At 43.6% G+C, this 144179-nt stretch overlaps 2 protein-coding genes and 1 non-coding gene across 12 annotated transcripts in view; 1 reads left to right on the forward strand and 2 right to left on the reverse strand.

The window, feature by feature from the left end:
* Positions 1 to 17407: 17407 nt before the first annotated feature.
* Hormad2 (HORMA domain containing 2) lies at positions 17408 to 99532 on the reverse strand. 2 transcript variants are annotated; one of them, XM_069994793.1, is made up of 11 exons: positions 99445 to 99532; positions 87467 to 87551; positions 77626 to 77767; positions 74744 to 74807; positions 73400 to 73436; positions 70060 to 70080; positions 68705 to 68731; positions 62828 to 62895; positions 60105 to 60256; positions 59158 to 59393; positions 17408 to 18711 (listed from the first exon to the last, which is right to left on the reverse strand). In XM_069994793.1, the coding sequence occupies exons 2-11, from the start codon at positions 87515 to 87517 to the stop codon at positions 18622 to 18624; spliced, it is 888 nt and encodes a 295-aa protein (XP_069850894.1). In that variant the 5' UTR covers positions 87518 to 87551; positions 99445 to 99532; the 3' UTR covers positions 17408 to 18621. The 2 variants fall into 2 exon arrangements, with proteins under 2 accessions (XP_069850894.1, XP_069850895.1); XM_069994794.1 differs by having other exon boundaries at positions 59142 to 59393.
* On the forward strand, positions 31999 to 32101 carry LOC138808529 (U6 spliceosomal RNA). Its single transcript, XR_011366481.1, has one exon. It is a non-coding gene; the product is annotated as a U6 spliceosomal RNA (small nuclear RNA).
* A 20618-nt stretch (positions 99533 to 120150) lies between the features above and the next one.
* Mtmr3 (myotubularin related protein 3) overlaps positions 120151 to 144179 on the reverse strand; it is a 115508-nt gene continuing 91479 nt past the window's right edge. For 3 of the 9 annotated variants that reach the window (XM_069994556.1, XM_069994553.1, XM_069994554.1), the window contains 12 exons: positions 140762 to 140967; positions 139945 to 140076; positions 138935 to 139046; positions 134849 to 135044; positions 133944 to 134129; positions 131600 to 131770; positions 130308 to 130453; positions 127088 to 128498; positions 125813 to 125923; positions 125285 to 125373; positions 124633 to 124659; positions 120151 to 122224 (listed from right to left, as the gene is read on the reverse strand). In XM_069994556.1, coding sequence (XP_069850657.1) covers positions 122053 to 122224; positions 124633 to 124659; positions 125285 to 125373; positions 125813 to 125923; positions 127088 to 128498; positions 130308 to 130453; positions 131600 to 131770; positions 133944 to 134129; positions 134849 to 135044; positions 138935 to 139046; positions 139945 to 140076; positions 140762 to 140967 — 2959 coding nt within the window. In that variant the 3' untranslated portion in view covers positions 120151 to 122052. The remainder of the gene's footprint in view (positions 122225 to 124632; positions 124660 to 125284; positions 125374 to 125812; positions 125924 to 127087; positions 128499 to 130307; positions 130454 to 131599; positions 131771 to 133943; positions 134130 to 134848; positions 135045 to 138934; positions 139047 to 139944; positions 140077 to 140761; positions 140968 to 144179) is intronic. The other 6 variants (XM_069994558.1, XM_069994560.1, XM_069994555.1 and 3 more) reach the window with 3 other exon arrangements.

Consider the following 144179-nt stretch of genomic DNA (forward strand, 5'->3'; position numbering starts at 1 on the left):
GTTTGCCTGGGAGGGGCGCAGGTGTCTGGAATCCAGACCTGGGAGCAGGGCCTGAGAGGCCCTGTGTCTAACAGGCTCCCAGGCGTGTTTGTACACCCAGCGGTGAGGAGCACTGCATACATCTCAACTGGATCATGGATTTTTCTAGTAGGGCTCTGGGGTCCCAGCAATGAGGGGCAGAGGGGGATCCAGGTGGATTGTGGGGGAGACAGATTCTCATTTATTTATTTATTTATTTATTTATTTATTTATTTATTTATTTTGCCAGTCCTGGGGCTTGAACTCAGGGTACTGAGAAATCAAACCCAGGGCTTCATGCATGTTAGGCAAGCACTCTGCCACTAAGCCACATTCCCAGCCCCTATTTATTAATTTTTGTCAGTTGTGGAGTTTGAACACTTCAGGGCCTGGGTGCTGTCCCCAAACACTTTTGCTCAAGGTGAGTACTCTACTACTTTGAGCCATAGCGCCACTTCTGGTTTTTGAGTGGTTAATTGGCATAAGAGTCTCTTAGGCTTTTCTGCTCAGGATGGCTTTGAACTATGATCCACAGATCTCAGCCTCCTGAGTAGCTAGAGTTACAGGCGTGAGCCACTGGTGCCTGGCTCTTTATTTTTATGTTTTGCCAGGGGCCACTGATGTCAAGGCGTCTCGACTTGAGCCATACCCCCAGTCGTTTTCACTTCAGTCATTTCTCAGGTGAGGTCCCCACTTTTTTGGCCTAGGGTTCGTCTTTGATATAGATACCTCCCTACCTACACTGGGGATTACAGGCAACTTATCACTTCTGGCTTGTTTATTGAGGCTGGCCTGTAACCATGATCTAAGCCTCCACTTTTTGTTGTTGTTGTTGGTCATGGAGCCTGAACTCTAGGCCTGGGCGCTTTCCCTCAGCTCTTCAGCTCAAGGTGGGTGCTCTACCACTTGAGCCACAGCGCCACTTTCGGATTTCTGGTGGTTCATTGGAGAGAAGTGTCTCAGAGATGGTCATACCTGGGCTGGCTTTGAACTGCCAATCCTTAGATCTCAGCCTCCTGAGTAGCAAGAATGACAGGCGTGAGCCGCTGGCACCGATCCACCGCCCCCCTTTTTTTAAAGGGTCATATTTTTTCTTTTCTATTCCTGAATCTTTTTTTTTATTAAAGAGCAAATTTTATACATGCTTTTATAGTTGTGTGTGTTCTGACTTTTTAAATTGTTATTACAGAGGTGATGTAGGGGGGTTACAGTTACATAAGTCAGGTAAGGAGTACATTTCTTTTTTTGGGGGGGGGTCCGGTCGTGGGGCCTGAACTCTGGGCCTGGGCGCAGTCCCTCAGCAATTCGGCTCAAGGCTAGCACTCTACCACTTGAGCCACAGCGCCACTTCCGGCTTTTTTCTTTTTGCTTATGTAGTGGTGAGGAATCGAACCCAGGGCCTCATGCATGCAAGGCAAGCACTCTACCACTGAGCCACCTTCCCAGCCCTACATTTCTTTTTGTACAATGCGATATCCTTTCCCTTACTCACTCCCAGTTTTTCCCTCCCATCCTCACCCACAAGTTGTAGAGTCCATTTTCCACACAGTGTACAGTGGGTGTCACTGCTGCATTTGTCCAACTTTATCTCTCCATTTCTATGCCCCCTTCACCTCCCAAAGACAGATAAATGAAGGAGGCAAAAAGAAAAAAAAAAACACCAATAAAGGGAAAAAAAACCCTCTCATTTCCATTTCCTGAAGTTTATTTCGATGTCATTTTATTTTTAAACTTAAGTGAATTAAATGAACTTTTAAATGACTAAATCAGCTTTTGGAATCACATTGAGTGTGGTTGTTTTGTTAATTGGTCTATATTAGGCTCATTCTTACACTGCCATTGACTTTTTAAATGTGATTCTTTAAAACTTTTTAATTGGCTATTTCTCTTGTTTTGAACTTGGCATAAGGCTGTTTTCATTTAATTTTAAGGTCTGGCAATAGGTTTCCATTGTGCTTTGGACTAGACAGCCTTGTTCAGCTCTTTCTGTAAATGGACATCCAGTGGTGGACACTGAAGAATGCGTATTTTAACCCATGTGTCCAAATATACCAAATTCTTTTGTGTATGTGCTGGTCCTGGGGCTTGAACTCAAGGCCTAGACACTGTCTCTGAGCTTCTTTCGCTCAAGGATAGCAGTCTACCAGTTGAGCCACAGCTCCATGTCTGGCTTTTTGGTGGTTCATTGGCCGTAAGAGTCTCACAGACTTTGCTGCCCCATCCTGCATCTGCTCCCAGGGAAACTGAGCCTAGGGCCTGGGCAAGTGGGCGGGGAGGGTCCTTACAGGGGGACGTTGGGGGGGGGAGAGCATGGGAGGCGGGGAGGGAGGCTGGGAGGGGGGCATGGGTTCCCGCAGAGCCCCCCCCCCCCCTGCAGTGGCGACACACCTGATCTTCCAGTAGCACCGTTCAAGTCAGGCTATTGGACAGGAAGTTTGAAAACGCAACTCAGGTAAGTTCAGACCACGCAAGGGGCTTACTGTGGAAACACTGCATACAAAAGCACGTTCCAGAGAGGCCCCCTCCCCTCCACTGCCTCACCTGGCCACAGGTACACTCAGGGCCAGGGACTCCGTGGGGCTCCATCTTTCTTTTCTTTTTAACTTGTGCCAGTCCTGGGGCTTGATCTCACAGCCTGAGTGCTGTCCCTGAGCTTTTTTTTTTAAGTTGAAGGTTGTTTGGTTGACATTCAGTGAACAAGGAATTATAAAGGGAGAGAGAGAGGGAGGGAGGAGGCTTTTTAAGTCTGCTTCCTTGCACTGGCCTTAGCTTCCGTGGCCAGGCAGAATTCTCCATGCCATTTACCCCTCTGACAGGTGCCATGTGACTCTGACACAGTTGTAACCCGCTACAGCAACAACCACTGCCGTCTTGGCTTTGGACACTGTTCTTTTATGTTTTGGCACATTCTAGTAACCACTTTGTTTTCTAGGCAAACAATTAAAAAAAATATATATATATATATTGCTGTGTACCAGTAGCTCTCACTTATAATCCTAGCTACTCAGGAGACTGAGATTTACAGGATCATAGTTCAAAGCTAGCTGGGGCAGAAAAGTCCATGAGGCTTCATTTTCCAATGAACCAGCAAAAAGCTGGGTTGGAGGCATGGTTCAAGTAGTAGAGCACTAGCTATGATCAAGCAAGCAGGAGGCCCTGAGTTCAAATCGCAGTAAAGGCAAAGAAGCAGAGTGGGGAAGGTGGCTCAGTGGTAGAGTGCTTGCCTCGCATGCATGAGCCCCTGGGTTCGATTCATCAGCACCACATAAGCATAAAAAGAAAAAAGCCAGAAGTGGCGCTGTGGCTCAAGTGGTAGAGCGCTAGCCTTGAGCTGAAGAGCTGAGGGACAGTGCCCAGGCCCAGAGTTCAGGCCCCACAACCAGACCCCCCCCCCCAAAAAAAAGACACTGATTTGCCTGGTTCAGTCAAATCCGTCTCCTTCTACGGGAGAATGTTCACAAGGTATAATGAGCTGAAAACCCAGCCTATTCACAAGTCCTTACACATGAAGATCTGCACCCACAAAAAGGTAATATGCTTAAAATTCCATAAAACTCCTTGGAACAACGAACAAACAATTGCACACAATTACCAGGCAGCAGACATGTTTGGCCAGGGAGGGGTCCAGGCAAGGGGAGGGGTGGGGCGGGGCAGAGGCCACCATATTATTCATTGTACTGAAGTAAACATGGATCTGGGGAGCTTGGGGCTGGGTGGGGTTGGAGGGATGTGGGAAGACAATGGGAGGAATAATGTTGATCAAGACGCATTGTAGTAGAGTAGTCCAGCTGATCTATTGAATAGACAGACCCTTTGGACAACTACTTAAAGATTTTTTTTTAATGTGTGGTAGGTGATGGGTAATATTTTTGTTCCTTACATTTCTTTTGTTTTTCCAAACTTTTACCACAAGCAGTTAATCTCATAGCAGACAATGGTTAAAAGCACAGACTGTGGGGTTCAAGTCCTGGCTTCGCCACTTCTCTTGGTGACATGTAGCACATTACATTTCTCTGTGCCTCAGTTTCCTCCTCTGTGGAGATAAAGATTGTACCAGCAATGTGACTAGTGGCTCGCACTTGTAATCCTAGCTACTCAGGAGGCTGAGATCTGAGGATCAGTGGTTCAAAGCCAGCCTGGGAAGGAAAGTTGGCGAGACTCTTGCTTCCAATGAACCACATAAAGCTGGAAGCAGAGATGTGGCTCAAGTAGTAGAGCACCAGCGTTAAGCAAAGAAGCCAAGCAAGCCAGGTGCTAGTGGCTTATGCCTGGAATTCTAGCTACTGAGGAGGCTGAGGTTGAAAGCCAGCCTGGGCAGGAAAAGTTCATGAGACTCCTGTCTCCAATTAACCACAAAAAGGCAGAGGTGGAGATATGGCGGAAGTGGTAGAGTGCTAGACTTGAGTGAAAGGGCTCAGGGACAGTGCCCAGGTTCCAAGTTCAAGCCCCAGTATTAGCATGCATGTGCGTGCGCGTATATGTGTACACACACACACACACACACACACACACACACACAATGTAGAAGGTGCCCAAACACATCTAGCACATAGAAAGCATCGGGTATTTGTTAAATAAAGAAAACACTGCTTTGTAATTGAGTTACGCTGTGGTTCCCTTCCTGAGGCATGCCACAGTTTCTGTGCCCCTCCTGTCGGTGGCCCCGGGCTCCTGAGAAGGAGACACGCCAATCCTGTGCCCATGTTTGTCATTGGCTGTCACAGGCAGGGTGGGTGCGTGACCTTTGGTGTGTGGCTAACATGCCAGCCCATGACAAAGATTTCTCAAGAATATCCTATAACGCAGTCCCCCCCACCTCCCGCCCCCTGCTCAACCTGCTCACAGGTAAATTACCGAAAGCCTGATTCTCTCCCAAACCACAGGGCTGCTCTCACAATTGGCTGAGTGACGTTCGCGGATGGGAAGAGCCTCCAGCCGGCCCTGGGGACGCCCTGCCTCCCTCTGCCCTCAGTTGAATTTGCTTTGGGCGAAGCTGCCATCTTAATCCATGCTCTGTGCCTCACACCGCCGGGGAGGAGGAGGGGAAAATGAGAACCCCATTTCGGGATCAATTCAAGTAATTGTGAAATTGTGAACGAAACTGCAGAATGGAGGATGGGGGGGTATGAAGCAGGGATTCTGGAAGGATCTTTTTCATCATGAAGAGAATTTCTACACAGAAGCCAGACCCCTCCACCCCCTTTCAAAACAAATTCCAACATGTGAGAAAAATGAGAAACATGTATTTGATCTTGTACATCACAGACTGAATGTGGGGATCTATTATTATTATTATTATTATTATTATTATTATTATTATTATTATTACTAGTATTATTTTAGTATTAAAAATGCTATGTTGGAGCCAGTCACTGGTGGCTTACACCTATAATCCTAGCTACTCAGGAGGCTGAGATCTAAGGATCACTGTTCAAATCTGGCCTGGCCAGGAAAGTCCCTGAGACTCTTATCTCCAGTTAACTATTAAAAACAAAAAAAAAGCTGGAAATGGAGCTATCGCTCAAAGTGGTAGAGTGCTAGCCTTGAACATCAATACTCAGGGGGTACCACTTAGGCCCTGAGTTCAAGCTCCAGGACAGGAACCAAAAGAAAAATTATGTTGGAACCTAAAAAAAACATAAAAATAAAAGTAATAAAAGCCAGGAGCTGGTGGCTCACACCTGTCCCCTAGCTACTCAGAAGTCTCAGATCCGAGGATTGTGGTTCAAAGCCAGCCTGGTTAGGAAAATCCCCAATGAATTGCCAGAAAACCAGAAGTGGTGCTGTAGCTTAAAGTGGTAGAATGCTAGTCTTGAGAAAAAGAGCTCAGGGACAGTGCCCAGGCCCTCCTGAGTTCAAGCCCTATACTGACCAAAATAATAATAATAATAATAGCTTTTAATGGAAGCTAAGAACTGACAAAAAGAAATAAACTTAAAAAAATAGTCCCCAAAGGGCAAGTGATTGCCCAGTCCCCAGGAGAAAGTTCCAGAAAACACTTGAAATCATATAACATCCCCAAGAATGCCATTTCCTTTCAGCCAAGAAAGAAAGAAGGAAAAAAACTCTAGAAAAAGGAAACTCCAAATGGCTTGTTTACCCAGCTGTCTGTACAAAGTGAATTATTCATGATTCAATGTGAATAATAAACCTATGCAAATATTTGTTGTATTCTCAATTTTGAGGGAGCAGCAGGAAATGAAATCACTGGTAACACGATTTCATTAACTCTTGTCTTTGGAAATAAATGCAGAAACTAGATTTTGGTTGTTATCTGGGGTTAGCCCTCCTCGAAAGAAAGAAATTAGGTTGAATGTCTTTGTCAGAAGTCCTTTTGCCTTATTAGAAGTGACAATTTAAAGCTTCTCTTATGACCGTTATATAATTTCCTTAGAAACTAATGATGAAAGGGATTTTTTTTCTTTAATCTTTCTGACTTTAGAAGACCAGAAAGCTTACAGCAGAAGTTTTTCTATAACTGGAAATCTTAACAGACCGGTTTCCAAGTACTTGTGCTTACTGTTAATTCTTACCTGTAAATTTCAGTGACAGGTTTTTGATAAAGGAAATATTACAATAATATTGATACCTGGCCGTTAAGCTTTCTGCTTAGAGCACAGAATATGTGTGTGTATATACATACATATGTGTGTGTGTATATATATATATATATATATATATATATATACATATATATATATATATATACCAACTCTGTTTTATGTGTGTGTGTGTATATATATATGTATATATATATATATATATAGAGAGAGAGAGAGAGAGAGAGACTCTTTTTTTTTTTTTTTTTTTTTTGGGAGTCCAGTCGTGGGGCCTGAACTCTGAGCCTGGGCGCTGTCCCTCAGCTTTTCAGCTCAAGGCTAGTGCTCTACCACTTGAGCCACAGCACCACTTCCAGCTTTTTTCTTTTTGCTTATGTGGTGGTGAGGAATCGAACCCAGGGCCTCAGGCATGCAAGGCAAGCGCTCTACCATTGAGCCACCTTCCCAGCCCAATATATATATATATATATATATATAGAGAGAGAGAGAGAGAGAGAGAGTATGTGTGTTTGTTGGTACTAGAATTTGAACTCAAAGGCCTGGGTGCTATGCCTTATTTTGCTTAAAACTGGCATTCTACCACTTGAACCACAACTCTACTTCTGGCTTTTTGAATGTTAGTTGGAACAAAGACTCTCATGGGCTTTCCTGCCTAGATTGGCTTTGAACCTCAATCTTCAGATCTTAGTCTCCTGAATGGCTAGGAAGACGGGCATGAGCCACCAGTGCCCAGTAATAGCTGAATATTGAAAGGTGTTCATCAGTCTTGCGAAGCTGACCGCTTCCTAACTCTCTTCACACAGTGCCATCCGCTTTACTCCCTTCTAAAACAGGGCTCTAGCTGGCCTTGAACTCACAATCCTCCTGCCTCAGCCTTCATAATGCTGGTGTTACTGGTGTGCATCACCATGCCCAACCTACCTTAATCTTGTATAGAGTGTATAGCATCTAAATGACTGTTTTGTATACAATAATCACAAATGCATAGCCTTAATAAAACACCTCCCCCTTTAGCCCATGTGTGGGCTCCAGGGAGCCAAGCTGATGCTTGATTTTGCTCAGCGATCGTTATGAACCAGGTGCTGGTGGGGAGCGGCTCTGCTCTGCCCTGGGTTCTGATCCCCCCATTATCTCTCGAGTCCCCAGTGGATGGGCCAGCCCTTCCCAGAGCTGCCAGCCCTTCCCGGATCTGCGCTGGCCGCCAGGCAGAAGAGACCCAGAGCAGACTGCACACCCCACTGCTTGACCTCCCACTTGGTACAAATGAGGTGCGAAGCCAGGCCACAGTGGCTCACACCTGTAATCTCAGCTACTCAGGAGGCTAAGATGTGAGGATCAGAGTTCTAAGCCTGCCCAAGCAGGAAAATCCATGAGACCCTTATCTTCACTGAGCCACCCAAAAGCAGGAAGTAGAGATGTGGCTCAAGGTTAAACAAAAAAGCCAAGCAAGAGCTCATGGCCCTGAGTTCAAGACATACACACACACACACTCAGGTGGAAAGCAGGTTCCCTACCCACATTTTACAGACAAAGAAACAAGAATACAGAGTTATGTAGCTTGTCTAAGAATAAAAGAAGAACCAAGATGAAGACTAGAATCCACACTGTGACAAATTCCACTACATTTTCCATGTTATACCACACCACACCACCCACTCGGATAGACCACAAACCAAGAAGTGCTGGTTTGCTAACTGCTACCATCACCATCTCTCACACTGCTCTGAGCCTTCCGCATGGTCTTTCTCTTCTGTTATTGTCATTACTGGAGATTTCCACAGTTAAAATGGACCCCACAGCCAGGGGAGCCAGTGGCTCCCTCTTGTCATCCTTAGGACACTGAGACCTGAAGGATTGAGGTTCAAAGCCAGCCTGGCCAGAAAAGTCTGTAAGATGTCATCTCCAATTACCCAGCAAAAAGTTGGGCTGGCGGTATGGCTCAAGCAGTATAGTACCAGCTGTGAACGCAAAAGCCAAGAGATTGTAAGGCCCTGGATTTAAGCCCCAGGACTGGGATAAGAAAAAATTAAAAAGAAAAACATATTAGGATTGCATCTCAAAGTTAATTGGCAATATTAATAGCAAATTTGGACTTCAAATAAAAGGTAGCATATAAAAGAGCTTGAAATGTGTAGAAAAGTATTTTTCTATCATCTATCTTTTTTTTGTGTGTGTGCTAGTTCTAGGTATTAAACTCAGGGCCTACATACTGTTCTTAAGCTTTTGTGCTCAAGGTTAGCATTTTCCCATTGAGCCACAGCTCCACTTCTGGCTTTTTTGGTGGTTCATTGAAGATAAGAGTCTCTGGGCTTTCTTATCTCCGCTGGTTTTGAACCATGATCCTCAGATCTCAGCCTCCTTTGTAGCTAGGATGACAGACTAGGGAGCTAGGGGGCCACCGAAGCCCTGCAAATATAACCTATATTTAATAAAACCCTACTCCTGAGTGAAAATTGGTTCCATTAGTAACACTTTCACTCTTCTGTTTCTTAAGCCCTGTGTTATGTTGGCAAACTTGTATTTCACTTCACAGGAGCTTGTCTCCATGAGGAGGTAGCTCATTCGTTTTCTTTTCCTGCTGTTATGACCGGGGAGACATTTCATTATGCCGGGAAGTTTCAGAACATGACATGCAATTAATTCCTCTAATAGGCTACTCTTTAGGGAAGGCTCATTAGCAGTCATCACTTTGAATTAACATCTTAGTCGACAGGAAAGCTCTTCAGAGGCAAAAGCAAGAAACACAAATCTTTGATGAGAGATGCAAGCTGAGATCTTAACCACATTCCTTGCGGTTTCTCAGTGACATGCGTCTTCTGGGACCCAGAGATGGGTAAATAGCTATTCTTAGTAGCAGGGCCCTGACCACAGCAGTTCTGTCACATAAGGAGCGAGGTTTGAACGTTACCATTTCTTAGAAGAAACCAGCATGGCTGGTGTGCATATGGAAGGCAGGAAAATGAAGTAAAATTCACTCCACTGACTAAGACCTACGGAGAAAAGCTATTCACCCTTCAGAAAACACACTTGGAAGGCAAGAGTAAACTGCTTCTGCATTAGCCTACTCATGATTTCCCCCATGTTCTTGCTGAACTGTAGTAGGGCTTTCTGTTAGGGTCTTTAGGAGTTTTACACACCATCTCTGGAAGTGCATGGCTCTGAGCTTCCTGACTGAAGCCAGGTGATTCTACTTCTCCAGATCTTGGCTATCTCCTCAGAAACTGAGATAACAAGAATATCTCTGTCAGAATCAGGTGCTGGTGGCTCACATCTGTCATCCTATCTACTCAGGAGTCTGAGATCTGAGGATCATGGTTCAAAGCCAGCCTGGCCAGACAACTCTGTAAGACTCTGATCTTCAATTAAGCAGCAAAAAGCTGGAAGTGGAAGTAGAGTTCAAATGGAAGAGTACCTATCTTGAGTGAACAAAGCCAAGCAAGAGCAAGAGGCCCTAAGTTCAAGCCCTAGCATTGGCACAAATGAAAAAAGAAAGTATATTTGTATCAACTGTTTGCAGAGACTGGAGGAGAACATTGTGCTGTTTGTGCACACAGAGGACCCTGGATCTGGAGTGGTGTTTACGGTAATAAGCCTTGATCATCTCCTACCACAGTTAGGGGCTCTATATGCTAACAAAGCAGAGTGGTGGTGCCTGGCCCTGAGGGTGGCTATCTGTCATGTAAAGACTCTATCTCGTGGCTGGGAAGGTGGCTCAGTGGTAGAGCGCTTGCCTTGCATGCATGAGGCCCTGGGTTCGATTCCTCAGCACCACATAAACAGAAAAAAGCCGGAAGTGGCGCTGTGGCTCAAGTGGTAGAGCGCTAGCCTTGAGCTGAAGAGCTGAGGGACAGCGCCTAGGCTCAGAGTTCAGGCCCCACGACCGGACCCCCCCCCAAAAAAAAAAGACTCTATCTCGATTGTAATGATGCTTGCTTACTCTAGCACAAGCTAAAAAATGATCCTTGCGGGCAGCTCATGCCAGTAATCCTAGCTACTCAGGAGGCTGAGATCTGAGGAACATGGTGCAAAGCCAGCCTGGGCTGGAAAGACTCTGAGACTCTTATCTCCCACTAACCACCAAAAAGTCAGAAGTGGAGCTGTGGCTTAACTGTTGGAGCGCTAGCTTGTGAACTTTTGTGCCCAGGCCCTGAGTTTTAGTCCCAGGACTGACACAAAACAAAACCACCCTCTCCACAACCCGCCCCCCCCCCAAAAAAAAACAATCCTCTCCCTAGCTCCTCTCCTTCACAGGAGTCAGAGCCCTAGTCACTTTTCTACACACAGTCAGGCACTGGACTCGGGTCGATGGTAAGGCCTCTGAGCGCTTCCTTGCCCACACTGACTCACAGCTTCAGGACTGTTTCAGCAATGTGCCTTGGATCTGTGTAGGATGCTATTTGTTTTTTGTTTAAAAAAAGATGAAGAAATGTGTGTGCGTAAGCACGTTTGCTTGTTTATGCCTAAAATAGCTCCCAAAAAGACACATGAGAAAGTGGCTGTTAGTTACCTGGGAGGTGGGGGGGGGATTGGATAGCCAGGGGGTAGGGCAGTGTCTCTCTCTCTCTCTCTATAAATATATAAATAAATACACACGCATAGATCCTTTTGTTTCTTTTGAATTTGAAATCCTGTGAATGTATTACCTAATCAAAAAAATAAATAGCATGGAAAGAAACTGTGCCAATCCTCGTTCCTGGTTCCATTTGTTGCCTTAAGATCCAGCATTCTGCCAGGTGCTGGTGGCTCACGCATGTTATCCTAGCTACTCAGGAGGCTGAGATCTGAGGATAGAGGTTCAAAGCCAGTCCAGGTAGGAAAGTCCGTAAGACTCTTATCTCCGATTCACCACCAGAAAACCGGAAGTGGCACTGTGGTGCAAAGTGGTAGTCTTGAGCAAAAGAGCTCAGGGACAATGCCCAAGGCCTGAGTTCAAGCCCCACAACAACAACACCAGAAAGTTCCAGCGTTCTGGCTGATCACTGTGTGCAAAGCTGGCCTGTCCCCCTCCACAGGGAAGACACCACTCACCTTGCGGCTCACATGGATTTTTGCTTTCTAAGTGACCAGTGGCCGCTCTTCCAAGCACTTTAATTTATATTCTAGTGACTCACCTAGCTGCCTTATAAGCAAGGGCTACCTTTGCCCTTGTGTTGCAGATAAGGAAACTGAAGTACCAAGAGAGCGGGAAGGTAACTACCCGAGTCACCGTGCTTGTCAACAGGGTGACCAGAGGGTGAACTCCAGAATCTCAGCTTGTAACTCCCTTACTGCTTCTTTTTGAGGAAGGTGTCGGGGGGAGGGGAAGAGGTTATGAAATATTCCTTTGCTTCCAAATATGTCTGTGGGGATTCTACCATTAGTAAAAGTGTCATGGAACTCTTGTTGCTAGAAGACACTTCAGTATTTGGTTGGCTGAATTCTTTTTCAAAGGGAGAACATTCTAGATAAACAGGCAGGCACACTTGAGTGATGGGGACTCCTCACTGTCAGAAGCAAATGGCCGGCTGCCAGTTCTAACTGCTAAGTAAAACAGGAAAAGGTTGGTGGCCTTCCATGGGCCAGGGTCTTTCCTGGAGCCCAGAAAGAACTCCTTTAGTATCGGCATCTCCCCCCTCCCCCCTCTCCCCTCCCCTCTCCCTCCCCTCCCCCTCCCCCCCTCTCCCTTCTCCTCCTCCTCCTCCTCCTTCTCCTCCTCCTCCTCCAGCTGTACTGTGCTCTCTGGACCAGCACAGAGTGGGTCCTTGTGCCCTGAATCTCCTGATGCCCCTAGTAAAGGCTCCACTGAACTTCATCTCCATTTATTTCATTCTGTTCTCATTTTTCTTTTATTAGCCAGCTTCTGTCTAAAAATGCTAACGTGAGAGGGCTGTTGGATAGGCATAATCTGTTGCTTGTATTCTGTCCAGAGGGAAAGCAGTGCGGAGGGGCTGAGAACAGAGGTAAATAAACCTCCGGTCAAGTGCCAGGCTTGGAAAGGCTTTTGGATAAAGAACAGCAGCACAGAAATCCTAAACTCCTGGAAGCTACACCACACAGGAGGACATGCTGAACACTTAAAAATAACAGTAAATGCTCCAGGCAGCCAGTGAGTCACACCTGTAATCCTAGCTACTTGGGAGGCTGAGATCTTGAGGACCACAGTTTGAGGCCAGTCTGGTAAGAAAAGTTTGCTAGACTTCATCTCCACTTAACCAGAAAAAGCCAGGCTGGAGGCACAGCTCAGGTGGTAGAGCACCCACCTACCAAGTAAAGGCCCTGAGTTCAAACCCCACTACTTATATATATATATATATATTATAATTATATATTTATATTATTATTACTGGTTAGCATGGGAAACTATATGCCTACTGTATAGTTGGCTTGAGTCACCTCAATCCTCACCCAAATTGCCAGATACCAGTATTATCCACATTTCACAGACTGGGTGAAAGGCAAGCAAAAGAAATATAATAACTAGAAAATGGCTATCTGGTTTTGAACACAGCAACCCAGGCTGGTTTTGTTTTACAGTTCAAGGCACTGTGTATGCTTGGCAAATGCTGTACTATTTCAGCCATAACCTCGGCACTGGTTTTTGTTTTGTTGTTTTTTTTTCAGATAGAGTCTCACTAACTTCGCCCAAGATGGCCTCAAACTCAAGATCTTCCTGTCTCCACCTGCTGAGTCCGGCATGTACCATACCTGGCTTGTTTTGGTTGTATTGAGGCAGGTCTTGCTCTATACTCCAAGCCACACAAGAACCGCATCAGCATCCCCAGTCCTGGGATTATAAGCATACACTACTACACTTGGCCAACCCAGAGTTTTTCTTAACTACCTGGCTAAAACAAAGGTAAAAAATGTATTTTAGAGCCCATTAATAATTATCTTAATGGGACTAGATTTCTCCAAGCTCCAGGAGTATTAAAACATTCAAGTAACAAGCCCAGAGCCCTTTGCATATGTGTGTGTGTATGTGTGTGTGAGTGTGTGTGTGTGTGTGTGTGTGTGTGTGTGTGTGTGTGTGTGTGTGTGTGTGTGCATGCGTGCTGGTCCTAGAGCTTGAACTCCCAGCCTAGGAACTGTCTCTGAGTATTTTACCCAAGGCTAGCATCCCACCACTTAAGCCACAGCTCCACTTCTGACTTTTTTTGGTGTGGTTAATTGGAGATAAGAATCTCAGACTTTTCTGCCCAGGTTGGCTTTGAACCATGATCCTCAGATCTCAGCCTCCTGAGTCGCTGGGATTACAGGCATGAGCCACCAGCATCCAGTCCAAAGCTATTCTTCCATAACATTTCTGTCCTTAAATATGTGAGCCCCCAGGGAATGCTGTGTGCCCTACCAGGCCTTCTAGATCTTCTCAGGTGTCTCAACTAGTCTCTCTCTACCCCCGCCAGGGGACCCCTTGTTTCGCTGAAACCCACGGCCCAGGTAAAACCAGACTAAAATGTTTAGTGAGATGTTACTGAAGGCTTGGGAATAACAGAATGATTTTTTTTTTCTTTTGGTCATGGTGCTTGAGCTCAGAACCTAGGCGCTGTCCCTAAGCTCTGCTGCTCAAGGCTGGTGCTCTACCACTTCTGGTTTTCTGGTAGTTAACTGGGGATAAGAGTCTCACAGACTTTCCTGTCCAGGCTGGCTTTGAACTGCAATCCTCAGATCTCAGCCTCCTGAAGTAGCTGAGATTATAGGCGTGAGCCACCAGTTCTGGGCTGACAGAATGGAATTCTAATGCAGAAAACCTTGACTGGGTGAATACATCAGCCTCTCCTCAGAACTGCTGGCCGGTTTTCCTCAGGTCCCCGCGGGAGCAGAGCTGCAAGGAAACTTCCAGCCTAGGCCTCAGGACCAGAGTTCTGCAGTTCCTCACACAGCCCAGGGTCCCCGAGCCACTACTCTTTCCGAAAGTGACCCTCCTAGGAGGTGAACCCCACTTCCAGAGGTATACTCTACCCCAAAGAGGCCTTGTATGGACACATCAGCTCCTGAGCCTTCGAGTCTATCCATGTCTGGACAGAAACCTGCCTTTACCTTTGCATGACCACTAAGCTCATTAATGAAAGCTTAACCAAAACAATGATGCCCCCAAATCCCAGTACACGAATCACACATCACACTTAAAACACCTTAAAAACAACCTGGTTGCTTCTAAAGTGCATTTTCTCACTTGTACAGATTCTAGACTTCAGTGTGGAGGAATGTGGCCTTAACTCGTCCCCCCTCCACCCCCCTTCTTGCTTTTACTCTAGCCATCCAGTGCCATTTTATTTCTTGGGACCGCCATCTCAATGACAGTGATTCTGATACAGTTATCTTGTCACCACTATTGTACTGTGGAAGTTCCTAATGAATTGATCGTGTTAAGCGACGTGGACCGTGGGCTCTCACAGCACGTGGCTTTGAACTCGTGTGAAAGCAGCTTTGACACAGCGTTTCCAGTCTCTTCCTGGCAGAAGTGGGCTGGAGAAAGCCAGAAGGCAGACAGCAGAGGGACCGGGTGGAGGGAAAGGAAGGTGTGGTTTTGCTGTCTGGCTTCAAAGGCTGGCGGCAATCATGGGCCTAACCCATTTCTTTTCAGCTAGACTAACTTTCTGTAAAGACAGAAAAACCCCAAGCAGCCCAAATCAAACCTCCCCCGCATAATTCTTTAATTTAACCATGTCCCAGTTTCCAAGTTATCGTCATCTAATCTTTGTAAACTGCACTCAAGAAGTTCAGTCAGGGGGAAAGGAAGGTAAGTCCAGTTTCTTTTTTTTTTTAATTTCTTCTCTCCCCCTCCCCCGCCCCCTCCCTCTCCCCATTTCCCTCCTTCTCCTCCTCCTCTTCCTCCTCCTCCTCCTCCTCCTCTTCCTCCTCCTCCTCCTCCTCTTCTTCCTTCTCCTTCTCCTTCTCTACTTTTTTCCTTCATCTCCTTCTCCTCTTCTTCCTCCTTCTCCTCCTCCTTTTCCCTTTTCTTTTCCTTCTTCACGTGCCAGTATTGGCACTTGAACGCAGGGCCTCTCGTTGGTGCTTAACTTTTTCCACTCAAAGCTGGTGCTCTACCACTTGAGCCACATCACCACTTCTTCCCTTTTGCTGGTTGACTAGGCATAAGGAGTCTCACAGACTTTCCTGCCCAGGGTGGCTTCAAACTGTGATCCTCAGTTCTTAGACTCCTAAGTATCTAGAATGACAAGCCTGAGCCACTGGCACCTGGCTTTCTTTTTGTTCTGAAGTTCCTTCATTTGTGTTTATTCACCTCATTAAATTTCAGACAGAAATAAGTGGAAAATAAACATTTGGTACATGGAATTGAACATGGCCTGGTCACGGCTGGTGGGCTCATAGATGCACTGTGCTATGTCAGACCCACTCATTTATGATTTCTACCCCCCATCTTCTTGACAGCAAGATCCCCTGAGACCTCACTACTCACTCTGCATCCCAAACACACATGTCCCAGCTCACAAGCAGCAATCGATCAGACCATCTAATGGGAAAGGGGTATTAAAAGAGAGAATAAAAACCCTACACAAGTTTTCTAGGTAGGTTTAGATTTTCAACTTTGACTTGAAAGATCTGTCAACTTTTGATAAAGTTGATGGTATCTATCAACAGAGACGGAGAGCCAGATTCTCATTTGGGAACCGTTCCTTCTGAAATCGTGATTGGCTAATTGCTTTGTATTATTCATTTGCTTTGCAGGCTTTGCTTGCTTGATGGGGAGCATACAACTCAGAAGTAGCCTGTTTCCAACGTCTGACAATGTGTTGTTAAAAGCCAAACTGAGGGGCTGGGAACGTGGCTTAGTGGTAGAGTGCTTGCCTAGCATGTATGAAGTCCTGGGTTTGATTCCTCAGTACCACATAGACAGAAAAAGCCAGAAGTGGTGCTGTGGCTCAAGTGGTAAGAGTGCTAGCCTTGAGTAAAAGAAGCTCAGGGACAGTGCCCAGGCCCTGAGTTCAAGCCCCAGGACTGGCAGAAGAAAAAAAAAAGCCAAATTGACCTCTCATAGCTTTCACCAATTTGGTCTTAGATCTGTTCTCTGGAGAAACACAAAATAACCTTAATCCCTCTACTAGACAGCTAATCTCTTTATGTGATCCTCTGAAAAGAAATGGTGGTGACTCAGGCTACAGTTCTATCAAGGATATAATAAACTCAATTACCTTCCCCCTCTTTCTGCTTTTAGTGGTGGAGCAGGCTTACATGAATCCACTTAGGACGTGGGGCAGGGAGCATGCTCCCCTGGCAGGCCCTGTGGCCTCAGCCTCGCTGGCAGGCTGGCCCAGGCCCTCAGAAGCACAGAGGTCCAGCCAGGGGCAGAGCAAGACAAGCGGACACCTGGATTGTCTTCTGTTACTGTAATGTGGCCGTCTGCTGGCCAGAGGTCATGCGTCACAGGCCCTCCAATTACGTACACATTACTGTCCTTATCGCCTCTCACCCTACAGTGGGATTTAGCAGAAATGGCCTCATTTCTAGGCACAAGATTTATTTATTTATTTATTTTTAGTGTCGGTGCTGGACCTTGAACTCAGGGCCTTGGGCTTTTTTTTTTTTCTCAAAGCTAGCATTCTATTACTTGAGCCATAGCTCCACTTACAGCTTTTTGGTAGTTCATTGGAGGTAATTCTCTCATGGACTTTCCTGCCTAGGCTGGCTTTGAACTGCTGATCCTCAGATCTGAGCCTCCTGAATAGCTAGGATTAGGGGCATGCGCTGTCGGCTGGCATCCCTATCTTACTAATATTCTTGTGGTCCTTTGCGTGTGAGAAATACTGATTTACACGAAGAAACTACCCAGAGTGAAAACAGATGAACCAAAAACACACCTTGCATTTGATTTTATTTAACCACAAAACACATGCACTTAACATTTAACTTGTTGAAGTTAAATTATTAAATCTATAGTATACAAGTCATATAAACAGGACTGTAAGCATTTGTTACTCAATCTTATAACTAATCACTGTGTCTATGAAAATTCTTCCAGTGTAAGGAGGGGGCAAATAGCGTTCTCTGCAGGTTACACACAGACACGCTACAGTGTCTATTGAGCAATATACAACCCAGGCGTCCTTGGGACTGGCCAAAAGAACAGGGCCTGGGGCCAGAACTGAAGAGCTTTACCCAGAGAACGTGTGCTAGTCCTACACGTAGCCGACCTAGCTTGCAGCTCAAGTCACGGCGTAAGTCACACCTGGCGAAGCGCCTCCACGCTTGCGCTCGTCCTCCCCTCTGTGTGGGAATGTGAGCAGAGCCGCGCTGTGTGGGAATGTGAGCAGAGCCGCAGCGGGATTCCAGCACACAGGTTGCGACAAGCCAGAACACTGAGCGGTAGTCTAGATACTGGAGAGTTTAATTGTGTAAAGAAAACCCTTTTGTGAGAACAACAGCTCATTTCTTTGCCAAATAGTTGCTGTGTTTCTTGTACAACTATAAAGGGCGCCTCATTCTACTTGCCATAAAGTCAGGCTACCTTAAGGAGGCAGTGCTGGTGATCTTGTTGGTTCTTGGCAAAGTGAACCCATATCATACTCAGTCGACAAAAAAGTTGAGCAACAGTGTGTGTGTGTGTGTGTGTGTGTGTGTGTGTGTGTGTCTGTGTGTCTGTGTGTGTGTGTCTGTGTGTATCTGTGTTCCAGAATATAGGCTTAAACTCAGAGTCTGGAGCACTGTCATTCACCTTTCTTGCTCAAGGCTGGTGCTCTATTACTTGAACCACACCTCCATTTCCAGCTTTTTGCTGGTTAATTTGAGATAAGTGTCTCACAAACTTTCCTGCCCAGGCTAACTTTGAAGTGTGATCCTCAGATGTCAGCCCCCTGAGTAGCTAGGATTATAGGTGGGAGCCACGGACACCCAACTGAGCAACAAGTTTGGAGGGAAAAAGAGTTTCAGTGGTAAAAATTTACTTTCCAAGGGCTAGAGGCATAGCTCAAATGGTACAGCACAAGGCCCTGAGTTTAAGCCCTAGTACCTATCCAAAACAAAACAAACTAATAAACAGTGTCCTGCGAAGGGTATTTTCTTAGGATAATTGTTCTCACATCAATGTGGCACGGGTGTCTGCTTTTCACTCCCTGCCGTGGGCTCGCTGACCTTCCTCTTCTTCCGGGGGGCTCTCAGAACTTTCCTGACTGAACATAAAATTCATCCTTTGAATCTAGGAGAAATCACCAGAGAGGCGTAATTCAGCAGGGCTCTGACATCTGCAAAGCAGGCAGTAATCCCTCCAGCTGCCTAGGGGATCCGAACCTGCTCTCCTGTGGACCATGCCACCAACGCACCCCTTCTGCCAATATCAGAGGCTGGGATTCCAAGTTTCAGGAAGCCGAGGCTCCCCTGAAGGCAGCCAGGTTCTGGGACTCTTTCTCGGGGAAAGTGAGCACATCCAACTCTTGAGGGAAGGGTTGTCAGGGTGTGGGGCCCACAAGGAGCAATGGAGGGTCAGGAGATCTAGGGCACTGATTGCTTAAGTCCTAATTTCAGTCAGCAGAGATATGCTGCCTCATCTTTTCAATCTCTGTGTGTGGGGGGGTGGGGGGGTGGGTGCGCGCGTGTGTGCATGCGCGCATGCCAGTCCTGGAGCTTGAACTCAGGGCCTGGGCACTCACTCTCCTGGGGCTGTTTTTGCTCAAGATTAATGCTCTACCACTTAAGACACAGCTCTACTTCTGGTTTTCTAGTGGTTCGTTGGAGATGAGTCTCATAGACTTTCCTGCCTGGGCTGGCTTCGAAACCATGATCCTCAGATCTCAGCCTTTTGAGTGGTTAGGATTACAGGCATGAACCACTGGCTACAATAGGTTTTAAAGACAGCCCTGTCAGAATGTCCACCAACAACTCCAGCTGCATTTTTCTTATTATTGATAAGGTTTGTTATAGAATCATGGGAATAAAGCCATAAGTATAGTTTAGAAACAAAGATCTAAAAATGGGTCTGAAGTGGTTAATTTCAACCAGAATGGATCCTTTAAGTTTTAGACAGCAGCTTTCTTATCTCAGAAACCACAAATTCTCTCTGGCTTCAGCTAAAACTAAGAGTGAAATGTAAAATAAATGGGGCTGCTTGTCACGTGACTACTTTTCTTACACAAGCAAAGCTTTGAAAAGCCTTGCTCCAAGGAGCAGAAACAGCAACGTAAATATTCAAAAGACAAAAGGCAGCCTCTTTTTCTAAAAGATGAATTGTTTTCAGTTTGGGTCTAAGAAAAAGTCCTTGGTAAGACTCAGCTTGTCCAGAACTGTTGCTCGGACATATTTCCATTTCCATCCCTCTTCTTCTAACCAGGCTGGGAAGATGCAGACGAGAACATGGCGTCCGAATTCCCAAATGACAAGTTCACTGATGCTTTGATAGTGCTGCTCTCTTTCTCTTCTAGTGTTCAAATAAAACTGAGTTTTGTTTGTGTGCCTTTTTGTCAGTTGTGGAGCTTGAACTTGGGGCCTGGGCGCTGTCCCTGGGCTTCTTTGTGCTCAAGGCCAGCACTCTACCACCTGAGTCACAGTGCCACTTCTGGCTTTTTTTTAGTAGTCTATTGGAGATAAGAGTCTTATGGGGACTTTTCTGTCCAGGCTAGCTTCAAACTGCGATCCTCAGATCTCAGCTTCCTGAGTAGCTGGGATTACAGGCATGAGCCACCAGCTCCCAGCTTAAACTTGAGGTTTATTACAAGTTGCAGAACTACAATTTTACGACAGTATAGAGTATAGAGTCACAACATTTTCAATGGAGTGTGCAACCTAAAAGCAAGCAGTAAAGTCAGGGATTATCAACAGTTTGGAGAAAGTCAGTGGGTTCAAGGACAAGCAAGTTTTTAGTCGAGGAGCACTCCTGGCATGGGCAAATCATCTCTATGAAGTATTCCAGCCAACAAATTTATGCTCATGAAGGAGCATTGAGAAACCGTTTTCGGGTGTATTGTTAAGCATGGACAGGAGAGCCAGCTAACTGCGTAACCATATTTGGACAGCGCTGGAGAGGGGCCATGCGTCTACATGACTGTCATTTCCCAGCGTTCTGACTGGTTATCTTTCTTCTTTCTCCACACTCTGTGTGATTTCATCTGCTCATACTAGTCAACTACCAGTCATATGCAAAGTCTCCAAGCTTATGTGTTCAGTCTAGATCTGCCTTCTGACTCCACATCCATGAGTATGTCTAACCATACACTAAAGCCTCCATATGGCTTTCCAAAAGCTCAAAGGCAGTGTGTCCACATTGGAATTCATCATCTTCTTCTCTTGCTCTACTCTCACTCAGCCAAAGTATCCAGGTTTAAAACCTGCTCATGCCTGTAAATCCTAGTTTACTTAGGAGGCTGAGATTGAGGGTCTAGGGCAGCCTGGGCAAAAAGTTAGCAAGGTTCTCTCTCAGCCAGTGTCTGAGCACAGTGAAGCATGCGCATAAACCAAGTTACAAGAGGAAACTGAGATTAGGAGCATCATAATTCCAAGCCAGCCTGGCCAAAGAAGCATGTGAGACCCTATCTCAACAATAACAACAACAGCAACAACCTGAATGGGTGACAAATGTCAGTCATTTCAGCAGGAAGAGGAAACAGGAGGATCACATTCCAGACCATCCTGGAGTGAACAGTGAGAACTTCTCTCAAAAAGGGCAAAAAGGGCAGGAGATGTGAGGAGAGTCATCCACATGCACGCCATCATCCTGACATCCAAAGGGTCACAAAATACTGTGGATCCTCCCTCCTAGCTCCCAGATCTATCCATTTCTCTCTACTCCTATCGCCTCTGTATTATGCAGGCCAATGACTACTATTACTGCTTCTCCAATCCATCCTCCAGTCTGCAGCATAAGGGAACTTACCTGCTGATCTGACCACACCCTTCTGCTTCTTCATTTGCCCAATACTGACTCCCATTGTCCTCAGCATAAAGTCCAGTTGCCTAAGGCCCTAGGCCATCTCTGCAGCTTTCCCTTGCTCGCTCCCTCCCTCCATCCTCCTGACTTCCCTGAACCAGCCCACACTGTGTTCCACCTACCGTCTTTCTCCACCCCCACCCTCCCCGCAGCCGACACACACTTTCTACCATAACACTTTCAGGCCTACTTGCCTTGGCTTTCCTCCACACGATAAACTCTTGAGGTAGAATAGTATTTTAGTCACCTCTATATTCTCTACTCCTAGCCTGGGCTAGATGTTCATCAGTACTGGCCTGGTAGGTGGATGCATACTTGAAACCATTTCTGGGATGAAGTCTTGGCCAGTTGTGGTTCTATTAATGTGCAGGGCAGGGAAAGGCCCTGCCTGGCAGATCCATCACTCTCTTCACACCTCCCCTCACAGTCACTTTGGTGGACCAGGTGAGGGGCTGCTAGAACCATTTCCCCATTAGGGGTGTGACCCCTTGGGCCTGACTGTGCCCAGCCTCAAGTCTTGCTTCTTTCCCAATCTGGTCCTTGACATGTTTCTCCTGCCTAAAACAGTCTTCTCCCCACAAGCCCCACTTCATTCCTATTTGTTCTTCAGGCCTAGATGAAAAACTAACTCCTCAGAGAAACTCATCCTATCTTGGAATAGCATGACATATACACAAAGACACACAGACACAGATACACACACACACACACACACACACACACACACACACACACACACACACCTCCCTCCCTACTACAGATGGCAGAAACTCAAACAAATCCTTCACCTATCTGTGGCCAATCGTATCTAACAGTAGACAGATAGGGAGACAGTGGAGAAGACCCCCCCAATTCAGAATGGCTCTTCCCCCACAGTGGGAGGAAGGAATACCACACAAGAAGAATGAAAATAGATTAGATGCCCTTGGCTCATGCCTGTAATCCTAGCTACTCAGCAGATTGAGACCTGAGGATTATGGTTCAAAGCCAGCCCAGGCAGGAAAGTCTGTGAGACTCTTATCTCCAATTAAACACCAAAAGAAGACAGTAGTAGAGCGGTGGCTCAAGTGGTAAAGTACCAGCCTTGTGTGACAGAACTAAGGGACAGTGCCCAGGCCCTGAGTTCAAGTCCCAGGACCAGCACACACACACACACACTAAAAAGAATGTAAATAGACCTTGCTGGGTTTTCCCACCCAGTCTGTTCATATTGGATGTGCCGTGGAGTTCAGACAGCAGCCAGGTAACTGACCGCACGGGGCCCCTGGCCAGCCACAGCATGGAAGCTGTGTGCCTCTGCCTGAATCTCACTCTACGCATCTCCTCAGCTGTGTTGCTACAACATCTTTTCTAATGACCAGCCAAACACAGCACGTGCGCACAGCCAGCCTTCTGTGAGCTCCTTGAGAACACGATCCAAACCTGAGGAGGGGGTTGTGAGAACCAGCCGGTCGGCCTTCCACCCAGGAGCACCCTGTCAGGTAGAGCGTGTCAGGACTGAGCTGGGCTGGAGGGCACTGGCTGATGTCCACCGCTGTGGCGGGCTGCTTGCCGGCTGGTGGCGAGAATCCCGTCACCTTTTGAGGTCACAGAAGAGTTCAGTGCTGACTGCGGTGAGTCCTACACAGCGCCTGTCCCAGTGATGTATAATCCCCAGGCATGCCCTCTACAAAGATCCAGAACATTCTGGCTGCAGTCACATTTGCACCTAGGAAGTGCTGTGAATGGAACAAGGGCCCAGTAATACATTTTGTGTGTGAGCCTGTCCTGGGTCTTAAACTCAGGGCTTGGGCACTGTCCCTTAGTTTTATTACACAAGGTTGGTGTTCTACCACTTGAGCTACACCTCCACTTCTGGATTTGGGGTGGTTAATTGGAGATAAGAGTCTCACAGACTTTCCCACCCAGGCTGGCTTTGAACCATGATCTTCAGATCTCAGGCTCCTGAATAGCTAGAATTATAAGCATGGACCACTGATACCTGGCTCAATAATTTTTTTTTTTTTTTTGGTGAATAAATGAATCTTCAAAGAACACTGCAGTGGAGAAGTGGAGAAATTGTAGAAATGTAAAGGATGATGAAGGGTCTGCTTATAGTAATAGTGAAGTGATAGCCTGGGGGGGGGGCAGGGGAAATAGACTGAAGTTAATATCTGTCCAGTGAAGGTTCTAGAAGATAGAGTCTTATGGCAGTTGGTTATGAGGGTGGAACAGAGGTGGATAAGTCAATAACATCTTCTAGTTGCTAGTTTGGCTACTGCATAGAGAGAGGTGCCGATCTTTCGGGTAGAGTGTTCTGGAACTTGAACCTGCTGAGTGTAGAGTATCTGCAAAACTCCCACAGGGACACACAAACTGGGTGGCTGCTGGTGGAAGTCTGAAGCTCAAGAGAAAGGTCTGGGTTGGACATGTAAATCCGAGAGTCATCTGCATATGGATAATTAATGTACTGGGTGTGGAAGCATTTTCTTATTGAGAGATCAGAGCGTGAGAAGGGAAAGGGGCCAAGACACAGACTGAAGGAATGCCAACATCTAGAGATTAGCTGGTGGAGCAGCCAACAAGATGGGGGGGGAGGGGCAGGGGAGAAGAGAGTATGGAGTAAACAGGAGCTGGAGGTCAGGAGTGTCAAGTGTTTCTGAGATGGCAGGAGCAATGAGGACCGGTGTATGGGCCCACTGAGTCAGCCACACGGAGGAGGGGGAGCACTGGATGGAGAGACTTAAAGGCATCATGATGTCAACTGAAGCTTGTATAAGATAGCAAAGAAATCCAGGCAAATATGCTTATGTTTTACCAAAGTCTACAGAGAGTAAGCAAACCAGCTTGCAAACTTGGAGATGGTTTTCAAGAATGAGCAGAGGTTGGAGGCTGGCTTAGTTGGTAATGCAGTAGCCAATGAGCAAAAGCAACAGGTACTAAGTTTGAGTCTTAATCTCAGACCAAAATAGAAAGATGAGAGAGAGACAGAGACAGAGACAGAGAGGAAAAGGAAAGAAAAGAAAACAAAAGAAAAGAAAAGAGAAAAAAAAAGAACAAGCAGCCATTCCTAAGACTAGGGGCAGGCATGGAGGCACAGACATTATTCTAGGCTGAAAATTCAGCATGGCTTACAGGCCTTTCTCATGAAGAGTCAGCGAAGATGTATGGAACAGTGAGAAATGCCCCTGTATTAGATATTAGGTAGGCTCTCAGGGGTAGCTCTTCACCTATCCCAATACCTCTGTTACAATGTAAATAAATTCTCCTGGGATTATTACTCAATCTGGTATTAGTGTAAATTCACTTATCAGAGGATCTCCACTGGCAGCCAGCTGGAAGCCTGGCTTGTCAGGCTTTGAAAAGGCAGCAGCTATTTCCTTATAGAAGAGCAGTTAGGGCCACACAGGACCTGCTTTGCATGGCCAGGGAGGCCTAGTGGCCAAGCCAAGGGGCGGAGGGGCCACCCCGGGCCAGGAAATAGCGTGACTACTGAAGTGGCTACCATGACAGAGCAGTGAGGTTTATTCACTCCAAAATTAACTGTTTAGGTCACATGTTGGCAGAAATATTTCTTCACCAATCACACATTTGTAATCCGTCTAGTCTAAGTCTAGCATCTTTGGAGTTTGTCCTTTACAGGTCAAGCAATTCTGGGGTTTGGAAGGTCTGGGCTCCTGAGGAAGTTATAGCACGAATACTAGTTTAGATTTCTCTCCCTTGTACTTATTTGCACAAATAAGGGTAGACAGGGAGGAAAAAATAAGCACTGTTTATACAAATGCAGTTATGCTAGCACAGTGCAGCATGAATGCCAAGTATAAAAAGGCTCCGGTTCTGGGGCTTTGTCATCCCTGCACATGTAGGGAAATGTCCTGTGTCTCCTGGGACTGACTCTGCTCATTTATTAAGGTTTTTATTTTCTGTAGCTAATAACCAATGTTGTTCTGAATTCTGACTATATTCAGGAGATAAATATATAGCTTTCATAAAATCCTAACTAGATGTTGACATGTATCTTCCAAAGTGATTGTACCAATTTTCCCTCTGTGTTCTCTGTCTTTGAAAGTCTTCTATTTCATTCATTACTCATTCACTCATTCCACAAATGCATTTTGAGTACCTTCTCTAGCTGAGCACTGAAGATACAAAGCTTTAGGCAAAAGCTCAAAGACCCTATCCAGGGCTGGGAAGGTGGCTCAGTGGTAGAGCGCTTGCCTTGCATGCCAGAGGCCCTGGGTTCGATTCCTCAGCACCACATAAGCAAAAAGAAAAAAGCTTGAGCTGTGGCTCAAGTGGTAGAGCGCTAGCCTTGAGCTGAAGAGCTGAGGGACAGCGCCCAGGCCCAGAGTTCAGGCCCCATGACCGGACCCACCCCCCGCCCCCAAAAAAAGACCCTATCCAAAGAATAGCAAGTTAAAAAAAAAAAAAAGCTAGGGGAAGTGCAAAGGCCTTGAGTTCCAACTAAAGTACTGCACAAAATAAGATTCTGAATTGGAGATGAGATACCCAAAAGAAAGATGTTTCCCAGGGTGTCCACTGGGCCTTGAGGTAAGGAAAGATGAAGTTGAGTGAAGAGTACATCTTGAAAAAAGCATTTATTTGGGGCAAAAGAATGGATTGGTTTTTGAACTCGGGGAAAGGTAAAGAGGATGCTTCTCAATGCACCATAAGATTATACCTGGACAAATTCATTATTAAGTTGAAGATGTGTTCAATACACCTAACTCCTTGAGCATCGTAGCTTAGCAACACGGCCCACTTCAGAACACCATGGACAGCATGGCCGCGGGGAGCTGCAGCTCACGGCACGGCCTGGCATCACATGAAAGCCCCCTACAGCATATTTCTAGCCCAGGAAAGACAGAAAGCCAAACTTCAAAGCACAGTTTCTCCTGCTATGCACACCATCATAAAGTCAAAAATTCTAAGCCAAGCCATCGTAAGAATCAACTAAGTGGATGTGAAGGGTAAACAAAGGAGGAGGCTGCAATGCTTGGTAAGAAATGTACGCATTATCCTGCCCATGTAATTGTAACTCCTCTATACAGTATGTTCACAAATAAAATAAAATTAAATTTAAAAAAATGAAACTTTGCTAAATCATTAATGATTATATATGTTAACTATATTATATATATGTCATATATATGATATATGATATATAATCATAATAAAGCCTAGAAAATTAACGTTAAAAAAAAAAGAATCAACTAAGTAAATCTTAAACTGTACAGACAGAAAGTTGAACAACTTATTTTCCAGCCTTCTATGTTATAGAGTTTAGATCATCCTCTTAGAAAAGGAAATAAATGGAGGGACAAAGGGTGAGCAAATGAAGCAGCAGCCCTCACTAGATACTACGTTGAAAATAAAGTATGCAGCCAGGCGCTGGTGGCTCACGCCTGTAATCCTAGCTACTCAGGAGGCTGAGATCTGAGGATCACGGTTCAAAGCCAGCCCGGGCAGGAGAGACCGTGAGACTCCTATCTCCAATAAACCACCAGAAAACCGGAAGTGGCACTGTAGCTCAAGTGGTAGAGCGCTCGCTTTGAGCTGAAGAGCTGAGGGACAGCGCCCAGGCCCAGAGTTCAAGCCCCACGACCGACAAAAAAAAAAAAAAAAAAAAAGAAAAGAAAGTATGCACTTTGCGGGTGGGGATGGGAGTGAAAACCTGGGAAAGAGTGAGGGGAGGGGTGACACTGTCCAAAAAGAAATACATTCAGTACTTGGCTTATGTAATTGTAACTCCTATGTAGATTAGCGTTATAAAAATATACTACAGATTTTATTTTACTTATTTTGTTTGTTTATTTATTTATTTTGTCAATTATGGGGCCTGAGCTCTGGGCCTGGGCGCTGTCCCTCAGCTCTTCAGCTCAAGGCTAGAGCCCTACCACTTGAGCCACAGCGCAATTTCTGGCTTTTTTTCTGCTTATGTCGTGCTCAGGAATCGAACCTAGGTCCTCATGCAAGCACTGTACCACTGAGCCAACTTCCCAGTCCCCTAGAGATTTATAACATGTTTAAGATATATTATCTTCAAATTAAAATGCTTAAGATATATTACCATTTTTGCTCTTCCTTTTTACAAACACTTGAAAGTGTTCGATATGCTATCAAGACATGAGTATCACAGACACGGTGTCACTGAACTCCACCCCCTATTATCTGGTGAGATGGGGGAGCAGGATTTTATTGCTTCTTTACAGGATTGGAAAAAAGCAGGTCAGAAGTGAAGCAGGTTCACACACTGAGTAAGTGAAAGTCTGGCACGTTTTCAGCTTCTGTGTGCTCCTTCAGCGCAACACAGATAGAGAACTAGGAGCAGCCAGGGGTTGACTTTTAGGTAAGGCTTACTGGGGCCTCAAGGTAAACTAAATTCATTATTCTTCCTTTGCACCCATTTTTTCCCTCACAAGACTCTTTACTTTCTTCTCATCATCATTCCCAGGCATCACTAGTGGCTGACCTACGGTCTTATCGTGATCGCACGGAGAGCGCCTGGCCCAAGGCCGCGCACATGCAGGCCACTCAGTGACTAAGCTTTGTTATCCCACAGCCACAGGAATCCCCACTCCATCCAAAGTGATCCTCATGGTGGGCTGAAACCTAGGTCCCCAAGAGATGTCCATGCCCTATGCCTCAGAACATGTGAATGGTGCCTGATACAGGGAAAAAAAAAGGAGTGAGAAAGGATTTGTGGATGAGATGAAGGATTTTCCAATAAAGAGTTTATGAATTACCCAGGTAAGCCCTAAATGGAATCGTGTATATCCTTACCAGAAGGAAGCATGACAACATTTGAACACAGAAGAGAAGACAAAGTAAGCATAGAGACAGAGGCTAGAGTGATAAGGCCACAAGCCAAGGAATGCTAGCAGCTACTAAAAGCTCAAAGAGGCCAAGTTCTCAGCTGTATTAGCCATACTCTGGGTATTCACCAGCCTCATGTGGTGAGTAGCTATCTAGAAGACATTATAGATATAGAACATTTTCAGTATCCAATACGTTGTGTTGGACAGAGCTGCTTGAAAGAGGCAGTTTGGGTCAAGTACAGAATTTTTTTCTAGGGACCAGGATAGTAACAGGAATATAGATTCTGCATGTAATGTTTCTTCAAGACACAAAGATCTATTGTTGTAAAAATAAATATTAATCCCAATATTAATTTATAAAAGTAATATAAACCTAATCAAAATTCTAACAATATCCCTGTTAAAACTTAAGCTGATTCTAATAGTCTGATGGAAAAATACTGAAGAAGAAGAGTAACAAGGAAATGGTTGTTTGTCTGGATATCAGAACATCCCATAGAGCCAGGTACATTACAACAACAGCATGGGAGTAGATGTATTGAATAGAAAGAATAGAATAGAATAATAGAAAGAATAGAGAGTCTAGAATTAAACCCTTACATTCTGGTTAAATGATTTTCAACAATGAGGAAACAAATGGTGTTGAGAAACCAGGTATCATATGCGTGCAAAAGAATGAAGTTAGACCTTTATTCAAATTATATATTAAAAAGATTAGTTCAAAACCAGGTCAAAGACTAAACTTCAAAGCTCCAACTCTAAAGTTCTTAAATTAAAATGCAGAAAAAAATTTAACCTACGATTGGCAAGGATTTCTTAGATATAACTCAAAACAAAACAAAACAAAAAAAAACAACCAACCCAGTTACACTGCACTTGATGAAAATGAACAACTCTTGTACCTCAAAGGACGCTACGAAAAGATAGCCCAGATGAAAGAAAATACTTGCAAATCATGTATCAAATGACTAACAGCCAGGATGTATAGAGAACGCGTACAACTCAACAACAAAACAATCCAATTCAGGGGCTGGGAAGATGGCTCAGTGGTAGAGTGCTTGCCTTGCATGCATGAGGCCCTGGGTTCGATTCCCCAGCACCACATAAGCAAAAAGAAAAAAAGCCGGAAGTGGTGCTGTGGCTCAAGTGGTAGAGCGCTAGCCTTGAGCTGAAGAGCTGAGGGACAGTGCCCAGGCCCAGAGTTCAGGCCCCACGACCAGACCCCCCCCCCAAAAAACCCCAAAAAACAAAAAAAAAACCCAATCCAATTCAAAATGGCTAAAGACTTGAAAAGACATTTCTCCAAATATATACAAATAGCCAATAAATATGAAAACATACTCAATACCATTAATCATCACAAGGCCATTTTTGTTGTTGGTGGTGGTGGTCATGGGGCTAGAAGCCTGGGCACTGTCTCTGAGCTCTTTTGCTCAAGGCTAGCACTCTATACTTGAGCTAAAATACCACTTCTGGCTTTCTAGTGATTAAATGGAGATAAGAATGTCACAGACTTTCCTGCCTCGGCTGGCTTTGAACTGCGATCCTCAGATCTCAGCCTCCTCAGTAGCTAGGATTATAGGCGTGAGCCACCAGCACCTGCTATAAGGCCACTATTTTTTTTTAAGAACAAAGAAAAAGAACAAATATTGGAACTGATATGGAACAACGGGAATGTGAAGGTGCTTTATGCCACTGAATCATAGACTTAAAAAATGGTTTAAAAAAAGTCAGGTGCTAGTGGCTCACTCTTGAAATCCTAGTTACTCAGGAAGGTGAGATCTAATGATTGTGATCTGAAGCCAGCCTGGGCAAGAAAGTCTGTGACACTCTTATCTCCAATAAACTACTCAGAAAAAGCCAGAAGTGGTGCTGTGGCTCAAGTAGCAGGCGCTCAGGGACAGCACTCAGGCCCTGAGTTCAAGCTCAGGATTGGAGGGGAAAAAAAAAGGTTAAAAAGAGCCGGGTACCAGTGACTCACATGTGTAAATGTGTAATCCCAGCTGCTCATGATACTGAGCTCTAGAGGATCACAGTTTGAAGCCAACCTAAGCAGAAAAGGTTACTAGATTCTATCTCCAAAATAATTAGCAAAAAAAACAGGGCTGGATTTGAAGCTGCTTGTAGCTTGCCATTGGTGGCAAGGCTTGTCAGTGTTAAATCAACTTGTTTGCTTTTTAAGTTTGAAATGCCTTATAAAGTCTAATTTTAGAATAGATGAATGCAGATGTGTTCTAGATAGTGTATTTTACAAAATGTTCTTGTCTGTAGATTGTCCATTGTTTTTGAGTTATGCCTAACAAATGTGACAAAACTTTTATTGTCTTACCATAAAGCTTTGATGATCAACAGAGGGAAAGCAGAAAAATGCAAAAAAATGCAAAAAGTGCAAAATAAAGCAACCTACTTTAAATTAAAAAAAAAAAAAAAGCAGGGTTGGAGATGTGGCTCAAGTAGTGAGCCATAAGCTTAACAAGTATAAAGCATTCAGTTCAAACTCTAGCATTGGGGGGAAAAATTAAAGCACTATAGAGGCTTAAGGCAGGAACAGCATGAGTTTGAGGCCAACCTGGCCAAAATAAAGCTAAATTGTTATATTTTGCAGGGGTTGGAGGCATGACTCAGTTGGTAGAGCATCAGCCAATGAGCAAAAGCATCAAGTATTGAGTTCAAGTCCTGATCTCAAATGTAAAAAAAGAAAGGCATGGTACTAAGATTAAACTGAAGTTTCAGCATTTGGGAAGCTGAGGCTGAAGGACTGTGAATTTGAGGCAAGATTTGTGCTACACAGTACGTTTGAGACCAGCCTGGCCTAGAGGGTAAGTTCCTGTCTATAAATAAATAAATAAACATTTAAAGCTAAAAGTAGTCCATGACTTAAAAAATAATGAGATCACAAAGGAAAACAGTAACAGTACTGGCATTATAAAAGGAAAGTAGGGTATATGGCTCATTGATAGAGTGTTTACCTAGCATGCATGAAGCCCTGGGTTCGATTCTTCAGTACCACATAAACAGAAAAAGCTGTGGTTCAAGCAATAGTGCTATCCGTGAGCAAATAAGCTCAGGGACAGTGCCCAGACCCTGAGCTCAAGCCCCAGGAGTGGCACAAAAAATAAAACAAGTAGCCAGGTGCAGGTGGCTGAGATCTGAGGATCGTGGTTCGAAGCCAACCTGGGCAGAAAAGTCCATGAGACTCTTGTCTCCATTTAACTACTAGATAGCTGGAAGTAGATTTGTGGCTCAAAGCAGTAGAGCATTAGCCATGAGCAAAAAAGCTCAGAGACAGCTCAGACCCTGAGTTCAAGATCCACAACCAACAACAAAACAGGAAAGCTTATTTCTTGTGCTTGTTACCTTATAACAAGGTCTATATTCTAGAAAAGTTCTTCCCTGTGTGTAGTCATGTTCAAGGACATTCCCCAAAGCAAGGTTCCTCTGGAAGAGCGAAAACAGTTCATATGAACTATCCATAGCAGAAATCAGAAACAAACCAGGGCACTTTAGCTTGAAGGAATACCAGGCTGGGTTTAAAAAAAATGAGCTTTATCTAAATATATTATAAGGAAAAATATCCAAGACATACGCTAAGTGAAAAGAGAAAGTTGCAGAAAAAGGTAGTATTATCTCACTTATGCTTTTAAGATATCACAAGTCAAATATGTGTGTTTATATGCATGATTGCTAATTCATTCAACAGAACTGAGATGCAAGACATACATAATTTTAGATTTCAGCCATATTTTTTAAGTAAAAAGGAACAAATCAAGCTCTCTTCGGTAGCACATATACTAACATTGGAACGATACAGAGAAGTTAGCCTGGCCCTGTGCAAGGGTGACATACAAATTTGTGAAGCATTCCGTATTTTTATATACATTTTTCTAATTTGGGGAGGGGAAGGAAAACAACAAAATGCGGAAACAAGTATACAGGTTGACCCATTGTGACAATGAGATGTACAAGACACTAGGATGAAAATGAACTTTACAACTTCAGGGGGGGAGGGGGAGGGAGGAGTTGGGGAGGGAAGGGATGGTAGGAAAAACAAAGGGGGTAACAACGCTCAATAGGAAATGTACTCATTACCTTATTCATGTAACTGTAACCCCTCTGGGCGGTATCTTTACAATAAAAACATTTAAAAAAAGAAATAGATTCAATTTTAATTGTAACTCTGTAAGACCCTGAGTTCAGACTGGATTGGCAAAATAGAAATTATACAGGAAGTTTACATGTCTTTATTAAGACTTTCACCATCCAGTGTATCTTTATAATTATAGGACATCCACTTAAAACCAAGTACATTTTATATGCTCAGTGGGCATATGTGGCTAGTGGCTGCCCTATTGCCTGGTACATTGCGTGTATGCACACGAGTGTGTGTGTGTGTGTGTGTGTGTGTGTGTGTGTGTGTGTGTGTGTGTGTATGTGTGTGTGTGTGTGTGTACCACTCCTGGGGCTTGAACTCAGGGCCCAGGCACTTGTCTCTGAGCTTTTGTGCTAGGTTAGCAGCTTTATAACTGGAGCCACAGCTCCAGCTCCACTTCTAGCTTTTATTTTTCTTTTTTTTTTTTTTGTCGGTCGTGGGGCTTGAACTCTGGGCCTGGGCGCTGTCCCTCATCTCTTCAGCTCAAGGTGAGTGCTCTACCACTTGAGCTACAGCACCACTTCCGGTTTTCTGGTGGTTTATTGGAGATAGGAGTCTCATGGTCTTTCTTGCCCGGGCTGGCTTTGAATTGCGATCCTCATATCTCAGCCTCCTGAGTAGCTAGGATTACAGGCGTGAGCCACCAGCGCCCCGCTGCTTTTATTTTTCTTTTGCTGGTAATTGGAGATAAGAGTCTCACAGACTTTCCTGGCTGGGCTGGCTTTGAACCACAATTCTCAGATCTCAGCCTCCTGAGTAGCTAGGATTACAGGAGTGAGCCATAGGCACCTGGATCTCATTGGTATTTTAAAAATTATCTATGAAGATAGATGTCTTCATGTGTAGCTTGTATTATTAAAGTTAAATTTTACATACAACATTGCAGTGTCTGTGAGCCTAGCTCAGTGTGTCTTGAGTTCAATCTCCAACAACAAAATGAAATGAAAGACGACATTCCATACCAAATGTTTTTATTGCTTCATATGTTTGTGACCAACACATATATTACTTTCAAATCTTTGTTTTCCTGTATTTCAATTATTATGAAACTTTATATTTGCAAGCTTAAAAGAGCTAATTTTATCTGGACACAGTGGCTCATACCTATAATCCACACAGAGATGATTAGGAAAAGCAGAGATTGGGAAATCATGGATCAAGACCAGCCCAGGAGTAAAAGTTCAAAAGACTCCATCTCAACCAGTGGCCAGGTGTGGTAGAAAGCGCCTGTCATTGCTTATGAGGCAGGAGAGCAGGAGCAGGGGCCAGGGTGGCCTGGGCAGAAGGTGAGACCCGACATTGAAAATAGACAAGGCAAAAAGAGGCTGGAAGGTGTGACTCAGAGGATAAAGCACCTGTCTAGCGTAAGCACGAGGCCTTGAGCTCAGCTCCTGATACCACCAAAAGAAACCCACAAGAACATTTTTATTAAAACCTTAAAGTCTAGTTGAGTTACTTTTTAAAGTGATAAGTTAATAACATCCCAGGATCTCAAAAAAATTGCTCTTTAAAAAAAAGTGAGTTGTAGTTACTTCCCTTGTTTCAAGGGGCTGAGTAATTAAATTTGAATTTTGTGGTCGCTAAATGGACACATAAAGCTCATAAGCCCACTCAAGCAACACACTTAAGGAGTTATAAAATGAAGACTCGTTTCTTGGTTGGCTGGGCATGAATGGCAGTCATCTACAGGCAATGACATGACAGTGTTATTAGACGTACTGAACTTGGTGCAAGTCTGCTGATTCTTCAAAACAGAGATGACTCGATAATAGAACTGTAAATGCTGTACTGTGCATGCCAGCCTTGCTATGTAGGCTACTGGCTTGTATGTAAGTCTCTCCAGAGAGCTCTAGCAGGTGCTGAAGGAAGCGACTTGTAACCGCAAGTACAGAAATCACTCCTGGGTACCAAAGACGTTGGCCTGGGAGAGATGTCTACTGATGGACGTCAAACCTCTGCTCATCACTGCTGCCTCTGGCTGGCAGGAAGAGGAAGAGAAGCCGTCAACTGAGAACCCGCATGCCCCCTCCTGGGATTCAAGGTGCCTCCACTGGCAGTGGAGACAGAGTTGTGAGACAAGCTGACCGAGGAATCCTACTGTCACTTTATGTAGCTCTACAGAGGAAAGGAAAACCAAAAGCCTTCATATACAAGTCACTGGATGTTAGAGCAAGGTTGAATTTTAAAGAGGGGTAGAGCCCTAATGGAAACTTTCATGTGATTTTTCTAATAAACAAGAAAATGATGAATTTTCAAAGTTTTTGGGTTTTTGTCAGTCGTGGGGCTTGAACTCTGGGCCTAGGCACTGTCCCTGAGCTCTTCAGCTCAAGGCACACACTATACCACTTGAGCCACAGCACCACTTCCAGTTTTCTGGTTGTTACTGGAGATAGGAGTCTCACAGCCTTTCCTGCCTAGGCTGGGTTTGAACTGCAATCCTCAGATCTCAGCCTCCTGAGTAGCTAGGATTACAGGTGTGAGCCACCAGATCAACATTTTTGTTTTGTTTTTTACACTCAAATCCTTTCCTATAATTAACAGAGTTTTCTGTTATCCACTTAATTGGAATCTCCCTTCTGGCTTTTGTTTTCTTGATCTATTTCAATAGCTAATACACTCACATAGTAATGTAAAGATAGATAGCGAGACTGTCACGTCAGAGTTCCCCAACTCCCCGTGAGGAGTTCACCACTGTGACTTGTACCTCCTTGCAAAAAGCCATCTATTCTGACTTCAACTTGAAATCAACTGCACCACCAAAAGTTACCCAGTAAAATTCATGCTATCACTCTCTTCAGGTTGTTTTATTAAGCAGAACAGTCCCGACCTCAGTAAGAATAGCGAGGAAGAGAGGGCAGGGTCTGCAGGGACACTCTTGACCTTGGCTGTAGATAACTGTATTGCCTCAGGTTCCTTCATCAGAGACCCATGCTTCCCACTAGACTAGAGGGAAGGAAGGAAAACACAAGTAGAAGGGTAAAGGAGGGAGGCTAGGAAAGCAGAAGAGCCAAGCTCCCAGGCCAAGTGCTGAGGTGCTGAGGGGAAGCACACTGCAGGCCCAGACTCCAACCAATACTAGCGCTGAGGGACAGGAAGGGCAATGGCTGGGGGAATGAAGTGGGGAGTGACTGAGAAACGTCCTGATCCAGGGCTGGCTGAGCCTATCTGATGAGCCCCTCCATGGGCCACTTCTAGCTCAGGACAACACGGGGCAGTGTGCCGAAGTTCAGGCCAAAAGGAGTTCCTTGGAAACCAACATGGAAGGAAAAGAAACCTAAGAACCTTGTACACACACTAAAAGTTGGAATAATAATAAAAGCCTGACTGCTGCTACAAGTCAGAGAGAGAGAGAGAGAGAGAGAGAGAGAGAGAGAGAGAGAGAGAGAGAGAATGAGCATTTTCAAAAGCTGTACTGATTTAAATTAGTGAATAGACATTGTTGCAGTGCAGGAGAGACCCGGTCCATTCCATCTGTGCTTTAGGAATCCCTGGAGTTGTGCAGTGCACAGTCACCACAGCGGTGCGCGGCAACCCAGCCACGACAAGCATCAGGATTGATTGCTGCTGTCTGCACGTCTGGAAGTCAAACCCCAGATCCTACAAATAGAAGGCAAGTACTCTACTACTGAATTAATATCTTCAGCCTCAAACATCAGATTGTGTGTGTGTGTGTGTGTGTGTGTGTGTGTGTGTGTGTGTGTGTGTGTGTGTGTGTGTGTGTGTGCATGCACTCCTACTGGGACTTGAACTCAGGGCCTGGGCTCTGTCCCTGAGCTCTTTTGCTCAAGGTTAGCGCTGTACCACTTTAAGCCACAGTGCCACTCTGGTAGTCAATTGGAGATAACGATCTCCCAGACTTTCTTTCCTGCCTGGGCCAGCTTTGAACTTTGATCCTCAGATCTCCGATTTTTTAAAGTAAGCTATGATTACAGGTGTGCACCACCAATGGCCTACATATATCAGATTTTTGGCTAACTAAATTCTCCCACTGCTCAGTTTTTACTTGAAATACAAAGCATTCCATTTGACTCTTATTTCTAATGTAAGGAAAACCAAACGTGTGGAGTGTTACAAATATATATATATATATATATATATATATATATATATATATATATTTTAAAACCTAAGGTGATTGGGTTTATACCACAGCACAGCTACACTACAGAATACAGCTAGACTATAGACCTAAAGTATGACATACTATACATATTTTCCAACCAATAAAGATTTTCCGTGAGACGGAGGGCTGCTAAGTTTCAAAGTAAACACTATTTATTTAGACACACAGAGCCATTTCAAATCTAGCTGAGCCTGAGAGCACAGTGGAACAGTATCATAGAATTGGATGATTAAAAACTGAAAGTTTCTGCCTGACTTTAGAAGAGCCTTTCTGATTTTCCCCCAGAACCTCTCATTTCACTTGCCATGATCTAATTCAAAGTGGAGGCATCTACTGCCAAGTGAGAAAACACCATGGAAAAATGAAGTGAGAAACTGATTTTTGTGAGTGTTTAAAATCATGTCACTACAGTTCACAATTCCTGGTTCGAATAATCCTAAGAGGAAGTGCCCCACCAGTGAAATCAAGAAATATTTGTCATCCTTAGATATGACTGTGGTTCGTTCCCTTCCCCATGCTTTGTATTAATTACATGAAAACCAAACTTCAGAGGCTTTTTTCCCCCTTTCTGGGTATTGAGCTAATTCCTGGTGCCTTTTATAATTTACTCATATTTTCCCCTTTTGTGGAAATATTTACCCTGGGGATTTCCCCTAAAGGAATAAAACCTAATCAAGAGAGTTCTTTTTTGTTGGATATTGCCGCTCAGGCCATATTTCTGTGAGTGATTCTTTGTTTCTTGCCCTACCCCAGGGGAACCCCCTCCCTGCCCCTTCCCCCCCCCCCCCACCAACCAGGACTTAAAAGTAACAGGTTTACATGGAGTGTTCATATGTTGGCAAGGATCTGACACACAGTTTAGAATCTGTTAATCCTTTGATGTAAATGGTACATACCATGACTTTGTGACAAAATGAAGCATGTCCTGAGCTGGCATGGTCATTTTTCCAAAATCAAAGTTATTTGGGATAGGAGAAATGTAAAGGCTCTTGGGGTTATAAGTGAAATTACATATCCAGTCACCAAGACTTTCACTTCAAATTTCAGCTACAAACTTCTAGTCTTCCCATGAATGCAATCCTCCAGCTAAAACCCTCCCACACACACTGAAAACTGTAGAGTGAACAGAAGCTAAGAGACACTGAAGGCTGAGATGCCTTATCCTCTCCAATCCCACCCACAAAGCAAGGACTAAGCTTTAAAGAAGCCCTGGTCTGGCTTTCCTCGTGGTATAGTGCCTAGACAAAGAAGCGGGGGCCTGCTTCCATCACTGACTTGCAAGTTTCCATCATAGTTAAGAAAAAAAAAGGGAAGGGGGGGGATCATGTTCACCATGCAGCAAACAGGAATGCTTTGACGATTCATGACATAATGTCTGTAAGGAGGCTGGAACTCCTTGGCAAAAAGACACCACATAAATATAAATTTATAATATTTAGGCTTAGTCCACAAGGTGAGACCTGGTTTCTTTGGCAGTTGGGTAGAATGCTGCTCAGATGCCCACAGAGGAGCCTTGTGAGTCTCTTCGGAGTGGATGGCACAAGGAATCTGACCACCGGGTTAGAGAACTCACACATACAGATTTCCTTCCACGAGACCATGCAGCTGCAGAGCTGGGATGCGCTCATGCAGCTGCAGAGCTGGATGCGCCCGAGAAGCCAGCATTGCACTGTCACCGCATGTAGGGCTTCTTTGAAGGCAGTAGAGTGTGAGTCGGTTTTCACTTAGAAATAAAATCATTATCCTACCTTGGTTTAAAAGAAAGGTTAAATGTGTGATTCAGACAAGGAAAATTTTGAGTAAGTAAAAGAATGAGAAAGCTTTCTCGGAGGGGTTGGTTTCTAGGTGGAAGGGATGTGGAGGCAAACCTGGGGATCTTTGACGCAGCCATGTTTCAGGGTCTGGCAGTTTTCTCTGTGGGCCTGAGCCCTCTTCATTGCTGCACTCTGAAAAGGTTATCAGGCCATCACACAGAGACTTCAGTTCTAAAGTGTCAAGGGACACTTAACTGAACATAGATAGCGCCTTGCAAAATCTTGCGGTATAACTGAATGACAAGTAATGTTATTATGACGAAATATTTGCCATTCTCAGTCTAAAAAGATAAGTTGCATCTTGACCCAAAGACCTCAGGCATGAGAAAGAGCCCTCTGCTAAGGGTAAGGTTCATAAACGTATCATTAATTGCAAGCTTTCGATAAGATTCTGAAACTCTGGCTGTCATACCAAAAGCACTAGAACCGGAGGTGGGAAGTGTGAAGGAATCTTCCTTTTTTGCTTGGTAGTTTCTATATTTATTCAGGCTGGCTGGTTTGTTGTTGTTGTTTTTCTTTAGGTCATTATCTACTGATCACGTGGTCACACCCACTCTCAATTCAAAAAGCACTTTCTAACTGAAATGCCGACCTTAGCTCTTCTTCAGCTCTCCCAGGCCTGGGGAATGACTTGGCCCCAAAGCCAGCGTTAGGCGTGCCACAGCAAGGCAGCTGTGTACTTGGGGGTAGTGAGCCTGCATGGGGAAGGGCGTCAGTGTGGAAGGCTCACTGGCAGGGGCACTGCAGGTAGAGGACCCATTGCTGGGGTCACCGCCTGCAGAAGAGGCGCAATGTAGGTACAGAATTCGTTCTGGAGGTGTTTGGGGAAGGAAGGTGGCTACATTCTAGGGAGTAGGTCAGATAAGGGAGTATGTTAAGGATAACAGGAGCCAGCTTTCTCATTGATGGAGAAATTACAAATATGGAATGAGAGAAAACCCAAATGATCTTTGTAGTATTAAGCTAGAAATGGCAGTGTAGGTGTAAACTCACAGACGTCCCTATAGACATGAATCTAGTAGAAGTGTGTGTGTGTGTGTGTGTGTGTGTGTGTGTGTGTGAATACTTATATTCTCTTTTTTCTTATGTCAGTTCTGGGGCTTGAACTTGGGGAATGCGCATTGCCCCTTAGCTTTTCCACTCAAGGTTGCACCACTTGAACTACAGCACTACTTCCGACTTTATGGTGATTTCTTGGAGATCTGAGTCTTACAAACATTCCTGCTAGATTTATGGGCATAAGCTATCCATACCTGGCTAGAACGTGTACCTTGGCTACCAAAGGAAGCCCAGTCCTGTTATCCCAGCACTTAGGGTGAGGTGTTTGAGGCCCACCTGGCCTATGTAGCAAGACTTTACTGCCAGAAAGTAAAGAAGTGCTCAGAGAATTGGGGGATATAGGAAAAGATGCAGGAGTCTTCTGATGGAATTCCCATCAGCAACATGTTAGGGGATGTGAAAAACAAAATATTGCTAGTAGTAGATAAAGTAGGGACTCATCAACTCATACTGATATAGATGAATAAATGGAAAAGTTGAGAAGAATCAGGGTAATTTACAGCTCCAAAGTATTTCCCTATAGACAACTTATTAGTGACAAAAAGAAAAAGAGAAGTGTCACAGTGGAAAAGTCTGGCAGATACACCTTAATCGATGACAGAGGAAATATCACCAGTAGAGGGGCAAATGAGCACCACATGCCACTGAAGAGAGGAAGGGGGACCCAGAGCCACTTGTGAGGGATTTGAAGACATCTACCCTGAGTCTAAGCAGGAAAGAGCTGAATTCAGATGGGCATCTTCCATGCAACAAGCTCATTGCCGGCAGACATGTCAAGGTCATGAAGGTCAAGGGAAGACTGAGGATGGGGTCACAAGCCCAAAGAGACTCAAGGAATTGACCAGTTCGGGCCTGGATCCTTTGGCCATAAAGGACTTTGTTAGGATAAATGAACGCATCTGAGAGGAACTTCAAAGTTAAATGTACTAATTTATTCAAGTTGATTTCCAGTTTGATGATAGTCATGTGACTCTGTTCCTGGGAACTGTAGATTATCTTACTTCTCTGTACACTTCTCTCAGTAAAAGTAAATGTATATGAAAAGATTGATTTTAGGGAAAAAAAGACTTTTCTTTCCTGTTAGTATTATATATATTTTATTGATGAATATTGTGGGGAAAAGGGTGACACTCTCTAACCTGTTTACCTGACCCTCCTGAGAGGTGTCCATGTGTAAGGAGGTATCAGTAGGCTTAGGTTGTTCTTGAAACAGAAAGCAGGCCAGAGAAGCTGAGGTGAGAAAATGGAAAGGATGTGGAAGGATGTAAGGTCAGAGCCTGGGGCTGGAGCAGATCAGGAACGGCCTTAAAAAACATGGACAGGGAGATGACGCAAACAGTCACTTCTTTAAAAGAGGCCTCTGAGCTGGGTGCCAAGAACTCACATCTACAGTCATAGCTACATAGGAGGTGTTGGAGGCACCCAGCTGAAGCCACGAGATTCCATCTCTAAAACAATCAGCAAAAAGCAGGACTGGAGGCATGGCTCCAGTGGTAGATGACTGCATTCTTTGCATCAGGTGGTAGGAGTGGAGAGGAAGAGGAAGACTAGTGCAGAGGTGCTGTGTGCTTGGTAGCCAGGAGCTCAAGAACTCAGAGTGTATGCATTCAAAAACACACATTGGTTTTTGAGACATGATCTCTCAGATTCACAATCCTCCTGCCTCAGCCTCCCCTCCGTACATGAAGCTCACGCCCCTTGTGGGTGGGATGTGAGGAGTGAAGAGGGAGAAACAGCAAGGCTGGCTCCTAGGGTTTGAGGTGGAATAACTGGACACACGATGGCGTCATTTACTGGCTAGTGGAGTGGGGGGGATTCAAGTGCACTGGAGGGAATAGAAGGCAAGGAGATGGACACAGGCACACAGGCGAACACTGGAACATGGCTCACGTGGCAGGTTCAAACCCCAGAACAGGCAAAAAAGAACAAGAAAAGACCTAGAGAGTTCTCTTGTAAAAGGGTTAGAATTTGGATCACTGCAAAGAAAAGCATTTGAAACAAGAGTATTTATTTGTTAAGGTAAAGGGCAGCAATGAACTTGACTTGCTCTCATGGCAGTGAGAAAACCAAGTAAATTCAAGCAAGGGGAACGTGTTGGGTAACAGCGAGACACGAGACAGCTAAGGTGGAGCCAGATCATGAGCAGCCTGAAAGCCAGGTAGAAGTGTTCAGACTTGACTTAGTAGGAAATAGGAGTCAGAAGGCATTTCTGATTAGGGAAGTGATATGATGAAAGTTATATTTAAAGCAGATTGCATGGCAGCGGTATGCAGGGTAGAGGAGGCTGTGGGAGAGCCTGGAGGCAATGGCAGGGATTCAAATGGGAAAGGATGGAGGCCTGGACTGGCAGTCCAGGTGCTGGCAGAAAGGGCATACTAGAAAGGGAAGGCCTGGGGAATGCTGATACCTGCCTAAATAAGGAGAATGATTTCAAGGTTCTGAATAAAAGACATTGAGATGAAGGTGAAGCTGGGCAGAGCAACTGGTACGGATGTGGAAGAGGAAGGCAATGGAGAGGGGCTAAATTGTGCAACTGATGGACCTGACCCCCAGACTTCAAAGAGGAAGTGGCATTATACTGTAGGACAAGAGTGTACAAGTAGACGTTTGAGTCAGGGCTGAAGATTGGACATTTGGAAATCCACTGTCGACATGTGATGCGGGAAGCGCTGGAATGGATGGACCAGCCCAAGCAAAACACAGAAGGCTGACAGAGCAGGTGCTCAAAACCTTGGAGCTGTGGGGGGATGGCCCACGCAGAGGTAGGATGAGAAATGAAATCCAAGGAGAAAAACTGAAGGCTGGCCAGAGAGATGGAGAGAAAGCCAGAACATATGTCAGAGAAGTAATAAGAAATGTTTTCAAAGGATTATATAGTCAACATTATAAAATAGATCCAGAAGAATGAAACAGAAATAAAGACTATAAGGCCTTTTAAGAGGAAGCCACTGTTTACTAGGAAGAGAGTAAATGGGAAGGCAAAGGTGGGGGAAGAGGCCAGTTTTCTGCAAGGAAGAAAGATGAAGATTGGAGGTTAAGAGAAAGCATCCTGTGAGACGTTTGGAAAGGCAAGGCAAGCAGTCACTGGAGGGCTGGGTCAAGATCTCTTGAAGGGTTTTTTTTTTCTACCTAAGGTTTAGATTTGCCTCATTCAAATGTTCCTTATCTTTGTCTCTGAGAATTTCAGTCTGACATTTACAAAGCATCCAAAATCAGGTGGAGTAACTTGATCTCTTTGTATGTCCTTATAAATGAATAGGAAACATCTATGTTAACTTTCTAACTAGCTTTTGCCAATATTTTTTTCCAAAGTAAGCTGAGAGATGTTCTAGAAAGCTCTGAAAAGATTCTGCGTGGGAATTTTTTAATTAAAAAATAAAGTTGCACAAATTTTTCAGATAATGCAATGCATGATATTTATGATATTCTACTCAGCCACGATGTTTATTTCCATGTGGAAGATCATGGGTTAATATTTCCTTCTTGAAACTATTTGGACTTATTCCTTGAACATATTTGAAATAGTTTACATTGTTATGAAGAGTTTTTCATGTTAAAATTATAGGCAATCTTAAGAATTCTCAGAAATCGTATATGAAACATGTAATTCTTTTTATTCTTCAAGCAAAAATGCTTAAAGAAAAACCATAACTTGCCCTATAAACTACCTCTTCACCTATGTATGTATGTATAATTTATGCTTCAGTAGTTTTAAAGGGGTTTCAATTCCACAGGTCGGATTATGAGTACAATGCATCTTGATCAATGTCACCCCTTCCATCATTCTCCCCCATCTTTCCTCCTATTTGTGTTTTTCTTTATTTTCCAGGGCTGAGGACCGAATCCAGGGCCTTGCACGGGCCGGGCGGGCGCTCTTCCGCTGGGCTAAACCCCCAGCCCCCTATTTGTGTTTTTCAAGATATATGTACTGACATCTGGACAGAGGTAGTAAGTGGGCATATTTTTGTTTAATTTTCTCTCAAAGACTTCCTAGAATGACAGCAGTTTCTTTAAAAGACAGACTGTGAAAGGATAAAAGAAGAGAAAGCAGCGATGGAATTTTGGAAGCAGATGGAAGCGACATAATTAAGGCAGTCGACCTGAGACACCCAGACCAGCGCTGGCCCAAATGAAGGGCAACCAAGTGTACCTCCTTCTAATCACTCAGGTATTCCGCGAAGAAGGGATGAAGAGGGTGAGGAGTAGAGGAGCAGCAATACAGAAGACAAATTTAAACGCATTTGTGATACTATGGGGATCCTCACAACACCAACTTTTTAGAAGCAAACAGCTGTCCTTCTCCTAGTCTGGGATAAAATGGGTTTGTTTTCTAGAAAAGGTGCTAGAAATCACAGAATACTAAGTAGAAGTACAGGCAGGTGCCAGAGGCCCACGCCTGTAATACTAGCCACTTAGAAGGCCGAGACTGGGAAGATGGGGTAAAAGTTCATGAGGCCATTTTCTACCAAGAGCTGACCATGATAGCACATTCCAGTCATCCTAGCCATGATGGGAAGCCTAATCTAGGCAAGTCAAAGCCCAGGTACGTGCTCAGCAGGAAGAGAGATTCTATCTCAAAAATAGCTAGTTCAAAAAGGGGCTGGAAACCTGGCGTCCTAGTAGAATGTCTGACTAGCAAGCTCAAGGCATTGAGTTCAAAACCCCAGTAAATCAAATACATATATAATGTTTTAAGAAAGAAACAGAACACAAAATACAGTTGAGGCAGGTTAAGGCATTAGGCTCAGGGGTTCAGTGACGGTATGTATGGACCCCCAGCCCTCTGACCACTCCTCTGTAGTAGTCAGCCTAGCTCCCAAGAAAACTCATCAAGAAGAAAGACATTTTTTTGTTTGTTTATGGATTTGATTTTTGTGCTCCTACTGGGGCTTGAACTCAGGGCCTAGGCACTGTCATTTAGCTTTTTTGCTCAAGGCTAGCACTCTACTTCTACAGCTACAGCTCCACTTCTGGCCTTATGCTGGTTAGCTTCTCATAGACTTTACTACCTGGGCTGACTTTGAACTGAAGTCTTCAGATCTCAGCCTTCTGAGTAACTAAAATTACAGGTGTGAGCCACTGGCACACAACTTAATAAGAAGGACTATAAAAAACAGCTTTGGGGAATTCTTTACTATAGATTTGGTCAAGTCATTCTACAATGAAGACCATGGTCTGCAAGCCTCTTCCACGAGCTCCCTGAACTCTTAAATGTGAGTAGACAGCTTCACCAGCTGGTAAAGTCTAAGATGTACAGAGTGCTAGAGCAAGCAGAAGAAACAAATACAGACATACTGAGAGGGGAAAACCTATACAGAGATCATTAATATCCTCCAAGATAGAAGACAATCCTGTAGCTATGAACAACTACAGGATGCCTATCATAAAAAGAAATGTTCAGACAAGAAAACAGCAAAAGGCTTCTGGAAATGAAAGTACAGTTGTACAAATAAAAATATAAGACTCGGGCTGGGAAGGTGGCTCAGTGGTAGAGCGCTTGCCTTGCATGCCTGAGGCCTTGGGTTCTATTCCTCAGTACCACATAAGCAAAAAGAAAAAAGCCAGAAGTGGTGCTGTGGCTCAAGTGGTAGAGCGCCAGCCTTGAGCTGAAGAGCTGAGGGACAGCGCCCAGGCCCAGAGTTCAGGCCCCATGACCGGACCCCCCCCCAAAAAAAATAGAAGACTCAATCTATGTTGAATTTCCTCCAAGATCAGGAGAAAAGCACAAACAAGGAGAAGTGGATAGAAAACATTTTGTTTTAAAATAGCATACTGGCACAGGAGGTCCAATACCCAAATGGAAAGAGATCTAGAAAGAAAGAACAGAGAAATTTGACTAGACATACTTTTCACCAAGGAAATAATTCAAGAAAATTCCTGGAACTGAAGGAGCGCTTGAACAACCCGATTGCAATGGGCCACTGAGTGCCCGGCACAAATAATGGACTGTAAAAATAGCCCCAGAGCACAGCACATGATTATGAAATTCACAGCCCTGAGGACAAAGCATCCAAACAAAAAAGTCAGATCCACAAAAACTATTTGAATGCCTTGTGAGTCCTCAAATACAACAACACCGGAAGCTAGAAGACAGGAACAATGACTCAAAACAATTGCCTTTTACTAGGTTTTTTTTTTTTTTTTTTTTTGTGCCAGTCCTGGGGCTTGAACTCAGGGGCTGGGCACTATCTCTGAGCCTCTCTGTGCTCAAGGCTAGCACTCTATCACTTGAGCCACAGTGCCACTTCCAGCCTTTTCTGTTTATATGGTATTGAACCACCTTCCCAGCCCTACCTAGATTTTTTTTTTAATATGGTCCTTAATATGCAGGCCACAAGGCCCACATATTATTGTGATCCGCATATCACTTTCCTAGATTGTTATTTCCAGCCTCATTCTCAAGTAATTTTTATGACATGATAATTCTTATGGCATGTAAGATCTCAAAAACTTACTTCCCATTCAGTTCTGTCTAAGAAAGTTATCAGAACATTTGTGCCGTCAAAATGAGGGAAGAAAATCAAGAAATGAAGTTACCTAACACTGGCCAACATTCCCTGGAAGCTGGAAGAGAGATGTTATGTATGTTTTTACTGTAGCTTTTCTATGTTCAAGTAAGCAGGTCAAGATAGACAGATACACACGCCATTATGTGACAACTGCCCACGGTGTTCAGTACAGAAACATGCCATACAAGCTTTCAGTCCAGGAGCAATGGCTATGCCTGTAAGAGGCTGCATGTGTGCACACACTCTGAGGTGCTCACACGACAAGGAATGCACCTAACAGCATCATTCTCAGAATGGACCCAGGGCCCAACCATAGAGGACACACGACTGTACTAAACAACATTCCCCCAGCTGAAAGCAAGTGCCCCAGATAATGCAAGAAAAGACCCACCAAGGTGCTCTTCAATGAAGTTCTAAAAGGCAATATAAATGTACGCTTCTCCTTTCTTTGCTTAAACATATAAAAAATTAAAAAAAACTGTATATAAATACAGTTTGATCTATAACATGAAGAAATGCAATATACTTGCCAATAACAGCATAAAAGAGACATGTGAGTGCCAAGCTGCATTGGCTAAGGAAATGGTGAAAAAAAAAAAAAAAAAAGAATGAAAAAGGGGCTGGGAAGGTGGCTCAGTGGTAGAGCACTTGCCTTGCATGCTCGAGGACCTGGATTCGATTCTTCAGCACCACATAAGCAAAAAGCCGGAAGTGGCGCTGAGGCTCAAGTGGTAGAGTGCCTTGAGCTGAACAGTGCCCAGGCCCAGAGTTCAGGCCCCACGACCGGACCCAAAAAAAAAAAAAAAGAAATGGTGAAGCAGGGATTGCTGGGCTTGTAACATTAATCAATATGTGTGTAATGATAATCTCACAAAAGCAGATGAATACTAGAACCATGTAAGAATAACATGTTGTATCTTAGTGAAATCAAACTAGTGTAAAGTTGAAGCTGATCCGGTTTAAGCATGCATACATAGAATTTCTATGTAAGTTAGAACCTATGACCCTAAAGCAACTACTAAAAATAACTTTAAAAATATAGTGGGAAAAAAAATGGAAGGAAACAGTAAAGGACAAATTGAAATTAAAAAAAACCCCACAGAAAACAAAAAGTAAAACAGCAGCCTTAAATCTGATCATACTATTAGCATGTGTATTAATAATTAAATGTGATTGGGTTAAACACTCAAAAATAAAAATTATTCTGTAGATAATAAAGAGGGAGAAAACTCTGAATAGCACTATAAACCAACAAGACCAAACAAGTATCTCTAGAAAAATGTACCTGTAACAGAATACACATTCTTCTCAAGTGCATGTAGAAGATTCTCCAGCATAAACCATAAATTAAGGCATAAAATGAATGTTCATAAAAAATTTTAAGGTAGAAATTGCAAAAAGTATGTTCTCTCTGACCTCATGGGAATGAAATTAGAAAGCAGTAAAAAAAGAAAAATCGGAGAAGCTGGCCATGGCAGCGATCCCAGCACTTGGGAGGTGAAGGTAGGAGAAGCACAAGTTGCAGGCCAGCCTGGGCTACAGAATAGACACCTGTTGCACACACACACACACACACACACACACACACACACACACACACAGTAATACAGCAAAACTGGAAAAACTAAAAAAAAGTGGAATTTTTATATTCCTAAATAAACAACAGGTCAAAGAATCAAAAAGAGATCAGACAATACTCTCAAGTAAATTAAATGAAAACACAACTATCACTGTGAAAGCATTGCTTACAAGGAAATTAGTCCAAATGCAACAGAAATAGAGACCCTCCTGGGGAAGAGGCTTAGGTTTTCACCCTTAATCCACAAACCTTTACCCACCTACAGCCTCTCTCCTCCCTCATCAACCACGTTTGGAATGTGTCTGCTTCTTATCTTATCACTAGAGAAAAAACTCACCAGGTACAGAGTAACGTCAGGATGTCTCTAAGGACAAACTGGCCACTGACCTGTATCTATGCAAAAATAGCCTTACACTGAGAGGAAAAGAATTCTTAAAAACAACCCGATGATGAACGAAAGTTACTAGGCCTGATCATCTCCTGCAATCAGACTGCCCCCTCTTCCTCGGCCCATTTTTCTTTCCTATTACAACTTTTGCCTGAGAGTCATTCTCTCCATACCTCAGCTTTTATTTCTATAATCACTGAAACAAAAAGTTCCTTATGTCCAATATCACAAATGCCTAAACTAAGAAAGAAGAGGACGGGGGGGGGGGGGGGGGATAATTCAGCAGTACAGTGTGTGCTTAGCCTATGAGAGGCCCTGAGTCCCAGAATCAGCATTCATTTAGAAAACAGACTTCCAGGTGAGACAGTTCACAACTGGATTTCAAGTGCTAGGGAAGTTCAGGCGGGAAGCGGAGTCCAGCCTGGCTTGGCCCAGGCTACCCAGGAAGACCCTGTCTCAGAAAACAAAATTTTTTTTTTAAAAAAGGAAGGAAGAGACAGAGGAAAAGAAGGAAAGGAGGGAGGGAGGGAAAAGAAAAGAAAGAAGGGAAGAGACCTCAATTTAACTTTCCACCTTGAGACTCAGATAAGAGTACTAAGCCTGAAGCAAGCACAAGGAAGGAAACAATGAGGATTATAGTAGAAATACGTAAAATAGAGAATGTAAAGACAACAAAGAAAATGTGATGAACCCAAACTCTGGTTCTTTGAAGGATCAACAAAACTGATGAAACTTCAGTGAGCCTGACCAAGAAAATGAGAGGGATCTTGAAATGACTGGGATGGGAAGGGAAGGAGGGTGTGGGGAGGCGTGGCTCGAGAGGTAGAGCACTTGCCTGTCCAGTTCAATCCCTTGTACCCCAAAGTCATTGAAATGTAAAAGTTTTTCAAAGAAATGAAAGAGTAGACATTATTACTAACCTCATAGAACTAAGGAATACTACCAACAATTTATGTGTTAATAAATTGATGTAGATATAATGAACTATCCTTAATTATGCAAACCACCAAGTCTGGTCTAAAAATGATGAATAAAAAACTACAAATAGCTGTGCAAGAGCCGAGGACTGACTTCACAGGGAGCTTCATGTAGCCTTGCTGGTTTGTTTTTGGTTTTGGTTTTGGTTGGTTGTGGAGCTTAAACTCTGGGCCTGGGCACTGTCCCTCAGCTCTTCAGCTCAAGGCTAGTACCCTACCACTTGAGCCACAGCACCACTTCCGGCTTTTTCTCTGCTTACATGGTGCTGAGGAATCGAACCCAGGGCCTCATGCTTGCAAGGCAAGTGCTCTACCACTGAGCCACCTTCCCAACCCTGTGAAGCCTTGTTTAAATGCTAAGAGCTCTCAGTTGAAGGCTCTGCCTGTTCTGAATGTGGGGGCGGAGCAGGAAGAGCCCACCATCTACCATGAAGGAAGAGCCACAGGGTGGGAGTCTGGTAAAGTACATGCTTCTCTTGTTAACTTTTCCTCTGGAGACTTGATTTTTCTAAAGCCTTAGCTCTCGATATTGAGATTCTAATATAAACGCTAAAAGAATTACTCTCACATTGAGACCAAGATTTATTTATCTGAGTACCAATAGATAATACAGTGTCAAATGGAAAACCGGGAGGACATGCAGCGGTATTAGGAAATTCAACTGATTGGCTAGGCCATCAGTTGGTAGATCATACCTCTACTCCTAGCTCCTTAGGGGCTAAAATCTGAGGATCACAGTTGGAAGCCAGCCCAGGCAAGAAAGTCCATGAGATTCTTATCTCCAGCTAAGCATCAGATATGGAGGGTGGCTCAAATGGTAGAGTGCTAGCCTTGAGCAACAAAGATCAGGGACAGTGCCCAGGCCCTGAGTTCAAGTCCCAGGACCCTCACACCAAGAAAGAACGAAAGAAAGAAAGAACGAACGAAAGAAAGAAAGAACGAACGAAAGAAAGAAAGAAAGAAAGAAAGAAAGAAAGAAAGAAAGAAAGAAAGAAAGGGAGAAAGAGAGAGAAAGAGAGAAAGAGAGAAAAGAGAAAGAAGAGAAAAAGAAAGAGAGGAAAGAGAGAGAGAAAGAAAGAAAGAGAGGCAGAGAGAAAGGAAAGAGAGAAAAGAGAAAGAAGAAAAAAGAGAGAAAGAGAGGAAAGAAAGAAAGAAAGAAAAGTGAGGAAGAAAGAGAGAAGGAAAGAAAGAAAGAAAGAAGGAAAGGAAGGAAGAAAGAAAGAAGAAAGAAAGAAAGAAAGAAAGAAAGAAAGAAAAGAAAGAGAGAAGAAGAAAGAGAGAAAGAAAGAGAAAACTCAGCTAATAGGATATAATTCTAGGATCTGAACTCATAGCCTTGAAGTTGCTGGACAGGAACTCTACTGCTAGCCACCCATCCAGCTGGCTATAATTCAAGATGGGGAACATTGTAATTTTTTTCCAATGTGAAATTGACTAAATGTATTTTGAAAAAAAACTATACTTAAATTAACCCTAATATTTCACTGGCTTCAGTGTACGTAACATTGTATTGCTACAGACAACTCTTTTTTTTTTTTTAGCCAAATAGAATATTATGTCTTACTCTTTTCTTTGGGGGGGGGGTCCGGTCGTGGGGCCTGAACTCTGGGCCTGGGCGCTGTCCCTCAGCTCTTCAGCTCAAGGCTAGCGCTCTACCACTTGAGCCACAGCACCACTTCCGGCTTTTTTCTTTTTGCTTATGTGGTGCTGAGGAATTGAACTCAGGGCCTCATGCATGCAAGGCAAGCGCTCTACCACTGAGCCACCTTCCCAGCCCCCTGTCTTACTCTTTAAAAACAAAAAAGTTGCTTATAATGTTAGGATTCAGTAGTGTCCCTCCTTTAGAGGAGTCACTGAGCTCCACTGACCTTCCTTCCCTTAGCGCACCTATCTAGGCTTTTTTTTTTTTGGTAGGTTGTGGGTCTTGAACTCTGGGCCTGGGCACTGTCCCTCAGCTCTTCAGCTCAAGGCTAGCACTCTACCACTTGAGCCACAGCGCCAATTCCGGCTTTTTTCTTTTATTCTTATGTGGTGCTGAGGAATCGAACCCAGGTTCTCATGCATGCAAGGCAAGCGCTCTACCACTGAGCCACCTTCCCAGCCCTACTTTCAGCTTTTTCTGCTTATGTGGTGTTGAAGAATACCCAGGGCCTCATGCATTCAAGGCAAGCACTCTCCCACTGAGCCACCTTCCCAGCCCCAGCTTTCTGTATTTGAAATATTCATTGATCATCTGGGTGCTCTTTCAGGACAGGAAAGAAACAATTCCCTTGGATGTTCTAGAATGAGTCATACAGAAAAAAAGAAATGGCTTCTAAGAGTAGTGCAAAAATTAACTTTCATTCCTTTTCTCATGGTTATCAGAACATAACAACTACATTCTGTAATAGAGAACAGAAAAATAAATCGAAAAAATCCTACTTGAAAAAACATGAAAAAGACTATAGAGGAGGAGAGAATGAGGGGACAGTTTTAAAGGCGGAATCTTTTCTGTAAATAATGCGCCTCCTCACCGATTTCAATCAACTCCACTTCCAAGAATCTGAGCATCTTGCCAACACCACACTGCATCCAACAAGGCATGCACACAGCATGAGATGTGAAGCTATGAAGATCATCGGACTATTGCTCCAAAATATACAAAACTTCAGCTCACTAAGAGAAAATACGTTCTGAATGAAAAGGCTTTTGTCCTAATCTGCTGGCCAGAACACAAAGTAATTCTAAGGAATTCAGAAAAGATTTTTTCCAGTCCCTACTTCAATGTTGTCATTTACTTTGGCACCAAAATACTTAGCATATTAATTTCTTGTAACTAAATCACTTACACTTTAATTAAATATTTAGGACACCGGGCGCTGGTGGCTCACGCCTGTAATCCTAGCTACTCAGGAGGCTGAGATCTGAGGATCACGGTTCAAAGCCAGCCCGGGCAGGAGAGACCGTGAGACTCCTATCTCCAATAAAACCACCAGAAAACCGGAAGTGGCGCTGTAGCTCAAGTGGTAGAGCGCTCGCCTTGAGCTGAAGAGCTAAGGGACAACGCCCAGGCCCAGAGTTCAAGCCCCACGACCGACAAAAAATATATATATATATATATTTAGGACAAAAAGATGAGATACGGGCTTTCTAGAGGGAAAAATGACTGTAGGCTAACTATATGTTGTGGTTTATGGATTTTTTTTTTTTTTTTTTGGTCTTGGAGCTTGAACTTAGGGTCTACACACTTGATTGGATTTTTTTTAAATCACAGCTGGCACTCAATTACTGGAGCCACACCTTCACTTCCTTTTTTTTTTTTTTTTTTGTTATTTGGAAATAAGAGTTTCTCAGAGTTGTCTGCCTAGGTTAGCATCAAACCACAATCCCCAGATCTCATAGGTATGATCTACCAGCATCTGATTGGTTTAGAAAGTCTTTAATGAAATTCATAAAAAAGAGAAAAGCTACCTCAAAAATTATTTTTAAATTGAATAAGCAGAACTCCATGAAAATACAGCTTTTATTGCACCTGGAAAATAGTGCAATATCATGTGTGTATGTTTGAAATATGCTTAAAAAGAAAATCACTCACCTGGGCACTGGTGGTTCATGCCTATAATCTTAACTACTCATGAGGCTGAGGTCTGAGGATCATGGTTTGCAGACAGACAGACAGATCTTTGAGACTCATCTCCAACTCATCAAAAAGTTAACTGGAGGTATGGCTCAAATGGTATAGCACCAACATGAGTAAAAAAAGCTGAGGTCCTAAAATCAAACTTTCCATTGTAATTAAATCAAATGGTAAACTATTAAGTAACTTTAGAAATATCTGTGGCATTTATAAACTAATAATATTCTCTATTTTAGCCAATTCTCAAAAAATCATCTGTATTAATATTTGTGCTTCACTGAAATGAAAGTGTTATAGATGAGGAAAAATTCCTAAATACGAAGGAAAAGCCTAGAAAAACCTTTTTCTAGAAAGAGTATCTGGCAACTCTTTCTAAGATATCAACACTCATAGAATGTCAGAAATTTGTTTTTTTACTTATTTATTTTTGTGTCAATGCTGAGACTTGAACTCAGTACCTAAGCATTGTCCCTTAGTTTTTTTGCTCAAGGCTGGTACCCTATCATTTGAGACACAGCTCCACTTCTGGCTTTTTGCTGGTTAATTGGGCTTAAGAGTCTGAAAGACTTTCCTGCTAGCTTCAAACTGCAATCTTCAGATCTCATCCTTCTGAGTTCAGCTAGGATTACAGGTATGAGCCACCAGTGCCCAGTGGATGTCAGAAATTTAAAAGTTGCAGAATACAACCCACTCCTGTGTGTCTGTGAATATATATATATATATATATATATATATATATATATGAAGTCAGCAAACAAAAGAGATACCTACTCACTCCTGTTTATTGTGACATATAATAGATACAATATACATATAGCTATACATATTATATGTATATGTATATATTAGATTTTATGTATTAGTAGATAGAATATATGTATAATCGATATATAGATATATTATATAATATGTAGATATTATATATGTATGTATGTTTTGGTGGGGACAGAGCTGGAAGCACTCTATCACTTGAGTTACTCCTCCAGGTCAACCGTATTGACTCCAAGGGTGCTTATCCCTGGTGGTGCTGGGGTTTGGCCCTGGAGCCTTGCACTTGGTAGGAAAGCGCTCCATCACTTCAGAGTCATGCTGCCTACCCAATTATAATTTTTTTTAAGTTTTTAAATCTTGGAGTTAGAGTTTACCGAGTAAAATTATTTCAGCAAAGCCATTTAAACTACAGAGTAGGTGTGGAAAGTTCAGAGATAGAATTTCAGGTCACAGAAATAGATGTTCTAATGTCACCTCACTATACTTTCCAATTTGCTGGGACTGTCCTCAGCCTTAACTCTGCCAATCAAAGTAAGACTTGTTCATAAACCCACCCACTCCAGCCAGTGCTGGTGGCTCATGCCAGTAATTCTAGCTACTCAAGAGGCTGAGATCTGAAGATCACGGTTCAAAGCCAGCCCAGGCAAGAAAGTCCATGAAACTCTAATCCCCAATTAACCACCACAAAAGCTGAAAGTGGAGCTGCGACTCAAGAGCTTGAGCACTAGCCTTGAACACAAACAGACTCAGGGGATAAGCCCCAGCCCCCCCAAATGAAACCCCAAAACACCCTGTCCATGAAACCTTCCCACACAGTGCCCACGTGTCCTAATTTTCACATCCTAAGAGCACATTTGGCGCCCAAACACTATGGTTGTGATTCGGACCCTGCTACTTATTTAAGTGTGCATAAAGCCATGGGCTAATTTCTCCAAGTCTCAGTCTTCTCATTTTCAAAATCAAGATAACGGGGGCTGGGAAGGTGGCTCAGTGGTAGAGCGCTTGCCTTGCATGCCTGAGGCCCTGGGTTCGATTCCTTAGCACCACATAAGCAAAAAGAAAAAAGGCCGGAAGTGGCGCTGTGGCTCAAGTGGTAGAGCGCTAGCCTTGAGCTGAAGAGCTGAGGGACAGTGCCCAGGCCCAGAGTTCAGGCCCCATGACCAGAACCCCCCCCCCAAAAAAAACCCAAAATCAAGATAACAATAGCATCTATCTCTTAAAGTTCTGGAATGACTAAATGTGATAATACATCTAAAGCCCTGAGAACATTCCTCAATACTGTTTGTTCAGATTATTTCTGTCCCTCAGATACCCTGCGGTACTATTTCTCAAAAGAAACAGGTGCTATAGTTTCAGCCCCAGTTCTCAAGGGCAGAAACTGTATCTTATACATCTTGCTTTTCCTCACAGTGGCCATTATTCTCTTAGTAGGAATTCAAAAATAACCCAGGGTTAGAGATTTTAGAGATCAGTTTAGTTCAATCATTTCTCTAAATTGTGGGGGTTTTTTTCCTGCAACTTCCCAGACGCAGTCACCCGCAGTCTATCCTGACAGCAGTGTGCATCTGCGCATGAGCACAGCTAGTGGCGGGGAACTCATCCCCTCCCAAGGCTCAGATTTTTACGAACTTGTCATTGTGAGAAAATCCATCCTGATGAGGTGGAGAAGCTGGCAGTTTCTGGAAAATGAAATTATATTCCTCATTCAAGAAGTATATTAATTTTCAGGCTTTAAAAATTTTACTTCTGATAATACATCCATCGAAAATGAGGGCAAGTGTTTTCACATGAGCAAAGGCATTTATGACAGTACTATTGATAATTTAAAAATCAGGAATGAAAATGACTATTAGTTGGCTTTCTGTCACTATAATAAAATGCTTGAGATAATCAACTTATAAAGAAACTAGCTTCATTTTGACTCACAGTTTTCGAGGTCCTCGTCCTTGATGGCCTGTCCCTTGTGGGGACCTGCCTCGGAACAGCACACCGTGGCAGGAGCACATGGAGAACAAAGGGTAGGGGGGAGAGGCAGGCCCTTAATCCCCTTCAACAACGGGACCCCAATGACCTAAAGGCCTCACACTAGGACCATTTCTGAAAAGAGTCCAGTATCGCCTGGGAAGAAAGCCTTTAACAGTGGGCCTTTGGGAACATTCAATATCCAACTACAGCAACTTAAATATTTCAAAGTAGAGAAATGAGGGGCTGGGAAGGTGGCTCAGTGGTAGAGTGCTTGCCTTGCATGCCTGAGGCCCTGGGTTCGATTCCTCAGCACCACATAAGCAAACAGAAAAAAGCTGGAAGTGGTGCGGTGGCTCAAGTGGTAGAATGCTAGCCTTGAGCTGAAGAGCTGAGGGACAGTGCCCAGGCCCAGAGTTCAGGCCCCACAACCGGACCCAAAAAGAAAAAAAAAAAAAAATAGAGAAATGATAGCATACCTCAGTGAAAAAAAAAAAAAAAAACTTTAAAAATACAAAGATTAGGGTAGGACATATTTACAAAATTACTGTTAAGTATAAAATAAATTTACATATGCACTATGATTTAAGTCATATTCAAATAAATGTGTTTATTAAAAATACTGGAGAGGAAAAAAAAGAAAAAATACCGAGGATGACACTGAAAAATGAACATAATAGCAATCGAAAGATTTGCATTACTTTTTTCTTTTTGCCAGTACTAAGGCTTGAACCCAGGGCCTTGGTGCTGTCCCTGAGCCTCTTTGTGCTCAAAGTTAGTGCTTGAGCTACCTTACCACTTATGGATTTTTTGAGTAGTTTATTGGAGTTAAGAGTCTCAAGGGGACTTTTTGCCCCAGCTGGCTTCGAACCGTAATCCTCAGATCTCAGCCTCCTGAGTAGCTAGGATAACAGGCATGAGCCACTGGTGCCCAGCTTGCATTACTTTTTAAAATTAGTTTAGTGTTACTATAATATTGTCTTAAAAGTTCTCCTTTCTGAGGATGGGCTTGTAGCTCACGGCAGAGCATATATAAGGCCTGGGCTCTATGCTCAATACCAAAACATATTCTTCCTAGAGGGCCACAATCAACCCTTACTCTGCTCCCAACTGTAATTTCATCTACTGACTCTCTTTCTGCCACTTGGAATTACACAAAATAAATCAATGATTGTCAGTTTTAGGGCCTGGCACTCTTAGAAGATAATAGACTAGAGAGAGAATGATGTCATCAGTGAGACCCCATCAGGAGACTCAGCTCTCATTCACTAAGAAAACACTAAAGCTAAGGGCTGGTAGCTCATGGCTGCAATTCGAGCTACTAGGGAGACTGACATTGTTGAGATTATAGTTCAAGGGCAACCTGGGCCAATCCTGGGTCTATCTTCCTATTTATGCTTCTTGCATAGCTAAGATGATAGACAGGTCCCAACACAGCTAGCTTCTTGTTGTTGAGATAAGATCTTGTTGGGTTTTTTTTTTTACACCCACCCCCATCCCCCAGGTTGGTATCTAACCATGATCCTCCTGCTCTCTACCTCCTGAGTTTCTGGCATTATAAATGTCAGCCACCATGCCCAACCAAAATCTCATAGAATACTTGGAGTATGAAGACTACTACATACAACTTCAACGAGGATGATGCTGATGACAGAACTACAAAGAACAAAGGAAAGATTATCATAAAAGGCAGGGGTGGCGGCCTTTACAGGGAGTAGGGTGCCATGAAGAAGGGTATATGGCAAGCTATAGGATAGTAGCGATGCTCTACTTCTTAGCCTAATCAGAGAGTATATGGATGTTTTGATTATTATTTAAATGGCACCTATTATTTTACATACTTTCCTTGATACATGCTATATCTCAAAATAATTTTAAGTAAAGGCTCCCCAAATATATGTATGCATGTGAATGTACATATGAATGAATGTGCATGCATTTCCTGAAGGACAATAGAATGTTTGTGGACAACATTCTAGGCTTACTAACCACTCACATGACTGTGAGAGGGAGGAACCTGCATCAGCCAAGTTCACCACCAAGCACAGATCTTCCTACACACACTGCTACTAAACCTATGCTTAGGAAGTGCTACCACATGTCTATTCTAGCAACAAAATATTCCTTTACAAGCTAACCTGTTTACATTCCATTTGGCAAGAGAGAAAGAAAATGTTAATTTTGGAAAGATTTAAAAAAATCCAATTAAGCTAGGTAGGCACTGGTTGCTCACACCTATAATCCTAGCTACTGAGGAGGCTGAGATCTGAGGATCATGGGTTGAAGCCAGCCCAAGCAGGAAATTCCATGAGATTCTTATCTCCAATGAACCAGCAAAAAGCCAGAGGTGGAGCTATGGCTCAAGTGGTAGAGTGCCAGTTTTGAATGAAAAAGCTAAGGGATAGTGTCCAGTATGGTGTGCTCTGTTCACGCACATGCATGTGCACACAAACACACATGTATACACAAGTCAATTAAATTCTTAACTGTAATTCTTGTTTTAGCCTTTCCATATTACCTACATCTTCCTTGAGTGAATCAGAAGAAAAAAATGCATCAAAATGTAAGGTTTTCCACTGGGCACTGGTGGCTCACACCTGTAATCCTAGCAACTCAGGAGGCTGAGATCTGAAGATCATGGGTCAAAGCCAGCCCAGCTAGGAAAATCTGTGAGACTCTTATCTCCAATTAACCACCAGAAAACCAGAAGTGGTGCTGTGGCTCAAGTAGTAAGGCACTAACCTTGAGCCAAAAGAGCTCAGGGACAGTACCCAGACCCTAAGTTCAAGCCCTATGACTGAGCAAAAAAAAAAAAAAAAGGTTTTCATGTCTTTCATGTCTGACATGGTAAAACACTAAGAAGATAGAATGTTGTTTGGTTCAATTATTGCTACTAATTGAGTGAAGACTAGGACTTCTTTCATTGAACTAAACATAAAGAGAGTTAAAGATCTAGAAGACACCTTTAGAAGTTACCCAGTCCAGTCCAGTTGGCTTCTTGAAGAAGGACTCAGACTATCTCACATTATCGTGCTAGTCTCCAAATACGTCATGAGAAGATTTTATAGTATCCCTTCTTGCCTAAAAACATTTTTGTCACAGACCTTGTTAATACAGTGTCAGCACAGAGTAAATACAATTATCCAGAAAGTCAGTTAATGGTATACATTCTCCTAGAATACAGTGAGGTCTCAGAAGGTCCCCAGTTCTAAGTCCTGAAGATAATGCTGGTGTGAGGAGCTCAGAGTCCTGCTTATCTACCCTACTAGCTACAACCCCCCACCCTCGGCTCTCCCCAGTGGTCTCATTCCAAAGCTTGTCTCTTTGTATGTGACAGTTGACTACCATTTTCTTTCCAGTAATCAAAAGTTAATGTATATTTCTATTGTGTATAAAGTGCTTAAAATATTTTTAAGTCCTACAAATATGTTACTTATAAAACAGAAAACTTCCTTGTCAGGCACTGGTATCTCACACCTGTAATCCTAGCTATTCAGGAGGCTGAGATCTGAGGATCAAAGTTTGAAGCCAGCCCAGGCAGGAAAATCTGTAAGACTCTTATCTCCAATTAACCACACACACAAAAAACAGTCAGTGCAACTGTGGCTCAAGTGGTACAGTGCTAGCCTTGAGCACAGAGGCTCAGGAAGAGTGCCCAAGCCCTGAGTTCAAGTCCCAGGACAAGAAAAAAACAAACAAAAAACAAGACTCCCACTTGTTCTAAATTCATGGGTATCTTAAATAAATCTATTAAATATATTGGCAACTATTCCTTTCCCTCTAGTCATTGACAATTTCTCGCTCCTCCTTGAAGACTACACTTTTTGGCTAAAACCCCCTTGGCGTCAGGAGTTCATTTTGTTTCTGTTTTTATCCTGGCATGCCCTACTGGACTGTTATTGTGAGCTGCCCGTGTTCAAATGGAAGGGGTCCACTGTATTTAACTGAAGCAGTGGAGGCTCACCAGAACTTGGCCTTACTTGATTGTTGTACTCCTCTTCCTCCTCCTCATAGTCCAGGCCCTGATGGACGATCTCGGTCATGCTGTCCTCCGGGTCGGACACTCTGTTGGTCTCCGTGGTCACCTTTACTTTTAGTTTATGAAAGCCAGTGGAGACTACACCTACATGCATGTTTACAGGATCCCCGTCAAACAGCAGGAAGTGTGAGTTTACGGCTTCTTTAAAGCCAGGGGGTTGGTAATCATGCGGAGTCACTGCAAAATGAGAAGGGCAAAAGTCATTAAAATAGCATTTCAACAGAGTAAGTCAGGCACCAATGGCTAATGCCTGTAATCCTAGCTATTCAGGAGGCTGAGAACTGAGCATCACAGTTCAAAGCCAGCTGGGGCAGGAAAGTCCATGAGACTCTTACCTCCAACAAACTACTCAGAAGAAGCCACAAGTGATGCTGTGTGTGGTTCAAGTGATACAGCACTACCCTTGAGCAAAAACAGAAGCTCGGGGACAGTACCTAAGCCTAATTTCTAGCCTCAGGATTGGCACAAAGGAGAAAGTCAAGCTGGGTGCCAGGGCTCACACCTGTAACCCTAGCTACTCAGGAGGCTGAGATCTGAGAATTGTAGTTCAAGGCCAGCCCAGGCAGGAAAGTCCATTAGACTCTTATCTCCAATCAACCACCAAATAGCTAGAAGTGAAGCTGTGGCTCAAGTGACAGAGCACCCAGCATTGAGCAAAAAAAGCCAAATAAGAACTCAAGGCCCTGAGTTCAAGCCCCATGACCGGTGCGTGCACGGACACACACACACACACACACACACACACACACACACACACACACACACACACGAATAAGTCAGATCTATTTTGTGAATAAGATCAGACATCATTCAGATACTTGCAAAATCCTTCTGTTAAATAAGATAGTAGTTCAGAGCTTAGGAATTCAACTAAAGGTCTCTGCTTACCTGCATTATAATAATGGAGTTTCATGGTAAGAATCACATCATTAGGAAGGGGTTCAAGGTTCTGCATCAGTATGTATAATTTCCGGATCAGTAGGATACTGGCTCTCTTAATATCTTCACTGCTTCCTCTACTGTCAAAACTTGTATTACTGCTACAGTCACATAAAAAACAACAACATACTATTGAGGGGATCAAGACGTATTGTCCTCATAAACTCACATGGTGAATGATAGAACTACTTACACATAATAAAACAGTTTTAAAAATAGCATACTTTTTCATTCTCATACAATACTGACAAACTATTCAGAAAGAATACAACTTTTGCTGGGTGCCAGTGGTTCATACCTATAATCCTAGCTACGCAGGAGGCTGATCGCTGAGGACTAGCGCTCATAGCCAGCTAGGGCAGGATGGTACATGGGACTCTTATCTCCAATTAGCTACCCCAAAATCCTGGAAAGTAGAGCTGTGGCTCAAATGGCACAGTGCTAGCCTTAAGTAAAAAAGCTCAGGGACAGCACTCAGATTGAGTTCAATCCCCAGGACGCCTCTCCCTCCCTCCCCCCATAACACATGGTCAAACAATTTATGAATTAAACATCAGGACATCTTGTTGATCCGTTTTACAATGTTATTTAAGGGAGTGATTGTACCTTTGGGGTTGTACAAAGAATTTCTAAGGAGCAAGTATCCCTAAAGCATTTAAATTTTAACCTCATTTTTTTATTTGGCTTTCAAATACTCATATGTCATAGTAATGAGAACAATGGATTTGGAATTAGATGACCTGGCGTCTCATATCAGCTGTGCTGTTAACTAGCAGAATGACCTCGGTCAAGGCATTTAGACACACTCTAGGTCAGTTGGCTCATTTGTGTACACCTCTCCAAGCATACAGCCAATCAGCAACCCCGGGTCTGCTTCGCCATTCCCTCGTCTCCTTCCTCACTATTGCTGGAAGCACCATAGCTGCTAATCTAGTCTTGTTTTCCTTCATGTCTACACCAAGAACTATTTGCTGCCCCACTTCCAAAATGTTCCTAGTAAAAAAATCTGTCCATGACCCCTTCTAGCTTAAAATTCTTCTCTCGGGAGATCCTTCAGTTCCTTTACCCATCAGGTATGAAGGATAGTACATGTACAATGCTTTTCAGGTCCAACCACACCCTCACCTCTACCTTCACCTCCACCCTCACCTACAGCTATTACCCAATTTCCTCTCAGCCCTGTGGTTTCACATATGCTGTTCACTTCCCTTGCAATCTTCTATTCTATGCTCCTTCCTCTAGTCCCTAACTTGTGTGCCACCTCTTCCAGGAAGCCTTCCCTATCATCTCTGCCCCCGACCCCAGAGTCCTTGGTCCCTAACTAATCTATGTAGGTGGTGTCAATTCATAAATGGGGTTGAGGGTAGAGATGGTAGGGAAGGCTTCCTGGAAGAGGTGGCACACAAGTTAGGGACTAGAGGAAGGAGCATAGAATAGAAGATTGTAAGGGAAGTGAACAATCACCATGGCAATCATGGCCTCCAGGATGGCCACCTGAAAGGTCATGTTCAAGACTCCCAGCTAAACCATGCTTGACTTTTGTTTCTAAGACATGTAATACGCATTACCTTCTCACCTCCTTAGTATCTGAAAGATTTGGCCATTTGTTGTATTGCTTACCTCCTGGCATATATGCCTTTAAAAGAAGAGTTAATCTAGCTGTCAGTAGTACCTACATCTGAGTTTTCTGGAGGAAAGACAATTATTTTAATACAAGAAGACATGAAAAATGTGCTGTATGGTCTGAAAAGTATGTTACAGATGTTAACTAATGAGGGCTAATATTTTAACTCTCATTTCTGGAATTTCCTCCTCGTGTCCATGGGCTGTCTGTACGTGTTACAAGGATAATGAGGAAATGAGTCCTGGGAAGAATTCCTTGAGCTCCCTGGAGCTGAGAAAGGGAAAGGAAACATCCCGCCATGTTTCTGTGTCCTGGCTTTGGGGACATCCACGTCCCCTTGCCGGAGCCCCCACTGTCCAGTGCTGTTCCCCTCCCTCTTCTCTTCCATCTCATCAGCAGTGCTTAGCTCTCTGTGCCTTCTAGGCTGTCCTGAAGCCAAAATCTAGTGCCAAAGGAATCAATGCCCCATCACAAAACGCCACACATGCTCATTGTTGTCTTTGTCATTAGTAAATCTCAAACTTGGAAGTTTGCTTTTTTTCTTCGTTTTGACAGTACTAGAGCTTGAACTCCAGGCCTACGCGCTGTCCCTGAGCTGTTTTGCTCAAGGCTAGCATTCTACCACTAGAACCACAGTTCCAGCATTTCAAACACTAACAATCCACTTTTTAAAAAATGTGTGCTTGTCCTGAGGCTTGAACTCAGAGTCTAGAATGCTGTCCCTGTGCTTTTGTGCTCATAGTTAATCCTCTACCACTTTAGTCATAGCTCTACTTCTTTTTTGTTGCTGTTGTTGTTTTTGTTGTTGGGGTGCTTAATTAAAGATAAGATTCTCATAGACTTTCCTGCCCTGGCTGGTTTCCAACCATGATCCTCAGATCTCAGCCTCCTGAGTACCTAGGATTACAGGTATGGGCCACTGTGCCCAGCTACATTCTACTTTTACAATGGGTTTTGTACTGCTTATAATAAACAACTTTTCCCTAGACTACTAAAACTTATGTTAATCTTACTCATATATTTATTATGTCCATCAATTAAATTCTACCTGTCAAAATCCATAGTGGCTCCGTATTTTGTGTATTTGAATTTGAACTGATATATTTCAGTCACTTTCTAGGAAAAAAAACAACAACAACAAAGAGAATAGTGAAAGAAATTAACTTTAAGAAGAAATCCAGAATTTTGCCTATAATAGGAACATACTTGCTTCATATCATTCAATTATTCAAGAGTAATATTTCTAGGTAGAAAGATAACTTAGTTTCTCTTCTCTATGCTAAAATAGAGAATACTACCATTTTCACTAAAACCAAAAAAGAACAGAGTAGGTATCTGCTATATAAATAGTAGTAGAATCAGTAAAATCATTTATTCCTATAACACTTGTTGTATTGCATGTCTATGTTATTCCAGGCACTGGAGTCACAGGGGAGGAACAAGACAGAAAAGGCCTCTGTTTCTCTGGATTCTCTAGTCTGGTCAAGGAGACAGGGAACAGATAAACAAACGCTGGTATTAAGAGCATTTCAGTGCGGTGGCCACTAAGAAATGCACTGTGTAAAAGGATACAAGGAGGAGAGCTTGGATTGGGTTTGGAGGGGCAGAGTCTCCTGAGGGATCAATCAAGAGCAGACCTGGGGTCTGGTGCCTCAGGCATCTGACCAGCCAGGCAGAGGCTTTGTGGTAGAAGGGACTCTTCCAGGATCTGAGAGAAGACCAAGAGGCTGGAGTTAAGAGCGCCAAGGAAGAATAGAGGAGATGAGGTGGTAGAGGGAGTTATAAGGCCTATTAGCCCTGGTGAAGGTTGGGATTTTATTCTAAATCAACCAAAAGTCTATTAAGGGTTTACGCAAGAGAGTGGTTTACACTTTAAAAGCTCCTCATGGCTACTTTGGAGTTGAGGGAAGTCTGGAACCTTGAGAGCAGCTGAGGGGCACTTCATTGAGAATGGCAACTGGGAAGCTGGAAGACCTGGAAAAAGATCTAGGATCTAAGGCTGCCTGTCTTGTTTCCTCTCACTGCCACAGCCACGTGCTGTCCTGTTGTTAGAGGCTGGGAATACAGAGGGACACGCTGCCTTGTGAGAGACAAATACCCGTGAGATAAAGTGACTGTCAGCGGACGCAGCTAACAACTGGGAGTACTGCAGTACCGATCCTTGGCAGCCTGGGATGAGGAGGTCAATCAGAGTCTCTGATCCTTTAACATCTGCACTGGCCCACCTCAATTGACCTTATGCCTTAACATGCAACTTAATCACCAGCGATCAGGTCCTGGAAATATGGGCTCACACTGCTTAAGTCTAAGATGTTTTGCAGCTGGACAATCCATCTGAAAAATCAAGGGAAGTTCAGAAGGCTGCTGTGTGAACACAATAGGAGAGATGGATGAGATTGGAGCTGCCCACAGGGGCAGAAGGCCAGATACACAGTGTCCTCTCTCCAACAGTGCTGATTGTAACTGCCCTGTCAAGCAAACAACGCCCATTCTTCCCTGCCAGCCCATGCTTCTAAGCCACCTCGGACTCGGACTCTGACTCTGACTCTGCCTGACTGTGTGCTTGTGTGTGCGCACGCGCACGCGTGTGTGCACGTGTGTGTGTGTGTGTGTGTGTGTGTGTGTGTGTGTTAGGTCCTGCGTACTGCTGTCCCTGAGCATTTTGCTGAAGGTTAGCGCTCTATCACAGCTCCACTTCAAGATTTTTGGTGGTTAAATAGAGACAAGAGTCTCATGGACTTTCCTGCCCGGGCTGGCATTGAACTGTGATCCTCAGATCTCAGCCTCCTGAGTAGCTAGGATTACAGGCGTGAGCCTCTGGCCCCTGGCAACTCCAGCTTCTTGATGTTGTGAACATTTACTTTTTAAAGGAAAGAGATCTCTTAGCAGTTGATAGTTGCATTTTATTATTTGGTTCCTGAAGCAACTAATTAACCAGTTATATTTGTTTTACAGTCTTAATCCTTCACAACTTCAAACTGACTGCCTTATGAAGAAAGAAACATCTATAGAGGGCATAGTGTCTTCCTTATGCCTCAGTCACAAGATCTCTCTTTCAGGAGGATCACCTAACAATCATGAACCTTTCAACTTCTCAATGGTTTCTCTCAACACAACAACACACACAGCCTGTTTCTCCCTCCACATTCCAGTCTATTAGTAAGACTCCAAGTGACACAAATCCACTGATAACTATTTTCTATTCTGTAGCAAAAAAAAAAAAAAAGAGTTTTTGAGAATAGAATTCAGGGCTAGAGGCCGTGGCTAACACCTGTAATCCCAGCTACAGAGAGACATAGGTTCCAAGACAAAAAGGCGAAATGCAAGAGACCTCATCAGCAAATAACTAAAGCAGAAAGGGCTGAGGTGTGGCTCACTTGTTTTGCAAGTGTGAAGACTGAAGTTCAGCCCCCAGCACTGCCCAAAAAAGAAGAAAGGAAAAAAATACTAATCAGTCGTTCCTTTCCTAACCTGCCCCCCCCAGTGGCTTCCTCTGCCCTCAGCCTAAAATCCACAAGTGGCCATGGCACCCACCTATGCCCCGCCTACCTCCCCCCTCCCCTGCCATCTATGCCCTGCCTACCTCCCCCCTCCCCTGCCATGCTTCCTCCCTCTCGCTCATGAAGCGCCAGACTCCTGGCACATGGCACCCTTTCTGTACACAGACACCCACTTTTCCTTCCTATTTTGGAACTCTGTAGAGCTATACTTTGGAATGTGCTCTCTCCAGTTGATAATAATATTCAGGCATTGGCATAACTGTCCATGAATCCATTCAATCGCCAGCTCTGTGAAGTAGAGATTGCTACTCTCGTCACTGCTGAGCCGGCTCGCAGCACGGTAACTATAATGCTCGCCTGCCTGTCGTACACTGCTCCCCTCACCGACTCAGTGTCAGCTCCAGCCCAGGCCCCAGAGCGAGGCTGCCTGTGGACCACCGATTCAACACAGCCCCCCAGGCCTTTTTCTTACTGTTTACCTCAGCCCTGCCCGGCACACCGGCTTTTCCTTCAAAACATTAGGACTATTTGAAATTACTTCTGCTCATTTTTGTTCACTTGTTTACTGCTTATCCTTCCTGTATAAGAATGAAAGCTTCTAGAGGGCAGGGACCTTGACTGCCCCCAGATAGTCTGTACTTTATACCTTGGACAATGCTCAGCACATACTTACGGAATGAATAAATGTTCGGCTAATTAGGATTTCATCCTGCAAGGATGAAGCTTGCTGTTAAAAGTGGGCACTGAGCACCACCTCCAATAGGCACAGAGGAACAGATGGAAAAATAGAACATTTGTGTCCTTGGGATGTTCCTGAATCTGTCTATCCCAAGCCAAGGCTCTCTAGAATGTATTTACATTGGTTTCCATGTCTCTTTAATCACCATCTACCTTGTTAGTGTGGCCTGCCCTACAGAAGCATCGTAGAAAGCCGTGGCAGCAAAGCCAGTGAGCTTTGTAAAGCTCATCAGCACGCTGCTCTAGGCTGACTGCTTTCATCAGCTCATCTCTTCCAAGACATGGGACCATTAGAGCAAAATGTCAGGGATAAAAGGACCACAACAAAGGTATAGAAGCAGCGCCCCAACTCTATTGGCTTCTGACCTGTGATTTAAGCCAGAGGTTCTTAATTGTACTCTTCACAAGAATGCTGCAAATTTTAATTTTTAATCCATGTATCATATATCATACATATATATATATATATATATATATATATATAATGTTTTGTGCTAGTACTAGGGCTTGATCTCAGGGACTGAGCATTTGTCCCTTAGCTTCCTCACACAAGGCTGGTGCTCTACCACTTCTGGCTTTTTGCTGGTTAATGGAGATAAGAGTCTCAAAACTTTCCTGTGAAAATTGGCTTCAAACCACAATCCTCAGATCTCAGCCTCCTGAGTAGCTAGAATTAAAGGTGTGAGCCTCTGGCTCTTGTCTCCAAATATATTTTTGCTTCAGCTACATATTGTCATTGTTATTGTTTGTGCAAATTTGTTTAGGGCAGGATATACATCTAGGGCTATGACTCAAGTGTTTGGCACAGTATCAGACAATGCTGAGGACTATGTGTGTTCTGAGTGTGAGTGCACATGAGAATGTGATTGGGAGCGGGCAGTTGGGCCAGTGTCTTAGTGATGAATGGCAGCTGTACACCTGTGTCGCTTCCGGATGCTTTTACACTGTCGATATTGCTAGGCTATCGTAGTAGCAATACTGGAATTTTTGCTGACTCTGCTTTAAGTTATTGAATACCTCAAACGTGCCACTTTTTTTTTTTTCAGGTTTTATTCAAATCCGAACGGGGCCTTCCAATTGCCAGGCCGAGCTACACCTAAAGCCCTGTTTTTTAACTGATTATTTTACAAATAGAGTCTGGCTGCTAACCTATGGGCATGCCTGAGTCTCAGTCTTCCCACTTTTAGGCCTCCCTTGTGGCTGGGATCATAAATGGATGCTACCGTATCTATCCAGCTTCCCTCTGTCGAGTCTCTTGGAGTTTTTTCTGCCCAGACTGTCTTGGAACCACAACCCTCTAAATCACAGCCTCCCATGTAGGTTGATGAAGACAGATGTGTACAACTGTACCCAGCCATGAGTTGAGAAGGGGGTCTCACAAAATCTTCTTCCCTGGCTGGCCTCAAGCCTTAAACCTCCTCTTCTCAGCCTCCAAAGTAGATAGGACTAGAGCCATGAGTCACTGGCACCTAGCACCATCAACTTTTTTAGTAAGCAAATGTATGCCACGAATATCTAGTGGTTAAGGGATCACTACTACAAGGAACATCTGCAAGTGTTCACAATAATGTCAAATGATAGCTCAGAATTGATCTATATGACAAGGCTTCATTTCCTAACCACATTAGTTTTCTTTCCACTCTAAAATTTTTCTGTAGCTCAGCCCAAGTTGCTCAGCATTTCATTATCCTAAAAATAGCTGCTTTGAAACTAGGTGTTTTACATGCATAAGAAAGCAAGACCAGCACTGCAGCAAGGTGCATTCTGGAAGCAAAGAAGGTACAAAGGTGGAGACAGGTGCAAGTGGAGGCCGGCCACCTGCCTGCGTCTCCTCCTCCGGCTCACACAGCCCTGGTAACTTCACAAGAGAATATGAGCAGCTAAAAACACTTAACCCAGTCTCCAATACCACCAGGTAGACTAAATCTAGTGGCTTAGAGAAGAACAAACTGAGAGCAAGGCGAGAGGAAGACAAAGAAAACAAAGAGCTTCTCCCTCTCCACTTCTAGCCTCCACGGAGACAGTTCCACGCCAGTGTGACAACTGTGCACCCAAGACTTTACCATCCACCCCAGTAGCCCACTCCCAATCTGCCGGGACGTCACCCGCATGACTCAATGGAGAGTGTTAAAGTCCAGGCCTCTGCTGAAGAAGAAAGTTAAAGAAGGAAAAAGATGGTGTCCACCCACCAGCCAAAGATGTTTTCATCAAAGATTTGGATGTAAGATGGCCTTGAGGATGAGGAGGACTGACTAAGCCAGGGGGAAAGATCTAGAAAGAGAAGCAAGGAGATAAAATGCTGGGGGGGGGGGGGGAGGGGGGGGAGGAAGGGCTACAAGGGGAGAATTTAGTTGGCAAAAAAAAATTAGAATTATGACACATCTCATTAATTTTTCCAAAATTCCATAAGCAGATCAAGAAATCAATTAAAATAAATAATAAAATGAGGCATTTAGACATTTACACATTAAGAGAATTATCTTAATGTTAACTCGTCAAGAAACAGGCTCATTTCTACTCATTTTTTCCCCTAATATCCCTAGACAGCTTTAAATTTCTCATAATAAAGGATCGATCCCAGAAGATCACTATGTATTGTTCTGTTCTAAGTATATAATCTACAGCCTCAACTCAGGTAAACATACTAAAATATACATTCCCACCCATTTACATATGTATCTTCTTACCTCAGGTTCCTTGGGATTTGTGTAAAGCTGTTAAAAGAAAAATAAAAAGCATTTAAATTCTGACATTTATTAAATTTCCCCTTATGGACTGTGCTTTCCCTGTAGAGAGTTCATTTTGTCTCCATTAATTGAGTGCTGTATTGACATATTACCAGCTAGAGATAGGATGAGCACTTTTTTCTCTTTCTTTTTTTTTTTTTTTTTTTTTGTCAGCTGTGGGGCTTGAACTCTGGGCCTGGGCGCTGTCCCTCAGCTCTTCAGCTCAAGGCGAGCGCTCTACCCCTTGAGCCACAGCGCCACTTCTGGTTTTCTAGTGGTTTATTGGAGATAAGAGTCTCATGGACTTTCCTGCCCAGGCTGGCTTTGAACCATGATCCTCAGATCTCAGCCTCCTGAGTAGCTAGGATTACAGGCGTGAGCCACCAACGCGCAACAGGATGAGCTCTTATTTTGCTATTCTCTTAACACTGAAGAGAATTCCTTGTAAGAAATGTAAGGTATTTATTAGGTGCTGGTGGCATCTATTATGGTTTAAATTGTTCAAATAATCTAAGATTGTTCATGGTATCATCTCAATATCCTTTCAATTCCTAGCTAAATAGATCATGTTATGTCTCTGGATATATAAAACTTTAAGTCTACATAACTTAAAAAAAAAAAAAAAGAAAAGGAAAAAACAGAGAGTGTGAGGGACGGAATAACATTGTCCAAAAAGAAATGTACTCCTGTAATTCTAACTACTCAGGAGGCTGCAATCTAATGATTATGGTTCAAAGCCAACCCAAGCAGTAAAGTCCATGGGACTCTTACCTCCAATTTACCACCAGAAAACCAGAAGTGGCCCTGTGGCTCAAAGTGGTAGAGCACTAGCCGTGAGCTTAGAGACAGTACCAGGCTCTGAGTTCAAGCCCCACATTTAATAAACTTGCTTAGAACTCCTTCTAGAAAGAGGAAGGAAGGGAGGGAGGGAGAGAGGGAAGAAAAGAAGGAAATGTATTCTTTACCTGACTTATGTAATTGTAACCCCTTTGTACATCACCTTTATAATAACAATTAAAGAAATCTTTTTTAAAAGCTTTGAACCAACGAAGTAAAAGGTGAACAAAATACTAAAACCACAAGAGCTGGTAGTAAAGCAGACAGTATATCCTACATATACATTACCATGTGTTATACTAAAGAAAGATCTAGTTTATAGTATCTTACTAAGGTTTCTGATAGATCCTAGCCTTTACACTCCAAACCTCACAAGACAGACAGGGAAGACAGGCTGGCCATGGGGGAGATGTGGCGTGACAGCTCCGTCTGCTGCAGCTGCGGAGTAGGGAAGAGGCTTACCTCCAGTGCATACTTACTGTAAGTACAGCCATGTGCAGCTTCAAGAGAAAAGAAAACCATTATTATTGTATGCTCACACCCATGTGGGTTTTTTTCTCAATGAAGGATAATCAAACTATTATTTCAGAGGGCTTTCAAATATTTGGGTAGAAAAAAAAAGAGGCATTTAAATAATGCCTATTATCTACACTGGGCTCTGCTGGTATAGATACAAAAAATAAAAGAAGAGGAATACAAAAAGTTATGTTCTAATTTGGGAGGCAAAATATATTCAAGATAATTCATTATTGCTCAAAATTAAATATACCTCAGAATCTCTCTCAAAAATGCCCCTTTTATGAATGGATCCAAAAATTGTGGTATCTATACACAATGGAATATTATGCAGCCATTAGAAAGGACAAAATAATGGCATTTGCAGGGAAATGGATGGAGCTAGAAGAAATCATGTCGAGCGAGGTAAGCCAAGAGCAAAGAGACAAACGGTACATGGTCTCCCTGATAAGTGGATGTTAAATCCAAAATGTAAGGTGATACGACAAAATTAACAGGACTTAAGAAACAAAGGACTTCCACTCATCTGGTTGAATCACTACTAACTAACCCCATGCTGCGATCACATATATGGTATATATGTGCACACCGGAGGGAAACCAGGAGGACGACACAGAACTAGAGGGAATCAGGGAAAAACATACAACAGCGGGACCCATCAGCTGCACTGGACATTGATCAAAATGAACTAAGCAACTCAATGGCAGTGATGGTAGGAAGGGAACAAGTGGGAAAGAGGGAACAGCTGATGCTATGCAAAACAAAAGAAATGTACATATCACCCAATGTGGAAGAAATAACTGTATTGCAAAGCTCATAGAACCCATAAATGATAGACAAATTGTTCCATGAAAGTTAGAATGTGTTTGTGACTTTAACTGATCATCACTATCCCACAATACTGTGACATTTGGGAAATTATGAAACCACTTAATCACAATAAAAAAATTAAAAAGTTTAAAAAGAGTACATTGTTCCAGTAAAAAAAAAAAATGCCCCTTTTGAGTTTAATGGTCTAAAGTAAAAATCTAAAATTCCTGCTATGTCTTATAAAAATTCTTGCCTCTGTATACTCTGTATGTATGTGTATATATATATATTATAAAAGGATTCTATTGGACTTTTAAGAATAATAAATAAATACAATCAAAATAAATTTAAAACAAATCAGAACATATTATAGGACAGGAATTAGAACTCTGGTGACACTGTGTGGATACTTTTGTTACTGCAAGTCACTGATTTGATGACAGTGAAACTTTATTAATAGTTTATTCAAAAATGTTAAAAGAAGACAAAGACCAAGAGGAGGAAGATGATGAAAATGAAGAGGAAGAGGAGGAGCAGAAAGAGGTGGAAGAGGAGGAGGGGGAGGAGGAGGAGGAGGAAGAGGAGGAGGGGGAGGAGGATAGAGATGAGGGGGAAGAGGAGGAGGGGGAGGAGAAGGAGGAGGAAGAGGAGGAGGAAGAGGACTCATCCCCTAATGTCCAGAGGAAAAAAGTCTAGCAGGGCAGTGTTAAGTAGGAAATAATCCAGGTAAGACAACAATCATAATGAAACAGCACTTCAGAGCTGCTGACTACCCACTCTAGCAGAAGGACAATCTAGGCTGAGGGTCAGGAAAATGCTCCCAGAAGACGTAAATCATATTTAGAGGGGACTGGAAAGATGCATTAGAGTGAGATAGGCAATGTGTATGGATATGTACAAAGACAAGAGGAATTTGGCATGTTCTAGAATCTTTATGTGGCTTGATGGGGGGGGGAGAGGGGAGGGAGCGGGAAGCAATGCTCTGGAAAGATCATGTGAAGGACTCTGAACTTTATTTGGAAGCAACTCAGACTAGGTGTTAACCTTTAGTGCTAGCTTTTAGTTGCTGGAATTTGGAGCAGTCTAGGAAGATCTGAGAAGAGACACTGGTGAGGTAAGCAAGAGAATGGTGGTACTCCAAAAAGCAGGACTTTTAGGGCCGCAAAAGAGCAGCTGTTTTTCTTTTCTTTTTTCTTTTTCTTTTTTTTCTTTTTTTTGCCTAGTCCTGGGGCTTGAACTCAGGACCTGGCATTGTCGCTGAGCCTCTCTATGCTCAAGGCTAGCACTCTATCACTTGAGCCACAGCACCACTTCCAGCCTTTTCTGTTTATGTGGTACTGAGGAATTGAACCCAGGGCTTCATGCATGCTAGGCAAGCGCTCTACCACTGAGGCCCTTCCCCAGTCCAAGATGTTTCTTTTTTAAGCAGCTATTTGCCATAAACACAGAAGTGCCACTGTATCATATCAGTAGATACAGCTGGACTGGCACATAACCTCGGATCACCACTCCTCCACCATGGTCTACAATCTCCTGCCTTTATTTCTTTTATCTTTGTGTTCCTCAATCCCTGAATCAGTGTTGCATAAGTCATACGTCAGTGAAGAGAGGGAACATATGGTCCCTTAAAGAAATAGCCAGTTGGGGGAAAAAGGAAGGCACAAACAGGAAAAGGGGGGAAGCAATGATGGAACTTTCATTTATATTCATCTTATCGCTTCCACTCAAACTAGATCCTCCATTTTTTTCACACTCTTCTTAGCTGTCCAGGGATTCAGGAACTATCAGATGCATTTAAAAGTTAATCTGTGTTTTTAAAAAACTCAGAGCTATAACAGTACCTGTTTTTAGACAACAGGTTCTACCCATTCACCAAACAGAGTTACCAAAATAACCAAGATAAAGAAAAATGCTTTCTTCAAGTCTGCTCCTTTTCTTTTCTTTTCTTTTCTTTTTTTTGGGGGGGGGGGTCTGGTCGTGGGGCCTGAACTCTGGGCCTGGGCACTGTCCCTCAGCTCTTCAGCTCAAGGCTAGCACTCTACCACTTGAGCCACAGCGCCACTTCCGGCTTTTTTCTTTTTGCTTATGTGGTGCTGGGGAATCGAACCCAGGGCCTCAGGCATGCAAGGCAAGCGCTCTACCACTGAGCCACCTTCCCAGCCCCAAGCCTGTTCCTTTTCATATCTACAGACAGATCACCCACTTTGAACATGTTCAATGTGCCAAATGCCAGATTCTTGTCTCCCTGTCCCACATCCTGCAGTTTTTCTAGGGTCTTCAGAGGAAATTCTGTGATCAAAAAGATATGCGTATGTACAAGAAGAAAGGGGATTTCCTCTGTGACTGCTGTAAGAGATGTCAGTGGGACAAGGTAAGGGAAATTATTTTTGAATGGAAATGGAGACAATGGCTCACTGTGCACATCCAAAACTAAACTCCTTTGTTAAAGGGTAAGGGATGCATCTTATAAATTAAAAAAAAAAAAAATCTTACGTATTTCTTTTCCAAAGCATCAAAACAACCTTGAATCCTGCCAAAAATAATAAATAAATAAATAAATGTCAATTTGGACCACATACCAAGGCAAGAAAAAAAAGTTAACGTACAGGATGAGTTTACATCTTTTGTTTAAGGTATATTAAACTGATGACTGTTTTGCCTTTCTCACTGTGTGTGTGTGTGGTGTGTGTGTGTGTGTGTGTGTGTGTGTGTGTGTTTGTGTGTGTGTGTGTGTGTGTGTGTGTGTGTGTGTGTGTGTGTACATGTATATATGTACTGGGCCTTGAGCTCAGGGCCTGGGTGCTATTCCTTAGCTTTTTAACTCAAGGCTGGTGCTCTACCACTTGAGCCAGAGCTTCACTTCCAGCTTTTTGGTGGTTAATTGGAGCTATGAGTCTCACAAACTTTCCTGCCAGTACTGGCTTGAAACTGTGATCCTCAGACCTCAGCCTCCTGAGTAGCTGGGATTATAGGTGTGAGCCACTGGCATCCAACTAATAATTACATTTTAGAACTGCCAGTGATATTATTATTTATTTTTATTGGTCATGGGGCTTGAATTACTGGCCTGGGCTTTGTCTGGAGCTTTACAGCTCAAGGCTAGTGTTCTACCACTTGAGCCACAGTGCTACTTCCAGTTTTCTGGTGGTTAATTCAAGATAAGGGTCTCACGGACTTTCCTACCCAGACTGGCTTTGAACTGCAATTCTCAGAGCTCAGGCTTCTGAGTAGCTAGGATTATAGGCATGAGCCACCAGCACCCAGCTATTTTTTATTTTTGTCAGTTGTGGGGTTTGAACTCAGGTCTGGGCACTTTCCCTCAACCTCTTTGTGCTAAAGGCTAGTGCTCTACCAATTGAGTCACAGCTCCACTTCTGGTTTTTGAGTGGTTAATTGTAGATAAGAGTCTCCTGGGACTTTTCTGCCTGAGCCGGCTTTGAACTGTGATCCTCAGAGCTCAACCTACTAAGTAGCTAAGATTGCAGGTGTGGGCCACCAGCTACTTGCTCAGTGATATTAATATATTCACAGAACTTTATAAATAATAGGCAATCTGTTTTGTCTTTGGCTACCAAAATGTTTAGTTCACATTCAGATGATGAACAAACAAATTTTGATTGCCTTCTTTAGACAAACCATTTTCTTTTAAAATCAAAACTAAAAAACTGAATTTTAAAATAATAGTGAGAGCTGTAATTTTGTAGGAAAGATAATAAGGAGAAAATGGTTTTAAATAAATGATCTCACAAAATACAAGTCTTATGGGTAATTTCAGCCATGCTAACATAAAATACAACTTTTATGGAACTTATTTTTTGTGGAGTTTAAATTACTTACCATTTGATAATATGCAGTGACCCAGGACATTTTTTGTCTTCCCGAAGAATTTTTAAATTTAGATCTACAAAAATAGAAGTAATCTATTTTTATCTCCTAAATGACTGCTATATTGACAATGTCCATACCATATAGAACATTTCCTATAATTACTGTACATATGTAACTTATTTAAGTTTTATGGCTTCTAGAGATGTTTTGAATCCCTATGTACCTACTTTTTAAAGTCCCATTTTGATGATTATCATTGTCTTGACAGTTTAGCATCTCCCCTTTTACAAGACAGCAGAATCAATTTCTGTTTTGCTTTTCTTCCAGTTAAGACCACCATTCCTGACCCATTGAAAGCTCACACTTCAATCTCCTTTCTCTGCTTTTTTTTTTTTTTTTTTTTTTTTTTGCTTACGTAGTACTGAGGAATTGAACCCAGGGCCTTATGCACACTAGGCAAGTACTCTACCACAAAACCACATCCCTGGCCCTCTGTTAGTTCTTTATCAATGAGAATTTTTTTCCATGGATTTATTTTCATTTTTATTTTTTTGGTGCAGTCCTGGGGTTTAAACTCAAGACCTGGATGCAGTTCCTGAGGTTCTTTTGCTTAAGGCTAATGCTCCTATCACTTGAGCCACAGCACCACTTCCAGCTTTTTTTTTTTTTCTTTTGGTGGTTTATTGGAGATAAGAGTCTCATGGACTTGCTGGGTGCTGGTAGCTCATGCCTGTAATCCTAGCTACTCAGGAGGCTGAGATCTGAGGATCGAGGTTCAAAGCCAGCCTGGGCAGGAGAGACCGTGAGACTCCTATCTCCAATAAACCACCAGAAAACCGGAAGTGGCGCTGTAGCTCAAGTGGTAGAGCGCTTGCCTTGAGCTGAAGAGCTGAGGGACAGCGCCCAGGCCCAGAGTTCAAGCCCCATGACCGACCAAAAAAAAAAAAAGAGTCTCATGGACTTTCCTGCCCAGCTGGCTTCGTACCGTGATCCTCAGATCTCAGCCTCTTGAGTAGCTAGGATTACAGGCGTGAGCCACCAGCGCCCACCTCCATGGATTATTTTCAAATACAGATTTCCATCCAAAATTCAATTCAGTTCTACACTTGGGAAAAAAGGAAGATGAGTGTGAAATCAATCACTGATTTATGGTGGACTTCGCACAAGTCTTGCCATATTATTTCCTTTTGCTAAAGTTGATAACACCTGTTCTTCTATCAAGGGATTATGTACATTTTTCCACAGAGGCATAACATTAAGAGATTATCAGAAAGAAAGTGACACGAAAGTGCTGTGTGTTACTTTAAGTACAGACATTGAGAAAGACATTAACTTCCATTATAACCATCACAAAAAGAAAACTGTAAGGAATGATTTTACTCCCAGGCCTAGCATGGTGAGTCACCTACAACATGCACTTAATTTCCCAAAACATGTCTTTTATGATTCTATCTTCCAACCAACCTGCAACTATATGCCACATATTAATACATTCATAAATCATAAATGTGTGCTGGCTGATGGGGCAGGGGCTAAAAGGAGGGAGAGAAGAATGGCGTGTGTGTGTGTGTGTGTGTGTGTGTGTGTGGAATACTCAATGTGTGTGCATAAAAATGGAACTAGGAAACTTGAGATGGTGGGGAGGAGCCAGGTAGGAGAGAGGAGAGAATGACGAAAGGATTGATTCTGATCAAGATGCATCATACGGGGCTGGGAAGTTGGCTCAGTGGTAGAGCGCTTGTCTTGCATGCATGAGGTCTAGGGTTCGATTCCTCAGCACCACATAAGCAAAAAGAAAAAAGCCAGAAGTGGCGCTGTGGCTCAAGTGGTAGAGCGCTAGCCTTGAGCTGAAGAGCTGAGGGACAGCGCCCAGGCCCAGAGTTCAGGCCCCATGACTGGACCCAGAAAAAAAAAAAAAAGATGCATCATACACATAAGTAGACACATGAAATTGAAAATACATTCACAATTATAGATTTGTATCCCATAGACACCAGCAGAGGTTATAACTAATACAAATGAGGTGGTTGTGATTTCACGTGTCATGCTTCTGCTTTTACAGCACAAATATATTTCATTGATGCTCAATGAAAATCAAATATTGCTTAAGAAAATTACATTGGAATGAGGCCAAGGTAATCATTGAATTCAAATGTGAGAAATTCAATGTTAGATTTTGAAAAATAGCAACTTAAAAGGAAACTTGTGGCTAACTATATTATTTATTTTCCAAATGACATTTCCATTTTGGTAACAAGTCAACAAGATTTACATTCTGCAAATTTGTTTCAATTTTGAAAAACTGAAGAGTTTCAGGCACATTTTCTTTTATGCAAAGAGAAGAAAGAAGCCAGAAACACTTATTACATACATAATACAACAAGAAGATACCTTTAAAGGCACAAGAAACAAAAGAAGTAAAAATGGGCCTGAATTGAGAAAAGACCAAGACTAGAATAACAGTTGCCTAAATTCCTGTACTGCACACCTCGCCACATTAATATCTGTGGGTATGTGTATGTGTTACCAGGGAGGAGGAGTTTCTCATGTGGTTCCTTTGAAGTTCTCCAATGTTAAAACAATCCTCAAAGACCAAATTTAGTTGAGGCACAACATAGTGTAAATCTTCAGCATTCAGATTTTGTTCTGTGCTTCTACGCTTTTCCCTTCAGACTGATTTTTTTAATTTGCTATCTAGCAAGAAGCTAATGGTTCCTACAAGTACAAGTACTAGACGTAGTGAGATTAAAATGGAAAATGGATTAGCCAATTAAATGTTGAAAAACAGGCCCATGAGTTGGAATTAGCAGTCTGTGAGAAATATCAGTTTACTCCAGCTAATTTCAGGAGAAGGTTACAACAGCCACAGTGGCCATTTCATTAAATGTTACCGTCCAAATGGCGTTCTCCATAAGAACTCTCTGGAAACAGGCCCCTTAGATAGGTTATACAGGAGATAGAAGTAGCAAAGAGTTTCTTCACCATTATCAAGGACTGGTGCTCATTAGTGATTTGGGTTGGGAAAACCGTTTTCTGAAGGGAGAGAAAAACAAACAAACAAAGGTGAAAAGCCTTAGTATTCTAATATAGTCACACCATTACCACATAAGGATGGCAGCTTTGTCAAGACTTCAACTATGAAACACTCATTGGTAATCAAAAGGAAAACAGGGCTTTGGATGTTGCATGAAATTAGATCTTTATAGTCAAGACAGAGCAGAAGGCAGAGACAATCACCCAAGTAATTCAAGTTATTTCACACTGACCCATAGATGTGAGGCAAGCCTGAAGTGTTGCCTTAGAGCATCTTTCCGTTGCCCCTCTCCCGGCGACGCTGCTCTCTCCAAAGTCTCCTTGGCCATTCTAGTTCTTTCCTGATGAATGCACAGCTCCCGTCTGCCTGTGTGCGCTCTGACCTTCTCCCTTTAGTGTCCTACACACTTTTGTTGTTTGTTGCTTTCTACCACTGAGTCCATCCACCCCAGCTCCACACCACTGTCTTCACCCACCCCACACACCTGACTCAGTCTCTCTTTTGTGTGTGTGGAGGGGAGTGCCTGGGACTTGAATTCAGGGCTTTAGTGCTGTCCCTTAGCTTTTTCACTCAAGGCCAGCACTCTACCATTTGAGCCACACCTCCACCTCTAGCTTTTTGCTAGTTCACTGGAGAGCCTTAGATCTCAGTCTCCTGAGTAGCTAGGATGACAGGCGGGCGCTGCCATGGCCAGGCTATTTTTCTGTATTCATGGCTCTCTTTTTCAATAAGTTCATCTATTCGCCCAGCCTCTGCTACAGTCTATTCAGGGGACTTCAAGCCCCTACTTCTGCTCTGAGCCCCACTTCAACATTCCTAATTTCTGATCCCTTAAACTCAGTTCATCCCCACCTCCCCTGGCTAAAAGGATCCCAAGTTTCATTCTGGAGCAAGTAGATCAGCACCCACTCATGCATCCATCAAGACGTGGCTTCATCGCCAGCCTCCCTGTCCCTCACATTCAGTTCTCCCTAAGAATCTCACAACTGCTTTCTTCTTTCCCTTCACTGCTGTTGCCTGGGCTTAGGACATTCCCAAGTTCCCCTTCTCACTCCAGCAGCCCCTGGGCCCAGGCAACGTTTTTCATTCCGTCTGTTTTCCATGCTATCATCAGGATCAACTGCAACAAATATGAACCTTATCATGGCACTCCCAATGTAAATACAGCACTGCGTTCAAGCTCCCTAACTGTGGCATTGGAAACGGACAAAATCTAGTCCCTATGGTCTCATTTCTCCTGTGTTTCCTAAATGATATTAGACTGCCCATAACAACATTATCATAATAGCTCCAAATTAGAAACCACCCAATGCTTCTCAACAGAATAGATGAAGAAATTATGGTATATTTCCCCAGTGGAGTACTAGGTAGCAATGAGAATGAATGATTGCAATTACATTTAACAATACAGATGGCTCTCACATCAAATACTAAGCAGAACAAGGCAGATATGAATGGATAGTATCTTATGCTTTCTTTTATATAGAATATACAAGCAAGATACTAATCTGGGCTGTTAGAAATCAGGATGGTGCTTTTTTTTTCTCACTTAGGAAACAGAATAGTAACTAGGGAATATGAGAGGCCTTGTTGATTTTTTCCTCTCTCTCTCTCTCTTTTTTTTTAATAGTGAAACCATAGTAAAGTTTATCAGAAAACACTCTCAATAGGCTGAAAGTAGGTCATCTCTAAGGGGAGAATGATCAGTTTTATACTGTTTCTTGATCTGGCTTCTGGTTTACAAGAATGTGTTTGACCTGTAAAAATTAATTTAGTTGTACACGTGCATGCATTTTATAAACAGATACTACCAGTGAAAAGTAAGTATTGACCTGTCAAATAAGTTTTGAAAATGTTGCTTCAAGCAGTCCTCTTGGCCAGAAATGTTCTTCTTTTCAGTTCCAAAATATGGACATTTTAATTCAACTATGTATTTAATTTTAGATTCTGCTTTAGGTTCTGAGATGCAGCAGTGAGCATAGCGAATAAAAGTCCTCTCCTCCATGGAGTTTACACAGAATGCCGCACTGACTCAAGGCTTCCCTGGTCTCTTCTGGGAGAGATCACTTCCCCTATTCCGTCACTCGATGCTGCAAGGGTGACACTGCCCACAGTCACCCCAGAGTTCAAGTCCCACGACCAACAACAACAACAAAAAAGGTGTAGTGTAAGTGGCACACAGAAAAAAGGAAAGAAGAGTTATATCTACAAAGTTTAGTAGGGCATTTTTCTTTTTTATGATTTTAATTAATACATAGTAAATTATACATACCAATGGGGAAGAGGGTGACATTTCAATACACGTACATGTTTTACAATCAGATCAGAGTGAGTGATGGACCTGTCACTTCAGATATATACCATTTCTTTGCTTTGGGGGACAATCATAATCCTCTCTATATCTATTTAGACTAACCAATTATTGCCAGCCATACTTACTCTACTATGTATAAGAAGATGAGAAGTTTTTCAGAGTGTCAAGAACTCACATGTGTAATCCTAGCTACTCAGGAGACTGAGATTGGAGGATCAAAATTCAAAGGTTAGCTCAGGGGATGGATGAGGTGTTTAAAAAGAGCCAGAAAGGCACAAAAACAGACCAGAAGACCAATGGAATAGAATAGAAGATCCTGAAATAAAACCACACGCCTACAATCAGCTGACAAAAGAGCCAAAGACATACCGTGGAAGAAGCACAGCCTTTTCAACCACTGGTGCTGGGAAAACTGGGCGGCCACATGCGGAAGACTAAAAGTGGACCCCAGCCTATCACCATGCACCAACCTCAACTCAAAATGGATTAAAGACCTTAACATCAAACCTGAATCTCTGAAACTACTTCAGGACAAAGTAGGAGAGACACTTGAACTTATAGGCACAGGCAGAAACTTCCTGAACAGAGTCCCAGGGTCACAACAAATTGGAGAGAGACTCGACAAATGGGACTACCTTAAAATAAAAAGTTTCTGCACAGCTAAAGCTATAGCAACCAAGCTAGAAAGACAACCAACTAACTGGGAAAAAATATTTACCAGCAATATATCAGACAAGGGGTTAATATCCAGTATATACAGGGAACTCAAGAAACTAATCCCTCCCAAACCTAACAAGCCAATTACTAAATGGGCAAACGAACTAAAGAGAGACTTCTCAGAAGAAGAGATAAAAATGGCAAAGAAACACATGAGGAAATGTTCACATCCCTGGTTGTGAAGGAAATGCAAATAAAGACAACCCTAGATACCACCTTAATCCAGTCAGAACTGCCCACATCCTAAAGTCAGCCAACGACAAATGCTGGAGGGGATGTGGAGAACGAGGAACCCTATTACACTGCTGGTGGGAATGTACACTCATACAACCACTTTGGAAAGCAGTCTGGAGGGTCCTTAGAAAGCTAAATATTGACCTCCCTTATGACCCAGTCATATCACTTCTAGGCATCTACCCTGAACAACAGGAGCCAGTATACAAGGACACATGCACCTCCATGTTTATTGCAGCACCGTTCACAATAGCCAGGATATGGAAACAACCCAGATGTCCCACACAGATGAATGGATCCAAAAACTGTGCTATCTATACACAATGGAATATTATGCAGCCATTAGAAAGGACAAAATAATGGCATTTGCAGGGAAATGGATGGAGCTAGAAGAAATCATATCAAGCGAGGTAAGCCAAGAGCAAAGAGACAAATGGCACATGGTCTCCCTGATAAGTGGATGTTAAATCCAAAATGTAAGGTGATATGACAAAATTAACAGGACTTAAGAAACAAAGGACTTCCACTCATCTGGTTGAATCACTACTGAATAACCCATGCTGCTGATCACATATATGGTATATATGTGCACACCGTAGGGGAACCAAGAGGAAGACACAGAACTAGAGGGAATCAGGGGAAAACATACGACAGCAGGACCCATCAGATGCACTGGACATTGACCAAAATGAACTAAGCAACTTAATGGCAGCGATGGGAAGGAGGGAACAAGTGGGAAAGAGGGAACAGCTGACGCTATGCAAAACAAATGTTCATACCACCCAATGTGGAAGAAATAACCGTACTGCAAAGCTCATAGAACTCATAAATGTTATAGACTGTGATAGACAAATTGTTCCATGAAAGTTAGAATGTGTTTGTGACTTTAATTGAGCATCACTATCCCACAATACTGTGAAATTTAGGAAATTATGTAACCACTTAATCACAATAAAGAATTTGAAAAAAAATTAAAAATTAAAAAAGACCCAGAAAGAAAATGTCAAAACCAATAAATGAAACACACACACACACACACACACACACACACACACACACACACACACACACACACACACGAGTTAGGCTAGACAGAAAAGCCTGTGAGATTCCATCTCCAAAATAATCAGCCAGGAAGTGGTGCTGTGGCTCAAGTGGTAGAGCACTCACTTTGAGCTGAAGAGCTAAGGGTAGCACCCAGGCCCAGAGTTCAAGCCCCATGACCACCACCACCACCACCACCAATAATTATAATAATAATTTAGAGGACAAAATAATCAGCCAAAGGCCGGACTAGAATTATGGCTCAAATGGTACAGAACCAGCTATGAGCAATCAAAGCTGAATTCATGCCCTGAGTTCATGCCCTCGTACTGCCAACAACAACTACAACAAAAAGAAGCAGGAGTTATTCCTGCTAGTCAGGCACGGTGGCAGAGTCTGTAATCCCAGCACTCAGGAGGCAGGGGCAGAGGATGACATGTTTGAGACCAATGTGGGCTACATAGTGAGACCGGGTCTCGGGGAAAAGAAGAGACTATTTTTCTGATCCAGTTGTACCTACTCTCTCTCTCCGTCCCTCCCCACAGTATGCTCTGTGTGTGTGTGTGTGTGTGTGTGTGTGTGTGTGTGTGTGTGTGTGTGTGTGCGTGTGTGTGTGTGTTCCCAGACTGAGACAGGTGGCTGTGCATGTTTGTGTTTGTAAGGAAGAAAGGACAGAGAGAAACCTGTGACATCTTCAGCGCCTCTCCGGGTGGCTGAGGGTGGGCAGTGTAAGGGAGCAGCATGGTGGTGGGGTCAAGAGAATAAATACACCAAAGCACATTTATGATTTGCTGTTAAGAAAAAAGGCAAATTTTTGAATACTGAAGAATGATTTTATGGTATATGCTCACTGGGAAATAAACCCCAGTTAGGCATTATAGTCAATAGCCACATTTATCAATTTTCCTCCTCGCTGGCTGCAAATCAGCGTTTGCATCATGGTGATCCCTCGCAGCTGTGGGCCGTGCAGCAGGGCCACGCCGCCTGGCCCCGAGCCAGCTAGTCCCCAGCACACGCCCTAAACAAGACCTTGGCCTCCTCATTCCAGCCGCCCCTCTGTCCCATCTGCCCTTTTCTTCGTCTAGCTAGTGCCTCGTGCTTTTTTGTTTTTTGCTTTTGTTTTTATCTTTTTATGTTCTTATTGGTATATTTTTCTACTTAAAGAGTCCCCAAGCACACTTAGTTAAGTCAGGCTTGTTGGTGCCCCTACATTTGAGAAGGCTCTCAAAAACCTTAGGGAGAAAATACACTTGTTAGAGAACTTTACTTTAGACATCACTTCCGGTGCTGTTGGCTTTGAGTTCACAGTTAATGAACCATCTGTCTGCATTAAATGTATTTAAACAGGGCTGGGAAGGTGGCTCAGTGGTAGAGCGCTTGACTTGCATGCATGAGACCCTGGGTTCGATTCCTTAGCACCACATAAGCAACAAGAAAAAAGCCGGAACTGGTGCTGTGGCTCAAGTGGTAGAGCGTTAGCCTTGAGCTGAAGAGCTGAGGGACAGCGCCCAGGCCCAGAGTTCAGGCCCAGGACCGGACCCAAAAATAAATAAATAAATGTATTTAAACAGAAGCAGATACAATAACAGTTATGGAATCATGGGTTGTTCTGACCAGAGGCTCACAGGAACCTAACCCCATATTTCTTCTAAACACAGCACTTCATACTCACTCATTTACTAGATCATGACTACTCTGAATAGCTAGAATCAACTCGTGTGTGTGTGTGTGTGTGTGTGTGTGTGTGTGTGTGTGTGTGTGTGTTCCCAGACTGAGACAGGTGGCTATGCATGTTTGTGTTTGTAAGGAAGAAAGTATAGAAAGAAACCTGTGATGTCTTTAGCACCTCTCCAGGTGGCTGAGGGTGGGCGGGTGTAAGGGAGCAGCATAGTGGTGCAGTCAAGAAAATAAATACACCAAAGCTAGCCAGACAGTTCAAATCCTTATTCAGCATGTTCTATGATCCTGAAAAGGTCAAGAACCTTTTCCATACCAGGCCAGATATAAATATTTTAAGCTTTACAATTAATTCTGCCAGAGAATATGAAAAAAGTCACAGACTATAACTGAAGCAGTTCTAGTGCAGCCTTGTTCCAATAAAGTTTTATTTGTAACACCTAGTGCCAAACGCCAGATTTTGCTTAAGTTACTTAATATCTCTGGGCTTCCATTACTTCATTAAAAGTGATGACTACATTACTGAATTATTGTGAGGATTAAAGGAGTGAGTGTCTATGAAGTGCTTAGCACGTGCCTGGTTTAACAGTTCCTTATTTTCCTGTATGTTTACCAACAAATGTGATGATGATGATTTGCAAAACATCAAAGCAAACCTAAGGTGAAATAAAGACAGCACTTTCATGGAATTTACAGACCAGCTGGAGAGATTTGGATATCAAAGAGATAGAATCACCAACCCAGCAGACAGTATGGGCCAAAGGAGGAGAGAGAGGGGGGAGGGGGGAATTCTCTTCAATAATTAAATGCTTGAGTTAAAAAACAGCTTTAGGACTATTAGAAGAATTTTACATGTGCTGCAAAATCTGGTCCTCAAAAGCTGATAAATTTGTTTGAAAATCAAGTCATACTTACAACCTTCTGTAACAAATAAACGACTTAATGAGAAAATGTGTTTGGTTAGGTTCTATAGAATTCCAAAACTTAGTGGCAAGAATAATCTAGTAAGACTACACTAATCTAATTGGAATTCTTCTAATGTTCATAAGGGGCACCTTTCCCCTGCCCAGACTAAAGTTGAAACAATCACCTTGTAAAGCAAATCTAAATTCTTTGTTTAGGCTTTGCACCGTAGTTCAGAACTGGAAGGACCTTAGAACCAGTCTCATACAGTGTGGCATGGGCATCAAAAGAAACCAGAAAAAGTAAGCTGGCAAGTAACTGTCTCCTTTTATTATGCTATGTGGTTCAAAGGTACAAGTTCTAATACAAGTCCTGTTACTTAGAGGTAGGGACTGTCTACGAATAAACCTTTAGATGAAGAAGAATTTCCAGTAGAATGTTTTCTGAGTGTTCTAAACATGGTTTTTCTATGTAAGAATACCTTTTCTTAGTGTAGCATATAGTGACAATGTATTATGGCATTGCCCTTTTTGCCAAATCATATTATAGTCTAGTCTATAACAACATTACTACTTTTGCATGTGTGATGTTTGGGGATGTGTAAAAATGTTTAATTGCTTTTGGGGGCCAGGCACAGTAATTCATGCCTGTAATCCTAGCACTCCAGGACCTGGAGCAACTTATTTTGCTTTTCTTCCATATGGAGAGGTTTAATTGAAATAATAGCATAAAGCCCTTGGCACCATGCCTGGCACGCAGACACATGCTGAATAAATGTTGGCTTCTATAATGTTTAGTGTTGTTCTAACTATTAAATAACAAAAATTATACTATCATTTAAATTTTACTGGGGAAAGTAGTTTATGCAGTCCAAACAATGAAGATTTGGTTGTATTAAAAGGTCAGTTTGTTAATTTACTGTGAGAAAGAGAATGGCCAGGTTGATTGCGATTCATACACCCAGCTCAGCATTTCCCCCAGGAAGGCAGCACATTTAGGAAAGCAAATGAGATCAGTGAGAACATTGAAACCAAGCCAGAAAGATGGCTGCTCCTTCCTGCTTCAATCTGTCTACTTCTGTGACAATTTAATACCCTAAAACCTTATTCACTCTCCTGATCACGCCCTTTGACTTTCCATTAACTATAGAAGAAAAGCAGACAGGCCTTTAAGGTCTGTACTCATCTACTTTCCAAAGTTCCTATCTAATTCTACTTTCTGTTCAACAAGATGAGCTCTCCACCCAGGAAGGATGGCTTCTATGGTATTCTCTAAACCATGCCACACTTATTTCCACTATGAGGGACAAGACAGCTTTCCTCACAAAACTCTATTTTTCATTACTCCTGATATTCACCTCCTTCATGAGGAATGTACAAACCATTCCTGCATCTACAAACTCCCAAACTCCCAAAACTCCTCTCAGCCATTATGTTACTCTTTTTGTACATATACAAATATCAGTATGTTGACTTAACTACAATTAATCCTCTGTGTGTGCGCACGCGCACGTACGCGTGTGTGCACATATGCCAGTAATAAGGCTTGGATTCAGGGCCTGAACGCTGTCCCTTTGGTTTTGTTTGCTCAAGGCTAACGTTCTCCTACTTGAGCCACAGCTCCACTTCTGGTTTTCTGGTGGTTAATTGGACATGGGAGTCTCATGGATTTTCCTGCCCAGGCTGGCTCTGAAGTACAATCCTAATATCTCAGTCTCCTGAGTAGCTAAGATTAGAGGCATAAGCCATCAATGACCAGCTTACAAAAAAATCTTATTTCCCTAATCATATTTTTTTAATTGAAGATCATTTCTATTGTATTATCTTCTGAAACAACACAATGTCCTGGAGACTACTGGATGGTCATAAATGAACAAGCACTGCGTTGCTGAGTGTCTTAGGACACATTAAAATGGCTAGAGTATGGAATCCTCCCTGTGATGTCAGGCTCTCCAATGACTGCCACGGCCCTTGCACTGGGAGGAGGTAGACTTCAGGAAGCGAGGTCTGATGGGAAGGAGACAGCTCAAGGGGTGTGCCCTTGACCAAGATGCTTTGCCTCACCACAGGCCCCCAAATGATGCAATCCATCAACCACGGGCTAAAACCTTGAACCAAAATAAATCTCTCCTCTCTTTAAGTTGATTAGCTCAGCTATTTTTTCACAGCAATGGTAAGCTGACTAACCAACTCCCAAGGTTTCTTTCTTTCTTTTTTTTTTTTTCTTGGGTCCGGTCGTGGGGCCTGAACTCTGGGCCTGGGCGCTGTCCCTCAGCTCTTCAGCTCAAGGGTAGCGCTCTACCACTTGAGCCACAGCACCACTCCTGGCTATTTTCTTTTTGCTTATGTGGTGCTGAGGAATCGAACCCAGGGCCTCATGCATGAAAGGCAAGCGCTCTACCACTGAGCCACCTTCCCAGCCCACAGATTTCTAGCAGCCATTTTTCTCTCAATGTTCTCCTTAGTTCCATAATTATATCACCATGTGCCCTAAAAGTTCCCGAATTATCCAGCAAGTGGATGTCTAACAAAGAATCATTCTCTTTAAATATCATTTTGTTTCTGATTTCCCGCACTCTAGAAGATATATAGACATTAAACAAGCACCTAGTGAGTAACTTTGTAATCCTTTTAATTTTCTAGACCTCTTCAGTCCATTAGGCAGTTAACGTGTAGACATACTCTCCCAGAATATTACCTGCCAATTAACTGACACGACTGCTGTTTTTTAAAAAGAAAAAAGATTAAAATCATGCTTCTAAAGTAACTCACTAAATGGGCATTGATTTTCTTTAATTCTTAACAAATACCTTAGATGTCTTGTGTGTTCTGGGCGCATGAACGAGCTGTGCAGTAGACATTGTGGTTGTGAACCAGGATTCCTCCAAGTCTGTCCTATTAAGGAAAAAATAATCGTTAGAGATCTTGCCTAGCAGAATACTTCCTGAGGGCTGGGAAGGTGGCTCAGTGGTAGAGCGCTTGCCTTGTATGCCTGAGGCCCTGGGTTCGATTCCTCAGCACTTGAGCAGTGGCTCAAGTGGTAGAGTGCTAGCCTTGAGCTGAAGAGCTGAGGGACAGTGCCCAGGCCCAGAGTTCAGGTCCCACAACTATACCAAAAGAAAACAAAAAACAGAATACTTCCTGACTTGCTCATTCCAAAGATGGAACTGAAAAATTCCAAAAGCACTCAAAAACCCAAACAAGGACAGTTCCAATTGTTCAGTTTTGAGAGAAATTTATCAAGTTCAATTCTGAAAACACAAGGGAAGAATTAATACTACAACAGTCCTATCAGGTTCTACCTAAACTAAACTAGGAAGACAGATTTGAGTTGGAAATTTTCTAATGAAAACTATAGCATTATAAATTGATGGTATTCTTTGGTGAATAAGTTAAACAAACAATTTAATCTCTGCACCAATTTTCCTTGAATTTGGCATAAAGTCTCTGGGTTAATTTTTCTCAACTACTCATAGAAAATTATAAGATATCTTTATTTATTTAGAAACACAGGAGAAAAGAAAATTATAAGAACATTTAAAGACCCAACAATGTATTTATTATTATATTTATTATCTCCTACAGGATAACAATACTTTTGACCAGGGGCTCAAAACATTTCTTAAATTCACTTTAGGTATAATTATTTGCAAATTCAAAAACTCAGAAGTTAATCTGTAGACTCCATTCCCACTAGGATGCTACTAAAAAAATGGAAAATAATAAGTATTCATGAAAATGTGGAGAAACGTCAGCTGTGCGCACTGCTGGTGGAAATATAAAGTAGTTGGCCACTGTGGAACACCAGATACCAGTTCCGCAAAAATGTAGAATTACCACAATTCCTAGAACTCTACTTCTAAGTATATAGGGGAGGGGGCGTGGGGAATGAAGGCAGGAGCCAGACATGTATTCATTAGTGTTCATAGCAGCACTCTTCATCATAATCAAAAGGTGAAAAGAATCCAAATATCTATCAATGAACAGATGAACAGATAAGCAGCTAGGTTCAGCTACTCAAGAGACAGAGGCAGAGTGTTGCTGAGCATAGGGAGTTAGATGCCAGCCTGGGCAATATAATGAGACCCTATTTAAAAAAAAAAAAGAGGGGGGGTTGATAAATGGATGAAATGTGGTATACACATGGAATGCTATTAATTTTTTTGCAATTTTTATTGTGATTAAGTGATTTCATAAATTTCAGAAATTTCACAGTATTGTGGGATAGTGATACTTGGTTAAAGTCACAAACACATTCTAACCTTCATGGGGCAAATTGTCTTTATCGTGGTCTGTAAAGTTTGAGTTCTTTGAGCTTTGACAATACAGTTATTTCTTCCACATCGGGTGATATGTTCATTTCTTTCCTTTTGCTTAGTGTTATTAATTCTTTAGAAAGAAATGAAACTATGATGCAGGCAGCAACGTAAAGGAACCTTGAAAACATTTATGGTAAGTGACAAAAGGCGGATACAGAAGAAGAAATATTGTGTGCTCTTATGTACAAGGGGAGCAAATTCATATGAAGTAGAAATGATCAGGGTAGGTCAGAAAGATGAGCACTGAATGGGCACTGCCTGTTAATTGGTGTGTGGAAGAAGGAAGGAAGCGGGTGGTGGAAGGGCTGGACAACATTGAGAACGTGCTGGTGCCACCATATATTCGAGAAAGGCTGATGTGAGGAGCTGTACATTGTGTGTAGTTTACACTGTAAGAAAAAAAGTGGATGCTTAAAACATCTACTTTCACCTCATTGATTGTGAGCTACGGCTCACATCTATAATTCTAGCAGCTCAGGAAGCTGAGATCCGAGCATCTTGGTTAGAAGCTAGCCAGTACAGGAAAATCCCTTGAGACTCTTCTCTCCAATTAACAAGCAAAAGCGGGAAGTGGAGGTGTGGCTCAAGTAGTAGAGAGCCAGCTGTGAGTGAAAAAGCCAAGGAAGAGCTTGAGGCTCTACGTTCAAGCCCAGGTACCAGCACTAAGTGAAAGAAAGAGAGAGAGTAGGGGGAGGGGAGAGAAAGAGAAAGAGGGGGAAGAGAGAAAAGAAAAAGGGAAGGGGGGGAAGCAAGCAAATTAGTTTTCTTTACAAAGGCCTTGTTTTTAGTAATGGCCCCCCCAACCCAAATGTTTTACAGAATTATAACTAAAATACTTGTAAAATCCTCCATTCTATTTGGTATCCCCCAGGATAGCCCATGACCTGCTGTGTTTACAGATTAGTGCAAGATTTTTGCCAATAAGAAGCTAAAATTGTTAGACACTACCACAAGGTGGTGATAGAGATTATAGACAAGTGATACTTAATCGCTCCAAAATTGCTTCTTCAAAGCACCATTAGGGGGCACTCTATTACAATATTTTCTATGTGACCAAAACTACCTAACAGTCCTTTATCCTTCAGCAAAGTCCCAGGTATCCTTTGTTGATTTCAAAGAATCACCTTCAAATCTGACTCTCGTATCTGCTGCCTCCCTTAAATCTCAAGAAATAAAAGAAGGAGGGAAAAGAAAACTACCTATAAGAGTTGTAGCCCATTAAGCCATCACCCCCTACTGGGGTAGTTATTAGTTTTAGAGATAATAAATAAGGAATAATGATTTTTAAATAGCTTTCTATACTGGTAGGTTTTTTTTTTAATTCTCTGTGATCATAAGATATTCTGATGGCCTGTCTAGAGAATCAAACCCTGAAAATAGCAGCAGCCAATTAGACCCCAATGTGTTACTGCACCTTTATTTTCAATCTGATATATGGATGGCCTGGATTAAATTGATATTATCACTGAAAACTGAGACATCTAGGGCATTTGCTTCGAGTCAGGTTCTATTAGCATTTAATAAATTTCTCAGGGATTCATGTCTGTAAAACAAGTAAAATTAAATTTTATGCACACAATTGTATGTATACAGAGAAAAAATAATTAGCAGTAAAATCTACTAGAAAGAGGTTTTGGAATGAAGGAATCTGGATTCAAATTCTGACTCAATGGCCTATGAGTTGTGTGATATTGGCCAAATTACTCAATTTTTCTGGAATCTAGTTTCCTTTTTATGAGATGGAACTTTTTAGGGCATGTTCAGAGCATGTGTTTATCTGGAAAGATAGCAAAACGAGTCTAACGCCTGGACTCTTCTAGAACCCAACTATCTAGAATCACATTTCAAAGCACGATTCACCCTCTTTCTGACCTTGAGCAAATTTCACGTCTTGTTTTTGCCAAGTATGAAGTAAAGATGATAACAGAATCTATCTACTTGATAAGATTATTTCAAAGATTAGTCATTATTTGTAAGGCACTTGGCTCACTTTCTGGTAACACTTTCCATCATATGTAACAAAACCTGTTTGCTTCAAAGAGTGTTCCATCTCTGGTTTTCCTAGATTCCTACTTCTTCCTTCTCTTGTCCTTGCAGACATTTCCCCATGAAACAGGAACAGACACTTAAATATGTGCACCGCTGTCGAGTTGCCCAATGACTAACTCATTCACTGACTACATGCTTTCACGTACACAGTCTTAACAAGGCTTTTTTCATTTTCTTTCTTATCCTATCTCCCTTACTCCATTCCCCTGCCTGAGGGAGTTCAAGAATGTCTTCACAGCTCCAGGCAAGGTTGCTGCTTCCTCTCCTCATCTCCCTAACCACCAGGGCAAAGAAACACTCAGGACAGCAACTTTGGAGACTTGACATCTGCCCTCTGCAAACAGGCAGCGCTGGGCCAGCACAGGCCCAGAGTCATACCTCAGCAGGAACATCCAGAAGCCCATGCTGACGGAGCTTGTTTAAAAAGCCTTCCTGAGCCGGGCGCTGGTGGCTCACGCCTGTAATCCTAGCTACTCAGGAGGCTGAGATCTGAGGATCGCGGTTCAAAGCCAGCCCGGGCAGGAGAGACCGTGAGACTCCTATCTCCAATAAACCACCAGAAAACCGGAAGTGGAGCTGTGGCTCAAGTGGTAGAGTGCTCGCCTTGAGCTGAAGAGCTGAGGGACAGCTCCCAAGCCCAGAGTTCAAGCCCCACGACCGACAAAAAAAATAAATAAAAAAAAAATAAAAATAAAAATAAAAAGCCTTCCTGAGCCAGGCACCGGTGGCTCACAGCTGTAATCCTAAACTACTCAGGAGGCTGAGATCTGAGATTGTGATTCAAAGCCATCAGGGTCAGGGAACTCCCTGAGACTCCGATCTCCAATAAATCATCAGAAAACCGGAAGTGGTGCTGTGGCTCAAGTGGTAGAGCACTAGCCTTGAGTGAAAGAAGTTCAGGGACAGTGCCCAAGCCCAGAGTTCAAGCCCCAAGACTGTCCCCTCCAAAAAAATCCTTGAAACCAGTGGCTCACACCTGTAATCAAAGCTACTCAAGAGGCTGATATCAGAAGATCACAGTTCATGGCTAGCCTGGTCAAGTAGCCCTCAAAAAGATGGAAGTGGAGCTGTGGCTCAAGTGGTAGAATCCTAGCCTTGAGCAAAGAGCTCGGGGACAGTGCCCAGGCAGAAAGCTCAAGCCCCAGTGCTGGCACTAAAATATATACATACATACATACATACATACATACATACATACATACCCATCCTTCTCCCCAGACTAAATGACTGTACTTTTTTCTCTTGAAAAAGAAGCACATACAGCTTTCATTTTGTCTGGCAAAATCAACCAAATTTCACTTACCTTTCTCCAAAATCCTGTTTTCATGGTTTCCAAATTGGCTTTGAGTTCATGGGACTGAACTTCTAGTACCATGCTCATTTTTTTTCCTAGCCATCTTGGTATTCTATAGCTACTTTGTCTTATTTTTCCTTCTAATGCACTCATTAGACAAACATACTCCCATTTTCTCCATTACTACATCTATTGCAATGACTCTGTGTGTGGGGGGGGGGTATGTGTGGGTAGGCGGGGGGTGTTAGTACTGGCACTGTCCCTGAGCTTCTTTTTGCTCAAGGCTATCATTCTACCACAGCTCTATTTCCAGATTTTTTGGTAGTTTATTGGAGTCTCACAGACTTTCCTGTCTAGGCTGGCTTCAAACCTCAACCCCCAGATCTCAGCCTCCTGAGTAGTAGAATTGCAGGTGTGAGCCACTTTGCCTGGCTCTATGCATTTTTAAATACATATCCCCAGGCCAGGCTCATTTCAGAAGTCATTGGCCCACAGCGCTGTGCATTAGACAATTCCACCTTGAGATGCTCTGAACACATCCCATGTGAATTTTCCCCCAGAACCTGTTTCTGTTCTCTAGCTAAGGAGTGGTGCTATCAAACAGCTCAGCACCTCAGTCTAAACCATGTGACTGTCACCCCAACCCCTCCTCATCCTCCGGCCCAGCCCCCTCTCCTTCTTGCCAACAGTGCTGTCTCTCCACTCATCTTTCGTCTGGATTCCTGCAACCACCAGTCTGCTTGTCATTGGCCTTAGCCCTCTCATTCTCTTCTTTATACTGCAGCCAGCTTTCTTTTTCAATTACAAACTTGATTATGTATCTTTCCCAGACCATAGTGCTTCAATGGCTTTTCACTGCCCTTAGAATAAAATCCAAACTACTCACCATGGCTTCAAGATTTGGCTCATGCCTCCCTGTTTCATCTCCAAATCATTTTCCCTTGTGTTTTTATGTACCAGCCATTCTTATCTAATTACCTAAAGGGCTGCATTCCCCTGGCTTTCAGGCTTTGGCAAGAGTCCCTCCTTCTGAAACATCTTCCTCCATTCCCAGTTCTTACTCATCTCCTAAAAGGCTTCGTGTAACTTGCTCATGGGCTGATTTCCTGATTGCCACCCTCGCCACTAGCAAATCCAGGTTAATCGTCTACTGCAGTATATACCATAGTCGCCTCCATGCTTCTATAATGAACCAAAGGGCAATTGTTTCTACTTCACTCCCTCATTTTCCAAATTATCTCCACCCGACCCTTACTGCATTTTGAACTCAGGAACTGTGCTTGCGAAGCAGGAACATTTTTTAGTCATCTTTTGCTTTAGTTATTTTTCAAATAGGGTCTATGTTTATGCCCTGGTCAGTCTAGACAACCACAATTCTCTTATTCATGCTTCAGATATAGCTGGAGGGTTGGTTAAGATGGGGTCTTGGAGCTGGGAAGGTGGCTCAGTGGTAGAGCACTTGCCTTGCATGCAGGAGGCCCTGGGTTTGATTCCTCAGCACCACACAAGCAGAAAAAGCCGCAAGTAGTGCTGTAGCTCAAGTGGTAGAGCACTAGCCTTGAGCTGAAGAGCTGAGGGACAGCGCCCAGGCACAGAGTTCAGGCCCTACGACCAACAACAACAACAAAAAGATGGGGGTCTTACTTTCCTCCCAGTTGGCCTCCATGATCGTCCCAATCTCTGCCTCCTGAGTCACAAGGATTACAGTGGCTTGAGCCACTGTATCTGGTAACAAGATTTTTAGTTTTTGGTTTGGGGCGGTGGTACTAAAGTTTGAGCCCAGGGCTTCATGCTTGCTAGGGAGGTGCTCTACCACTGAGCTATGTCTCCAGTCCATTTTGTGCTGGTTATCCTTGAGACAGGGTCTTGCTTCCTTCCAGGAATGTTCCTAGACCATGAGCCACTTATTTTAGGCTGGGATTACAGGTGGACACCACCACACCCAGCTTTTTCCATTGAAACTGAGTCTTGTGGATCTTTCTGCACAGGCTGACACACAATCCTTCTGTCAGAATCCTTCTGAATTTAGCTTCTCTAGTAGCTAGGGTTACACGTGTGAGGCACAGGTACCCAGCCCGGTAAACTCAACTCCGAGAGCTTTAGCATACTTCAGTAATATCTGATCCCAGAAGCTTTTCATTAAAAAGCGCGAGAGAGGCTCACGCTTACAGTAGCAGGAGCTCTCATTCTGTCCCATCCGTCCTTGCTGGCCACTAAACCTGCTTTTTAAAGTTTGAGACAGGTTGTCACTATGTTGCCCAGGATAACTTTATACTCACCATGGAGTCCAGGCTAACTCTGAACTTGTTACCCATCTGCCTCAGTCTTGGATTACAGGCATGTACCACCACACCCAGCTTCTAATCTACTTTTGATCTCTATGGATCTTTATATTCTGGACATTTCCTATAAGTTGAATCATGTCACATATGACTTTTTGTGTCTTGCCTAGCTCTTTCTTGAATCCTCAGTGTTATCACAGACTAGAACAAAGTAGATGCTCAATAAACATTTGCTATTGGGAGCAGTGGCTCATACCTGTCATCCTGGATAAGACAGAAACAAAAGTAGGAGGTTTGTGGTCCAGGTGGGCTAGGACAAAAGGTGAGACGCTACTTGAAAAAATAATAATTACACTAAAAGGACTGGAGGTGTGGCTCAAATGGTAGTGTGCCTATCTCACAAGCATGTAGCCTGAATCAAACCCTGATACTGCCAAAAATCAATGACTAGAGCTGGGTCCAGTGGCTCCTGCTTGTAACCCTAGCTACTGAGAAGGCCAACATCGGAGGGAAGTCCGTAAGACGCTTATTTTCAATGAATGACCAAAAAGCTGGAAGTGGAGCTGTGGCTCCAGTAGTAGAGTGCCAGCCCTGCATCACACACACACACACACACACACACACACACACACACACACACACACACACACACACACACACACACACACACACACACACACACACACACACACACACACACACACACACACACACACACACCACAAAGAATCGTGTCCAGGCCCTGAGATCACAATAAACAGATGCACAATGGAGAAGCACCATATAAACAAAGAAAGATTAAAGGTCTAGAAAAGATTTAACATTTTAGAAGGGAGAGGAATTTTAAATGCCATCTAAATCTGAATGCCTAATTTGTTAGATGAAGTCATTAATATCTAGAGAAACCACTGCCTTGCTCGGGCCCAGCCTGCCATTTGATGGCAAAAGGAAGTCTAACAACACTGCACGCGCAATGTCATCTTCCGAGACTGACTCCCCAAAGTGAATTTCCTCTTTGTTTTCACTTCATCTAATATCATGCACCACCAGCCTCTTCCTCCGTGTGGGCTTATTTGCTTGTGTGTTTCCATACATGGCAGTATCTTTTTTTTTTTTTTATTCTACCATGAGCTTGCTTCAGGAAGGTAAAAAGGTCCAAATCATTTTCAAAACAAGCAGGCTCCTTTCAACCTGCAACTATTCTGTTGTTCCTGTTATTTTCCCTGGGGCAGGTGTTTGCAGGGGAGGGAGGGCCTCCTATTCAAGTACAAACCGCTGCTTAACTTTGAAAGCTCATAAGCTGCCAACCCAGAGACCATGCACCTCCAGAGAACAGCTCTCAAGGAACTTTTCAAAAAATCACCTTGTTCTGTTTCATTAGCTATGAAATAGAGGTTTCATAACTATGGATTTACAGAGCTCTAACTTTCAAATGTCTTTTGCTTATGTATTTGTTGGATCTATAACACCAATATTATTCATCTTTACATTTGGTCTGACCACACTGTGACAAGAATTATGATTCTGAAGAGGCAAGATATCTGTGATCTTTTTGGAAAAAAATATACCAGCCCAGGCTTACCTCCTGACCTCCACATCAAATGCCGTTTTAAACAGTGGCACCGTTACTATTTTTCCCCGTTATCTAAATCTTTATGACTTAAATCTTTAGAAGATTCAGATAAACCAGTTTTTGTTTTGTCTAGTAAGTCTTACCCTACCTTTACTATCCTTTGTTTTTGCCATTCCAACCGAATTTATTCTGTTTGCCCAAAGATAATCATATTTGATTTACTAAGGCTCTCAACCCCTGAGCCCAATCTTCCAAAGCCACATTTCTTACAAGAAAATTCCCTATCACGGGGCTGGGAAGGTGGCTCAGTGGTAGAGCGCTTGTCTTGCATGCTCAAGGCCCTGGGTTCCATTCCTCAGCACCACATAAGCAAAAAGAAAAAAGCCGGAAGTGGCGCTGTGGCTCAAGTGGTAGAGCGCTAGCCTTGAGCTGAAGAGCTGAGGGACAGCGCCCAGGCCCAGAGTTCAGGCCCCACGACCAGACCCCCCCCCAAAAAAAAAAATCCCTATCAAAAGGGAGTAAGAGCCAGGTACCAGTGGCTTATGCCTCTTATCTCCTATTAATCACCATTAAAAAAAAAAAAAAAAAAAACCTGAAAATGGAGCTGTGGCTCAAGTGGTAGAGTGTTTGACCATGAGCAGAAATGTTTAGGGATAGTATCAAGGCCCTGAGTTCAAGCCTTGGTATTGGCACACAAAAATAAAAGGGTATGAAAATAGTTCACAATAAACCCCCTACCAGAAGAAAGATATACTAATTTTTTTTAAAGAGAACAATATCTAATAGCTAGATTCAGAAATGCAGCTAAATGATCTTCCTTTCATATGCATGATGAGGAAGATGGCTTTATTCAAAGTTAGTGTGTCAGCATAAATGGATCCAAGACTCATAAAACTGGACACCAATCAGGGGATCTTTTCCTTCTAATTCAATCCTCATTTTAAAGCCAATTTGGTGGAAGAAGGTGCTGGACAAAAAGACAATGAATGAGTATGGGGAGAGGGAGGAAGAGGGAGAGGAAAGAAAGGGGAAGGAAGAGGAGGAATAAGGAAAAGAGGAGTCTGTACCACTACTAAACAATAATTAAAAAAAGAAGTCAACAAGCTCAAGATAAGGAAACATGGAGCAGTCATTAAAAAGTTTTTCTAAAGAAAAAAGAAGAGGCTGGGAATGTGGCTTAGTGGAAGAGTGCTTGCCTTGCATGCATGAAGCCCTGGGTTCAATTCCTCAGTACCACATAAGCAGAAAAAGCAGGAAGCGGTGCTGTGGCCTAAATGGTAGAGTGCTAGCCTTGAGCAAAAGAAGCTCAGAGACAGTGCCCAGGCCCTGAGTTCAAGCCCCAGGACTGAGAAAGAGGGGGGAGAGAAAACAGAGGGGTGGGGAAGGGGGGGGGGGGAGAAAGAAGGAGGGGGAGGGGGAAAGGAAGGGGGAGAGAAAAGAATGCTTCACTCCTCTAATCCTAGCTACTCAGGAGGCTGAGCTCTGAGGAAGGATGTTTGATATAAGCATGGGCAGGAAAGTTCATGAGACTCTTATCTCCAATGAACCACCAAAAAAAACCGGAAGTGGAGCTGTAGCTTAAGTAGTAGAGCACTAGCCTTAAACTCAGGGACAGCTCCCAGGCCCTGAATTCAAGCCTCAGGACCAGCACAAAAAAAAAAAAAAAAAGAGGAGGAGAAAGTCAACTTAATCCTCAAACCACACACAAATATTCCAATTGAATCATGAATCTAAATGCAAAGCATAAAACCATAAAGCAAGGGAATCTGGTTTGCCAAATTTCTCCCTGTTCCTTAGAATTTTCCCAGAGCTTGTTTCAATAAATTATTATCCACCACTGTAACAAATTCCATTTGGCCCTTATACTTCTGCTACACCATAATCAGAGTAAATTACTTCCACTCTATTAATTGAGTATTTGTTCATGCTCTTTTGATTTTTAAATATCTTTTTTTGTGCTATTTCAATTACTTGTGCATTCAACTTAGTAGAGAAACTGTACTGTGCCAGGCACTGTGCAGGATTGTGTATTATAAAATATGGTTCCTATCCCAAGAGATTTATGGTCCAATGGGAGAGAAATTGGATGACCATCCCAGTGATATTTAAAACCCCAGAAGGGGGGCTGGGAAGGTGGCTCAGTGGTAGAGCGCTTGCCTTGCATGCATGAGGCCCTGGGTTTGATTCCTCAGCACCACATAAGCAACAAGAAAAAAGCCAGAAATGGTGCTGTGGCTCAAGTGGTAGAGCACTAGCCTTGTGCTGAAGAGCTGAGGGACAGCGCCCAGGCCCAGAGTTCAGGCCCCACGACCGGACCCAAAAATAAATAAATAAATAAAACCCCAGAAGGGATCAAAAAAAAAAAAAAAGGCCTATTTTGATTTTATTTGTCAGCAAGTGAGCAGTGATGCACAGCACAGCTCAGCCTGTGCTCTGAACACTTGAGCTGGTTTCAGAATAATCTGGAGGTTTTGCCACCCTCTCCTTCCTGGTACTAAAGTTTGGCAAACTCATGTCCAGCAGAGTTCAAAAGCAACTCTTCAACCAGGGCCCAGCCTCTCCCCAGGACCCTGCGCCTCACAGAGGGTCCCCAAGCATTAACTATGGAAGGACACGAGCCTGTAACTGTGGACCACCCGAGCCAGGCAAGATAAAACCCAAAGTCCCAGCCACAGACCCCCCTCCTGGAGGCTGGAGGCTGATGGGACAGCATCATACTTGATGCTGAGGCTGGTGGAGGGAGAGGGACGGTGGAGGAGGATGCGAGGGGTGGCACTGATCCAGACGCATGGTACTCATAACCACTTAATTAAAAAAAAAAAGGATGAATCCCACCATTTTCTCAAATACCTGAATTTTCATGCTGCCTGGGGGAAGGGAAGGTGAGGCTCCGGGCCATTTCTTGCATTTGTTGTTGTTTTGTTTAGTTTTTTAAATTGTGCCAGTCCTGGGGCTTGAACTCTGGGCCTGGGCGCGAACCCTGAGCTCTTCAGCTCCAGGCTGGCGCTCTGCCGCTTGAGCCACGCCACGACTCCACGTCATTGGCGATCAGAGTCTCACGGGCTCTCCCGGCCCGGGCTGGCCTTGAACCCCTGTCCCCAGGGCTGGCCTTGAACCCCTGTCCCCCCCCCCCCCCCGTCCCAGGCTAGGAGTCCGCCCTACCCCCCCAACCCCCCTCCCCCTGCGCCCACCACCATGCAACTCCCCAGTCCCCACCGGCGTCCCCACCCCGGAAACCGCCTTCAAAAGGGAATAAAGAAACGATACGCACGAAGAGTTTACCACCCAACGTCCTCTTTCCAGAAAACTCTCCACTTCAACCCCTCGACGCCACCCGCCCCTCTAGACTTCACAACGGCTCCTCCCAGCCGGGGCCCGCCCCCTCCGGCTCATGAATAACCAATGAGCCTCTCCTGGGCGGGGCCAGGCACAGCTCCAGTCCATCATTACCTCCCCCGCCCCTGGCTCCTGGGACCCTCCTCACCCAGCCTCAGGAATATGCAAATTAGGGCGTGTCGTGGCGAACGGTCTGCGGCGGGCCCCGCCCCCTCAGGGTAGGGTCGGGCTCCCCGCTCTAGGTCTCCAGTGGCTGGCCAAAGGCGCGTAGGCGCGTGGCACCTGGGGAAACAGGGGCTCTAGAACTGCGCTAGGCCTTCAGGCCAAAGAGAGGCGTTAGATAGCCAGAAGGCATCTCTGCCTCTTTCCTATAGCTAGACCCTTCACTCTCTCTTTCTCTCTCTCTAAAATGTAATAAAATATATATTATGTAATGTTATAACTATTATTATATAATTATTTATTATAGTTATAAATGTTATTGTACATTATATAATATACATATAATATAATACACAAGTATATACTATTATATATCATAATGTATCATATAAATACATATTTTATATTTTATAAATAACATGTATATATATATATTTTTTTTATTTATTTATTTATTTTTCTCGGTTGTGGGGCCTGAACTCTGGGTCTGGGCACTATCCCTCAGCTCTTCAGCTCAAGGCTAGCGCTCTACCACTGAGCCACCTTCCCAGCCCCACATGTATATATTTTTATATATTTCATACATAATATGTATGCATAAGTATGTTTCATAGTTTATGTATAAATATATGTTATATTTATGTTTACATATGTAATATGTATGTAACATTAATGTGTAATTATACAAATAAAACATGAACCTGCTTCTTCTTGCCCTAGTCTGAACTCAGACCCTTCAACAGAGATAATTCCAGAAGTAGGGGACTGTGTCTCCACACATCCTTCCCCTCATGTTTGCACTTAGCATCCTGTGGAGCTCTGTGAAAGGTCCTGAAATCCCTGGACCTCTGCAGTGTGTCTCCAAGGGCAGACAGAAGAAAGAGAAGGCCGCTTGGCACTTCTTCTTGTTTTGTCCCTGCAGGAAAAGAAAACAACAAAAAGATTGAAGCTGGTAAGAACCTGACTTTAGGACACAAGGACTTAAAAAACACAATTCCATTTGAAACTATTCCTTTAGTACAATCTTTCCTAACCTTCCTGTTCCCCAAGTCTTTCCCAACCTTCCTATTTCACAACCATGATGATCAAAACTGTCTCCAGCCCTTGCGAATGTTCCCTGGGGAGCAAAAGCACTTTGGTTTGAGGACTGCGTGGGTCCTATACTACTTTCCAGGAATAACTGCCTCTTAACTTCCCCCAACACAGCTAGATGGCTTTTCCTTACCAGCCTTTTTCCAGCTTTAGCAAAACATACCTGGTTTTGCGGGCTGGACCTGTACTGTCTTTATGGTGGCTGTCATAATTGTCCATCGGCCTGCCAGCCTAAACTCAGCCGCCAGCATGTCCAAAGACCTTCCCATTCTGACCCATAAAAACGGAAGTTGATGCCTCTCCCAAATGGAGCCATTCTATCTCACTTTCAGTGTCCTGTATAGAATTTATCTCCATCTTGACTTCATTTCTTTGTTAACTTGTTCTTCCCACTCCCCACTCCTCATTTAGAAGGTAAATAAGCTGAGATACCAACCTCAGCATTCCCAGTCCTCCCCCAATACCATGTCTGGCACACTGTAGACAATTCAATAAATGTTGGTGAGCCTGGCCTGGTAGTGAGTGCCTGTAATTCCAGCTGCTCAGGAATTTGAGGCCAATCTGGGTGATTTATGGAAACTCTACCTTAATTTTTCTTAATAATTAAAAAAGGAAGTGGAGGTATTAGCTCAGTGGTAGAATGATGGTCTACAGTGCTTCCATACAGATGAACTCCTCACTACCTCAAAAAAATGGTAATAAATAAATGTTGAACTAAAACAAGCAATTACCCTTTCTTCTTCCTAATTGCTTCTGTGGAGAGTTTCTCCTAATCTTTCCCGATCCTTCCTTTGTTGGGCTCCTTGTTTAGACCCTAGAAAGGTGAATGAGCCCCTTTAGGCCTGTGCTTGGAGGTAGGAGAAAAAAAATCTTTCACCTTCTCTATTGACTTACCTACTCCTTGAGGGCAGAAGCTGTTCATTTGACCCCTTTTATTATGTTCAAATAGATAAATGAATGAACTAATCAATGACTTAAGGGAACATGTTAGACATTTAAGAATTGAAATGCTGGAGGAAGCTTTAGAACTCATCCAAGTCTAGTCCTTTATAGAAGAGAGTTTAATTTGCTCACAGTCCCTAAGCTTGTTAAGAGAGCAAGTCGCGCATACAGTAGCACAATCGGAGGTCCCACATCTCTCATTTCAAGGCTCGCTCTTGAATCCAGCCAGGATAGTCTCTCATGACTCTTCTGTGAACCTAACTTACGATTCAAACACAGAAATCCCCAGCCAAAGACTTGTTTCTTGTCAGCTCAAAAGCTTTGAGCTTGTACTTTGATTAAGTCCAACCCTGGGGGATAATGGCCTAATGAACTCAAATGTGCTATATGATATTCAAATAATTTCCAAGCTGATTTTTCCTCCTTTTCAGAGATAAGAAACTGGAAATTGTCACTATTCAAAGCAAAGCATCTTGGGTTTTTTTTCTTCGTTGTTTTTCTTTCTGATTGATCAGCTGACTATATTGACAAGATACTGATTGGTTACATGTTAAAGAAAGCATACAATACAAAATACAGAAAAAAATGGGTTCCATCCCCTCCCTTTCACCCACCCTTACCCACCAACCCCAAATACTCATAATCATGATTTAGTCAAAATAGGGCTCAGAGCCATCATTTGTTTTGGAAGACTAAAATATTCATTGTGCTAGACATTGATCATTATTTAGAAATTTCCAAAGTTGTCAAAAGATTGGAAGTCTCAAGTTTTTCAAGTTCTGTCAAATCTGACATCCAGAAGTAAAATAGTATCTGAAACATATTTTAAAAAGAAAAGAAAGTGGGGGTGGGGATGGGTGTCTTACCTGAGATGCCTTCCATGGGCTGTAGTTAGCCTTTCTGTCTTCAGAGACCTTTGTGTCCTTTAATGCTTCCCTACACTTGAAACAATTGTCACTCTTCATCTAAGTCTCTGGTTAGGCCCTTTAGCTTTAACCTCATTGCCATCCCAGCTAAAAGGAATCCAGCCACATCTGGTGAAAGAGTAATCAAGTAGAGTCTTGGCCCTACCTTTAAGAGGCCACCCACAGTACACTGTGTCCCCAGAAATACTTGGGTAGCTTGGAACTAATTGAAATGTTGTCCATCTGAGTTCAATTCAACCTTGGAAACCTTCCAAAGATGCCCAGCACCAGTGGCTCACGCCTGTAAATCCTACTCAAGAAGCTGAGATCTGAGGATCACAATTCAAAACTAGCCCAGGCAGGAAAGTATGTGACACTCTTCTCTCCCTCCAGTCAACCACCAGAAAAGCCAGAAGTGGAAGCTGTGGCTCAAGTGTAAAGTGCTAGCCTTGAACGAAGAAGCTCAGGGACAGCGCCCAGACCCTAAGTTCAAGTCCCAGTTCTAGTACATACATAAAAAGATGGTATGTTGGAAGATTATCAAAATAGCCATATTGAATATAAATTTACTCCCAAGAGAACATCTCTGGAGGCGTCTCCCCTTTCAGTGTACCAAATGTAGAAGTTAGGATGAAAACCACTCAGGAGGCTGAGACCTGAGGATCACTGTTCAAAGCCAGTCTGCACAAGAAAGTCCATGAGACTCTTTTTTATTTTTATTTTTTATTTTATTTTTGTCAGTTGTGGAGCTTGCAACTTATCTCCAATTAACCACCAGAAAACCAAAAGTGGTGCTGAGGCTCATCGTGGTGGAGCACTAGCCTTGAGCTGAAGAGCTCAGGGACAACACTCAGACCCCAAGTTCAAGCTGTCAAAAAAAAATTAGTATGAAGAGTGTATACAGCAAAGCAGGAAGGGAGGCTTATTTTATGCTCTCTGGTTTGAATTTGTATTAGATTCTCAAAAATCACCCTAACTTGTAGTTCGGGAGAAATTGAGATCACTTGGCATTTATTTTGTGCCTCTCATTTGTAGAGCCAGACACTGTGGGGAGATAACAGCAGGGCAAAAGATGAGGTCAGGGAGAGGAAGGCCTCTAATTCCACACCTCTCGTTGAAAAATGCTTTGCAAATATTAACAGGAATGGAAGTCAGGGAGAGAGGCTGCATGTGGAAGCTCTAAGGTCTGACTAAGGAATCAAGGCCCCTTTCACCAGCAAAGTGGCATTTTAGGAGAAGAGCATGCATGTATTGTTTCTTTTCTTTGCGCTTGAGCAATGGCTACACTATTTCAAGAACAGCACACATTTTGCCCATCGCTTTAGAATCAGGACAGAAAAGAAGATGTAAGACTCATTCATTCCTCTCCTGGCACTAATACACTCCTGAGAGCTAAATATTGCCTTTCAATCCCAAGTGCCTCATGTTTGCAAGAGGGCTGAGAAGAGAGAGAGAGGCCCCTTTCATCTTCGTTGTCTTCTCCACTAAGGTTAAATCAGATAGGACTTTTTGTGCCAGCTGCTTTATTTCAAGCCCTCTGGTTTCTAGGAAAGGATGTTCCTTTATCCTATTTTCCACTGGGGAGAGGGATACAGGAGTCTTTGCTTGGATTTTTGTTTGGTGGTTAGTGAGGTTTTAACTCAGAACCTTGTGCCTGCTGGACCAGTGCTTTACCACTGAGCCACACCTCCAGTCTTGCTTTTTTTCCTAATTATTTTTGTTTTGTTTTCTTCTTGTTGTTGATTTTGTTTTTGTTTTGTGTTGGGACTGAGGCTTGAAACTCAGAGCCTTGTACCATAGCTTGACTTGACTGGCACTCAAGCACTTCAGCCATGCCTTGGCAGCTTTTTGCTGGTTAATAAGACTGTCAAAGATTTGGCTGGCTTCAAACCTTGCTTCTCCTGAGAAGCCAAGACCATAGGTATGAAGCACTGACGCCCAGCTTTGCTAGGATTTTTTTTTCTTTAATTCTGTGGTGTGTGTGTGTGTGTGTGTGTGTGTGTGTGTGTGTGTGTGTGTGTGTGTGTGTGTGTGTGTGTGTAGGGCTGGGTGCTATTCATAAGCTTTTTTAAAATTTTTGACTCAAGGATAGTTCTCTATCACTTGAGCAACACCTCCATTTCTGGGTTTTTGGTGGTTAACTGGAGATGAAAGTCTCACGGACTTTCCTGCTTGAGCTGGCTTCGAACCACACTCCTCAAATCTCAGCTTTGCCCTACCCCAGGCTCCTTACCACGGGCCCAGAGCCATGAGACCACAAACGGAGGCATTTGAAACCATGAGCCGAATGAATCTGTCTCCTTACTCCTCCTTGCTTGTTTCAGTTATTTGGAAGATTAACACAAGTAGGCATGAGATCTGCAGTGGGAAGGAAAGTGTGTGATGCTCTTGTCTGTATTTGTGAATGCAAACTTAGCACATGAAGCGCCCCTGAAAAGAAAGGAGGATAGAAGATTCAAGTGTTCAGTGAAGCCTAATATATTATTATTATATCATTATGTATAATATTGACTATACTGCTGACTTGGGATTGTGTGTGAGCATGTGTGCATGTGCATATGTGTGTGTACACACATGCCGGTACTGGGACTTGAACTTGGTCCCTTAGCTTTTTCATTCACAGCAAAGTGGAGTCCACAGCTCCACTTCCAGTTTTTTGTTTATGTTTGCTGCCAGTCCTGGGGCTTGAACTCAGGACCTAGGCGCTGTCCCTGAGCTGCTTCTGCTCAAGGCTAGTGCTCTATCACTTGAGTCACAGCACTACTTCTGGCTTCTTCTGAATATTTTATTGGAGATAAGAGTCTCACAGACTTTCCTGCTCGGGCTGGCTTCGAACTGTGATCCTCAGATCTCAGTCTCCTGAGTAGCTAGGATCACAGGAATGAGTGCCTGGTTTGATTTGGGATATGTGTGTGTGTGTGTGTGTGTGTGTGTGTGTGTGTGTGTGTGTGTGTGTGTGTGTGATCTATATAATATAAATATATATGTATATTCTATCTATCTATCTATCTGTCTGTCTGTCTATCTGTCTATCTATCTATCTATCTATCTATCTATCTATCTATCTATCTATCTATCTATCTATCTATCTATCTATCTAGAAGGACAAGATACAGGGTTTCCATCTTGGCTGTAGCTTCTGAACTGTCTCCATCTTTTGTCAGCCAAAGAGAAGGTAGTCAGTGTAAAATAAACTCCCAACACTAAGGTCTAATCAGAATCTCCCGCTTCTGCCCACTCCCTGTCAGCCTCCAAAACATAATCCCACGTGTAGGTGGTGATTTATTGTGGCCTTCAGGCCCAGCTCATAGTTGCATATCCATTTCTGAGCCCTCTGAATTGATTTTTCCTGACGGGTGGAGGGAATCCCATGTGGGCTGTGTGCTCCGGGGAAGCCTGAGCTTTAATGAACTGGAACAAGAAATGACAGGGGCTGTAAGTGACAGGCCGCTGCCTACTTGAGAGCCCGGGCGCAGATGGCACTGAGGAACACAGTGGCTTCTCAAGCGTTAGAGAAATGTTCTGTTGGGCAACTTGGTTCAACTTTCCTCTGAGGAAGTTTTGATGCTGACGCGGAAAGTAGCACAGTTCCTTTTAATGCTGAGCAGAGGAGACAAAAAGTTTCCAATGAAATCAAATCCAACCTGGCTTTCCTTCTCTGCTACCCAGAAGACCTGAACAGAGGTGGGAGATGAGGCAGGGTTCAAAATTCCCCACATAGCCCAGCACTGGGGGCTCACACCTGTAATCCTAGTTATTCAGCAGGCTGAGATCCGAGGATCGTGGTTCAAAGCCAGCCCAGCAGGAAAGACCACCAGACTCATATCTCCAATTAACCACCAGAAAACTGGAAGAGGCACTGTGGCTCCAAGTGATAGAACACTACCCTTGAGCAAAAGAGTGAGCTCAGGGACAGTGCCCAGGCCCTGAGTTCAATCCCCACAACTGGCAAAAAAAAAAAAAAAAAAAAAATCCCTACATCACCGACTTTCCAGAGTTCTTGGTAACAGAAAATGACAGTTGCCAGTGGGTGCCAGGAGCTCACCTGTAATCCTAGCTACTCAAGAGGCTGAGATCATGGTATGAAGCCCCAGTACTGAGCCACCCCCTAAATAAAAGACAGATGCTAAGAAATAGTTTAAAATTCCCTCTGTGGGGGCTGGGAAAGTGGCTCAGTGGGAGAACGTTTGCCTTGCATGCATGAGGCCCTGGGTTCCATTCCTCAGCACCACATAAGCAGAAAAAAAAGCTGGAAGTGGCGCTGTGGCTCAAGTGGTAGAGCGCTAGCCTTGAGCTGAAGAGCTGAGGGACAGCGCCCAGGCCCAGAGTTCACGCGCACTACTGGACCCTCCCCCCCAAAAATAAATAAAATAAAATTCCCTCTGTGACCTCAGCCCCCAAGAAGATTTTTCTTCTTTAATTTATACTAGTGGTTTCTGACTAAGAGGACTTAATTTATACTAGTGGTTTCTGATTAAGAGGACTTAATTTATACTAGTGGTTTCTGCCTGAAAGGGTCCTTAATTTTGTTTTGTTTTTGGTCGATGGTGGGGCTTGAACTCTGGGCCTGGGCACTGTCCCTCAGCTCTTCAGTTCAAGGCGAGTATTCTACCACTTGAACCACAGTGCCACTTCCAGTTTTCTGGTGGTTAATTGGAGATGCGAGTTTCAAGGGGGCTGGGAAGGTGGCTCAGTGGTAGAGTGCTTGCCTTGCATGCATGAGGCCATGGGTTTGATTGCTTTGTACCACATAAGTAGAAAAAGCCAAAAGTAGTGCTGTGGCTCAAGTGGTAGAGTGCTAGCCTTGAGCTGAAGAGCTGAGGGACAGCACCCAGGCCCAGAGTTCAGGTCCCACGACTGACAAAAAAAAAAAAAAAAAGAGCTTCAAGGACTTTCCTGCTCCAGCTGGCTTTGAACCTCGATCCTCAGATCTCAGTCTCCTGAGTAGCTAGGATTGGGTCCTTAATTTAAGACACAGAAATTTTATGATTCTTGCATAGACTGAACACAATAATATAAGAAATAAGTTAGGTTTTTCCAACATGTCTTCTGAACAAACACCTATTTCTTTCTGCCAAGAGAAAGGTTAAACAGTTGGAAAGCATGTCACAGAAAAATTACCTACATCACTTTAAAAATGGAAAAGAAGCTGGGCACAGTGGTTCATGCCTGTAATTCAGCTAGTAGGGGAGTAGAGAATGGGAAGATTGTGATTCCAAGCCAGCCCAGGCAAGATCTCACCTCAATCAACTAGCTGAGCCTGGTGACATGCATCTATAATCCCAGCAGTATGGGAGGACATAAAGGTCAGAAGATTGCAGCCTGAGGCCAGCAGGAACCAAATATGCAAGAAAATAGCTAAAAGGGAATCTAAAGCAAAAAAGGGCATTTTTTGTTTTTTCCTATGTTCTTTTATTAGGGTATATTAGTTTTATGAGGAGAAGGGTGGTTTTTCCCTAGTTTGTGTACATGTGTATGCCAGTCCTGGGTCTTGAACTCAGTGCCTTTATACCTGTGCTCTATCACTTGAGCCATAGCTCCAGTTCCATATGGTGGTGGAAGTTTCATTGTGACATTTCCACACATGTATAAAGTGAGATTATATGTCATGAACTCTGGCTTTTTGTGTCTGCATTTGTGTGTGTATGTGTGTGTGTGTATGTGTGTGTGTGTGTGTGTGTGTGTGTGTGTGTGTGTGTGTGTGTGTGTGTGCTGGGTCTGGGCTTGAACTCAGGACCTGAGTACTATCCCTGAGCTTCTTTTGCTCAAGGTTAGCACTCTACAGCACCTCTGATCCACAGCACCACTTCGGGCTTTGCTGATTAATTGGAGATAAGAGTCTCATGGACTTTCCTGCCCTGGTTGGCTTTGAACCAGGATCCTTAGATCTCAACCTCCTGAGTAGCTAGGATCACAGGTATGAGCCACCAGTGCCTGGCCCATGCACTTAATTCTTGAACTGAGGCAAAATCTACTGCAGAGACACTCGGAAATACAACTCTCTCGATACTGGCAAATTCTGTGTTTATTTGCCATTCTTATATTCTCTTTGATGAGGTGTATGAGGTTCAAATTTTTATTCTTACTTTTAACATCGTTTCTATGAGTTATACAGAGGGGATTCATTGTTACATTCCCACACATGTTTACAATGTATTCCAATCAACCTTACCCTGTCCATCACTCCCCTGCTCCCTTTCATCTTTTTTTTTTGGTCAGTTGTGAGGCTTGTTCTCAGGGTCTGGGCACTGTCCCTGAGCTTTTTCATTAAAGGCTAGCACTCTACCACTTTGAACCACAGTGCCAGTTCTCTGGTGGCTAATTGGAGATAAAAGTCTCATAGACCTTCTTGCCCTGGCTGGCTTTGAACTGTGATCTTCAGATCTCAGCCTCCTGAGTAGCTTGGATTATAGGCGTGAGCCCCTGGCACCCGGCTCCCCTTTGATCTCTTTTGATCTAGATTGCATCTCCAAAGATGGAATTGTAAGACCTCTTTTCATGTTCTAAATACAGGTCTTTTATCCTAAATGAATTCTGCGGTTGTCTGTGGTTTGTGTTTTCTTTCTCCTAACAGTGATTTTTCTGATGAGTAGTTTCGAATTTAAGGAAGTCCAAATAATATTTTTGACACTTGGTATGTTTATCAGCTAACCCGGGGCCAGAAAATCTGCTATTGCTTCAAGACTTTTATTATTTCAACATTCACCTTTGGAAAAATCTGCACATGATATTGTTCAAGTAGCAACTATTTAGATTTTCCTTCTTCCATTGAATTCCAGAAGCACCTTTATAAACACTAATTGTCCCTCTGTCCAGTTCCATCCATCATCCTTTTTTTTTTTTAATGCAGATCCAGAGGCTTGAACTCAGGACCTGAGTACTGTCCCTCTATTTTTTTGCTCAAGGCTAGCACTCTACCACTTGAGTACAACTCCACTTCTGGCTTTTTGGTAGTATATTGGAGGTAAAAGTCTCAAAAGACTTACTTGTCAGAGCTGGCTTTAAACCACAATCTTCAGATCTCAGTCTCCTGAGTAGCTAGGATCATAGGCGTGAGCCACATCACCTACCTTCTCTATCTACTCTTACACTTTTTTCTGACCTTGGTTACGATAGTCTATGCTGTTTTGAATCCATGAAGTTTAGTTTCTCCAACTTCATTTTTCTTCTTTCAGATTATTATGACTCTTTTAGGTTATTTGCTTTTCCATACTAATTTTAGAATCAACTCGTCAATCTCTACAAAACTCTCTACTGGGATTTTGATTAGGGTTGGGTTTGCATTGCATCTCTAGATCAATTAGGGAGAATTACTGTCTTAAGAATACTGAGTCTTTTAATCCGAGAACATGAAATATCTCCCTATGTATTTAGAATGTTTGAAATTTCTCTCAGCAGTGTTTGTAGTTTTCACTGTGTTGGTCTTATGATATTTTGTTTAATTAATCCCTGGACATTTCATGTTTAATTTCATGTTTAATTAATCCCTGGGCATTTCATGTTGGTTGATTCTGGTATAAATGTTGTGTTGTTGTTTTTTTAATTTCAACATTCAACAGTTTGTTGTAGTGTAGAGAAATACAGAGGATTTTTTCTGACATTTTATGTATGTAAGGATTTGCTATATTCTGTCTGTTTTTCAATAAAAATAAACAATCCTCTGGGTTCTGCATATCCTGAGATTGCCAAAGGCTTTCCTATTCCCTTCTGATTGTTTTTCAGACTTTGTAGTGGTTTTCTTTCATAGTCTTTCAAAATATATACTATGTCTGTCCTATGCAACCAACAAAAACATTCATAGAATACTTAATAGTCAACAAGCACAACCCTGTATTGTAGGAAGGACTGATGTCCAGGCTTAGAGATGAGAACGGTTTCCAAGGCTCACAGGCAGGCTGGAGCTAAGATTTTTTATCCTAATGTTTTGCCTTGAGGGTTCATGGTCTATATCAGCCACTCAAATCAAATTCAGTCTCTCTCTCTCTTTCTTTCTTTTTCTTTCTTTCTTTCTTTCTTTCTTTCTCTTTCTCTTTCTTTCTTCCTTCCTTCCTTCTTTCACCCTTTCCTTCCCTCTCTCTCCTTCCCTCCTTCCTTCCTTCTCTTCCTCCTTCCCTCCCTCCCTCCTTCCCTCCCTTCGTCCCTTCCTCCTTCCCTCCTTCTCCCCTCCCCCTTTGTGCCAGTACTGGAGCTTGATCTCAGAGCCTAGGTACTGTCCCACAGCTTTTGACTCAAAGCTGGTACTCTACCCTTTGAGCCACAGCTCCACTTCTGGCTTTTTGCTGGTTAATTAGTGATAAAAGTCTCACAGACTTTCCTGCCTAGGCTGGCTTTAAATTGGGATCTCAGCCTCCTGAGTAGCTAGGATTATAGTATAGTCAGAAGCCACAGATGCCCGGCTCCTTTCAGACTGAGCCAAAGTATACACACCAAGAGACTAGGGTATCTAAGAAATTTGACTTAAGAAAAACAAACTTGCCAGTTGCTGGTGGCTCATGCCTGTAATCCTATCTACTAAGCATCTTTTCTGCCAGCCAGGGTAGAAAAGTCTAAGAGACTCTTATCTCCAGTTAATCCCCAAAAAGCCAGAAGTGAAGCAATAGAGCACTGATCATGAGCAAACAAAATTCAGGGGATAGCTACCAGGCCAAAAGGTTCAAGCCCGAAGACCAGTAGATGATAGATAAACAGACAGACAGACAGACAGACAGACAGATAGAGTATACAATGGTACGTGATACACATTTGATAGCATTGATCTCTGTTTATCAGATTTTTTTTCATTGAAATGGAGATATTTTAAGTACTTATTAACTCGTTAAAAATAGCAATAATAGCATGCCTATAATCCTAGCTACTCAGGAAGCTAAATCTGAGGACCACAGTTCAGCCCAGGCAGAAAAGTCTGTGAGACACTTATCTCCAATTAACTTATCTCCAAAAAGCCAGGAGTAGAGCCATGGCTCAAAGTGGTAGAGTACTAGCCTTGAGCAGAAAAGCTCAGGGACAGTGCCCAAGACCTAAGTTCAAGCCCCAGGACTGGCACACACACAAAAAGTAGCAAGAATAAATTTATCACCCATTTATCTAAACTGTATCTTTATTAAACACACACACACACACACAGACACACACACACACAACTGGTTAGGCATAGATGGCTCACCCTTGTCATCCTAGCTCAGAGGCTGAGATCTGAGGATCTTGGTTTGAAGCCAGCCCAGGCAAGAAAGCCCATAAGACTCTTGTCTTCAATTAACCACCAGAACACTAGAAGTGGCACTATGGTCAAAGTAGTGGAGCACTAGCCTTGAGCAAAGGAGTTCAGGGACAGCGCCCAGGCCCTGAGTTCAAGCTCTACAACCAACAAACAAAACAAAACAAAACAAAAACTGAAGTCAAAAAAAATGAGTGAGATGAGCAACACTGTCATCCGCTTGGAAGGGTAGTATTATCTTCTGTCTGTGGATTTCTCTTAACACCTGGCTGAAAAGAAGACAGCTGGGTTCAGAGCAGCTCCGGCATTAATTAGCTGCCATATCACACAGCCTTTGGAAATGGCACTCGGCCCTTGGCTGAGAAAGCAGGTGAGGAGACAAATCAGTGCTTAACATCCTTTGTGTGGGTCCCAGAGCTGCCCTCCCACCCTCCAGTGCTTCTGGGAACCTGCTCCCCAACTCACCTCTCTTAGCCATTGCTTTAATGGGAAGCCAGAAGAGAAATAACATACCCAGGTTTAGAAAGGGACGGGGTTGGTGGTAGCAACTGCTTATTACCAGTATTCCTGGTGCCTGGCCCAGCCCCATCTGCCAGGAGGAACGGTGCATCTCCTGTCACCTCTCCAGCCCAACCAGCAAGCAGAGAAGAGCAGTAGGGGCCAAGTTTGTTCAAGGTGACTGCCTCTATTCTCTTTTCTGCTAGACATGAGTACCATGGTGTATGTTAAAATTAGTCTCTGTGTATGTGTGTGTGTGCACATGCGCGTGCGCATGTGTGTGTGTTCTGGGACTTGAACTCACTGGGTTTGCTTGCTCACAGCCATGCTCTACCCCTTGAGCCATGCCTTTTGGCCTGTTATTTTGAAAATGGGTTCTCGCAGACTTTTCCAGCCAGGTTGAATCTGAACCTTGATCCTCCAGCTCTCAGCCTTTCTAAGTGTCTAGGTGTGAGCCACCAGCATTTGGCTGCAGTTAGTCTTTGTTTTGACCCAGGTATTTAGTTAACTATATTCCATGTCCAGTTACATAGTCTCAGTCAGACTCTGTCCTTATCACACTTCATGTTTCTGAATAACTTTTTATCTAATAGTCAATGAAGTTCATTTTAAGTGACTTTGGAATTTTCTGAGTCACTCAGGCCTCTGTTCTTGGCTAGCCTCCATAGAAATCAAAGAAGTGTTCTTATTTTTCCCTAGATGACAATAGATTTTTTTCCTATATTTTAAATTATGAAATGGGAGAGTGGATCTTTAAGCCATAGAACAAGTGTTTAATAAAAAGCCTTTTATTTCCATAGCTTCTCTCTCTCTCTCTCTCTCTCTCTCTCTCTCTCTCTCTCTCTCTCTCTCTCTCTCTCTCTCTCTCTCTCTCTCTCTCTCTCTCTCTCTCTCTCTCTCTGCATGGAGCTTGAACTCGGGGCCTAAGCATTGTCCCCGAGATCTTTTTGCTGAAGGCTAGCACTCTACTACTTTGAGCCACAGCACCACTTCTGATTTTCTGGTGTTTAATTAGAGATAAGAATCTCACAGACTTTCTTGCCCTGGCTGGCTTTAAACTAATCCTCAGATCCTCCTGAGTAGCTAAGATTATAGGCATCAGCCACTGGCCCAGCTTATTTCCACAACATTTAATTGCATGGGCCTAAAGAAAACCATGCTTAATGGATAAAAGTTACAGGAGAGAGAGGTGGGGAGGGAAAGAGACATCCCAATGGCTCACGCCTGTAATCCTAGCTACTCAGGGGGCTGAGATATAAGGATTGTGGTTCAAAGCCAGTCCAAGCAGGAGAGTCCCTAAGACTCTTATCTCCCATTAACCACCAAAAAGCCAGAAGTGGGGCTGTGGCTCAAGTGGTTGAGAGTGGCAGCCTTGAATGAAGGGTGAGTTTCCAGGCCCTGAATTGAAGCCCCAGTACAGACACCAGAAAAAAAAAACAAAAACAAAAAGAAAACAGAAAAGAAAAGAAAGAAAAAGCAAGTCACTATAGCTTAATGCACTTACCTACAGATAGTCGAGCAAGGGCAAAGCGTTCAATGAATTGTTCAAGGTGAAAAGCAAGCTCTGGTCTTGGGCCTCAGAGTTTTAGGATATGATTAAAGCCCTGGGACAATAGGGCCTGTTTTTCAGACAGTTCCATCCACTATCAGCACTCCAGGTGGCTCAGAATGTTTTAGAGCGAGAGAAAATACATCCTGCCGCGTTCAATCACCCTCATCTCAGGCCTGCAGATAAACACTGTTATCAAAAGAAGACTTGAGTCTCCAGCGAGCGCTGAATGACTCACTTATTCCTTCCTCTGGCCCATAAAATGGTTTTTCAGTGTAGAGGACAATTCTCCACACGACTATTTATGTCCTCATAGAGACTCAGCCCTGTGGAGCTCTGGAGGGGGGAAATCGTGATTCTCACTATCAAGGCATTTACAATCTATGCAGTTGTCTGCTTTAGGGGGGAAAGCAAGTAGAGAAATATTGGGAAGAAGGGGTCAGGAGGTGTGGGGTCCAGATAGGAGGAAGGTGAAAACTGGCACTAGGCTTTCAAGGATGGGATTTTTAGCCCAGTGGCTTATGACCATAATCCTAGCTACTCAAGAAGGTGAGATCTGTCGAATCAAGGTTCAAAGCCAGCCCAGGCAGGAAAGGCCACGAGACTTATCACCAGTTGACTACCAAAAAAGCTAAAAGTGGAGCTATGGCTCAAGTGGTAGAGCACTAGCCATGAGCAAAAAAAACAAAAACAAAAAACAAAACAACAACAACAAAAAACCCCACAGAAACTGCCAGGCCCTGAGCTCAGGCCACAGGACCATCTTCCCCTAAAAAAGAAAAAAAAAATGCTGTACCTTAAATCCCTACCAACTATTTTAAATAGAAATCTTACACACATTTTAAAAAATTTAAGTGATTACTGTTCATCCCAAAAATGTCATTTTGCATAACTTCTAATTAAAATTGTTACAAAGCATGAAAAAGAACATCAATTGTAGCAATTTGCAGAAAGCAAAAAGCTGAAACAACTTAGCTGTCTGAATATTAGAAAGCAGTGGGCTGGCTGCTGGTTGCTCACGCACGCCCGTCATCCTAGCTACTCAAGAGGCTGAGATTTGAGGATCTCAGTTTAAGGCCAGTGAGACTTTTTTTTTTTTGGGGTCCGGTCGTGGGGCCTGAACTCTGGGCCTGGGCACTGTCCCTCAGCTCTTCAGCTCAAGGCTAGCGCTCTACCACTTGAGTCACAGCGCCACTTCCAGCTTTTTGCAGGGTAATTGGAGAGAAGAAGCTCACAAATTTTACTACCCAGGCTGACTGTGCCCTATAATCCTCAGATCTCATTCTCCTAAATAGCTAGGACTTACAGGAATTTGTTTGGGTTTTTGTTGTTGTTGTTGTTTGTGGGTTTTTTAGGTGGGCTCTTGCTATGTAGCCCAGGTTGGCTTTGAACTTGTGATTCTCTTATCTCAGCTTCCCTGATACTGGGATTAAAGGCATGTACCACCACCATACCCAGCCTCCATGTGGGGTGTGTGTGTGTGTGTGTGTGTGTGTGTGTGTGTGTGTGTGTGTGTGTGTGTGTGTGTGTGTGTGTGTGTGTGTGTGTGTGTGTGTGTGTTGAAGAGATGTTTGCTGAAATGAATTTTCAGTGGTTGGGAGCCTGACAGGTAGATGAATCCCCTTCTTGGAGTACTCCAATGGATTTCTGGGACAGTGTACCAACCATTTCCTCACTTGTGGGCTGGAAGGAGCTGTAGTCTCAGGAAAGGACACCTTAATAGCCCAAGCTGTTGGGATTAGAGCAGCCAATAGGGCAAAGCCTAGGTAGCGGCTTTCTTTTTTTAATTTTTTTTTTTTTGGTCCGGTCGTGGGGCCTGAACTCTGGGCCTTGGCGCTGTCCCTCAGCTCTTCAGCTCAAGGCTAGTGCTCTACCACTTGAGCCACAGCGCCACTTCCGGCTTTTTTCTTTTTTGCTTATGTGGTGCTGAGGAATCGAACCCAGTGCCTCAGGCATGCAAGGCAAGCGCTCTACCACTGAGCCACCTTCCCAGCCCCAGTGGCAGCTTTCTTAAAGGCTCCTCCCTCCACCTCCTCAGAGGCCCCGGGTTATTTTGAAGCAGTCTTACCTCCTTCGCCACCTGTAGCTGAGTGACAGAGCAACTCAGACAGCTCCACCATAAGCCATAAAGAAACAATTAGCCACAGTTAATGATCCATCATTTGTTATTTCTGTATGCCATTCCCCCAGGATTCCCTAAGTTATTACCCAGGAAGAAACATAAAACTGCACGGAAAACTGTGTGTTTCACCGAAACAAAGGTATCTCATAGTGATTTAAAGCAGTGGGTCTCTTCTCCTGCAGATGGGGAGAGGCTGGCACTCACTCACTGCCAGACAGACACATGGACAGGCTGGCTGCTGAATGAATATGCAAAGCCCCTTCTTTAAGTACAGGAAGAAGTTCAAGGTTGAAACAGAGGAACATCAAAACAAAGGCGGAGCTCTGGAGCCACTGCAGAGATGCACAGCCTGAGACGCCAGCAGTGCCCAAAGTGGATGGGGTGGAGCCTGGATGTCCAGGCTCAGCAGCCTCTCTGCAGGAAAGGGAGAGCTGGGAAAACGGGGCAACTAAAGGCAGCCAAGGAGCGGATGAGTGTCCTGGTGAGAGAGAGTGCTGGGACTGAGGAAGGTGGGTGCAGAGTTTTTAGGCAGAAAACAATTTCCATTCATCATCATCATCATCATCAAGATTTCTAGGTAGGCATTTACCACTTGAGACATGCCACTAGCTTGTTTCGCTTTATTGATTGTGTGCCCATTCTGGGCCTTGAACTCAGGACTGTGGGTGCTGTTCTTGAGCTTTTCTTGTTCAAGGCTAAAGTGTTGCCAGTTGAGGCATATCTCTACATCCTGCTTTTTTAAGGCAATATGACTCTTATAGGCTTTCCTGCCCAGACTGGCTTTGACCTTCAATCCACAAGATCTCAGCCTCCTGAGTGGCTGGCGTTACAGGTGTGAGCCACCAACTCATGGAGTTACTTTTTCAGATGGGATCTCATGTATTTACACCAGCAAACCTGGCTCAGCTGGTATCGCATGGCTAGGATTCCAAGCCGTCCAGTTCTTCCCACCAAACTAGTGGTTTTCAAATGGATTTGTGTGAGACTGGAGGCATGACTCAAGTGGGAGTCCTTACCCAGAATGCATGAGGCCCTGGCTTCAATCCCCAGTACTTCCAAAACAAAATCCTAAAGTCTGGTACATTTGTTCTGGATGCTGTGTTAAATATTAGAAACCATCAATATGTCCCAAGGGTTTGGAGCACAAGAGTTAGCCACTCATCCGTGCAGCAAATGTCCTTCACGGGTCACTGCTGGGACAGCGGTGGGGGTCATCCACAGCAGGGAGCTGTGGATGAATCTGAGCTTTGAGCTGTTTTTCTTTTCTTCTGTGCCTGTTTTGGGGCTTGAACTCAGAGCCTGGGTGTTGTCCTTGAGCTTTTTACTCAAGGCTAGCACTTTAAGCCACAGCTCCACTTCCACATGATGGAAGTGGTTAACTGGAAATAAGAGTCTCATGGACTCTCCTGCCCTGGCAGGCTTTGAACCATGATCCTCAGATCTGTCTCCTCAATAGCTAGCCTTAGCTGTTTCTTAGCTTCTATATCGCTGATAAGAAATGAAAGTAGGTGTCAAATACCTTCAGGTGTCTACTTCAGTTGTGTCAATATCCAGAGATTGCCAGCAAGCTGTGACCATATACTATTCCCTACATGAAGTCAGGATTTCCCAGTAGCATATAAAAACTAATTGAATGGGGTGCTGAGACAGTTCATAATTAACCCAGTTGTCTTAATCAAACAGGTTGCATCTCCAACTTCAGTGTTCTAAGACCATCAGGACTGGCATTTAGATGATCTGGGATAACTGGAGGATCTCAGTCTGAAGCCAGACCAGGCTGATATTGGAAACTCTTATGAATACAACAGAGCTGAGTGGCATGACTCAACTGGTAGAGCACTTGGTTGAGTTAAATCTCTTATACTGAAATCACAAAGAAATAAAAGACAAACCCAGGGGCTGAACAACTGTTTTGGGGTCACAATAACAAGGTTTATTCACCATCCATAATCAGCGAGGCTACGGAAGTTATCCATGCTGTTACAAAGGCAATCAGAACTGTCAGCAACACTCCAGAAATTTCCACAGCAGCATCCGAGCCCCACGGGTTATGCTTTTTTTTTTTTTTAAATCTTACAAACCAATGAAGAAGGCTCATTTAAAAAATATCAATTCACGGAAGATACAGTTCATGTGCAACTGCCAGGAACCCTAAGATAAGGCGGCTGAGAACTTAAGACTGGAAAAGTCCTTATGTGTTAAGTGGAATACAATAGCAGCATTTAGGAACTTCACAATTCCCAGTTCCAAGGATATTCAGTCCTGATAGGGCGGGAGGCAGCTGAGCTCCGTCCACTGAGGAGCAGGGCTTCAGGGTGGAAGCTGTGTGCTGGGCACCGCTGGGCTGGTGGTTGTGTCTGAGGCTTAGAAGCGTCACTTCCCATTTCAGTCAGGAAGGCGCTCATGCATCCCTACCCTGCCCTCAAGAGATCTCCTCAGTAATCTCCATTCAGAGCCACCTCCTTGGAACTGTGACCAGAAATTCAACAGCAGGGCCTCATGCCCTGATTCCCCAATCTTTCTCCCCAGCCCAGGGCCCATTTCAAACTCTTACTAGCCCTCTCTCCCACAACAGGTGACTTAAACTGGCACCAGCTAATGACTGAATTCCTGCAATAGCACTTACACACATCAGCCCACATTCTTAAGAGGATCAGAGGTCAGGGCTGGCATGAACTTCTGGTCATGTGAGCCACCAGGGATGACAGCTTGTAATGGCGGCCAGTCCCACCTTGCTGTAAGGGCTGAGCTTCACAGCCTCCACAGCACCACTTTTGTTCATTTGCCTTTAGGTTGGCTACAGTACCTTTTCACTTGTTACAATAGTCTTTGCCAATATGGAGGTGAACAGGAACTATATTAAGAAAATGGGGAGGGGAGGATGCTGTTTGCTCTCACTAGGAAACCCCACTGAGTTAAGGCAGGATTTTTTTTTTTGGGGGGGGGTACTGGGCCTGAGGCCAAAAATATCCAAAACGAGGTATTGCACAAGGAAATAGGGAAGTTTGGGGATGAAGTGCGCATCCTGGCAGCACGAGATGATGGTCAGTATCTCTCTACATGGCGGCCTGAAGGAAGCGAGCCTTGTCCACTGAGAACTGCTCTTCCACCCACAGCCACTGTCCCCAAAATGTTTCTTGCCACACTGGGTGTCCCCAGTCCCCTGACTTTTCATCTTCCTACCTCAGCACTTCTCCAGGTCCCCATTAGCCTCGAAAGGCTACGCCAGAGTTTGAACCTGGTGAAGATTAAGCCACCAGGCCTCTGGAGCAATTGTGGCGGTGAGGAGACACAAGTGTCTTGCAACTTGGCATGAACACAGCTGAGACTCTCAGGTGGAGGAGCTGAGGTGACAGGTGCAGGTCCCTCAGCCACCTGTCCACACTGAGCAGTTCTCAATTGCTTATGACCTCTAGACTCCCTCAGAGATAAGGCATCCAGCACGTCTTATTTTAGAGGCCAGCCAACTGGCCACACGTTGAGACCCAAGAGCTGGGTGCCATACACCAATCTTCCCAAGGGAAGAAGAAATACATAATGGATCCCACCTACGGGGGGGGGGGGGTGGGAAACCCAGCAAACGGCCCAGAAACGACTAGATGAGATGGCCTATCCCAGCTGGAAGCAGATGTCAAAGGTCTGAGGAACTGAGCCTCCTCCCCATGTGAGGAAGAGAACCAATCACATCTGACTGTCTCCTGCCCACACAATCTCTCACCCAATAATGCCAGGCAGAATCATTTTCTAAGATGTCTCCCTGCAGAGTGTCTCCCATGCCCCTCCACACACCAGCACAACTGCTCCCCGTGTGGGAGGGCCCGGGTGGAAAAGCAACAAGAGGAACTAAAAAAAAAAAAAAAGAGCTCAGAGGCCAGAGGTAGATGTAATTACCACTGATGTGCAGCTGGTTGTTAGGATGTCCAGTTATTTTGCCCTCCCTCCCCCACCTTTTGCTTAGTTTGTGAGAATCTTGGGGAGGGGGGGGGCAAATGTTTTCCAGTGCTTGGGCATCATGGTGAGGCCCTAATGATGGTCTCAAGTTGAGAAACAATCTGCCATTTTCCTTTGCCAGAGGTCAGTATCCCAGCCCTTCCTCAAACCACCTCCTGAGTGAGCGGGCCAAGGATTAGGAGGGGATAAATCACAGGGCAAAGAAGTAGAACGGGTTAGCAAATGCCACCATGCCAAACACTCAACTTTATTTGCTTTATTTATATATTTAACAATTCTAAAGTATTTACTTCTTGCTTTGACAAAAAAAATGAAAAATATAGGAGCACTGGCTCCTCTTTAGGAGAAAAGGGTTATATGTACAGCTACGGAGAGTTACGGTTCCTCCTTTACATACAAAGAAAGTATTAATAAAAAAGTGCTTCATTGATCAAAAAAGGGCTAAGAGCTGCAAGCAATTATTCACACTGTACAACAGACCCAAGAAACCCGTATCATAACCTCTTGGCACCTGTCAATAAGAACTTCACAATCTTCCATCACTCTGACTTCTCCTCCCTGCTGGGCAGACCACGCAGAGTGCGGAGAACTACACCCTGTTTCACTAGAGCCAGACGCTGCACAAGCCGCTGCCACCCAAGTCCCGCTGTGCTCAGATGCTCTGGGTTTTGCCTCAACCGCCAGCACCAGGGAAGGCTTCTGAGCACCTGCAGGAGCCACCTTGAGACACAGCGTGCCCTAGGCTAGGGGAAAGGGGAGTGAGCACAAAGCAGGCTAGAATCTAGTGTTTCATGACCTCACCTAACCTTCTCCTGCCCTGTGGCCAGCTAGCAGCTTTCAGCAGAGTCGAGACCCTTCCCGGCGGGGGGGGGGGGGGGGGGGGGGGAGGCAGGCACAAACGTGGATGCCAACATTACAAAGCACCACCTTAAGCTCCTCTGCGCCCTTCCCCACCTCCACAATTCTTGATTTAAGGCTCTTTTGGACCACGTCAGAGCTCACTGAGAAAAGGCGCCCTGAATCTCCTCCAAGAACCCTGTGGTCCCCAAGTAGACCCTCCACTGATATGCCCACTCAGGAAGCTGACAGCAGGGAAAGGGACTTCGGGGTCTTCCTTGATGCCCCAATAAGGAGAGGAGGAGGAAGGCTGATTGTGTGGGGACCTTTGTAACTGTGAAGGCTGATTCTACCCCTTCAGGGGCGATCCATGATTTGTTTGGTTTGGGAATAGGGAACTTTTGGAACCCTGAGTCTGTATTTCCCTGTGATGACCAAGGAGAGAGATTGTTCAGAGGACCACAACCCAAAGGGGGCTCCCAGGTGTGCATGGGCCAGACGCTGGCAGGCCTTCACCACAGCAGCAGGACGCCACCTTCTGGCCAGTCTGCACTCCTAGGCTGCAGGGCAGGAAGCACAGCCCAGGCTACCCAGGAAGGCAGCCCCTAGGAAGCAAAGGCAGCCTTGGGCAGTCTGGGTAAGGTCACAGAATCCAATGTGGGCCAACGTGCTGACCACCACCCCACTCCTTGCCTGCCGCAAAAGCAGCACACACTTCCTTCCCCAAGGGAACCATTCATAGTGTGCCAATCCTGTTGGTTGTCAGTAGGGTGGGATGGGTATGGGGCAACACTACTAGGGAAGGTACTGCCAGCTCCCACCAGCTCATGAGGTGGTGATGACATGAGGAATAATCACTAAAGTTGGCGTTATGTTCTGCCCCACTCGCTGTCTCCTGCCTGCCTCCACTGCTGGCCCCACCCTCCCCGAAGCCCAGGCCAGCCCTCAGCATGCCCAGCAGCGGCAGCCCCACTGATACAGGAAGCCTGGAGACCTCTGGTCTTCCATTACAAAACATTAAAAATAAAAAATTAAGACAACCAGGGGACTTTTTTCTTTTTTGAAAGCAGAGGGAGAATGGAAAAGGGAAAGGATAGAAGGAAAGAAAAGAATCAGTCTACAATCCAGTGGTACATCCCAATTCCTGTCACTCTGTATAGATGGATCCATGCCCCAATTCCAAAGTGCACGGGCCTCTCGGGCTGCCCAGGCGGTGTGGGCCTGTCAGAGGAACAGCAGCTTGGCCTCTGCCCACCCCAGGTCACTGAGCTTCAGTTGGAAGTGGCAGCAATGGGTTTATCCAGTTCAAGGTCAATGCTGGAGCTCGTGGGATGTAGGCTGTTATAGCAAGACTTGCACACCCGGCTGGGTTCAAAAAGTTGCTGGCTAGGAACCGGAACCTTCTGGTTACAACAACTGGAACAGAATACATTCCCACAATTCCTGGAGAGAAGAAACAAAGCATTATTAGTGTTATAGAGCAGGTATATAGGGGAGGAAACCAACCACAGGAGACAGAATTTTGCTGCGTGCCATTGGATGTGCTGGAGACTCCTGTGAGATCAAACGCTTCATTTCTCTAGGCCAGTAACAAGCTGAGGACAAGGAGGACTTCCGCACCTGGCAGAATCACATGCCACTTTCATTTTGGGGGCCAAGGACACTTGGCTGCCTCATTATTATGGCTCAAGATTATTGAATGTACAAGAAGATGCTGCTTCGGCTAGGAAGATGGCTCAGTGGTAGAGTGCTTGCCTTGCATGCATGAGGCCCTGGGTTCGATTTCTCAGCACCACATAAGCAGAAAAAGCCAGAAGTGGTGCTGTGGCTCAAGTGGTAGAGCACTAGCCTTGAGCTGAAGGGTTGAGGGACAGCACCCAGGCCCAGAGTTCAAGCCCCACGACCGACCAAAAAAAAAAAAAAAAAACCAAAAAGAGAGATGTTGCTTGAGAGAGATCTGTGAGAACCAGTGTCCAAGGCAGAAGTAGTTGCCAGTTCAATAGACAGGTGAAGGCCTGAGATTTTCCCCAGTGGCCACACCCACTGGGGAAATGGCCTCTGTTGCTTATGATTACTGAGAGATCAGAGACAAAAGAGAGATGCCCCTTGGCCCCTCAGAGGACAGAAACAACTACTTAGCCCAACTTGGGATGAGGAGCCTTGCCCAAGGGCCACTGCCCCAGAGGCTCAGGGGCAGACTGCTGCCACCCAGGCTTACTGTTGCAGCATGCAAAGCAGGAGTTGAGCATGCTCAGAGAGACAAGAGGAGAGGTGAAAGGACAAAGGCTTGGATGAACACACATGCACACACATACACACACCCTAGTAGAGTCAGTAAGTTATGGCTCACTGCCTGGCCCCATGTACCTCCAGGGAAACTTAGAGCTCTACCTGAAGTCCTGACTACCCTCAATCCCAATCCTTGTCTACCAAAAGCCCTGCTTAGATACAGCTGCGTGGCAAAGGTCCCATTACACTCACAGGAAAAGGGACAGACAGAGAACAAGTTTCTGTCCATCTTACTTTTGCTGAGCCCTGTAGTACAAGCAAACCCCAATGGGCTGAGTACAGGGAACTCTAAGGAGACTGACCCAGCCTACCAAAGAGGAGGGAGGCAGCAGACTGAAAAGCCTCCTTCACAATTGGCATCACTAAGCCTTCTCAGTCAGGCCCCAGAATGCATACCACCACTGGATAAGGCCCTACAATAAGCAAGAACACCAAAGACCACATGGGAACAAATGAATACTGCAGAAGGAAAAAGTGGCACGAAAGACGGTGGAAGGACTGAGAACCAAAATGAGCACACAAGATTTTGCTTCTAGAATATAGTAAGCACTTCTATTTCTAAAAAGCATGAGTCTATGTAACTAGGAAATGTTCTGAATATCTTCATTTCATTTTGGCAATACTAGAATCTGAACTGGAAGCCTTATGCTTACTAGCAAGTACTCAAATACTTGAGCCACACTCTCAGCCCCTTTTGCTCTAGTTATTTTGAGATAGGGTCTACTTGAGCCATGCCTTCAGTTTCACAAGCTTCAATCTCACCTGGAGTTCAGCTCAAAAGTTTTAAATGAGTATTTTTATTTTCTGTTCCAGTACCAGAGCCTGAACGCAAAGCCTTGTATTCCTGTTCATCTTTTTTGCTCACAGCTCCTGTTCTACCTCCTGAGCAACCTCAAGTCTAGCTTTTTTGTTTGCTGTTTGTTTTTGCTGGTTAACTGGAAATAGAGTCTCTTGGACTTTGTTGCACAGTCTGGCTTCAAACCTTCAAAACCTCCTCAGATCCCAGCCTCCTGAGGACCTGTAGTCCTCCCAGGACTACAGGTTTGAGCCATGAAGCCAGCTTCTGACATGAATTTGATCAGTAAAGCTTCCTCACATCCTTTAGGAGACTCTGAAAGATCCAACTGGAGTCTTTCTCTTAGTCTACCATGCCAAAATAATTTGTTGGGATGATTATCTCTGTCTCTATAAAAACAAAACAAAAAGCTACAGTAGTGCTGACTTACAAGTTATCAGCATCATCCTGGCATTTCAATGAGTGACTAACTCAAAAGAAAATGTGACTGGCATCGGGTCAGCGCCTACAGAGGCACTGCTTCCTGTCACAAGCCCCAGAACTCAGCTGACCTGATGGTCAGGAGGAAGCAAAAGGCTGCAGGTGGACTCACCCTCAATGGTCTCCTCAGTCAGCTTCTGTGGATCCCCCCAAAGCCCACCTGCCTGTCTGTGCTTCCCAGCCCCAGTTTTGCCCCAATGAGTGCAAAGAGGGGAATGACAGCATTAGTGTGGAGAAGTTACTGTAGGTGTGCAGACATCACAGACAGGTTGTTGCAAATGCTCACCACGTTTGATCAACACGGTCAGTGTCCCTGCAAGGAGGGGAGAAAGAGCTCAGAGAAGAAGCCAAAGACATTTGGACTTGGGGTGCAGGATGGGGAGACACATGATTCTGGACACATGACTAATAGAGTTTGTTCTACCATTTTCAGTCCAGGCTCACTTGTATGGACAAACCTTGGCATGATTCAGGTAAGCCTGTCCCCCAAACACTCAACATCTGCCAGGCAAAGCATCCCTCATAACAACGTATTATTCCAGACTGGAATGGAAAGAAGTGGAGAGTAGTCTACTACTCATCCTCTACCACTGCTCACCTATGGAACAATGGTCAAGTTTGGATTTGAGGAGCAGGGAAAGGGTAAGAAAATGAAGTTTCCTGACCATAGCCAGAAAACCTGCTGAAAATAGCTGTGAATTCTGTGCTGGGAATAAGAAACAGTGGTTTGAGTGGTGGCTCACAATCTGAGAAACAGAACAAAAAGGCTATTTGCACATTACTGAATTTAATAGTTTTGCAATCACCAATTTAAGAGACAGAACATGTGACCCCAGGGCCTTCCTCAGGCAGAATAGGACCAGCAGGATGCCTGCTACCCCTCACTCTTCCAGCTCACCCTCCAACCCTAGCCCACCCTACCACACCCCCAGTGGCACCTGCAGTGGTGTTTCCTACTGGCGAGCCAGAAGGCGCTGTCACAAGCATAGCAGTGGGCAGCCAGGTGGTCAGGGAGCCAACGGGTCATCTGCAAAACAGATGGGGCCAGGTTAGTGACAGCAAGTAGGACATTCGGCTAGAGCCCACAGGCCATGCTGGTGGCACAAGAGTCACTAGAACCATATCAGTTCTGATGGTACCAGCCCAGCAGGTCTGATGTCAACAGTACAAGAAAGGCGTCCAAATCATTTCCCTGGAGGGGACTCAAATCTCCCCTGAGACAAAATGGCAGTGGTAGCCCTGTGGGTTGCTGTGAGAACTAGCAGGGCAACAGTGAGGACTGCTTGATGAGTCTCAGCCTCAGAAATGATAAGCCTATGTGTGCTCCCAGGAGCCAAGAAGCCAGAAGTTCAAGGCTAACTTCCATGAGTGTCTTCCTTGGCTAGGGAACATGGGGCAAGGATGGGGATAGAGGACTACAAAAACAATTGCATGGATGGCTCTCAGAGCAGGGGTTGAGCCTGTACCTCTGTGTCTTGTTTATCCACCTGCTCCCAGCTGGCTTCAGAGAAAATCTCTGTGCTGCAGCGAGACAAACAGCTCTGATCCAGATTGCTTTCCGAGTCGGGGATTGAAGTCTGTTGGCAAACAAACACAGCTGAACAGAATGAACCTGGTCTCCTCTCAAAAGAAGAAGAAAGGGCTTGGTGGAGAAAAGACCCCTGGGGTCTGCAGGTAGACCTGCATGCTAAGGTTGGCTACATCTGTAGATGCATCAGCCATCCAGGCACAGGTTGACCAGGTGTGGACATGGAGTAGAAAGATGAGACTAAGGTTCCAGAAAGTAGGAGAAAAGTGATCAAGACTGAGTGGGGGCTCCCAAAGCCAAGTGCTCTAGTGGACCATTGATCCAACCCCTGCCACTTAATTCAAAGGGCTTTGGCCACGCCTTCCTTTTTTTTTCTTAAGAACTATTTAGGACAATGAAAGAAAAACAAACAAACCAGTATTAGTGTGGGAAAAAAAGGCCAAAATGGCTTCTGGATTAAAAGTCATTGGATGTGCCCGCCTTTAATGTATGTTGCCAGCTTCAGAGCCTGTTTACACTTGCACCTGACAGCCCGATCCCAAGAAGAGAGCCACTCCTTGGAAAGCTCCCTGCTCGCACCCCAAGTCTTAGAATCCAGCCACCAAGTCTTAGAATCCTAAACTCTTAACAGTGCTAGAAAGGAAAACACAATTGCTTCTTTCTATTCCTTTGTCTTTTTGGAGACAGGGTTATACTATGAAGCCCAGGCCTGGCCTCAACCTTGAAATCCTCTTTCCTCAGCTCCCAAGTGCTGGCACTGCATACACTACCATACCCTGCTCCTCCTCACCATTTTCACTGCCACCATCTGCCATGGAGTGGGCACAGTATTTGTTTTCAAAATACCTGAATCTTCAAAATACCCAAAGTCTTTCTTGGAAGGCTGTAACAGTTTGTTAGTTCCTAAGGTAGGAAATCACTACAATCTGACAGGAACACTTGGCATTAGCCGGTGTCTAAGGACACAGAAACTTCTGAAAAGATCTGAGTACCCAGGCAGTGGTGGTTCTCTCCTAGTTAGACAGGACTTGAAAAAAACTTAGCAGGAAATAGTCAGATTGCCATTTCCATGGCTGAGGCCGATATTCAGCCTCTCCACAAGGCTACTTTGGGTCTTTCCAATTCTTTTAGCAATATGACTGGAACAAGGAGCTCCCAGCCTTAGTGTGCTCTTCTGTTTAGGCATTATCAGAAGAACGATGACCTAACTCACCACCTCATCTCCAAAGTCCCCATTGAAGCGCAGGGAGCTTGTCAGGTACTGACTCTCTAGCCGACTCTTCAGCTCCTGGACTTGTTTCTTCAAGGTCTCCACTTCCTGCTGGTGGCCCGACTCAATCTGTCGCAAGCGCTGTTGGATCGTGTCCGTGTACACAGGCATGCCATCGTCATCCAGGTGGCTGCGGGAAGGCTGGTCAGGGCTGCTGGTGGCAGATGGCCTCCCCAAGTGACTGTGCAGCCACTTGTGGTGCAAGTTCCTCGAGTACAAGTGGGCAGAGCTGCAGCTTGTGGCAGACATCTGGCGGCTCAGAGAGTCTTTGTTCCGCCCAGCCTCCCCATTGGTGCAGTGTCCGTTGGGTGTTGGGTACTTCTGGATGGTGCTAAGTCCAATGGGTTGCTCCAAGGCCTTGTTTTCAGTCTCTGGGGAGCCATTGCACACAAGCCCCTCTTTACATTCAGCTAAAGGCAAGGCACAGTGGGCCCGCTTGGGGCTGAGAGTGCTGCCAGGAGAAGTTCTGTGCATTACAGACTCACCTTGGGGCCTCTCAGCCAGATTCCTCTCTGCAGGCCAGAGCTCTGCTGCTGGCATGTCCTTGCCACTGAACCTGTCACTGGTGATCAAGAGAGGTCTACGATGGACTTGAGGCCCACTTTCGGACGTCACCTTATCTTCTATTAATACGTCCACTGAACTGTCCACGTTTGGTCCTCTGGTCTCACATGGGATTTGGGAAGGTAGCATAGAACTAGACTGTGAGGTACCATGGCCAACTTTAGCATCTACCGGGATGGGAGGAACAGCACCCTCCCTTCTCTCTGTAGCATCCCTTATTCCAGGTGGCTCTCCAGGGGTCCCCTGGGAATCCTCTCCCCTAGACGGGGCCTGGAGTGAACTGAGAACACTATGCCCACCCTGCTCTTGAGGAATACCCTGTGAGAACAGAGACATGCTGGAGTCTGGCTGGCTTTGTGGAGTCGCATCTTCCAACTGTGGTTCTTGGTAAAGGACAAGTGAGCCCTCAGCTGACATCCTCCTGCCTTCCTTTGCTAAAAGTGTCTCCTCTTTGACCTCTGGGATTTCCACACTCCCTCTGTGGGGAGGCTCTTCTGCTCCACTCTCCTCTTTGGTGGCCTCTTGCAAAATGTTCTCCATCTGCCCCTCAGCCACTCCAGCTGCAACAGATAGCTCAGCACCCCCGGGCATCCTGCTAGGCTTTCCCAGGCTGTCAGCAGCATGGGCAGGAGGCTCTTCTCCAGGACCAGCCAGGCTACTCAGCTCCAAAGAGCGCCGGTGCTCCTGCCATTTCTCATTCAGACTAGGGTCACTACTGCGCCGGCTGGCAAGAGGCATTGTGCTGTCGCAGGCTGTGGTCAGATTGTCAAATGATCTAGTCTTTGGTAGCCTAAAAGAGAGAAATTGGGGAAAACGATAACCTTGGAGAGGTTAATCAGAAGGAGGCAGAAGACAGAAGGTTTTAAATAAGCCATGGTTTCACACTTGGGTCCATTAGGGCTACTAAAGGAGCCACAACATCTTTGAAGTAAGGCTCAGATCAGTAAAGCCACAAGGCTCCTTCATGGCTGTTCTGCCTACCTGCACTGCCCCTATCCCATGTTCCACCCACTCAAATAAGCCAACAGCAAATGCTATTTTTAAAAGGCATTCATCGCTGGGCGCCGGTGGCTCACGCCTGTAATCCTAGCTACTCAGGAGGCTGAGATCTGAGAATCGCGGTTCAAAGCCAGCCCGGGCAGGAAAGACCGTGAGACTCCTATCTCCAATAAACCACCAGAAAACCGGAAGTGGCGCTGTAGCTCAAGTGGTAGAGCGCTCGCCTTGAGCTGAAGAGCTGAGGGACAGCGCCCAAGCCCAGAGTTCAAGCCTCATGACCGACAAAAAAAAAAAAAAAAAAAAAAAGGCATTCATCTCCAGGTGCCAGTGGCTCATACCTATAATCCTAGCTTCTCCGGAGGCTAAGATCTGAGGATTAAGGTTCAAAGCCAATCCAGGCATAAAAGTCTGTGAGATTCTTACCTCCAATTAACCACCAAAAAGCTGGAAGTAGACCTATGGCTCAAGTGGTAGAGCACCAGCTTTGAACAAAAAAGCTAAGTTCAAGCTCCATTACTGACACCAAACAATGCAAACATTCTTCATGATGTTGTGTGTCTCTTAAAGTGGTATTGCTAATTCTTTAATATTACAGCATAAGTTAAGTTATTCCCTATTATTCTGATTTAAAAAAACTCACAAATGGTAAAGCATTTCTATCTATCTATCTATCTATCTATCTATCTATCTATCTATCTATCTATCTATCTATCTATCCATCCATCCATCTATCTGGGAGGGCAGTATTGGGGTTTGAGTTCTATGACTCACACTTGCTAGGAGGTGCACGAGACATATCTCTAGCACTGTCAGCCAAAATTTCTACCACTTTACAACATCATCTTTAAACCTCAGAAGACAAATCAGGACAGAGAGGCAGGAACAAAGAGCAGTGGATAAAACATAAACCAGCACTATGTTGAAAATGAACTAAACAACTTGTGGGTGGGGACAGGAGGGAAAAATTGGGAGAGAACAAGGGAAGGAGTGACACTATCCAAAAAGAAATGTACTCTTTACCCAACTTAACTGTAACCCCTCTGTTTGTCACCTTTATCATAACTAAAAAACAAACAAACACCACACGGGGGCTGGGAAGGTGGCTCAGTGGTAGAACGCTTGCCTTGCATGCATGAGGCCCTGGGTTCGATTCCTCAGCACCACATAAGCAAAAAGAAAAAAGCCGGAAGTGGCGCTGTGGCTCAAGTGGTAGAGCGCTAGCCTTGAGCTGAAGAGCTGAGGGACAGCACCCAGGCCCAGAGTTCAGGCCCCACAACCGGATCCCCCCAAAAAACTCCAAAATACCACACAACATAAACTGGTGGCATAGGGGTCATAAGAGTAGAAGATACACTCCATCCCTAAGAAACCATTTAGTGCATGTATATAGTAGAACAAAGGAGCAACAAGGAACAACTCACTCCTAGAAACAAGTTTTTGCTCATTTTAAAACTACCTTCCTTAAGGAAATTAAACTTCAAAGATCTAAGATGTTGTACCACCAGATAACATCATTATCTCTGACCATGCCTGGCCCCGTTCTAACAAAAGAATTGAGTCTCACACAACAGGAAGCCTAAGCAGCACCTAAGCAGCTCACCGGCTCAGGGGGGGTTCATCAGGGCTGGTGCCCGGTGCTGGGTATGGTGCACAGCTTTCATCCACGGGGGTAGATGGGGATGGGCAGGGCAGGTACACTGCACTCCACAGCATCAGGTTCCGCACATGGCACACAGGGTACAGTACCTGAGGAGAGGGGGTGACAAAAGTTTAAACGTGTCCCAGTTGGCTCTTAGAAATGTCTGACAGTGAGACAAGCACCTAGCTACAACAGCTGGCAGGGACTGGGCCACTGATCCACAGGAAGGCAGCACTGATGGACGTAGTACCAATGGAAGCAGTATATCTCCCAATAGGACCAACACAAGACAAGAGATTTTGTTTGGCATCATTTCTCACCTACACACCTCCTGTGGACATGAAAATCTAACAAATCTTTTAAAGGTCCACTTCTCATTAATTATTTCTCAGGTCACCTTTATTGAATGACTTTCATTAAGTTGATTTGCTCCTTTTACAGCTAAGAAGTGAGTCATTCTGTTAGACGGTGATTTTTCCCCTGGTGTAAAAGCTTGGCTTCAGCAGAAACTGTCAAACTGTCCAACTTATTTTATAGGACCATTTAAATTGAAAGGAATTTTCTTCCCGTAGTTTGTTCCCCGGCAGGCACAGTGAAGAAGGGAGAAAAGCAGCTTAAATCTTTTGATTGTTTAAATGTAACGGGAAGCATATCCATTGCTTAGTAAAGCAATACAATGTCTGATTAGCCTGGTTTTGACTTCTTAAGGGTTTAAGATGCATTCTGACAAAGGCAATGCTACCACATATTGACACACAGACATATGTGTCTCCTTGTCTCTTCTTAACAGAAGGTACTCCACAAGGGAACAAAGTTTTAAGGGCCTGCCAGCTCAGACATGCATGCCAATGTCATTAACACTTCTGTGCTGAGACAGAGGCTATCACTGCCTGGCTCATGGGGAGGGGGTGGAAGGTTGAGGGTAGTACCAGCTCAGCCACTAGAGGCATGCAGGAAACAAGGGCCTCTTCTACCAGTTAGACAGAACATGCTAAGAACACATTAAGCTCCAAAGAAGGTGCCAAGAAAGGTTCATGTTACAGTGTCAAGGAAGAAATGCGTATTATACCAAACCATACTGGGCAGGTCAGAACATCACAGGGAACAGGTTTTGCTTAGATAGATGGTAGAGAGAAAAAGGAATCAACCCTAGACCTGCTTTAACAAAGTAGGTGCTTCTCACACAGGCTCTTACATATCTCCCACCCTCAAATTCCTTCTGATTATCAAAGTACAGGCTGAAGCATACATACGGCTTCTGATTGAGAGGAATATAGTAGGTTTTTGAAGGCCTTGTTGCCTGCCCGAAGAAGTGACCATACAGAGCACGTCCGTTCCTGAGTATGCTTTTCCCCTCTTTCCTTGGCGTTGTTGCACAGGAATGTTCCAAAGAGGCAGGAATAGGTATGCTGTACCAGTTTCACCTTAGGGAGTCCAATGAGGCAAGAGTATGCATTAGGGCACAGAGTTTCAGGAACATCAGCCCTGCTGAGCAAATCTACCTGATAGCCTTGAGAGAGCTCTGCAGCTCACTCTGCAGGTGGGGGAAGCCTAGCAGACCACACAACCACTAGCATTCAAGTCAAAACCAGGCCAAGGAGTCCTAGCTGCTCCAGTATCTCTTAGCTTCCAAGTTAAAAAGCACCCACACAAGCAACAGAGCATATCAATGAGATACAGGTGCCAGTCAATGTAAACTCTAAGCTAAAAGCACATTTACAAAAACAACTTCAATACTCAAGAAATCATTACTGAACAGTTCACACACCCCAGCAGGAACATGAGTACTGGACATACAACAATAGCGAGCCCACTTTCTTATCCTGCTGGAGCTTGCTCTAGCGGTCAGATCAAGGTGGCAAGAACTATCAGGCAGGGTGAGAGGGACTGGGCAGGTGCTGGAAAGTGGGAAGGCCTCAATGGGTAAGACCTGATGTAAGGGAGAGAGCTAGTCACAAGAGTATCTGGGGGCAGGTAAGCTCTGTAAGCAGTGGCAACAAGAAGCTGAAAGGGGCGCACATGTCTGTCATTTCTGAAGAACAGCACAAACCTGTATGACTAAAGATCATTCAACAGGGAGAAGGACAGGATATGAACCTAGAGACGTACGCAGGGGACTTCAGCTTTCACTCTGTGTGACTGGTCACTAGAGGATTCTGAGGAGGAGAACGATCTGCTCTAATGATTTAGAGATTCTCCTATGATGGGTTAACTTTCTGGGAGTGGAGCAGGAGAAATAATGGCTTAGCCAGCCAGTGTGGCATCAGCAGAGGTTGCACTAAGTAATCAAGTTATAGATATATCAAAAGCAGAGCTACAAAATCTAACACTGCATGTAGAGTATAAAATAAAGAGTTGAGGATGATATAAAGCTTTGTGCTTTATGTGAATAGAAGGAGTTGCCATAGGGAAGACAGAAGACTCTTGAAAAACTGAGTTTTGGAGCAGGGAAATGTAGAAACCAAGAACTGGGTTTTAAATATATTAAGCTTGAAGCACAATTAAAACATCCAAGTGAAGTTGCAGGATATTCACCTGGTTAAGGTGAAGCTGAAGGTAAGTGGAGAGGTCTGAGCTGGAAGTGTGTATACATCAGACTCCTCAGCACACCGACAGCACTAAAGCTACTAGACTGGGTGAGATCTTTCAAGAGGGAATAAAGTGAAGCAGCAATCTCGAGGATGAGGCCTAGAACATTCCAACATTCACAACTGGAAAGACCAAGAGGAATCAGCAAGGAGACATAAAGGACCAGCTAGGAGATCAGAGGAGAACTAAAAATGATGAATGTTTTAAGTCAACTGAAGTAAAAAACAAGTTAAAACTATGCCAAGGGTAATAATGGGTCAAGGAGATAAGGAATCAGCACTGACCACCAGATTAGCATGAAGGCCACTCTGGCAAGAGCAGCTTTGGCAAAGCAGTGGGTGTGTGCCCAACTGAAGCAGGATTAAGAGAAATGAAAAGAAAGGACTTGATATAGCAAGTATAAAAGACTCAAGGAGCTACTGTAAAGGAGAAAAGATCAATGAAATGATAGTTAGGGCTCAATGCTGGAGCAAGAAAGGGTTCTGACAAGATAAAAGACATTATTCCATGTTTGTATGTTGCCACAGAAGAAGGAGAGGAGAAATGCTGGAGCCAGTCAGAGGAACAGATGAGAGGAGATGAGAGCTGGTGGACAGGGAGATAGCCAATGGTTGAAAAGGGCCTGGACACTACATCTTCTCCAAGAGGGAGTAGAAAACATGGAATAGAAGATTGGTAAACTGTTCAGAGGGAGCATGGGACATTCTGATTATTTCTGTTTCTAACTATTATTTAGGGTTTCTATTATCCCATCCCTTTAAAGGCTAAATTAAAACAACTCAATGTTTGCACAGGAAAAACTGATACCTTGAGATTTACTGAGTGAACAAAAATGCCTGTTTATTGCTGTTGCTTTAAAATAAAACCAGAAGGAAATAAGCACGTTCTATTACATTCTAAAAAGGCTTCAGTTTTATGCAAAAATTGGCTCACTAACATTACCACTAAAGCAACATCCCCCTGAATTTAGACAGTTCCCAAAATGTAGAGTCACAAGTCCAGACTCACAAGGAATGCTTCACTGAACTCAAAAGAGCAAGGAAATTGCCTCTGAAGCTGATGAACGCAGTCAAGCCACTGCAGAAACACTGGACAACGCTCATTCAGATCGTCTGAGTTCTCCCCATGACCACACCGGTCAGCAAACTTATGGCCAAAATCTAGCCACTCCATCTCCACGAGGACCTGGAAACCCTGTAGGGGAGAGACCATTTCTGCTGGATTATCCCAATGGTGACAGTCCTGAGTCTGATGTCACTAATGGCAGCTTCTAACAGCCTCCCAGAAAGCCCTTCTAGCCCAGGCCCATAGTCAATGTCCCCTCCTTGATGGGACATATGCTTCAGATTATTTCCCAATTCCCTGAATTCTATTCTATAGCCATTGAAAGAACACTAACAATGTATCTACAGAATATTTCTAAGCTTCTCATTTACTTCATAACAGCTGTGCTTTTCCCACAAAATCTCTCTTAGTTTGAAATTTTTGCCTTTGGTGTTAAATTTGTACAGATCATATTTGTAACAATCCTTCCCCACCCAAGGTTTACAAATATTCACATACTGTACGGTATTTTAATGTTTTCTTACATCTTAACCCAGATGGTTATTTCAGAGCACGACTCTTTCTCCACCAAACTTTATGGAGAATTCCATTACCATTTAAGCATGCTAAAATTCCTTGAGAAAAGTCCACACTGTCTATATTCTCAATATCTTATTCCTCACACAGTTGGCCCCAATTTAAGAAGAACTTCAGGAAGCATCATTACAATGTAGCTGAAGGGAAAATAATGTGTAACAACTTCTGCTTCTTTTAAACTTAACCACAATACCCAAAATTGATCATAAAATCCGGAGAGGTTTCCTCCACACATCCTGAGGAAATAACTCTTTTCCTTTAGATACACTTACCTCTATGGTTCTGTAGTAAGGATCCAACAAGAGCTTGGCCAATGCCACAATCTGGGGGGTGCGATCCCAGCCATCTGAGCAGTGCACCAGCACTGGGCGCTGATCACGATCCACAGCATGCACTACCAGAAGTGCTGATTTCAAAAGCACAGACAGGTGATGGAGCCATTTTGTGCCCTCAAGAGCTGAAAGCCAGCTTAAAAAAACAAAAACAAAAACCAAAAGCAATGAGAAAATGCCCATTTAAAAAAATTACTCATTACATCATGTCCAATGCCTGTCAAACTATAAAGCAATTCCCCAAGGTTTTTCTCTCCAAATGTACCACCAAAATGTACTGCCAAAATGAACAGAACATCTGTTTATAAAGCATGTCCAAGGATGAGATTCAAGCTCTACCAAGTAACTAAGAAGAACCTTTGAAACAGGGACTGTACTTTATAGTACCTCCTTTGTTCTAATATCCTCATAGATAATTTCCCAGAAAAAAAAATCAGTATTTAATATTCTTCAGTCCATAGTAGCCACACACACTACAAGAAAAACGAGCCAGGAACTGGCGGTTCATGGCTATAATCCTAGCTTAACAGGAGGCTGGAATCTGAGGATCCTGGTTTGAAGCCAGCCCAGACAGGAAAGTCAGTAAGACTTCTATTTCTAATTAACACCAAAAAGTGAAAAGTAGTGCTGTGGCTCAAGTGGTAGAGCTCTAGCCTTGAGAAAAAAAAAAAATCAGGGACAGTGCAGAGGCTCCAAGTTCAGGCCCCAAGACTGGCACACACACACACACACACACACACAATAGTACTTTCTGGAATCTTCTCAGAGTCACTTTCATGTAAAGCAATAATTCATGTTCAGCAAGTCTTCCCTGCAAGTTTTCAAAACAAAGAAAATTGATACATATGAATGTGTCTATACTGAGCTATAAGCAGGATGTTATGTTCCCAAATGGTATAAATACTGCCAATTACTCATACTTAACATCTATTACTGTTTGACTATTATTGACTAAAACTGGATGGGCCCAAGATGATGATTTAGACAAGTGCATATTAGTTTATCAATGGCTACACAGAATTGCTGGGCTTAACCCTGACCCAGATTCAGGAAGGAACTAGAAGACACTAAAGGCCTTCAGGAATGTCAGATAAAAAATACAGCCCCTTGGAAGTAACAAGTGAATAACAAGTGACAGTGTTTTCAACTGTGTTGACCTTTGTTTCTTGTGTTTCCTTTTCCTAATGGCCCAAAACAAATTCCAATTTTTCCCAAATGCAATCAGATTTGTAGTTTAAGTCCGCAAGTCCAGTTCTTCAGAGCCAGAAAAAGGAATAAATAATTCTGTCAGGGAGCTCTGAGAAGGCTTTGACAAGATTAGGCCTACAGTACAAGACAATAAAGGGCTCCTGAACCCTAGGAAATGGACGCAAATTCCTGTTTATAGAGTTGAAGGAGGGGGTCTTCCCACCTACACAAGCAGGTAACAGAATGCAAAGTGTTTTACATAGATTAGTTTGTTCTATGACTCAAGGGGCTGAGTCTCCATCATAGTTCTTTCTCAAGCTCAATGCAGAGTAAATAGGAAGAAGTACTACAGCTTACTGAGTTATAAGTCTGTTGTGAGTAAAATCTTAATCTCCAGACTTTTTATATCCTAGTAGGTACCTAAGGAATACCTTTTCCTGCTGGATTGTTTGTTCTCATCTCTCACACTGTCTTAGAAGAAAGTAAAAGATAAAGCTTAAGAGAGCAAAGAAACATTATCTCCCTGCCACTAGAGAAAAGGTAAACAAGGAAGAGAACCAGCACAGGGTTCTCCTGAATCTGACTTAGCTGTAGGAAAGACCAGCTGGTATGCTCCATGCCTAAGAGAAAAGGTATCCTCTCAAACCTCCCGCTGAGAGGATGCAGTAAAGCTCCCGTGTTGTCAAACAAGAGCAGGGGCACACTATCCTGCAGCCTCCACAGCACCAAATGGATGTCAGGGCTCGGTGATGAGGCTCCATCCCTGCCAGTTTCTTTTTATCCACAAAGGCAGCTTCAATACTGTATTATGCTTTGTGGCCAAATACAAAAATATTCAGTGACATCCTCTTTAACAAAATTCCTCACTCCTCTGAATCTGTCAAGGACTAATTAACAATCTTGTTGATTCTGAGTCTAAAGAAGATCTTAAAAATATTTATTTATTTATTTATTATTTATTTTGCCAGTCCTGGGGCTTGAACTCTGAGCCTGGGCACTGTCCCTGAGCTTCTTTTTGCTCACGGTTAGCATTCTACCAATTGTGCCACAGCTTCCCTTTTGGCTTTTTCTGTGTATGTGGTACTGAGGAATCGAACCCAGGGCTTCATGGATGCAAGGCAAGCACTCTACCACTAAGCCACATTCCCAGCCCTAAAAGAATTTTAATACATGTATTGAAGATCATGTGGTATAATGTTCTACCTTTTCCATTGTATAGAAAGAAAAACAGGCTCAAAGTAATTAGGCTACTTGACCAATGTTACAGTTCTGCCAGGTCTCCTAATTCCTCAGCCAGGTTTCCTCTATGCCTCACCGTAGGAGTAAGAATGCTACAAACTAAACCCTGGAACTGCATAACATATCCTTTTTAATCCCCAAAGGAAAGCCGCAATCTCCCCCTGCTGCTCCGCTGCCCGAATTCAGCTCTCCCCCAAAGGACACTTCTTCCCTGAGGGGATGATTGCAACTATGATGAACTTAATCATTTGCTCCCAAGAGCCAGTACAAGTGGTTCAGGCAACACCTAATTTAATAAATCCAATAAAGAATGCAGCAAAACTTGATATGATCATGAGATCTACTGAACAGGACCTACGAAAACAACTATAGGCTTTTGCATAAACACCAGAAAAAAAGAATATTTTGTCTTCTCTGGTACCATTTCTGACTTTCTGAAAAAGTAAAACAGGGGCCTTTAAATATTTATGTATCCATATTTGTTGTACAGAGCTTGCATCTAATTTATCTAGTATTCAAACAGTTACCTTGTTGGGGGTACTGCTTCACCTTCCTCACTACAAATGCTAGCTATTCATTTTTTATAGTAATCTTCTTATTAAGTGATTACATAAATGTCACAAATTTCACAGTATTGTGAGATAGTGATATTTAAAAGTCACAAACACATTCTAACCTTCATGGGGCAAATTGTCTTTATCATGATCTATAAAGCCTATGAATTCTATGAGCTTTGACAATATAGTTATTTCTTCCACATCAGGTGATATGTACATTTCTTTCCTTTTGCTTAGTGTCAGCTGTTTCCTCTTTCCCACTCATTTCCTCCCTCCCATTGCTGCCATTGAGTTGCTTAGTTCATTTTGATCAATGACCAGTGCAGCTAGCTATTCATTTTTAATAAGCAATAAAAATCATGGTAATATTCTTGGTAAATAAGAGTAGTTTAGAAGATGTAAAAGGAACTGACTTAGTAACAAGTTTAATCTTTCAGTGCATGATGAGTAAATTGTGACTTCTTATGGTTAAGACATCCCTCTCCACCAATAGTGTCACTACAGGATTTCAGAAATAAAGGTATTAAATTGCTTTAGGGCAAAAAATACAGAAGAGAAAGGGATGGTTCCTGGACAAACAAGAAGGCAACACTTCTGTTTTGAGGGGTCTCAAAGGGCTGGATTCTAGCCAGGTGCCAGTAGCTCATGCCTGTAATCCTAGCTACTCAGAAGGCTGAGATCTGAAGATTGTGGTTCAAAGCCAGCCCGGGCAGGAAAGTCCGTGAAACTTTTATCTCCTATAAACCACCAGAAAACCGGAAGTGACGCTATAGCTCAAGTGGTAGAGCCTCACCTTGAGCTGAAGAGCTGAGGGACAGCGCTCAGGCCCAGAGTTCAAGCCCCATGACCAACACCCCCCCCCCCCAATAAAAAGGGCTGGATTCTTCTCCAGTTCTTGCCCTGAGCTGCTCTGCCTTGATCCAGGAATAACATTATCCAGAGTGTGAAAGTAGAATTGAAGTTCACCAAGAAATAGAAGAAAGGTATCCATAAAAAGAAAAACCATTTAATGAGCACTGCAACATTAAAGGCGAGGTCTTACTTTCCCGGATCTGGCATCTGTGTGCACAGCAACCGCAAAGATTGAAAACTCCTCCGAATAGAGTGAATGTTTGCCATCCCCATAAACACAACTTCACAGTTTGGGTAATACTCTGGAGAGAATAACAATAAAGAAAACACAAGCATGTTGAGTTTAGAGCCCACATGGCCAAATTTAAAAGTAAACTGGCTATAAAACAAACCCACTGCAGCTGCTTACTAATGAAACTGCAACGTGGTGATGCTTGGCTATTAGTCCAGTGTTCTATCCTAAGAGGAAAACAGTGTTTGAATTTTAGCTGTTTTCTGTGAAAAGAAAGGAAGGTCAGATCCGTAAAGAGGATACTGACATAAAATGAAGTCTGTTATCTTTAAAAAGATTTGCAAACTTCTACAACAATCCATTTCTGAGCCTCATCTAACTCATGGTTCTGAAGTCTCTTTGAAAGAATTGGGCAGAACAATGCCTTCATGCATTCAAATGTTACCTAGGTACAGCTGCTTTCAATTTCCATCTTAGCTCGCACCTGAGTAAGGAGCTTGGCGCCTCTGCCTGCACCATCAGTACACAGCTGGCATGGAGACACTCTTTCCTTAGGGGAAACAGCAGGAACGTGATAGGTCCTGATGGGGTACCTGTATTTACTGCTTCAATATTCACCCCATGTTTTTTAGGGAGAAGCCCTAAGAGGAGTTGGCTAGTGGGTTAGTGATGAACCCAATCACTGTCAAAGGCAACAAAAGCTTTTATGAGGCCAAGAAGTTGCACCACTAAAGCAGCAATCAAACATGAACAGGCCTTGTTAAAATCAGACAAGAAACATCTGCTTTCTTTGTCTCCTAAGGATGGCACAGAGAAGGTCTCATCTCCTCCTTCCCCCATTTTTGCTCAGAAGAGCAGTGAAAAGATACTGTCTCTCCCAAGACACTTCAAACTGATAATTAAGCCTAGGTGGGCAAAGCTGCACTTTCAAGGGCAGAACACTGGTGTCAAAGCCCCAGACATCTCACCTGGGCACTCACAGCCTCCTCCTTTGGCTCGGTTGGCCACTGCTGCAGCGTAGGAGCGGGCATCCAAGATCAAAAGCTTCTGTGGCTGGATGGCTAAATTCTCTGCTCCTGAAGCATTTGACAGAGAAGAATCTAGGGACATTGGGGTAGGGGGACATGAAATAAAACTGTCTCTTCTAGAATTGTGAGAACAAGAAGCACATTATTATAGTACAAAAAATTAGCTCAATTAAATGAAACCTTGACACAAGGTCTTCTTCCTAGTTTCTCTTTTGCTTTTAAATTTCAAAAAAAAAAAAAAAGTAGCTTTGTTTTCTAACACTAACTCCTGTAGCACATGAGATCTGTACTGCTCAATCTCTTCCCCCTTGTTTTTATGCCTGGAGTCCTTTTATAAAGCCTGGTATCTACAAGTTGAACTCAGGGTCTCATATTTGCTAAGTAGGTATGTATTATTTTAGCCAGGTCTCCAGCCTTTTTGCCTTATTTTTCAAATAAGGTAACAAGGCCTGAACTACAGTCCTGTCAATGCATCACAGTTGGGATGACAGGTACTCACAACTATACCCAGCTTTTTATTAGTTGAGATGGAGGTTTACAATCCTGAGTAGCTAGAATTACAGGTGTGAGCCACTGTGCCTGGCTGTTCTAGTTCTCTACCAAGACCCATGACTCCTCAGACAAGTCTATCCGATTCTTTCTTCTGTAAGAGTTAACACTGTCTTCTAAAAGACCACACCAAAAAAAAAAAAAAAAAACCCACAAAAGGTTCTGAGAACTACAAAAACTGCTGCCATGGATCAAGGGAGCAACTTACCAAATTCCACATCAGAAAGGTCTGCCCCATTAGGAAAGTCTCGAGAACTGTTCCTAGTTGACAGCTTGCTGCCACTTGATCGGGAATCAGAAGCACAAGCTTTGGCCACTGACTGCACCAGGTGTTCATCATCTGCATTTCGCCAACCCCACCAGCTGACCTCTGGCTGTCCACAGCGGGCAATGACAGCACCATTGTTCTGGTGCCTGTACGGGAATAAGATACAACTACTGTACCATCCCACCATTCAGATGCTATATACTCACACAATTTTAAGTGGCTTAATGAACAATGGGACTCGAATAACTGGGGTGGCCTCAAGTTCTCTCAGTACTAGAGGGCAGAAATTTCATATACACAATTAACAATACCTATGCATATCCTTCTTCAGTTATCATACCATCACCTCTTTAAAGCACCTGTGTACTTCTTTGATTGCTGGTGGTTCTGAGACCTGAACTCAGGGCCTGGGTACTGTCCCTGAACTAAGCTAAAGACTAGTTCTACCACTTGAGCTACATACAGCTCCACTTCCAGCTTTTGGGGTAGTTTACTTGAGATTAAAATCTCATGGGCTCTCCTGCCCAGCTGAGCATGAGACTTTTTGTTGTTGTTGTTGTGGGTCATAGGGCTTGAACCCAGGGCCTGGATACTGTCCCTGAGCTTTTTTGCTCAAGAATGGCTATCTACCACTTTGAACCATAGCATCACTTCTGCTTTTCTAGTCATTAACTGGAGATAAAGTCTCATGGACTTTCCTGCCTGAGCTGGCTTTGAATTGCAATCCTCAAATTTCAGCCTCCCAAGTAGCTAGGATGACAGGTGTGAGCCATGGGTGCTCAGGATGTACTCTTATTTTTAATAATTTTTTTGGCACTGGGGGGGGGGTTGAGTTGTGCTTGCTAGGCAGGTATAATGCCACTTGAGCCCCCATTCTTTTTTGGCTTTAGTCACTTTTTAGATAGAGTCTAGTATTTTTATCTAGGCTGGCCTCAGATCATGACAATGTCTTACTTATGGATTCCTATGTAGCTGGGACCACAGGTACATATCACCACATCCAATTTATGGATTAAGATGGGGAATGGGGGAAGTCTTCGCTAAGTTTTTTGCCTAGCTGGTCTTGAACCCCAAACCTCCTGACCTCTAACTCCTGAGCAGCTGAGATGACAGGTTTATGAGAAAAAATAATATTCACAATTAGAATATTTTAATTTATTTAGGGGAAATCAGGTAAAATGAACAACCTAAATACTTTGCTAATTATGCTCCCCAGTAATGAAGTACTAATCCCTTATATGCTCTACTGAACCTAAATCCCCCTGCATAATAGATGTTGGAATATAGAAAAATGTGTTGCTTCACTGTTCTGAGGGTCCATCACAGTAACTGTACATGCATGCTGCCTGAGGGATTCTTTCTGAATTGATTCTACCTTTGGGACTGGAACACTTACCTAAGTCCACAGATTGCTTTATAAAATCTCCTGTGACTTAATGAGTCACACATTACTCCTACAGGCATATAACTCAGGCCCTTAGAAAGAGGCCTGAAGAACAAACTCAAGTGATTCATATTCTGATAGATGCTTTTTCAAAAAATTCATACAGCATTACAGAAGACTTTCAGAAGCTATTAAAGCCCCCAAGTGTTTCCTAATTAGATAATTGTAGCAATCAAAAAATTAGAAAAATCCTATTATTTAGCAGAAGGAAAGAGTAAAGTTCTAATACTTGCTATAACATTGATGATCCTGACTATGTTACACTAGGTGAAATAAGCCAGTCACAAAAGGCTATATTCTGTACAATTTCATTATATGAAGTCTCCACCTATCTATAGTGACAGATTACTAACTGCTTGTGACTACTGATTACTTGAGGTTACTTAAGATTATTGTAAGGTTTCTGATCTGAGTAAAGAAAATGTACTAAAATTGTACAGCTCCAAATACAACACACTAAATTATAAACTTAAGGGGTGAACTATAGGTGATAAACATCAATAAAGCTATTTTTAGGTTATCAAATAACGATAAAAATAAGTGATCAGAAAGAAAGGCTGATGGGAAATTCAAATGTCCCTCTCTTCAACTGTGAATTGCAAAGAAGGATATCCAGGTTTTACTTTAAAATTGTTTTAAAAGATGAATATATAGCCAGGCGCCGGTGGCTTACACCTATAATCCTAGCTACTAGGAAGCTGAGATCTGAGGATCACAGTTCAAAAGCCCAGGCAGAAAAGCCCAAGAAAACTCTTATCTCCAATAAACCAGCAGAAAACTAGAAGTGGCACTGTGGCTCAAGTGGAAGCCTTGAGTTGAAGAGCACAGGGACAGTGCCCAGGCCCAGAGTTCAAGCCCCATGACTGACAAAAACAAAAACATAACAAAACAAAATCCCATGAATATGCAAACACACACATGACATAGATGGATTTAAATAAAATGTAACAGTGAATCTATTGCCTTCTTCAGGGAACAATGTGAGAAAGATTTTTGTTTTTAAACCTAAAGTTCACCGGCAAATGAATTAGATATGGCAATAACCAAATTCTATGGAACCACCACTGTCTCCTTAGTAATTTTTTTTTTTTTGGTTGGTCATGGGCCTGTACACTGGGCCTAGGCACTGTCCCTCAGCTCTTCAGCTCAAGGCTAGGACTCTACCAATTGAGCCAGAGTGCCACTTCCAGCTTTCTTCTAGTTATGTGGTGCTGAGGAATCAAACCCAGGGCCTCAAACATGCAAGGCAAGCGCTCTACCACTGAGCCACCTTCCCAGCCCCTACTTTGTAATTTTTTAAGCCCTTCTCACTGTGAGTCAAGAAGCTGGAAGTACTATTGTACTGCCAACATTTGGATCATGTGCTGAATGAAACCAAATAGGAAATAAAACCACACCTTGTCATGTCTCCTTACAAACAGGCAGTAGGTAATTCCTGAGCTGAATGATTACAAGCCTCTTGGAGAAGAGGCTAGCATGGCTTTTTTGAGCACATTCTTGCTCTCAAGTCTTCCAGCACTGCCCAAGAAGAACATTAGGTGGCACTCTTCAGCCTTGATCTTTGGTTGTTGAGGGGCCATGGAATGGATTTACAAAACTAGATTTCGAGTGGATTACTTACTGCAAGAAAGTTATGTTTCTGTAGTCTTCTAAAATGCTTTAGACTGCACAAAAGATAACTCAAAAACTACAGTTTAAAATAACACTAAAAAAGCACTTTTATCACTTAAACAGAACCAGGAAAAGAATCAAATATGTCTGATGTACAAAAGTACAAACTATGTCCAATGGATGTGCCCTATTTATTAAAACACTGCTTCGATTGACACAAAAACACATACCATTTTAACTATTTCTAATTTAAGAATCAGGCAAACTCCCTGTGTGAGTAGGAATTTATAATGATCACCATGC

The sequence above is a fragment of the Dipodomys merriami genome, unplaced genomic scaffold, assembly GCF_024711535.1.
Source record: "Dipodomys merriami isolate MVZ:Mamm:240054 unplaced genomic scaffold, mDipMer1.0.p SCAF_45, whole genome shotgun sequence".
In the NCBI taxonomy this organism is placed as follows: domain Eukaryota; kingdom Metazoa; phylum Chordata; class Mammalia; order Rodentia; family Heteromyidae; genus Dipodomys; species Dipodomys merriami.

What these genes read in the sequence shown, in the direction of transcription:
- Hormad2 (XM_069994793.1), bottom strand. Translation starts at nt 87,517, where the DNA reads ATGTCTACTGCACAGCTCGTTCATGCGCCCAGAACACACAAGACATCT. An exon ending in TCACTGCATATTATCAAATG is followed by an intron (nt 73,437 to 74,743) that starts GTAAGTAATTTA and finishes TATTTTTGGCAG; the next exon opens with GATTCAAGGTTGTTTTGATG. An exon ending in TGCACATGGCTGTACTTACA is followed by an intron (nt 68,732 to 70,059) that starts GTAAGTATGCAC and finishes TTCTTTTAACAG; the next exon opens with CTTTACACAAATCCCAAGGA.